The 144,179-nt window shown below is 44.1% G+C and overlaps 1 protein-coding gene across 1 annotated transcript; it reads right to left on the bottom strand.

Annotated features, from left to right (window-relative positions):
- Positions 1-46,440: 46,440 nt before the first annotated feature.
- Positions 46,441-122,504, bottom strand: CXCL12 (C-X-C motif chemokine ligand 12). Its single transcript, XM_086921859.1, has 4 exons — positions 122,289-122,504; positions 87,328-87,445; positions 75,452-75,538; positions 46,441-48,701 (listed from the first exon to the last, which is right to left on the bottom strand). The coding sequence occupies exons 1-4, from the start codon at positions 122,347-122,349 to the stop codon at positions 48,686-48,688; spliced, it is 282 nt and encodes a 93-aa protein (XP_086777985.1). The 5' UTR covers positions 122,350-122,504; the 3' UTR covers positions 46,441-48,685.
- Between the last annotated feature and the right edge of the window lie 21,675 nt (positions 122,505-144,179).

The following is a 144,179-nucleotide window of genomic DNA, read 5'->3' as shown; positions in this document are numbered from 1 at the left end:
AGTGGGGAAACAAATTAAAAAATATGAAAAGTGGTCTCGCTTGTTTGGGTAGGGGTCTCAACACCCTTTTAAAACACATCTCAAAGGTGTCTGGAGCCCTCATGGCCTGCAATGGGGGTGATGACAGGAGGCGCTCCACTGCAAAGGAAACTCTATGACTTACCTTTTGAAATGAATGAAATGTATTCATTCCACTGAAGAGATTAAAGGGAAATGAAACATAAATGTCAGGTTTTAAAATAGTGATGATAAGAGAATAGAAAATAAAGTGAATTGAAAAGTGGCACACCTGCATATCCTCTCTGGGGGTCACAGGCTTTAAAACAAGCACTGGCAATGCCAATGGGTCTGGCTTCTGAAGGAAAGTGCCTTTCGTGCAATTTATGAGCTTAAGCATTCAATAAGTCATCATACATGCACTCTATCGCTCATCTTTACACTCATGCATCCATTCATCCATCTACTGACTCATTCTTGCAATGACCCTCTGACACAGTCACAATGAAACACACATACTTAGCAAAATATGCAAGATGGTTTAAAAGAACACATGTAGAAAACAAAATGTTGCCTTCTCAATACAGCGGACATATGCCTGCAAAAAGAAATGTAAATATAGCAACGGGTATTTAGATAGTCCATCATTCTTTAAAGTGACAGTGACTGCTTAGAAATTGATTATGGTGTTTACTTATGTATAAGAACGGTTTAACATGCTGTGTGTGGAAAATGTGAAGTTAACACTGCAACCTGATGTTTACCAATTTGTAAATGACAAATAAAGTAATTTAAAAAAATGAGGGCCTAATAAGGATTGCTCTAGTAAAATCATGAATCACTGTGGTTTGTTCAGGTGGATCACCAAAACTCCTTTTGTCTACTAAGGTAACCCTGGGCGTAGGACTACGCTACGCTCGCGGAGTGTGCGGAGTTTGCGCCACTATGCGCTACGCAAATTGCACATAGCACAGTGCAAAAATGCGTAGCGTAGCATAGCAGGCATTTTTTGCTTGCTCGCAGTCCTCAACGTCAAGTTGGCGACCGCGAGCGAGCAAAATCAACATCCCGCCGAGACTTTTTCTTTGTTCGCGATTAGCAACATCAAGTTGCCGATCGCGAGTGTGGGAAATAAACCTCCCGGCGAGATTCTCAACACGGGGAGGTCAGGTTTCTCATTGTGAGTGGTCGCGTATGCTCTCAACCGCTCGCGATGAGAAACTACCTGTCCGCATTGAGAAAGCTGCAGCTCAAGTACAAATCTACTCAAGTGGCAGAAAACGACCGCTTGCACTGTGCAAGACGACGTTTGCAATGATTGCACAGAACGGACAAGCATCCGGCACTGTGGAATCAGTGCAAACAGCATTTTCCCTACCGCACTACGCAGTTCGCGTAGCTACGCGCAGCCACGGTCCGTGGAGGGAGTTGCGGTGGGATAGGGAGGCGGGGCGGGGGAGGGGCACGGTGAGGGGTGATAAAAACTGGCATATGGATATTTGGAGGTAAGTAAACAATTTAATTAACAAAACAAATTTCGTAGCGTGCCCTGAATCGCTGAACGGGCTGTGGTTGGCTACGCGCAGCTCGCATAGTGCGAAGTGCACTTCGCGTAGCTACGCATAGCGCTACTACACAAACTACGCCCAGGGTTATACTAAGGTAACCTGCGAGATTCTATGTAACAAAATACTAGACATGGGCAAAATTTAAATTATGCTGGATTAATTTCAGGAATTTCGACTTACACATGAGAAGTGAAATTCACCAAATTACACCATTACACCACATTGTGTTATTACACTAATTTATGGCAACATTTTTGTATAGGAATTGCATGAAAACTAGAATGCGGATGCCTGTTGTTTGCGTCACTCAAAAATTGACTGGAGGATGCATTTTGCATTAAAATATAGCCTTAAATTATGAATTTGCAGTCAGGGGGGCGTGGCTAGCGCCCAGAGAAGATGGCGGCTTGTCCTTAGCTCCCCGGAGATGCGGGAGACGGAGACGAGCCCAGTGTGATTCCATGTGCTTCAACATGTTGCTGAGAGACGGGCGATGTCGTAGGAAGCCCTGAGGCATACACGGGCCCCATTTTGAGGACTCCCCGACGCTGTTTTGTTCATTCACCGGGCCGAATATGAGGAGCTCGAACAGGTTAGCTCGCGGCCGCCATTTTGATTTTCCGCTGACGGAGCTTGCTCCTACGCAGTTATTCACTCACCTTCAATTATCCCACTACGAAACACGAACATTTGCTGTCAGTTCTTTCTTATATTTATCTCTGCATTGCTCTCCTCAATCTGGATTCATTTGCTGAATACTTTGGTTTCGCGCCACTTTGTGCGCTGCAATTCCTCGTTCGTCCTACTTCAGTAATTGCGTCCTGTCTTATCATGGACATAATGTGCGTATTCACTTCAGCAAAGTTCCTTTTTTCCTAATGTGTGGCGCAACCAGTCCTTACTTTCATTTTCTTCCGCTGTCAACGGCTTTCATTGAGGTTCCTTCTGTGCTTCTTACGATGTCATATATCTGCATGGAATTTCTTTTGCTTCCTGACTAAAAAGGTTCGATGTGCTGTTCTCCTGTGACTTTACTGATTTTGGTCATTCCATGGGCAGACTTTTCAAGGTTCTCCACAAACCTTCTGCTTCTAAACAGTCATTTTGGTCCCATACTGGTTCTAGATATCAGTGTTTATCGATGGAAGATACTTCGGATACCCGTTCTTCTAAGGCCTCATCTTCTACATCTACTTCATCAAAATCTGGTACGACCAAAGGCTCCATTAAAAGACTTAAGAAGGACTCTCCTTCTCCCCCTAAGCAAGCTCCGTCAGCCACAATGGATCTTTTACTAGATGAAATAAGGGCCTTAAAACCTTTTATGGAAGAGACAAAATCTATTCTCCAAATGTTGTCAGACAAGTGGTCAAATGTGGATAACCGGGTCACTGTCTTGGAACAAAATGTGGCTTCACTTGAATCTTCCGTTTTCAAGGTTGACCCCTTATGTGCACAAGTTTCCTTCCTGCACAAGCAGATTGAAAATTTGGAAAATAGGAATAGAAGAAACAACCTTCGCATTTATGGTCTGGCAGAAAATTCAGAAGGATCAGATCCCATCGCTTTCTTCAAGTCTTTTCTGCCAAAATTGCTTAATTTACCAGAGTCTACCACTCTTAATATACAAAGAGCACCGAGAGGCATAATCATATATTTCTTTGAATACACCGACCTCCTCACGATTCTCTCTGCTGCAAAATCCATGAAACGTGTCACTTGGTCAGGAAATCCTATATATCTCTCTCAAGATTATGCCAAGCCTACGGCGGATAGACGTAAGGAATTTCTATCTCTTCGACCACAATTACGCTCAATGGAAGCTCGCTTCGGGCTCTTCCATCCTTGCCTTTTCAAAGTGACTTTCAACAATAAGACTACCACTTACGAAGATCCTCTGAAGTTGAAAAGTTTTTTGTACTCACACAATGTTGATTCAATGGAATGTGCTTCTGCATCTGTTCCTAAGTAACCATTCTTTGTTTTTGCTTCCTCAGGCTTGCATGTAACGGTTATTGTTCTGTTATGTTGGTCATTACATTTTTATGCTGTTTTTTCCTACTACATGTTATTGTTTAATGTAAAGTTTTACCATTTTGTCCTTTTTGTCCTCACAGATATTCTTCCTGCGCACACCTCCTTGTTCCATGTGGCCTCCACCCTCCTACCCTTCCCTTGTTCTGGATGTTCTGTAAGTTGATTTTTCTGATTATATTTTTCTCATTCTCTTTTACCACTCTCCTTTTTCCTCTTTTTTGCTCTAGTGTTTCTCAAGTTTCATCCCTTTTTACTAAGCTTGTTATCTCACTCTTCTTTTCATTCCCTTCTTTCTCTCCTTTGCTCCTCTTCTTTCTTTTTCTTTCTCTCCTACTGTCATACAGCTGGCATTATTTGTTTCTCTTTTTTTGTTCCTCATGGAAATGTTTTAATTGCTCTTTGATGTATATACACAATTTTTGCATTAGTCTTAATAATACTTCTTCATGTTTCCACTTTAACTGGCTTTTTTTGCATCATTATGGTTTTTTCTTATGCCTTTAAATATTATATCTTGGAATGTTAGAGGTTTACATTCAGCAATTAAGAGACAGAGAGTTTTAACACACCTAGCCAAACTCAACGCAGACATTGCTTGTATTCAAGAATCACACCTATCGGCTGAGGAATATGCTAAATTAAAAAGGGTCTGGGTGGGTGAGGTTTTTTTCTCCCCTGGTGATGGGAAATGTAATGGTGTTCTAATTTTGTTTCATAAATCTCTCTCTATCAAAATATGATCAAGTTGCACGGATCAGTTAGGAAGATGGGTCCTGGTGAAATTCAATTTAGATGCTGTTCCCATTTCCCTTTTGAATATTTATGCTCCTGCAACTGGTGATGCTTCATTTTGGACATCCTTGGCTCCGCACATAACACAACATTATGAGGATAACTTCGTCCTTGCAGGTGACTGTAATGAAGTCCTTGATCCATTTTTAGATAGGCATTCCTCTAGCACTTACATCCCTCACAAATCCCATAAATCCCTTACACAACTCATTAACCAATACAAATTTGTTGACGCATGGAGACTCTGTAACCCAACTTTACGAGAATACTCCTTTTTTTCACCACCACATCAAACATAATCAAGATTAGATAATTTTTTCATCTCACATCAGCTATCCCAATCCCTAATCGCTTCTGATATTGGTTCAATTTTAATCTCTGATCACGCACCAGTATCTATTGATTTGGATGTTCTACATAAACCCAATTCTACAAAAAAATGGCGCTTTAATAATTCCCTTCTTCTTGACCCAACCTTCGTTTCTTCTTTTAAGTCCTTTTTTCACGAATTTTTCCTGTTGAATCAGACTGATGATATTCAATTTCCTGTGGTATGGGATGCTTTCAAGGCATCGGCCAGAGACTTCATTATTAGATATGTTTTCCGCAAACGGAAAAAAGCTCAACAAGATACTAAGGAACTCTTGGCTAAAATTAAACAATTGGAACATTCTTATTACACTTCGAAATCAAAAGATTGCTTATCTGAACTCGTTACTACTAAACTCCAATTCAACAAAGATTCCACAAATAATGCTTCCAATTTTTTATTAAAATCTAACGCCAAATTCTATGGTGGCCAAAATAAGGCTGGGAAATTACTGGCCAACTATTTGAAAGTTAAGAAAAACAAGGTCAACATAGAGTCCATTTATGGTAGGGATGGATCATTGAAACATAAAGATGACATCTTACAGGAATTTCTCCATTTTTACGAGACTTTATATTCCACTGAATCAGTTTCCTCTGAGCATTCCATCTCCCAATTTTTGTCCAAAAGTCGACCACCTTTTGATAATCCTCCAGATCTTTCCCCATTGGAAACAGACTTAACCCAAAAAGAACTCCTTCAGGCACTAAAATCTTTAAAATACGGGAAGGACCCGGGCCCAGATGGTTTTACGGTTGAATTCTTCTCTCACTTCTCTAATTTACTTTTGCCCAAATTACACACCCTTCTAACCACTTTTCTTACTTCCGGCTCTGCCTCTGGTACCTTTTAGGATGCTCTAATTTGCATTCTCCCTAAACCAGGAAAAGATACACAGTATTGTAAAAATGACCGACGTATTTCTTTGGTCAATATTGACTACAAGATTTTTTCAAAGGCCCTAGCCTTGCGTTTGGACCTACACTTACCTGAACTCCTTGGAAAAGAACAATCCGACTTCGGTAAAGGCAGATTGCTAGCTGATAACAGTAGATTGTTTTTTCACATCCTCTCCAAGACTTTGCATTCCTCTCACTCTCTTGCAGCCATAGCTTTAGACGCTGAGAAAGCTTTTGATCGGGTTGAGTGGCCATATCTTTTACGTACCTTAAAATGGTTCGGCTTTGGTCCGAATATCTCTACCTTGATCTCTCTTCTATATTCTCATCCCAGAGCGGCCATTTCGGCGAATGGTGGACTATCCTCTTATTTTTCCCTTAACAGAGGAGTTAGACAGGGATGCCCTCTTTCCCCTTTTTTGTTCAACCTTGCTTTAGAACCTTTTCAACTGAGAATTCGACAAAATAGTGATATTCATGGTTTTGATTATCAAAAATCCATGATTAAAATGGCGGCTTATGCCGATGATGTATTACTAATTTTATCTCAACCTACCGTATCCCTTCCTGCGTTCCTAGAGGAAGTTAACTCTTTCGCGCACGTCTCTGGTTACAAATTAAACAAAGATAAATGCGAAATCTTACCCCTTACCAAATTTACTTATAAAAATGATTTCACCGATTCGGGTTTCACATGGAGCCCCACTTGTATTAAATATTTAGGTCCTCATTTTACTTCTTCCCTCTCGAGTACAGTTACTCGTTGTATGGAAGACTGTATACAGAAACTCACTACCCTCACAACAAAATGGCATCCTCTATATCTTTCCTGGTGGGGGAGACTACACACAATTAAGATGATGCTTTCTCCTATAGTCCTCTTCACAATATCTAACATTCCATTTTCCATTCCCTCTAAATATTTCAAAAAAATTAACTCCATTTTGTCCGACTTCTTGTGGGGTCATAAAAAATCTCGTATGTCCTTGGCCAAACTGATTCGTCCTAAATCGGAGGAAGGAGTACATTTTCAAAACTTTTCTCTCTATCATAAGTCCTTTTTATTAAATCAGGCATCAAATTGGATTTCAGATTCCTCACGTTCACCTCCTCTTTGGTTAACCCTAGAACATTCATACATATCTTCTTTTTCATTTAAGGAATACCTTTTGTTTTCTCGCAAACCGCAATTCATATCCACTCCCATTCTTAAATATACTTCTAAAATTCTCCCAAGCCTTCCTATTTCTTCTTTTTTCGACCAACCCATTTGGCATAATACTTCGATTTTAATCAATAACAAACCGATTTTTTGGAAAACTTGGAGATCCCGTGGCCTCATTTGGGTTTACCAATTATTCCATAATGATCAGATTATTCCTTTTTAAATAGCTACTTCTTCTTTTCATTTACCTCCCACTTTTATAACTAGATATTCATTACTATCGTCTGCAATACAATCCGCTTATGATGCATATCATGCACCTTCTCCCTCTCCCATTCAGGACTTCTCTACTAGGTCTTCGTAGCAGTCTTTACTTCTTAAACACGCCAAGGCCTCCAAAATCTATGCTTTCCTCCAATCCCCATTTTCTCCCTGTGCCAAATCCAACACAGAGGAAGCTTGGGAAAAAGATTTGGATGTTTCCTGGCCTATTGAATTATGGGATAAAATTTGGTTAAAGATTCGCAAATCTTCCAGAGCTGCTAACACAACTCAGACACTATTTTTTATTTACAACCAACTTTTGTTCTCACCACTTGTTCTTAGTAAACGATATCCTGATTCTACTGACACATGTTGGTCTTGTTCCTCACCAGGTGCAGATCTCCTCCACATGCTCTTCACTTGCCCTCTAGTTCATAGTTTTTGGGTGAAGGTATGGTCTCAATTTAATAAGATTTTTTCATCCACTCACTCCTTCTCTATTTCTCACATTTTCCTGGGTAGCGTCTCTCCTATCTGGGATCATTACACTTTCAAAATAAGAATAATTGATTTATTGTTAGCAGTGGCTTTCCAACAAATTACTAAATTTTGGAAGGATTCCACCAAAATATCGTATCAGGCTTGGTGGTATGCTGTGTGCTATAATCACAGATTAGACACAACGTTTGTATACCCAATGATTTTGGCCACCAAAAGAAGAGAAATGTGGGGTCCTGTCACTACGTTTTTTGATGCAAGTGCTAGATGTTCTTTGTCTCTATCTCCGTTGCAACAAGAAGTTACTAAACCTCCATGACTTCCTTGAGTTTGTTATATATGCTTTTCTTATTATATACTTTATACCTATATTGTATATTTTTTCTTCATATCTCATGTAATATCTGCTGGTTATATTCACAATCTTTTTTATTATTATTTTTTTTCTTTTCGATATGTCTTTGGATGTATTTACTCTTATTACCAACATTACTTGTTTTGCTGTATGATTTTATATAACACTTTCATTGCTGTACCTACAGGTACATGCATCAAAGGATTTTGCAATCGCAAACGGTGCGAATCGCAAAAATCGGCCGTTTGCGATCGCAAAATCCTCTATTGAAATGCATGAAGGTTCAAGGCCCTCGCAATTTAAGAATTCGCAAATATTTGCGAATTATCAAATTGCGATTGCATTTAAGGAATCGCATTTTGCGATTCCTTAAATGCAATGCAAGAAACATTTAAAAATTGCGATTTCGCAATTAAGGGGAGCAAATTACCATGAGGTTGGACCTCATGGTAATTTGCGAAAAATCTTAAAAATGCAATTATGGGCATTTTTCTAACTGTCATGTTGTGCACACACATGCCCTTAGGGCATGTGTGTGCACAACATATGTGCAGCATAGATAGATTTCAGGGGTGCAACAGGGTGTCCTTTGGACACCCCTGCACCCTTGAAATTGCAATCTCAATTTGCGATTAGCTAATTGCGATTCGCAAATTGAGATTTTCTTCACATTCATTCCTATGGGCCTTTTGGCCCATAGGAATCAATGGGAAGGGATTCCTTAATTGCGATTCGCACAGTGTGAATCGCAATTAAGGAATTATAACGAATCGCTAAATAAATTGCGATTTTTTAATGCATTGCCGTTTGTGTTTCCTTAATTGCGATTCCTTAATTTTCGCAATTAAGGAATCGCAAACGGCCGCAATGATGCATGTACCTGCTAGTCAACTTTTATCTTATTTGCTTCAATAAACTTTCTTTTGAACTTAAATGATGAATTTGCATATTGAGTAATTCTCCTTATATTTTGTGTCATTACGGGAAAGCAAATTACACAGCTCTCGCACACCCCTACAAAATGCCTGCGTCTAGGCTTCAGCACAGTGTAAAATCTATCCACTCCTCAAAGCCAGTCATCTTTTACCTTTTCTTTTCATAATAAGTAAGTCAGGCCTACTTGCTTTGTCATAACTTTTCATTCAAAACGGATCACACTTAAGGTGACTTAACTTTTTCCATTGAACAGATAATGCCTGTAGCACTTACCATTAGCCCAATGCTATAACCTACTCAGGCTTACTCAAGGGAAGATAATCTGGCGATCATCAAGAATACAGTTAGAAAAATAAAAATATGTACAGAATTATAGTTGCCAATACAATATACAACCCCTCTCAACAGGGTCTGACAAGAAGCATCACACTGAAAATCTTCTGCTCTCAGGGTTTGCCAGAGTGGGTGGCCAACGCAAAAACACCTTGCCTACTATGGTAGTCTGCGAGATTACATGTAACCAAGTACTGTCTGCAGCCTGTAACATAGTGTGACAACAATCCACTGTTAGAGGCCTACTGGGTTTAACAAATGTTGTTAACAATAATTAAGCCAGTCCTATTGCCTTTGTCATAAATTTCCACAACAAATATATGAGATCTATGGCTCTGGCATACTTTTTCCCGGTGTGCCAATCAGGCCTATAGGTGTTATCATTGGCTTGCCACCATAACCAACTCAGGCCTACTGTATTGAGCATACGTTTCCCTACAAGGCAATCATCAAGCATGTTGTCATAAAATTACAACTGAAGACAAAATTATAGTTGGCAAAGCAAAATACAATCTCTCCTAAGAAGGCTTAGCAAAGATTCTCAAATCTTCTATGCCCACAATTTATCGGACCGAAAAACCACCACCAAAACCCTTGCTTACTACAGTAATCTGTGAGATTCCATGTAATAAGATACCTATCTGTAGGCTTTAGCACAGAAAAGTATTAATCCACCCATAAATGCCTATTGACTTTAACTAAATCAGACCTATTACCTTTTTTTATAACATTTTATAAAAATAATAATAATAAAAAAACAGACCAGGTCTATAGCCGTGATCATTGTCGTGCGACCACAACCTACTATATTTAGTATAAGATTTTTGTACAAGCCAAAAAGTGCAATACAAGCACTCTTTTTAGTGGAAGAACAGACTTTGCTGCAATTAAATTCTCTACTCAGGGACACCAACATACGGATGGAGCTTAAGTCCCGCTGTCAGTAGCTCCCTGAAAGCTTTTTTTTGTTGATCACATAAGGTCCAGTGACAGCTGCACTGTCAATGCAGACCTTAAAATGCATGTGGATTACTGGAGCCCTTGGCATCCCATACTGCTCTCAAGTGCACGGTGAAGTCTAAAGTTAATGATGAAAAGGGAAGGGGGTATATGCTGATACCAGAAAAAAATAATCTGCTTATCGTAAATGATCTACTTATCGAAGACACTTTAACGGTGCCAGGTGTATGGCTGAAAGTTCGATCTTCATCTCATTGTAAGGTTAGTTACTTTATGGGTGTTAGTGAGCTTTATGCTTCTGGCTCATGTGGCTGAATAAACAAACAAAATAATGACAGTTACATGAAAGGAAAGTACTATTACTGTGGCAGACACAACTTCTCCCCAATAAAAACCTGTGCGCCTGTCCACCAATGTGTGGGCAAAGCCAAAGCCCTTCCCTGTAGTACTTCTGAAAGCTTTTGCTTAGGTTGATCTCATAAGGTCTGAAGACAGCGGCACTAACTAGCCAGACTTAATGAGAAGTAAACTATTTTTTTGGGTTCTGTCACACCATACCTATAATGATGTATATATGTTAACTTTGGATTTCAACACCTACTCTTATCGCTTGAGATCTAGGGCCACATGCATCAAAAGAATCTGCCCCTTTTCGACCAGTATTTTTGCATTTGGGATGCATCATCCCAAATGCAAAAATCGCAATTTAAGTAATCTCTAAATTGCGATTGCATTTAAGGAATCACAAATTGAGATTCCTTAAATGCAATGCATTAAAGTAAAAATTTTAGCAATTTCGCTCATAGGAGTCGCAAATTACCATCAATTTGTACTTGATGGTAATTTGCAAAAACTTTGAAAAAAGCACTTTAGTGCATTTTTCAAAGTTCCATTTTACACAGACACACATGCCCTTGGGGCGTGTGTGTGTGTGTGTAACATGTACTCATATGCAGATTTCAGGGGTGCAACAGGGTATCCTTTTGGTACCCTTGCACCCTTGAAATTGCAAGCGCAATTTGTGAGTACCTATTGGGTACTCGCAAATTGCGAATGCAATTCCTATTCATTCCTATGGGTCTCTAGGCCCATAGAAATGAATAGGAAGACATTCCTTAATTGCGAGTCGCAATTTGCGAGTCACAATTAAGGAATGTTTAGAAATCGCTATTTTTTTTGCGATTTCTACATGCATAGGTTTTTGCGATTCCTTAATTGCAATTCCTTAATAATCGCAATGAAGGAATCGCGAAAGCCTACCTTGATGCATGTGCCCCCTGGTATCTTTTGTTTCCTATTGGAATGGAACAGTGTCTTTTTTAATTGCCTAAGAACTAGTGTATTCCTTAATTTGACACTCAATTTGGTAATGTGCACAATATATTTGGAGCAGTACTTACCCAATTTTGCTCACACATTTCCAACTGAGCAACTTTTCTTTCACACATTTTTCTTCTCCTAAAAATGTGTCAATGAATATGTCAATGTCACCACTTTTGTTGACTTAAAGTACTTGGAAATGTGCCCTTTATGCATGGTATCCCTTGAATTTTTGTCATTTTTGCTGACCCTTATTTTTGCTGGTAATTGAACTCTGTGTACTTTATGCCTGCTAATCAATGGTAAACAGCCTGTACTATCCCTTTTGAAATGATGAAATTGGCATAGCCCTTAATGGCATATTTAACTAATCTATAAGTAGTGGTGCATGGAATTGGCGGAAGTTGTTTCTTTGGGATTCTGCAGAATTACATTAAAATTCTGTGAGATTCAGTGGAACTCTGTGTTATTTTCTTAAAGCAAAATGCACCCTCACTTCTAAAAATGGATGTACGGTTGCATTTTGTATTCAGAAATGCCGCTGCCAAATACCAAATGCACTGCAGTGCATGACCTTCGGTGCCCTTACCATACTCTGTAGTGATTCCTGCTGAGTTTGTAAGGGCTACGAGGGGGTATTCACTGTAGTGCATACCCCCTTAATTCTCTTGCATATTCTGCTGTGATTAATGCAGAGTATGTAAGAGTGCTGAGGGATATGGACTGTAAGTGCATTTGGTATGTGCCACTGTAGTGCATACCCCTCAGCGCTCTTGCATGTGCTGCAGTAATTACTGGAAAGTATGGAAGGGCGCCGATGGGTATACGCTGCAGTGCAAAACCACTGACTGTACTCCTGTGCATACCCCTTGGCCCCCTTACATACTCCGAGTATATACGGCTTCTATACTCTGAGTATGTAAGGGCACCAAGTGGTATGCACTGCTGTGCAGATGTCTTGGCACCCTTGCATACTCTGCAGTAATCACTGCAGGGTATGTAGGAGCACTGGCGGGTATCCACAGCAGTGAATACCCCTCTGCACCTTTGCATGTTCTGAAGTAATCACTGCAGAGTATGTAGGGGCACTGAGGGGAATGCACAGCTCTGCATACCCCTTGGTGGCCTTGCATACACTGCCGTAATCATGGCAGAGTAAGTAAAGGCACCAAGGGGTATGTACTGTAGTGCATACCCCTCTGCACCCTTACTTACTCTGCAGTGATCACTGCAAAGTCTGTAAGGGCACCGAGGGGTGTGCACTAGGTGCCCTTACTTACTCTGCCGTGATTACTGCAGAGTATGCAAGGGCACCACCGGGTATGCACTGCTGTGCATACCTCTCAGTGCCCCTACATACTCTGCAGTGATTACTAGAGACTATGTAAGGACGTCGAGGTGTATGCTCAGCAGTGCATATCACTTGGCACCCTTACATACCCGGAGTGTATATAAATACTCTGAGTAGGTACAGGCGCCGAGGGGTATGCACAGGTGTACAGTCAGTGGTTTTTAAACAAGGCCAGATGGTGGAGCTATGTTTTGAAATCACGGCGGATTAAGTTTAGTCTGCTGTGGCTTTAAAACATAGAGGCACTTCTCCCTTTTCCAGCCCTATTTAAAAACCAAACACTGCAGATTAATTATGTTGGCAGAGCAGCAGAACCTATTAGTATTTATGTGTTACATGAGTAACACGACATTACCACATTACTTTAATTAAAGTGTATCCAGGGTCTGTAAGCTAAATGTCACCAGTGGGCTGTTGCATGCATTTGTTCACTAATACAGTGACAGGACAAATATAATTGCAGACCTGCAAGGTGTAGCACAGTGGTGCAGGTTTAAACTGCAAATCTGAACTGTTAAAAAAGACCTGCATTTCAGGCCTAAAACCCTTCTTTTAAATATTATTATTTCAGCGCTAAGTAACCCTTACTGCCAGTTAAGGCAGGGTGCCTTATTTTTAAAAGTAGGGCAGGTAAATGTTAATGCTAAACATTAGGGGTGGGCAGAATTTGCGGAGTTGCTTACGCAAAATTCCGCGAACCAGCAAGAACTCTCCACGAGCATGTAAAATTTTGCTTGCTCGTGGAGATTTTGCTGCGCCTGTTGTAATCTATGCAGGGTCACTCTCAGAGGCAGACGAGCATCGTGCCAGCCAGAATGAATCCTGCCCTGCAAATTTATCCAAGAAGATGCCATCGTTTTGTGCAATTCCTCTACTCAGCTGGAGTACTTTCTACTGTCTAGTAATCAGTAAGTGCTACCATGCTAGGTAAATGTATAGTGCTTTTCCTACACTACAGCTGCGTAAAGGGATTTTATTGGGCTGATTAATGTGTTACTGAATTTGAGCTTCAACTCGTGCACCTGCTTTATTTATATCTGTAAGTGCTTCCTGTTGAGGTTGAATTTTTGTGACAGGAGCATCGTGCCAGAATGAATCCTGCCCTGTATATTATCCAAGAAGATGCAACCGTTTTGTGCAATACCTCTACTCAACTGGAGTACTTTCTACTAGCTAATCAGTAAGTGCTACCTCGTTTGGTAAATGTATAGTGCTTTTCCTACACTACAGCTGCTTAAGGGACAGAAGAGTTGTCTCCAGTGACCATGTGTCTGTAACTTTGTCAACGCACCGAATGGCGCTGAGGTCCTTTGATTGAGCTGTCCATTATAGTGGGGAAATGCCAGAAAGATGTTGCATACCCCTAGTGTGTGGGGGGCGGTGCTTCAATGCGAGTTCACATGCCTCTTGTTTATAAAGGGTCCGAGGCAGATCAGAGCAGCAGATGAGGAGAAATCAGCCTCCTGGTCACAGGAACTACACAGGGATTGCGCTCGAGAAACTCATGGATGCAAAGACCTCCATCAAGGATTGCAGCTACTTTTCGACGGTAGATATGTGAAGAAAGCACACCTGCCCAGCCTCGACCGAGTTCACAATTTTTTAGGGCTGATTAATGCATTACTGAATTTGAGCTTCCACTCGGGCTCCTGCAAGTGCTTCCTGGTGAGGTTTAAAAATACCTCTTGCCCCCCAAATTCTTTTCCGCCGCGGATCGGTTTTGACATTTCCGCGTTCCGAGCGGAAATGCCGAAATTTCTCAAGTTCCGCGAGCGAAACGGAATTTGCCGCCCACCCCTACTAAACATGTCCTTACTGTGACTGGCATCTCAAACCTATTTTCACTGTGGCAGGGTTGGCTGTTCCATAGGGAAGCTTTGGAGTGCAATATATCAAGTTTAGAAATTGTTATCTCCTGATAGGAAACAGCAAGAGAAATATTTCAAGGACTCTTTTTAATAAGTAAAGAAATCTAATTTAATGGTAAAGTGAACTTTTCTAACTAGTACGGAAAAGGTACTTTGGAAAAGTTTCCTTTTGCCTGACTAAAGCCTCTGGAGGTCTGTCTGTAAGTATTCAGCTGTCATCTAGCAGCTTTATGGCTCCTATGTGGTGAGATGTGAACTGCTCCCAGGACAAGGACAATGGGCCTTAGGTGTAGGGAGGAGTTGCTTGTGCCTTGACAGGATGGCCTGGGGGCTGAGCCCAGACTTTAGTCCTTCTGGTCAGCTAAGCACCACCCCCAGTGAGAGGGAAAGCTCCCCCAGAACTGATATAGAGTGACAACCCTTGTTGGGCTGTGATCATCCTCTTTGAAATTAAAGTGTCTAACCCTGCTTGAATGTCAGATCCTGCTTGAAAGGTCTGCTGGGGTTTTTGATGTGACACGTGGGTTGCACTAAAAAAGAGGCCTCGCCAGTCGCAGGCAAATGTTAGCTGACACTTAGTCAGAGCCCTTATTTTATTCTGTCAGCCAGTAGGTCCCAATCACTGCTCACTCTTTGACTTTACAATATCAGAGACATTTTGACCGGTCTGCTAGGTTCATATAACATTTGGGGCACACTTTAAAGGAGGGGAAAATGGCAAACACTTTCTGTGTATCCACTGTCTGATTGATGAAAGGTCTGCTTTAATTTTACCAGACTTCTATGCAGAGGCAGAAACCGGGTGCACTACTGCAGGGCCATCTTGGCTTGCATCTGCCACTGGGTCCTCTGACATATAGCACTGAAATCCAGTTTTAGGTAGCCCCTTTGTCCGCAGTAAACATAGAGACAGAAGTCTGGTAAAATAAAAGCTGACTTTCATCAAGCAGAAAGCTTGAAACACAGAAAGTGTTTTGGCATTTTATTTCCCTCCTCTAAAGTATGCCCCAAATGTTATATGTAAATCCAGCAGACCTGTCAAAAAGGCGGTGAAACCCTAGACCAAAGAAAGGCTTGGGAGACAAGTGTACTCCCTGTTGGTGGCCAGTACACGCAGAGGCACGGAGGTGATAAACTGAGGCTCCCACTTCTGGTGTTGGAGGGTCAAGAGCCCAGAAACAACATAGGGCACACAAAAGTGGTGATGCATATGGTCCCCAGCAGATGGTGAGTGACTGTGTGGCTTGAGAGGGAGTGCTGATCCCCCAGGACAACTTGGACCTTATCCTAAATGTGGTGAATGCTATCCATGAGGTACTGGAGTCCATGATTAAAAGGGTCTCAGTGGACCTGGAAATTCTGCAAGATGACCACTGCAAGTTGGCCGATAGGCAAAGGGCACCACGGCAGTCAAAGAGGAGATGCATACAAGCATGAGAGATTGTTGGACAAGGTGGCCGACCTGACCTGGAAGGAGGAGGGCCTGGACGTAAGGGTGGAGAACGTTGAAGAGGGCAGCCGGTACAATAACATTAGGGCCGTTGGCATCACCAAAAAGAAGGGCCGGGTTTGGGTGCCCTCTTGGAAGACTGACTTTCCAGAGAGTTTGCGCCTGAGGGACTGTCACCATTATTTGCCCTGAAAAGGGAGCACAGAGTCCTTGTGCAGTTGCCTCCTCCTTGAACAGCCGCTGCCCCCAGTGGTGGCCAGTCTGCTACACTAGGCCAGGCACTTTAATTTGGAAAATGACTTTGTCGCCTTCTTCCCTGACTACACGCTGGCAGTCCAGCAGTACAGAGCCTCATTTCTGGTGATCAAGAAGGAGCTGCAGGAAGCAGGACTATGTTACATGCTCCCTTTCCCAGCATGCCTCACCGTGATTGTGGGCAACAGCGTGAATGTGCATATGCAGCGTGGGATTCATTAGAGCAATGCAAAGCTGGAATGAAAGGCAAGGTGACAACAAGATCACAAGATTGAAGATAACATTGAAGATAAGGAAACTGTTTTTCTGCAGAGTGTCTCCCCGACAGAGTTCAGGTGGATCATGAGAGAGTGACAGTGGTGGGCTGCCTAGGGGCTCGGGTAGTCCTGAACTCAGTGTCCCCCTGCACGCCCATGTCCGCTGAGGCAACGGACTTGGATACTATTTCAGACAGCCTACTGAAATGCCCACACATAACCCCAAGATTGGCAGATGTCCTATAATACCCCAAGTTTCCTTTCAAAATGGATGCTGTATTGTAGCTGTATCGGCCACTCCGCTGCTCACCTGCAGTGAAAATGGGACGTGAAGCTGCATTCTTTACTTGAATGAGTTTTGCGAACTGCGATTTCACTTTGGTTGTTGAGTGAAATCCTACAGAGAGTTAATCACTCTGGATCAAAAGTTGCTACCTGAATAGACATGATGGCAGATGCCCCCCATGACAATCTTTTGGTTTTGGTCAGAGAGCAGTTGCTATTCTGACCTGGGGTTGGGGAGTAGGGCTTGGGGTCATTATTTATTCCTTTTTGGCAATTCCACTTGTTTCAATGTGTCCAAGAATGTGATGGGCCTATGAAGTGGTGATGGGGTTCAGGACGGTCTGACGAGATACAAAGCGCTGAGAGGACAGGTTATAAAGCAAGCCTGCTGAACTCCATAAATGGAAAGGGTGACTAAGCACACCATCATAGCCTGGAATGTTGGTGGTTTGGGATGCATCGTCAGAAGATACAGGATGTTAAACTCTGGCAAAAGTGGAGAGGGTGTGACTATGCCATGTGACACACTGCATTCTCAAGTAGGGCTTTGGTGTGGATGAAGCCTGGGGTTCCCTTTTGAGGCTTAGACACGCACATTGAGCAACGCAGACGCTGAGTGCTATTGACAGGGCAACTCATGGGTTCCCGATAACTGTTGGCAGTATTTATACCACCAATGTGGGGCAGCTACATATTCTAGATGCTCTCTGCCGGGGTCTGATGGTAGACCCCGGAGTGCAACTCTTGCTGGGAGGAGACTATATTTGCATAATGGACACCAACTTGGACAGAGCTGTCCCCTCAATGCTCCCCGGTGATGCACCTGGTGCAGGGCTTAAGTGACTGGGCATCAGGGTAGGTCCTGAAGGATGTGTGGAGAGTGCATAATGAGAGCTGTAAGGAATACTCAATTGTATTCCCCTGTGCCCAACCTGCATGTGGAATTAGATAGAATGCTGTACTCTCAGACTATAACAATGCAAGCCACCAGGACGGAGTATCTGAGACATACAGTGTCGGATCACAACCCAGTAATGGACACGATTAGGTAGGGCAGATTGAGAGTACCTATCGCTACTTGGGGCCTCCATCCCGGCTATCTGCTTGTACTCATGTTCCAATAGCTGCTGGGTGAAAGGATAATAGACTACTTTCAGCACAATTACTACTCTGCCTTACACACTAATACTGAATGGGATTAATTTAAAGCAGTGACCTGGGGATATTGCCTTAGTCACTCAGTGAGAGTGGATAGTGCACTTAGAGTGGAGCTAAACTTGCGGGAGTATGACATCCAGCAATTAGAATGTGAGCTGCTGGTCTGCCTGCAGGCTCAGCAGGCATTCAGAAAGAGAGTAAAAAAGGCATGCAGTGGTGACAGAGCAACTCATCTCCCTGAAGAGTCGGGCTACCTGACTCTGTCCCACTCAGAGTAGGCTCTTGAAGTGGCTCATCCATCCAGATGGAAGTGGATGCCACATTACATGTGCAACAAGAGATACTTGCAGCCCTTGCGGACTATAGGGGGTTGTATGGGAAGCCTGCTCTGGTGCAAGAGGAGATGGATACCTTTCTAGAAAGGGCGACGGTACTGCACTTAATGGTGGAGGAAAGGGAATCACTGAAATCATGGCAGCTATTAAAGAACTGACATGCAGTATGACCCTCCCGTATGCATGGCCTAACCACTGAATTCTACCAAACCTTCGCAAACCACCTCATCCCAAAACTGGTAAAGATGTACTTGAATGCACTGGAGGCAGTGATCCTGCTAGAGACAACCATAGAGGCCCTGATATTTTCTGTCCCCCAAACCTACTGGAGATGCTGCTAATGTGACATTTTACTGTCCTCTGTCGATTAGGGGAGAGCGGTACTCACAGAGTCTTCCTCTGTGAAATTCTGTGGAGTTACCAATAAACTCCACAAGATTCCACCGAGTTCCATGAGCAGCAGGATTCCAGTCCATCGAGCTGCTCACACTGATTTCTAGCACTAGGAGCTTGCCCCATGAAGTCAAATCAGTGTGAACACACACAGTACACCAGCGGGCACTTCTTCTTTCTGCCGCTCAAGTAGATTTTGTGCTCGGGCGCCAGTTGCCGCAACGCGAGCTGCAACGTTCTCAATGCGAGCAGTACGTACCTGCATGACCGCTGTAAAAAAGGGTTCCAAAGACAACCGGTAACCAAAGACCCTTTTTATGTTGCCCGGCGGTATCGCCTCTATGACCCACCAATGTTAATCAATGAAGAAGCAGGCGCTGGAGACTGGAAGGCAGGAAACGAGGATTTTATTCTCTCCGGAGGAGAACACATCAATTCAGACAGCAAGTATCGTCACGAGGTGCTCTAACCACATCTCTGAGGCCTGGCCTCTTATACTAGAGTTTATGACCTTTATTGCACATAACACATTCTCGCAATACTATGACACTTGAAAGAACATCCTCGGAATCTCCTCTTCAGGCCCGTTCCCACATACATTTACAGTTGGGTTCCCCACCCCGGTCACAACAGGTGATGGTTGCCGCACAGCAGGGCATTCCGCCGATTCACGGAATGCATGGGGTTGATCGGATCTCATAGGGTGGGGGCTTTGATCGGTTCGTGGGTCTTTTGATGGGGAGGGGAAGCTTCCTACTGTATGGGGTAATAAACAGTATCCGCAGGGCCAGGTGGCGGCCTGGGAACAAGGAAGACAAACGGGGATACAGGAAAAGGGGGTTTGCATCAAAAGGATCTGAGGCCATGAAAGGAATGAGGGGAGGTGCCGCGCTGGGAACAGGATGGGATTCCGTGGTGAAACTGCGCTGAAGGGGGGTTTATGACCCAAGGCATGAGAGAGCGGGGGTTGTCAGTGCGCGGGGGGAATGCTTGCGAGGTTAAGAGAGAGAGAGAGACGCGCTGGCTATCAGCGAGGGGCAGGGAGGCCATGGTGCTCAAAATGGCTGCCGCTTACGCGCACGAATGGGCTTGGAAAGGGGCAAGATGGCGCCGATAATGTTGACGTTTTGCAGTCTAATCTTTAACAGTCCTCCCTTTTCAACATATCTTAGCCAACTTGTTTAATCAATGTCAATCTTCATCAAATTCCTAACCTCGGCATCATATATTGCTCTCATATGTTCGTTTCCAAAGTCCACAGTCTTAGGGCAAATATAATTTACGCATAATGTACACAGGGGTGGTAGACATTGAATTCCCAAACACAAACCGCATATTACAACCACAGGAATCAGAATAATGGTGAATAGTCTCCAGCCCCAGTTCTTAACGGTGCTCCAGAACCACCCACCCAGCGACCATTCTTCTTGTTCTTGGTGGACTTCTGAAGAGAGTCTATGAAGATGTTCGATGGCCTTGTACACTGAGGGTGAGTTGTCCGGTATGTACGTACAGCAGCTGGACCCAATAATGCGGCATGCCCCACCACGATCCGCAAGAACCACGTCCAGGACAAGGCGGTTCTGGAGGGCCACCAAGCGGACCGCTTGAAGTTCAGCGGTGTTGTTAGCAAGGATACCAGCCGTGATGTTCATTGTTGTCTCGACTGCTTGAGTCAGATGTCGGATGGCACGGCTGTTTGCCATCGGGCCCCAGAGGGGGACAAGTCCTTTCATAGCATCGATGAATTGCGCTCCTGTTGAGTCGGCTTGTTCGATGTCCTTGGCTCGTTTTTGTCTGTGATGATTTGCTGGTGCCACATAGGTCGGAGGAAGGATGAAGGAAATGAAACAAGTGCCCCCCCAGCCTTTGGGGAGCCAGGTGTAAGCCTTTGTGCCGCAGACGAAATACGTGTTTGGTGATGCCACAAAGGAAGGTGGGTCGGCGGAGTCCAGAGTTCTGGAAAACCGGCAGGCACTGTGGCCTACCAGCTGAGTCCCAAGCCCTTCCATGCACATGTGGCCGGTGACGTTGATGACTGACAGGGCCACAGTCAGAGTGGCAGCCATTCGTTTTCGCAGGTAGGAGAAGGTGGTTCTGGTTGGATTATTGAACACTTGCATTTCAACTTGTTCTTTAGCAGGGATGTCCAAGTGGATTGTGTTGTTGTTGGTCTGTGGGCAGAAGTGTGTCTTTGTTCTGTTCCGCCAGACCCCGTGGTAGAAATGCGTTACGGTTTTGCTGGAGGTGGCATTGTCCTTAAAGCTTTCTTGCAGGAGCATCAGCCAGGCAAGACAGGAGCCGTGAACTGAGAAAGGTGAAGGGATGAATGGTATCGAGTGTCCAGTGGCGTGGGGTAGCAACCCACAGATCCAACAGTTGGTGGCATTGGTGGCAAGGTTGTGCTGGTGAAGTAGTTGTACGAAGGGGTTATTCCAAAATTCCTTTCGCCTCTCTCTGAGTTGGGGAGAGAGCGAGATCAGATAATGTTCCTTCATGGTGGTAGGCTGGACAGTGGTCAGGAATGTTTCGTGAGCAGGTGCATTTTCTTCCACAATCCAGAGTGTGGTCATGAGGAGAAAGCAGAAGAGGATTGTGATGAAGAGCGCAATAGTCTTTGGGCTATGGAGTCTGTCTGCTTTTGGGTTTCTGCGGTGGGTATTTCCTGTTTCCTTCATCATCTTCTTATTTGGCGCTTCCATCATCTTCTTATCTGGCGCTTCCATCATCTTCAAGGGGCTCGGTAGCGGGCAGAACCACAGACTTTGTTTTGCTTCTCTCCGGGTAACCCTTGGTAGTGTTTAGGTCACCGTTCTGAGATTTAACTCAGTCCGTGGTCTGCTTAGCCGAGACACCCTCCTTTCGACGCAGGAAATACCCTTCTTTCGATGGCACTGTGGGATCAGAGAATTTTGAAAGTTCAAGTGTGTCGGTATCAGGATAGCAGGTTAGTGACGGTCGGTCCTTGTTCAGGAGCTCTTCTTGGTTGTCGATGTTTTCGGTCGAGGTCAGGGTCGAGGAGATCTTCTTACAGTGGTGTGCATGCAGCCAGTTGCGTTTACCCTCCACCCGTAGTGCTGTTCGGGTGGTGATGAGGACTTGCCAGGGGCCCGTCCACCGGGGTTCCAGACTCTTGGCACGCTGGAAATTCCGGATCAGGACGAAATCCCCAGGCTGAATGGTGTGTCCGGGACCCCTGGAAGTGTCAGGGATGGCATGCAGCACCTGTTGATGGATAACAGACAGCGTTTTAGTCAACTGACATAAGTAATCAGACATTAGGACGTCCGGGACGTCATGAATGGAGGTTGGTTTCGGTGCAGACCAGACATTCATAGGTCGGCCGAAAACAACCTCGTATGGCGTCAAGTGGTGTTTGGTGGGGGTGGAACGCATTGAAAGCAATGCCAGGGGAAGTGCGTCTGGCCATTTCAGTCCTGTGGTAGCTACTATTTTGGCCAATTTCAGTTTCAGTGTGGCGTTATGTCGTTCAACTAGTCCAGCAGATTGGGGGTGGAAGACTGCGTGGAACTTTTGTTTTACACCCAACCCCTTCAAAATGAGTTGGATAACTTCGGCTACGAAGTGGGGGCCATTGTCGCTCCACAAAATTCGACAAAGGCCGTAACGGGGGAAAAACTCCTTTAACAGTACTTTTGCTGTGGCCATAGCAGTGTTGTCACGGGTTGGATATGCTTCCACCCATTTGCTAAATGCGCATACCACCACAAGTACATATTTCAGGCCTTGACATCTGTCTAGTTGGATGTAGTCCATCTGCAGGACTTCGAACGGGTGATTCGGGACCCCAAACCCTCCCCGGGGTACTACAGTTCCTTTCCCAGGATTGTGTTGCAGGCATATCAAACATTGTTGGACCAGGCGTTTGGCGGACTCTGTGATCTTATCATTGTGCCAAACTCTGGAGACAAGTTCAATCATGGGGGCTGATCCTATGTGGGCAGGGGAATGTGCCATTGTCAGTATGGGAATCAGATATGAGTCGGGTAACAACCATTTGTTTGTGTCTTTTGTCCGCCAGTAGCCTTCGTCATCTTTCAATCCCACCCGTGTCCATTCAGTCAGTTCGTGTTGTGTGCTAGCCATTTGAATGTCTCTGATAGTGTCCCTAGCGTCAGACCATTTTTCTGCTTGTGACCTGGTCACGTACATGCGTGTTGTCGTCCTATTTTCAGCTGTCGTTCGGGCAGTGATGTCGGCTAGTGCATTCCCCTGTCCAATAATGTCCGTCACCTTTTTGTGTGCCTGACATTTGATGACTGCAAGCTTTTTGGGGAGAAGGACGGCTTCGATCAAGGCGGAGACTAGATCCCCGTGCAAAATGGGGGTGCCGTGTGAGGTCAAGAATCCCCTCTCCCTCCAAAGGAGCCCAAAATGGTGAACCACCCCAAAGGCATACTGGCTGTCGGTGTAAATGTTTGCTGTGGTTCCTGCTGCTAGAATACAGGCTCGTGTCAGGGCAATCAGTTCCGCTGCCTGGGCAGATCGTTGCGTTATGCGGGCTGTCTCGACCACAGTTCGAGCCGTGGTGACTGCATAGGCAGCTGAAGTGGTGCCATCGGGGAGTTTGATGCAAGAACCGTCCACCCACAGCTCTCCGTCGGGGTTGGGGAAGGCCGTGTCTCTGAGGTCAACCCTACTTCTGGTCTGTTCGTCCGTGAGGGTCACACAGTCGTGTACAGGGTGCGCATTGGGATCGTTTTCTGGTAAGGGCAGCAGGGTTGCTGGGTTCAGTGTGGTGCATCTCTTCAGAGTGATGTGGGGTGCGAGCAGAGTCAGTTCGTATCCCGTCAGTCGTGCACTCGTCAGGTGTTGCGTTTTGGTTTGGTTTAGGAGGGTGTCAACTGCATGGGGTACCAGTACTGTGAGGGAATTCGAGAGCACGATCCCTTCACTCTGTCGGATAGAGATCGCAGCAGCAGCTACGGCTCGAAGGCAAGCAGGCAGGGCTCTGGCTACAGGGTCAAGAGTGGCTGAGAAGTAAGCGCATGGTCGTTGCTTTGAGCCGATGGACTGGGTCAGGACAGATAAAGCGCACCCCTCCCTTTCATGGGTGTAAAGGGAGAAGGGCTTTGTGTAATCGGGGGTACCCAACACAGGGGCCGAGCAGAGGGCATCTCGTAGTTGCATGAAAGAAGCCTGACACTCAGGGGTCCAAGGGAGTGGGAGAGGGATGTCCTTTGCTAACAATGAAAGCAGTGGTTTTACTACAAGGCTAAAGTTGGGTAACCACTGTCGGCAGAAGGAGGTGAGGCCTAGTAGGGAGCGGACCTGTTTCTGGGTCTTAGGGACGGGGGTGTCAAGAATGGTTTGGATCCGGTCAGGAGTCAATTTCCTTCCGTCTTTGGACAAAAGGTGGCCTAGGTAAGTGACCTGGGGTTGGCAGAATTGCAACTTCTTCCTAGAGACCTTGTGGCCATTTTCTGCAAGGAAATGCAGGAGTTGAATGGTGGCTGTGACAGCTAGTGGAGTGGTGTCGGCTGCCAAGAGGATGTCATCGACATATTGTACTAACACCACTCCATCGGGTAACTGGACTTGATCCAGTTGTCTCTTGAGGGCCTGGCTGTAGATGCTAGGGCTTTCTGTGTAGCCCTGGGGTGCTCGGCAGAACCTATATGAGCGGGCTTTTAGGGTAAAACCGAAGAGATATCGGCTGTCTGGGTGGATGGGGATGGAAAAGAATGCGTTTTTGAGGTCAATGACAGTGAAGGTGGTGGCAGTGGAGGGAATCAAAGTCAGGATGGTGGTAATGTCCGAGACCACAGGGTACTGGGGTACCACCACTTTGTTGATCTCTCGAAGGTCAATGATGAAGCGGTATGCTTTCTAATCTCCTTCTCCCTGTTTCTTAATGATGGGCAAGATTGGGCTGTTGCAAACGTTGCTAACTACTTCCTCTACCACTCCTGCGTCTATCAGTGATTGGATGATTTCTACCAATGCCTTCTCGCCCTCGGGCGATATCCGATATTGTGGAAGTTTTGGGAGTGTTGCATCTGGTCGAACAGTGATGTGCACTGGGTCAATCATCATGCGCCCTACATCCGAATCCGTTTTGGCCCACAGATACGGAGGCAGAGTGTCAAGCAGGGAAGTGTCAGCGTCGGTGATGGAAAACATGTGTCTGGGGGGGCAATGTCTGAGCAGAACAGGGTTGTCGTAAAGGAAAACTCGGACTCCATCTTGAGAACATCTAATCGTTGCTCGGAAGTGTTTCAATAAGTCGAGTCCCATGATTGCGTCAGGGCTATTGGAGGAAAGCAAAAACGTAGTGTCAGTGGTGTTGTTTTCTAAGTCAAAGAGGATTGGGGCGGACAAAGGTTAGTGGAGGGCGTCCCATCGAAACCTGTCGATGTTATTAGTGAGCCAGACAAGGGTGCCCTTGGAATCAGTCGTTTAGATAATGCACTACGTGTTGCGCCAGTGTCTACCAGGAATGGTGACTTTGTACCCAAGACCTTAGCAGTGACATAAGGGCCTTGCTGGTCAACATGGAGCTCGACTGGATCCCTCCCTTGCCCTAGGCAGTCCTATGCAAAGTCATGAACGTCATCGTAGTCAGATTGCTGGCATTGGTTCTGTCGGGGTCGATCAAATGTGTTTGGTCTACTTGGTCTATCATTAGTCGCGTTGTTTGGGGGCCCTCGCTGTGGTCCCCTATTTCTTGGTTCGTTTGCTGAATCTCTAGGATCTCTATTTCTGGTGAGTTCCAAAAGAACCGGGCACTGAGATTTCCAGTGGCCCGATCCTTTACAGAAGGCACACTGGTCCTCTCTAATGTCTGTACGTCCAATGTGGGGAGTTGAAGCACGGTCTTTGGGAGGCGCCGTTTTAGGGACGTTCATCTGAGGGTTTCCCCGGTATTGGTCTCGTCCCAGAGTCACCCCTTGCAGTTGTGCTATCATCACCCTCTCCTTTAATTCTTTCTTCTTTCTCTCTGTTGTTCTATCGTTTTCGTTTTTCTGATGTTCATAATATTGGGCCATCTGGAGGATAGCCGTAGGTTTGGAGGCTGCCCAACTACTTTCGCTGGCCTGCAGTTTCTGTGAGACCTCCGGTGATAAGCCCTTTACGTAATTCTGGACAAACAGATGGTGTCCGGTTGCAGTGGTCAGGTCCTGGCCTCTGTAATCGGAGAACACCGTTTCAAACCGGGAGAAGTATTCCGATACATCCTCCTGAGGTTTCTGGCGACAAGCCGTTACTATCGACCAGTCCACTTTCTTTTCCGGGATCAGGGTTTTTAATTTCTGCACGATTTTATCCGGGAGGTCTAAAATGGCTTTCAAAGGCTTTTGTCCGGGTTCTCGTTGTCTGTCTATGCCATCAAGTTGTGACCAGTTATGTCCAAACAGCTCAGAGTGGTCGACTTTCCGGATTTGCTTCCACACATCAGCTGGTAGACATAACCCGAAAAACAAGTCGATGTCAGCTAGAGTCATAATCGTCGATCCTAGGGCCGTACCCAACTCAGTATAGAAGGCAGTGGGGTTTTTACGTAGGTCAGGCAGAGATTTCCGGAAGGTCAGAATCTCTTGCCGGTCCCATGGTTGGTAGACCCAATTGTACACTACCCTTCCCTTTGCATCCTTGTTGTTTGCGTCATCGTGAGTCCCTTCACCTCGTGGAGGAACCCAGTAAGGGGCAGCCTCTCGTATCGGCATCATAGTGTTAGGTCGTTCAGTTTGTGGGTTGGTTGCTATGGAGGTAGTGGATTCGATTTTTGGCTTTTGCTCAGTGAGGTGGCGGAAAACCTCAAGCGTACGCGTAAGGAGGTCCGTCACATCACTCTCACTCTCGTCCCCGATATCAACCTTCCGGTACAGAGTCGTTAGGCTCTGTGGACCTTTTTCTTGATATCGGTCCTCGTATGCATTTAAGACATGGTAACACAGTTGTACAGTAAAGTGTCGTCTGTGACTCCCAGTATAAGAATTAAACACATCCGTGACAGACTCTTCATCCTCCCTCTTCTCTATCAGTATCTTTGCTATCTTGTCGACCCCTGCTCGTTCATGTTTGCTTAGTCTATATGCTCTAGTAGGACCACCCCTTCGGGCTTCTGGGTCGCCCAGCGTTGTCGTTTGCGTAGTATCTAATACAAGGGGTTCAGCCGGCACGGAGGCCATGGGGGCTGAAGCCGTGGTGCTACTCTCGTTGGTACCTGGGGATAGTGGGTGCTGGACTAAGGGTTGGGAAGGGGCATATGGAGGGGGCATGTGGATGATCGGAGGACCTAGCAGCAGATCATCGTTGGTTCGCTGTTTTGAGTGTAATTCAGGGTAGAGCGTGGAGGGAGTTCTAACCAGACACTGGCTTGATGTTTCTATTTCTAGCTTCTGTTTGGTATCCTCTCTTTCTTTTATCTCTTTCTCTAGTTTCTGGGCCGCTAGGTGGGCTGCTTTCCGCAGCTCTTTTCCCAACCTACTCTCAGTTCTCTTTTTGCGTTGTTCGGCTTCTTTTCGCCACATGCCGAAGCTGTCAAACATAGTGGACGTCGTCTTGTTTTTACCAAGGGCTGTTTCTAGTGCGATTATTCTATCATTTTCGAAGGATCCTATCAGTGGCCACTGACTTTCTCGATCCTTTTTCGTATATTTATGCCACAGCTGGCTATAGGCTATAGCGACTAATCCATGCTTCATGAACATGTCCTTATTAGGGGTGCCTTCCAGCGGAGCTGGATGGTTCATCCCTAATAAGCGGTCCGGGCTAAACAGGCTACTAACCAGTGGGGAGAAGACAGGCATGACGGATCACAATGGGATAATAGTCAGCACTACCTATCTTATCACTGCGTGCAAAGACTAGACAGAATATTTCTATTCTACGTTGTTTGCACGTAGTGAATACCTCATGAATCAATCTTGAGCAATCAATGTTAGGTCAAAAATAAAAAATCAATATGGTCAATGGGGAGAATAAGTAAGCTCGCTAAGGTTCGCGTCACCTACCCTTTCACTATCTGTAAAGAGGGGACCTATTTTTCCCTGTTTGCAGACAGAGAATCTCCAGAAAACAATCTATAACAGTTAATCAATGGGGGGAAGGGGCAATTGTTCAGTGGGGGAGAAAGATAGGTCCGACGGGTGCGTACCTATCCTTCGCTGTTTATAAAGGGAGAGCCTGTTGTTTCTCCGTTCGTAGACAGTGAATCTCCAATAAATTAACAAAAAGTAATACTAGTATTTTCTCAACAATTATCAATCACTTTCAATTATCTATCACTTTCGCAATTCGTCGTGTTTACACGACCTTACCCGGACCGCGTGGACAGTTTCTTGTCTTCCGAATCCAGCGCCCGATCGTCCTCTTCTCTCCGTACTTCTCGTGGCACTCCTGATGGTTCCCAGTCAGGACCGCAGATCACTCGAGAGAGGTCTGTTCGGAACCAGTGAAGTTCGGATGATCGGCTGTCAGACGAGGGTCTATCGGACAGGGTACCTTCCGATCGTTGCAGTCGTTCACTCTGTCGTCAGGACCTCTCCCACTGGATCCACGAGTCGCTGATGGGCCCCACGTTTGGGACGCCAATTGTAAAAAAGGGTTCCAAAGACAACCGGTAACCAAAGACCCTTTTTATGTTGCCCGGCGGTATCGCCTCTATGACCCACCAATGTTAATCAATGAAGAAGCAGGCGCTGGAGACTGGAAGGCAGGAAACGAGGATTTTATTCTCTCCGGAGGAGAACACATCAATTCAGACAGCAAGTATCGTCACGAGGTGCTCTAACCACATCTCTGAGGCCTGGCCTCTTATACTAGAGTTTATGACCTTTATTGCACATAACACATTCTCGCAATACTATGACACTTGAAAGAACATCCTCGGAATCTCCCCTTCAGGCCCGTTCCCACATACATTTACAGTTGGGTTTCCCACCCCGGTCACAACAGGTGATGGTTGCCGCACAGCAGGGCATTCCGCCGATTCACGGAATGCATGGGGTTGATCGGATCTCATAGGGTGGGGGCTTTGATCGGTTCGTGGGTCTTTTGATGGGGAGGGGAAGCTTCCTACTGTACGGGGTAATAAACAGTATCCGCAGGGCCAGGTGGCGGCCTGGGAACAAGGAAGACAAACGGGGATACAGGAAAAGGGGGTTTGCATCAAAAGGATCTGAGGCCATGAAAGGAATGAGGGGAGGTGCCGCGCTGGGAACAGGATGGGATTCCGTGGTGAAACTGCGCTGAAGGGGGGTTTATGACCCAAGGCATGAGAGAGCGGGGGTTGTCAGTGCGCGGGGGGAATGCTTGCGAGGTTAAGAGAGAGAGAGAGACGCGCTGGCTATCAGCGAGGGGCAGGGAGGCCATGGTGCTCAAAATGGCTGCCGCTTACGCGCACGAATGGGCTTGGAAAGGGGCAAGATGGCGCCGATAATGTTGACGTTTTGCAGTCTAATCTTTAACACCGCCTGCATTAAGTAGTTCCTACAACAGGCAAACTAGTGCAGATTTTTTTCAACCTGCACTCATCAATTTATCGTTGGTGAGTGGTGTGAAAGAAAAACTCTGCCACCCAGTGGTTGGCAGAGCTATAGCCAAACTCCATGCTCCAAGTGGAGTGTAGAGTGGGAAAAACTGTGAACTCCATGGGGGGATTGGAGTTTAGCACCCACCACTAATCTTGATGTGAAATCTAAGGGACAAAATGGTCTGTAAAGTCCTGGCCAATAGGCTCTTGCGTCATCTTCCCACTGTGGCACGAGGGGCCGAATGGGTTTGTTGGACTTGGCCCGTCTGGCAGGTCCGCCCCTGAAGTTTTTTTTTTTTTTTTTTTTTTTTTTTTTTGAAAAACCTTTATTGACCAAAATAGTACACCGCTATTCAGCCATACATCCCGGAGGCCAGGCAGCATTGAAGTGGCATATAAGTCATGTACAAAACAGCACATAGGATTAATCAGGTTTAATTTTATAATAGAGAACTACTAAATAAATTTGAGGAGTAGGGCCCCAAGAGGCCACTAAAGAACTAGGTGCCGAAGCACCAATAGGTAAGGAACAGAGAAAGAAAGAGAGAAGTGGCCGAGGACAGCGCAGACCTAACGTAAGGGCACTTTTGGGGGGGGGGGGGTCAGGGGCCACACATCCAGATCAGCACAAGATGTAACACGATGAGCTGGGGGGGGGTAAACGGTACAGGATGTCACAACCAGAAGTACGGGAAGGGTAGTTCTCTAAGGGGAGGGTGAGGCGTCCACCTCAGGCTCAAGCGGGGGTTCACACAAGTCACCCCGATAAGAGTTCCAGGCTCCCCACACGGCCCTCCACATTTTCGGCTTGCCCCTGGTAACATACACCGTCTTCTCTCTCACCATACACCAGTCCATACTTTCCATCCAACGACTGAGGGACGGGGGAGCAGGCGCGCCCCACTTCTGGGCAATGTCCCTCTTGGCCACCATATTCCCCAAAGTCACCCACCGGGTTTGGGCCACACTGTAGTCATTCGGGCACCACACGTTGAGGAGGCAACGTCGCGCCTCAGCTGGCAGGGCCACGCCCGTCACCTCCTCCATCACCTCATGCACACGCATCCAGTACCGGGCCACACCGGGACACTCCCAGATAATGTGTAGGAAGGTGGCGAGTGAACCGCAACCCCGCCGACACAAGCCATCCGTAGAAAGCCCCATGTGGATGAGCCTGGGGCCGGTAACATACACCCTGTGGAGAATTTTCAGCTGGACCAAGCGGAACCGCGCCGATATTGCCACCTCCCTGGGGGACGAAGCCGCCGACTGCCATTCCTCGTCATCCATCTCTATACCATCATTCACCCAGTGCGTCCGCAATCGCTCAAGCAAATCCACCCTCACGTTGATCAGCTTCTTATAAGTCAGGGAAATGGCGCCGTCTGGCATGTGGCCGTCCAGCACCCGATCCTCCAGGGGCGAAGACTCGGGGATGGCTTCGCCGTTTGCGACGTGAGGGGAGAGGGCATGGCTTAGCTGGGCGTGCCGGAAAAATTCCGTCGGCGCCAGCTGGTACTCCTGTTGCAGCGAAGCAAATGTTTTAATGCCGCCCCGCACTACCATGTCACCAACTTTAGATATACCGATGGTGTCCCACCGATCAAAGCCTTTGGTCCTCCACAGCTTCCCCAGCACGTCGGAATCGTACAGGGGAGTGGCTAGTGTGACCCTATCCTTCCAACCGAGAGTGTCTGTCACCGTACGCCACACGTGCACCATGTTCTTGGCGGGGCCCGTCAACCGACGATCCAGTGTCTTGGAGTAAAGAGCCCTATAGTAGTTGCCATCGCCCACTAACCATCGGTCCATAGCATAGCCCGGACTAACCGCTGGACCATATAAGCCGTGGTTGACCGCCGCGAGCTGGGACGCCCAATAGTACCTCCGCATATCCGGCAGCGCAATGCCACCGTCGTAGCTAGGGATGGTCAATTTGGACAACGATATTCTCGGCCGACCGTCCCACAGCAGTGCCCGTTGCAAGGATTCAATCTCGCCGAAGTACTTAGTAGGGATCGGGTCCTGTGAATTCTGCAGGGCGTACAGGAAGCGGGGTAGCGCCATCATCTTAAACAGGGCCGCCCTGCCCATCAAAGAGATGGGCAGTTTCTTCCACAATGCAACATCTCTCCGTAGGCGCTCCAGCGGTGGCAGGAGGTTGCGCGCGTATCGGGCCCGGGGGTCAAGCGACACGTAGATGCCCAAGTACCGGAAGCCCTGCTCGGCCACCTGGATTGAGCACCCACGGGGGAGGCGCGGGGTGTCCCCACATATCGTGTATAGGTAGGATTTGGACCAGTTGATGACCAACCCCGAAAACGACCCGAAGACTCTCAGCAGGTCAAAAACCACAATAAGCGATCGACAAGGAGAGGTAAGATAAAGGAGGATGTCGTCCGCGTACAGCGACACTCGATCCTCAAAGCCAGGCGACCACGCAATCCCGGAAACATTTGGGTGCATTCTAATCTTGGCCGCCAGGGGTTCCAGTGCCAGCGCAAACAGAAGTGGAGAGAGCGGGCAGCCTTGTCTGGTACCTCTGTGTAGCGCAAAAGATGCCGAAAGCCTGCCGTTGACGGCCACGTTGGCCAGCGGAGCAGAGTACAGCAATCGGACCCATCCAATGTACGAAGGCCCGAAGCCCAGCTTAGCTAGGACTGCCCACAAGTAATCCCATTCGAGGGAGTCAAAGGCCATAGTAGCGTCAAGGGAAGCCACCACCGCCGGATCGCGAAGCAAGTGGGCACGTGCCAAAGCTGCGTGGAGCCTCCTCAGGTTAAGCGCCGTGTTCCGGTGCGGGATGAACCCGGACTGGTCCGGGTGCACTAAGTCCGAGATCACGCCCACCAGCCGGTTGGCCAACACTTTAGCCAAGATCTTGGGTTCAGCGTTTAACAATGAAATGGGTCTGTACGATCGGGGCAGGTCCCGCGGCTTTCCTTCCTTGTGGATTACCACTATGGTGGCTAGCCTCTGGTCGGGTGGAAGTTCTCCCTGCACACGGGCCTCAAGAAACATCTTACGCAACGGTGCAGCCAGCGCGTCAGCCCTGAGCTTATACAGTTCCACCGGGATTCCATTCGGGCCCGGTGCTTTACCCGATCGCAGCGAGCGAATCGCCAGGGCGATCTCATCGTCCGAGAGGTCTCGGTCCATATCCTCCCGTTCAGGGTCAGATAAGCAAGGAAGGTCAATATCGTCCAAGTAGGCGACTGACGCGGACATCGGGAGAGAGGTTGCTGAGGTATACACCTGCTCAAAATAGTCAGCGAAGGACTCAGCTATAGCCGCCGGGTCCGTCAAGGTTATGCCGTCCGCACCCACTAATTCCGGGACTACCCGGGACGCCAATGCCCGCTTATCGAGCCAGGCCAAGAGCTTACCAGCCTTATCGCCGGCATCATAAATCCGTCCCTGCTGTTCCCTGCTCAAGGCCTTCGCTGCATCAGTAGCGGTGGCCCGAAGTTCAGACTGCTTGAGAGAGAGGGCATGGACCAATTCAGGCGACGAGCCAAGCTCCAGCTGGGCACTAAGGTCCGCGAGCTCAGATTCCAACCTTACCACGTTTTCATCGCGGCGGCGGCGCGCTGCAGCAATCAGTGAGAAAGCCTCACCACGAAGCACGGTTTTAAAGGCCTCCCACAAGGAGACGGCCGAAGTCACAGATCCAGTGTTCTCCACGAAATATCGATCCATAGCCTTGACCAGGAGAGAACGGGTTTTCGGATCGCGAAAGTACCACGGGTTAATAGGGGCGACCCGCGAGGATGCCGGAATCTGGAAGTCGAAGGAGATCCAGACCGGAGAGTGATCTGAAATACCTCGGGCCAGGAGGCGTGCGGAGGAAACGGACTGCGCCTGGGCCGCCGGCGCCAGGACGTAGTCCAACCTGGAGAAGCTACCATGTGCGCCCGAGAGAAAGGAGTACTGTCGCTGTGTAGGGTGGAGCAGACGCCAACAGTCAACCATCCCCATGGAACACACAAAATCAGACATCCAGGATTGGGAAGGGCGAAGATCCCTGGGAGGAAAGCGGTCCAGTTCCCCTGAGACAACACAATTGAAGTCCCCACCCACCAGCACCAGGCCTTCGGGGAGTCCTAAGATGGCGCCTCCCAAATCCCTGAACGTAGTCTCCTGCAACCCCGGGGGGACGTAAACCGAAACCAAAACCAGCGTGCGGCCCTCCCACCTACCCACCAAAGCCACATATCTGCCTCTATCATCAGTCAGCACAGACTCCACCTCCAACGGGAGGGACGCACGCACCATGATGCCCACCCCCCTGGAGCCCGAGGAGAAACCTGCGTGAGCCACCATTTTGTAACCCCGTCTGTCCAGGGCCTTACATGCGTGACCCACCAAGTGGGTCTCTTGCAATAGTACTACATCAGGAGAACACCGTTTAAGCATTTGCAACACTACACCTCTCTTGATACGATCCCCCAACCCGTTAACATTCCAGCTAAGCAAATGAAGCAGTTTACCCCCCATCGTCAAGGACCATTCGCGACCCACCCCCAACCCCCCGTTTCAGTACCCAGTGCAACGATACTACACAGTAGGAATACCTCAGCCAAGAAAGGAAAATGGAGAAAAAACAAGACCACACATCCCAACTACCCCCCACCCTGCACCCCTGCATCAAATTAAGATCCACCCCAACTAGCAGTGTGCCTGTCGCCCCCAAAACTAACCTACAGAAAGCCCACGAAGGAGAAAGGAGGCATCCCATCCCCTCCCGTCACCCCCCATATCAATAGCAGAATGAGTCAATATGTACAACAGTTGTCGAAAGTCGAAGCACCTCACGGCGTCCCGTGTCTCGGGAGACAAATGAGCAGAAAGTCACTCCTGTGCAGCAGCACCTCCGGTGGCGTCCTCCGTCTGGTCGGTAGCTTCAGGTCGTTCCTGGGGCAGGGTGTCGAGCCAGTGTCCCGCATCCTCAGGGAAGTCAAAAAAGAAAGTCCGGTGGTCGCGCTCAACGCGAAGCTTAGCAGGGTATAGCATAGAGTACCGCAGGCCCATATCCCTGAGTCTCCGTTTCACTCCTGCGAAGCTCTGCCGCTGTTTCTGAACAGCCTGAGTGAAGTCCGGGAAAAAGTTCACTTCTGAGTTCTGGAAGTGGAGCGGGCCCATCGTCCTCGATGCCTGTAGGATAGCATCCCTGTCTCTATAGTTAAACAGCCGCGCAATGATGGGGCGCGGGGTCACACCCGACTTGGGCGGCCCACCGGGAATCCTGTGGGCCCTCTCCACCGAGAAGAACTTACTCAGGCCTCCCGGTTGCAAGTTCTTGACCACCAAATCTTCCACAAAAAGTTCAGCAGAGTCCTCCTCGGCTTTCTCCGGCACTCCGGTGATACGGACATTCTGGCGACGCGCGCGGCCTTCGAACTCGTCCAGCCGTCGCGCCAGTACGCCATTAGCCTGTTTCAGGGCGCGCACCTCCGTCTGTATGTCCGAGACATCCGTGACCAGGCTGGAAGTTTTGAGGTCCAAAGATTTTACCCGGTCGTTCGTCTTCCCAAGGTCCGTCCTGATAAGGTTCAGGTCGATTTTCAGGGAATCGACCTTGCTGGACAGCTCCTCACGAAGCGAGTGCATCTCCATCTTCACCCCCGATATCGCTCCCATGACGTCCCTGAGCGTTATGTCGGAGTCGTCCGGTGATTCATCCCGTCTCGGGTCTTTTGAATGTACCGCCTGCACCGGCGATCCCTTAGACTGGGAAAAGCGCTCGGGAATAGTAGACTGGGATTGGGTCGGCCTCCGATTGAGCCGTTGCGTCTTGCCCACATCCGAGCCACCCTTGCCCGCCATGTTGGCAGCCACGGGACAGGGGGGGATGGGACACCAGGGGCGAAGGAGTCCAGCTGAGTTCTCCCGATGCACACAAGGCAAAGTGCAGTGTTCAGGGTCGAAAGCCGCCAGCAAGGCGATCGGCACTCAGGAACGTCCCTCGGGCGTGAGGGCCGCTGGCCGGGAGGAGCTCCGTGGGGACACCGCTGCGAGCCACCCTGGCATCAACTACGCTGAGGCGCCTCCGGGAACATCGACACAACTCGAGTCAGGAGTGTCCGATTTTCAATCCGATTGCGGGTGCCGCATCGGGCCCGGCTCAGCAACCGATACCCACCATCGTGGGACAGGATAGACAGCAGGATTATTGCGGGAGATCGGGAGGTCTTCGGAGCTCCGAGCTCACGCGGCCATCTTGGTTGGCAGCGAAGCTCCTCCCCCCCCCCTGAAGTTTTTATGCTATATGTAACCTGGGGATGGTGATTCCCCCTCTCTGAGTGCGTGTGAAGAGAGAGCGACCTACCCTTCCATAGGAATACATGGGGAATCGATGAGTCCTCGGTAGTTCCCGATGCGTAGGGTGTGCAGGGTCAAGTCTGGTATGTATGAACTCGTGAGATTGAATGCTGCGCAACGGTATATGTGGTATGAGTGTGTCTAGTGTAGAAGTCCCCCTTTTAGAAGTTGGCATATTTGTGGAATGTGTGCCTGGAGTATGATTGGCCGAGGCGGGCTGGTGAGCCTGGCTCCCAGGATCTGGGAGGGTCTGCCCCGGTGGTGAGTGGAGTGTTTATCATGCTGATGTGAGGGGAGGAGTGAGCCTGGGTCTGCTTGTGGATTGACTGTCTGGGTTGAGTGTCATGAATGAGGCTGGGTTTTCCCCAGACAATGCTGGCTCCACCCCCTGGGGTGCGGCTGGTTCCTAGCCTGGCCAGTGTAAAGAATCCCCCCATAACCAGTTCCAGCTGGTTCTCTCCCTGCCTGCCCCTTCAGACCAAGAATGTGTGTATAAAAAGGGTGCTGTGACACTCTGGACTTGTTCTTGTTCTTAACTTGAATCTGCCAGGGGCTGCTGCTGCTTGGGCTCAGGGTTGGCTTGCCTCCCTGGGCCCTGCCCTACTCCTGGACTTCGGATGGCCTTTCCTCTTCCAGGAGCTGCTATGCTCCACCTGAGGTCCTGTACTCTCTATGGACTATACTTTCCTTATCCAGCGCTTGGGAGCGCTTCCTTCTAACCTCCAGCCTTTGGGAGCGCTCTATTTCCCCTTATAGCGCCAGGAACGCTTCATTCATGCCCTAGCGCTGGGAGCGCTATATTCAACAAGCCGGTGCCTACCCGGCGTCTGCCCCGTACTGCCGAGGTTCTACAACACCAGCGAGAGCCTACCTCGCTACTTGCCCCTTTAAATTCTCGAGAGAGCCTGGCCCTCGTAATTTCCCCCGAGTCACCGCCACCGGCCCGGGACCCCTCGTGATGCTATTCCCGGGCCACGCTGGGATTGGCTGCCGGCCCGGGATTTGTTACTGACGTCTCCCCGGGCCGCGCTGTGATTGGCCGGCGGCCCGAGGAGCTGTGGAGACGACCGGAGAGAGCCGAGGAGGCAGGGGTCGGCGGGAGCCTACTCCGCGCCCCTGCGTCCCACCAGGACAACTGCCGCTTCCCCCCCGGTGCCCTCAGGAGCGAGCGGGAGCCCCGGAGAGCGAGAGAGGACCGGCGCACCAAGACCGGTGAGTGCAGCAAGGGGAGAGAGAGAGGAGGGGCGTCGGGACACATTGCCGGTGCCCGCCCCTCCCCTACAGTGAACTCCCTGTTGTGCCTCGAGGCCCGAAGGGCCCCCAGTGATGCCGGGTCCCCCGAGGGGGGCCCCGCCTGCCCACAGTTCTTTTCCTGAGCCCCGAGAGGCTCCGTCCTGGCCCGTGGGGCCCCCGGAAGATCGAGTCCCCCGAGAGGGACTTGCCTGCTTACCCTGAGCCTGCGAGAGGCTCCACCACATGGCCCTGACCCTGCCTGAGCCCCGAGAGGCTCCACCACGTGCCCCTTGGCCCTGCCCTGTACCTTCTTACTTGTAACCCCGGCCTGTGCCTCGGGCCCTTTGTACAATGTATGTTCCTATGTGTCCTTCTTAATACAAAGACTATTTTCATATATACTTGGTGTGGAGTCCTTTTGTGGGAGGCCCTGGATGTTGTTGTTGGTGGGTGCGTGCGCAAATGCTTCACATGTCCTCCGAGATAGGCCTGACTGCCCACGCCGCGTTACCTAGAGGGTGAGCAGGGGTCGACTTTACATAGGGGTGGCGGTCTCTGACTGGCTGTGGCGCAAGCCCTGGCCGGCCGGGGGTCCCATTTCCTACAGGGTTTATACCTAAGGGCAACACCTTATTTAACATCTGATGGCTCTACAGCGTTCTCTCTGAGACACCTCAGGTACTTCTGGCTTGGGCCTTGATGCCGTCACTGGATATTAGTAAAGCATTTGTTTCACTGAGGTGGGATTAGTTGCAGGCCATCATGTCTGCAATGGCACTGGGAAACGGTGGGGCAAGTGGGTTGCACTGCTATACGCGGGTGCACAAGCGCAAGAGTGCCTGGGGCACAAAATATCAGAACACTTTGAAATACATAAAAGCACAAGGCAGGGTTGCCTTATCTCGCTCCTGCTTTTTACACTGGCAGTAGAATCTTTCTCCTCTATGCTGGGAGTCAAGGCAGGGAAATCCTGCTTCAGTAAAGTGAACATGTGGTCTGCTGACTATATGTTCCCCTACCTGCAGGAAGCCCATTCAGGTATTCCGTGGTGTGTTGAACTCCTAGACAATTTTGCTTAAGTATCTGGGATGTGCATTCAATGGCAGAAAACGTGTGTTTCCGGTAATAACGGACATTGTTTCTCATCCAGACGTGGTGCAAAGGTTGGGAATCCAATGTACACCCAGCACCTTCAAATACCTGGGGATCAAGGTATACCATTTATTAAATTTAAATCTTCAGAATCTAGTCACTGTTGGTCCTGTTCTTACGATGATAGTGATTTTTTCCACATGTTTTTTCACTGTCCATTGGTCAAATCCCTCTGGTATCAAATATGGTCTAAGTTAAATGACATTCTAGGCTCAAATCACACTTTCGATATTGTTCATAATTTTCTAGGTGGTTCCTCCCCCATTTGGAATGTTTCATACAATGTACGTAAATTTATAGATTTGTTTATAGCTATTTTTTTACAGGTAATTATTACGAACTGGAAGGATACCTCAAAAATTACTTACAATGCATGGTGGAATTTGATATGTCACCATCATAGACTTGATTGTGCCTATGATGCTACTACCCCCCTTTTGATAAAAAAGGATTTGTTATGGTTACCTTTAACTGATTTACTTTCCAGACATGTGCCTTAATTTGTATTCACAGTTTATGAATTGTTTGCCTTCTTATTTTCTTTCCCCTCTCTTTCTCTCTCTCCCCCTCCTTCTTTTCCTACCCCCTCTTCTCACCTTTTACAAAAAAAAATTCTTTTAAAATGCATTTTCTCTTAGTATAATTTCTTATTACTCCCTTTTTGGGATTTCTTCTTGATTCCACCTTTATATTGTGCATTCTCATTGACCTATTTTTACTGCTCGTGATATTGTAATTATGTTTTTCCATGGTATATTTGATTTAATAAAGCTTTCTAAACTAAAAAAAAAAAAATATACCATTTAGACCCAGACATGATAGAGGAAAACCTGGGTGGTGCGATTCACGGCCTGAGAGGTAGCATGGCTTTTGGTGGACAATCCAGCTCCCAATAATGGCAAGGATGGACCTAACAAAAATGATTGTTGTGCATACTCCACTGATTGACCAATAAAGGAGGAGTTGGAGTACCGGATTTTGTACACTATTACTATGCCTCCTAGTTGCAGTGTATGACTAGATGGCTGGTGGAGCTATATGAGTCTATTCTCACAATGATGTTGGGGGGACACTAGCATTGGCCCTTAAACCCAGGCAACAACACATTGCTCTTGCTGTTGGAAGGGGGTGACCGACCAGGAGAGCTCAGCCCCGTTATACATTCCTGGAACCACGCTAGTGGGGATGTCGATGGCAAGAGGCAGATAGCTGACGGTCATAGACTTGCAGCCTTGACAGAGGCAGATATAACAATGCTGGGGGATTGTTACTCTGTAGGCTCCTTGTGCATATTGGAGGTGCTCACAATAGGGAGAGGCCTGAGGAGGCCCAGTTCAAAGTTTGGACTATTCGGTAAAGCAGATCGGGAACCACCTAGCCATGACCTCTTACAAAGTTTGATCACCTTTGGACACAGTAGTAATCTCTTCTCTTGGCTATATTGCATGACATTAGCCATGATGGCGTACACTCTGTTGCATTTGCAGGCTAAATGGGAGACATATGTTGGACATCAGTTTGGAAGGAAGGAATGGGAATGGATGTTAAAGCACACATACATATACACTTTCAACACTCAATTCAAATGCATGACGTTTAGTTATCGGCCTTGCACTTACCTAACACATCATAGATTAAATGCGATGCTGCGTACCACTGAGCTAGGATGCCCCCACTGTGCACGCACAGACGCTAGCTTTATGCACATGGTGTGGTAATGCCTGATAATAGAGAGGTTCTGGATGCATGTTACTGCGTCATTCGTACACACCCTTGGTAGACTGCAGCTGTTAAGGGCTGAGATCTGCCTCCTGGGCCTTTATGATGTATGGTCCAGTTTATCGGTAGGGTCAGGTTCCTGGACCTGGCTCTGGGGGTGGTAAGCAGAGATATTTGCACTGCACAGTCCCTGACTGGCCTACTCATAGTCGTTGGAAGGCAGAGGTTACATGATGGGCACAGGCGGAGGGCAAGGTTCTTAGAGATGAGGAACATAAAGGGCTTCTCAGGATACCTTTGGCTGACAGTTGGATGGAAATGGTGACTGGCTTCAAGGAGGAGACAACTCAGGGAGGTGAAGCCGAGTTAGGACAATAAGTGTTAGCTCCAGCACCACTTAGACTTACAACCCAACCTGAGACTAAGGTCAATGTCCATCCTCATGCTGTAACCCTAATCGTTCCTACCCTGGGCATGCCATAAAGGCGGTAGATCTATACACCACATGCGCTCTAACGTAGACCAAACCCAGAGAAGTTTACGCCCTGTAGTTTGTAAATGTTGTAAAACTTTATCTGCTTTCCCACAAGCCTATTTCCTGCAGGAAACAATGTATGTATGTATGTATGTATAGGCATTTATATAGCGCACTACTTACCCGTAGGGTCCCAAGGCGCTTCGACCACTGCAAAACCCTTCCTGGCTTCCCTGAGAGATGGTCCCTTAATGGGTATCTCCAGGGTGCGACCAGGCATCCCCAGCGGTCTGGTGGGGCCGTTAGTGAAGATGAGGCAAGCTAATGCCCAGAGTTGCCGAGTGTGATCGCTGATCAGAGTGGGCACCGAGGCGAGAGAATTATCGAGTCCGCTGACCCTGGTCCAGAAACCTGCCGCGCCGGGAATCGAACCCTGGTCCCGGGCGTCCTCTGCTCTCGGGTCTGCCGCCTCTAACCAGTGAGCCACACTACTTCACTAAACAATACCACAGGGGGAGAGTGTTTATACGCATCCAGGGTGAGGCAAAGACATACTAGACCACATTTGTAATGCATATAATAAGCTGAACAACATACAAATATATGAGACATCGTGCTGTACTGCTGCACCCTGTTTTGTCATTTAATAGATGCCACTAACTTGTTTAGTGTGGCCGAGAACTGTTGCCATCTTGAAAAAATGCCCAAAGTAGGTAGTGTAGCCCTGTAACCACATTGATTAAGGCAATCCCAGGGGTCCTTCCTACCCACTAGCTCATTCGAGGCATAAGTCTGGCACCTCCAGCCACCCACTGCAGAACACTCCTGGACCTGTGGGATTCAGAGGAGGACTGAACCTGCCTACTGAGAGCTGGTAAGACCCTAAAAACTGGACCTAAGCTCCCTCTTGTGCTCAGGATAAAGAAGTGGGCTCCAAGGGTCACAAGGCTGGCCTCCTATTAAAGCTACAGTGGCACAGCAAGCTACAAAAGGCCTTTTCTTTCAACTGCCCAGATGACAAGTGGCAATTAGACCTGGACTGGATTCTCCTGTTGGCTACTGCCTGCCACACTGTGAGTCTCCAAGTGTCTCCTCTGAGGTTCTGGGGAATTTAGAAGTGTACTCCTGTAATGGATTGGGACTTAAAGGACTAAAGTAAGAAGGCAAAATCCTTGACTAGGGTGACCTTGGCTGTTGTATATGACCCGTGCTCTATTGTGGTCAGCTTCAAATTACCCTTTGGTCCCAGCCTACCCGAGCATTGATTATCATTCGCATCTTGTGTTTCCACTTTAATCTTTCAAAATTGAGATCTTCAGTTCCCCTTATTGAACTTTTGTCATCTTGGTATCATTTTGTTTATTAAATTTTACTATATTTTTTTTAATTTGTTTTAGGATTTTTATTGTTTGATATTTTGATTTTACTACAGTTTTAGTACTGCATAAATACTTTACACATTGCCTCTCTGTTAAGCCTTTCTGCTCTGTGCATAGCTACCAGTGTAATGAACTCATGTTTATTTCGACAAGTATTGTGGTTGTTACTTGAAATGGGTACTTACCCCCCTCAACTAATTCTCCATTTTCTTACAGTACTCAATCTGTTTTACCTGATGGAAGAAATAGATCCTTAACACAAACTTATCTAGTTACATACACCACTTCAGAATGGCGACTACGCAGTATACAGTTGATGAGAGAAAGTAATTCTTCCATAGCTCCATTGTCCTAATACATTCACATTTGAGAATGTAGGTAGACCTAAAATGGCGCCTGAGTAGAATGACGCTTTCTTATGGCACATACTCTGGAGAGCTCTATTGGATACCATTCTTTTGAGGTAATTGAGATAAGTTAATTCAACCACCGTATTTTGAAATCCAACCATAGGGCATATTTACAATACCCGAGGGTAACCGTGCGCTCTATAAGTGCAAATAACATATATAGCACTTAATGCCACTGTCCCACCCAACCATCCCATTAACTTTTGTCTCTGCAATTTCCCTGCCTTTTGTTATGTCATATCCCAGTGGCCTTTAATGTAAGGGGTAGTCTATATCCCAAGTGGAGTGCTCCTTTGCAAAGCCCTACGATGTTGCAGAGAAAAGTGGGACAGCACCATAGTCTTCAAGGAGATATGCCCCCAAAACCAACTTGCCATATACAGCTGGATGGTGGCAGTGATGTGATTTTCAAATGGTGGGAAATTGTATCTGTACTAGAAGAGGGAGGTATATCAACGCCTCCATATACATTTAAAGCAGCCTCAGTAATGCAGACCTCCTTTTCACGTCACTCTGAGTAGGGTTGGCTTTGCCAGGGTGTGTTTGGATGCACCTAATTGATCTGGGGGGTGTAAATGACCATGTATTGACCTGAAGGATGGCAATGCCCCACCCTCTCCTCCCTTCCCTTTGGGCCAAAGATAGCCATAACAATGACTGTGCTTGAGGAGAAGTTCTTGAGTCACTCTGCACACTGTCCTCCGCCACTTATTCTGCTCGTTTGACTGCCAGAGAATTGACAAACCTTTAAGCTTAGAAAGGTTGTCCAAGAAGTGAAATCAGAGAGCATGAAATAGGCCCAGCCATGGAAGAGGGAACTCCTAATATGAAGTTGTTTTTCTACTCCCTGTCTTGGAATTACAACAAACAAAGAAGATTCAATCCATGCTAGCCCCTGACTGACAACAGCGGGAAAAACCTCACACTGTTACCAGCAGGTTGATTGGTTTTGCCAAAACATCAAACACTGTATTCCATTTGATAATTTGTGACCCGACTGCCACAAACTGGCAATTTAAGTTGCCGTTTCACTGCAACACTCAGTATACTCTTGCAAACCCACCCTGGATGAACCTGTGGTACCTCCTGTTTAACAAGCTGTGTGCCATGTGCCTAATGTGGACTGGAACTTCAGGGACATATGTCATGAGAAGGAAGCTTGTGTACCTGAGAGTGACCATTAGCACAGGGAACTGGGGGTGAGCAGAGGCCTGGGGGCAAGCACGAACATAAAGGATATTAGACTGAGCGATTGTTTCAGGGAAATGGAACTAAACTCATGCCTCAGGTATGGAAACTGAGCAACACCCTTGAAGCTCCTGCTCGCCTCAATATCCTCTGTGGAAACTGGGAGTGAGCAAAAGACTCGGGTCCCTACGTGGAGCAGAGCATCTAATGATTTGGCCTGAGAATAAACATTGGAATCAGAGCCTTTCAGGTGACCATGGTTCTCAGTGACCTTATCACAGTCTTCTCTCAAACTTACTCCCCTGATACTAAGAAACGTTTCATAAAAGGCCATTATCCATAAATGTGGGCCACTTTTCTTTGCATGCTCAGGCCAAATGTGAATCCCAATCCTACCCTGCGGTTGAAACCCTCCATAAATTCTCATTAGAAGCGGATTAAGAGCAGGTGAGATAACCCTCTGGAGCAGAAACTCCTGTCCCTGCACCACAAAGTCACCTTTTAGGTAAAGTGGAGGCATGCCTTTTCAGCACCCCCTTTAACCTCAATTCAGTACGGCATAACTAGGGTTCTCACCAATATGGCTCCTGGATAAACACGTGTCCCCAATGTTCACTAGTTGTCCTTTCTGACACCACCAGACTATTCAGAGGCACAACAACCAATCTGCCCTTGTGCTGAGAATCCAGAGCTCTTGAAGTGGATGTAAGTTCTACTTGTGACCCGTGGGCTCATCCTGGGTTTGATGTCAGACAGTCTATTATTGTTGGTTAACGTCCACCCATTTCACCATGAGAAGCACTCTTACAAGCCCAGAACTGTACACAGCCTGGCTACTACCAAAGGTACAAATGCGGCAACAATCCCACACCTAGGAAGTGCCTCCCCTTCAGATGGAGACAGCTCACATTCCCCTATGTCCAGAACCAAAGCTGCTTGGTGAGCTGTGAAGAGGGGCCATGAGCCTTAGGACGTTTTCTTAAATTAATTTTTAATTGTTCGAGTTGGTGATCTGAGATTTCCACCATCCTAAATGTTTACTGTTGTGTTTGCAACAGGACAAGTAGAAATTATTATTATTATTTTTTTTTACTTTTAGAGGTATATTTTTATTTTGTCCTCTGCATAGGTGTTCTCCAACATTGTCTGCTACAGGACACTCCCTTACCAAAGTCTATCTGCAGAAATTGTTTGTCTTCTGAAAACTGTCTCACTAGAGAAAAGAGGGGGCACGAGAAATTGAGCAGACAATGGCACACAGCCCCCGACATGCCATGTATTACGAATATAAAATTTATTTAGAAAATAATAAGTGCATACAGAGGTACAAAAAAGCCTTTTACATTACAAAGGTGTTAAAACGTCACTATAAAACAATGCCATAGGTTTTTCAAAAGCTCGATGTATACAAATCTTCCGCAAGAGCTGCCTTTCGTATGTATTTCTTCACATTGTCTGGGAATTTGTTTGCAAAAAAATACAACATACAGAAAATTAGGTTCAGCACATTCTAATGACACAACTGGGAATAGACTGCAGCTGTCAGACATTTAACTCACACCCGCCTCCTCCCTTCCTGAAGCGTGGGACTAAAACAAGGTGGACCGTGGAACCTGTGTCTGCCTCTGTGTATGCATGGGTTGTTTTTATGTGTTTGAGTCTGTTTGTGCCTCTTTGCGTGACTGTAGGTATGTGTGACTCTGCCTTTGTGTGTGGATGTGCCTCTGGGAAGATCTCTGCGTTTTTATTTCTTTTTGAGTATGTCTGTATTCATGTGCATCTGTGTGCCTATGTGAGTGACCCTTTCCTTCACTGTGTTGGTGTGCATTTCAGTTTTTGCCTGATTGTATAGATCTCCGTGTAAGGCTGAGTTTGTTCTTATTTGTATCCGTGCAGGCCTCTTTCTGACTTTTGCCTCTGTGTACATGTGAATGCCCGCGCCTGTTTCTCTGTTTCCAACCGTCTCTTATGCATGTCTGCACGTGTCTCTGTGACGGTCTGTGCTCCTTGTCAGTGACTGTGCTCCTGTTTTCTTATATCTTTATATGTGTGTTGCTCTGTAAGTGTTTGTGTTTTTTCTTTAGATCGTGTGCCTCTGTGTTTGTCTTGAATCGGGTGTTATTAACTTTGTGTCTGTGTTGCCTTAATAATGATGGTGTCTCATGTGTACCTCTCGCCCCTTCTTGAGGACGAGTGTGTTAGTGGTGTCCATCTGCGCAATGTTGTGCAAGACCGACAGGATGTAGGGTCAATCGGTCGTTGTGTGTTTGTCTTCTAGAATGTCGTTCTCCTGTACGTCACTATGTCGGGAGGGAATTTGGTATGTGTGTAAGCTGACACAAAATGCAGAATATTGCTCTAGGTGTGATGTCCAGTGACTACAAAAGTAGTATTAATTTGTGGTCCTTCTTTAACGTGTCGGCAATCTTTCATTCTCTGCGTGTGGCAGGTACACATTTTAATTAATATATATATATATAATCAAACCAGTCTTCCAGCACTACTGCCCTGTTCATGGTCACTAGAGATTCGAACTAGAGATGTCCTAGGTGTGGCAGCCCACATCTGGATTCACATACATTTTTGTAATGATATCTTTATTTGTCTTGTTTTTGAAGTACAGGAACACCTGGCCATGAAATAAGGAGTCAGAGATGGACGTTCTTACTTTCAAATGGTGCATTTCCCACAGACAATGGTCAACGAAAGGCCAGTAAGGCTGGAGAAGAGCTGATGAATTGCTAGGCTGAGGAGCTCTACTAACATCACACTGGGTCCTGTCTACCTCAAGCAGATGATGACAGTTCTCAATCAGGGGTACAATAATCCATTCCATTGAGAAAGGATGGTGAGCTTTAGTCAGGAACGTTGCACCTGCTCAATAACACAACCGGGTACCGCTTCAGCCTCCCCTATGCAAGAATCAGAGTCAAGGCCAGACTTTGGATTGCTGCTATCTATCAGTTCTTATTTTCAAACTCCTTTAGGCTAATTGAAATGGTCTACAGTCCAAAACCTGAGTATGCAATCGAATGCTGGGTTTGAGAACTTAGTTGGGCCAGCATCACTTCATAGTCGGCTCAATATCTTTAACTTCTGTCATTAAAAACAAACTTCCTGAGAAAAGAATGTCCCTGTACTGATTTAAATACAGCCAATATATAGGAGAGGGATGTCTGAAGCTGCCTAAGTACAGAAAAGTTATCTAGAAATTTTGAAAAGGATTTTTTTTCCCGTAGAAAGCCTACTACATCATGACTGGGAATGCCACCTGATCTGCTGTAAGCATAACCTTGAGGCAGTAGGTGCAGCCATGTTTTTGTACATTGACCGCCCCTTAAGCCATGCTGTCAAGATCATCATGCTAGATACTTGTTAAACCCTCCACTGCCTACCACTTTAGAGAGACCCAAATTGCCTATGTTGCAAAGAACCTCAACATCCACTATGCGGAAAAACCTTCACAATACTGTCCATTGCTTGCCATTGTGTCAAACCTCTACTACTAGCAGGTCTTGAAAGACCTCCATAAACATCAGCTCAAGGATTTCCACTACAGTCACACTGCAAAGACCTATACCGAGCAACACGGTGAAAAGATCTCTACTGTTGTCACATCTCAAATACCTCAACTGTCCTCATGATGCAAGACTTCCACTGCTAGCCACCCTGAAAACCTTCATTTCTTACTTCTTTCCTTCACCCCTCCCTTCTTCCCTTCCTTCTTTCAACTAATCTTTACTTCCATCCTTCCCAGTAAAGAGAAGAGAAAACAACCACAGGGCACACCGAACTATGGAGGACAGCCCAGGGCACTCCCAACAGAAGAAAGAAGACACAAGCAATAGAAATTCATGTGTAGAATATATAGGATCAGAAGTAGAGATTATTCCAATGTACGTACGAAAGAAATGATTACAAGCCAGTGCTGATGAGATATATTAAATTATAATGAGAAATAAATGATATAGAGATTTTATTCCAGGAAATACTTGGAATCAACAAAAACAGCCATTGTTCCAATGTTTGACTGGACACTTTCTGTTGGGGGGGGGGGGGGGGAAGTGATTTGATGCGTAGTGTTAGTTTGGTCGGGGAGTGTAGTGTAGTGTGTAGAGAAATTTAAGTGCTTTTGCATGCTGTTTAAATCTACTGTTGTGCTATGTGTACATAAGTGGGGCAAGGCAGAAAGAGATGCATATTGCATGTTTTGCACACTTTTCTGTCATACCCTTACATTCTTATTTCATTTTCATTTGACTACATAAGTTTCTGTATTTTCTTGCACTTGACCATAACTTCATTTCGGCCCTGAAACTTTTGCTAAATTTCAGTTTTGTTATCATTTAACTGTCTGGTGGTTGAATGGTAACAGGGGAATATTTTACCAGCATACCACACAAAGTTAAGGTCACAAATACAAAGATCCACGTGTCTCAGAGCAACATTTAATCACGTTATTCCCCAAGAAAACATTCTTTAATGTATTTTTTAATAAAATCCCCAGTGTTTTCCCTTGTCCCTATGTCTACGTCTGGGTTGTATCATTTGGCTCTGCAGATGATTACATTTATTAATTGTATGGATGAGCACTGTTGTCCTCACCTATAACTCTACTTTTAACTTTTTTTTAGGGGAACGATTGGAGAAGTTTTGTATGCAGATTCGTTGATGGTCCAGTGCCCCTTGTTACACAGATTATGCAAAAAACAATTGACCTAATCAATTAACAATGAAAAAATCGAAGTGTAAAACTGTGGACACTGCAGAGCTCAAAGGGAATCCGAAAGTACCACTGTCCTTTCAATGGCACAAATTACAATGTGGATCTCAATATTATATTTTCAGAGACACCATTATTGTTTGGATAGGACCATGATCCCTGTCGGAGGAATAATTATTTATCCTTTGGAAGATACCATACTATTGTCCTTAAAATGGGATTGTTCTTCTTTGGGAAGCATATTTGTCTAGCGGAGCAGTCCATATTCTCTTTGAAAGGCATTGCTATTTTTTGTAAGGCACAATTATTCTTTGGAAAGCTTAATAGCCTTTGTAAGATATCAATAAACTCTGGAGGGGTCTATATCCATTCCATTATCCTTTGTAGTGAATCATCATTTGCAGTGGATATCCGCAAAATGTAGTGTGCAAGGACTGAATACAGAAAAATCCACTTCTCCGAGAGCTCAGACAAGGGCCCAGTAAGCCCTTTGCATCCCATTGTTTTTGCCCTCTTATCCAAAATGAAGATTGCAGTCCTTTTCACCTGAGTGAAGATGAGCAGCTCCGGCCTTGATGACCTCTAACACAAACATTAAGAGTGAATGCAAAGCCATATTGTGTAAAGAAAGCCTGTTATGGAGCGGTGGAAAAGCCGTGGGCTGCTGGGTGAAGGTGGGATACGTGGGTGTGCTGGGATCCTGTAGGAAGAATCCTGAGCATTGGACAGGCACTTCCTCTCCTACATCTTCGCCTTCCTGTTGGACAAAGAACAAAAAGGGATATTCAATAAAAATCTTTTCATCGACTGACTTCTCAGCGTCGACCAATTCAGCTTGTGGCACACAAACAAAAGCAGTGTTGGTGCAGCTCAAGCGGTAAAAATACATGTCTCTTTCACTTTTATTGTACCAAATGTGGGATAAGTTTTGATACAATTATGACGGTTGTATGAATTAAACATATTATTCCAAATAATCTAGCACATTTCTAAAGGATTTTAAATACTTTTTAAATAATATGAACAAATTTGAAATAATTTTACAAATATTTCATAGAATTCTGCATACTTTTGAATAACTGTGCACAACTTTAAAACAATCCTGAATAATTTAAAATAATTGTACACGTCTACGAATAGTTATTTTTGCTTTTTAATAACTCATAAACATTTTCAAAAGAGTTAGGCAGTTTTACAAACTAACTCTGAAAGCTTTTTTAAGTGAACATTTGCCTTTCCTACAATATATTTCAACAATTTTAAATTATATTCACAATAGTGAATACCTTAGCTTTAATTACTGAAACGCAAAATGCAAAGCCAAACACTACCCTTTGGGAAAATGTCAAACATTTTCACTAAAAACTGTTTATTTTAATGAACAGTGAAGATTTTCTGGCAACCTATGACCTTGGATGGCTGAATACTTTCAGAAAGTAGACTGTCAGTGCTTAATTTGTCAGTGGATTGTTATTGGTGATTTTGGTACTGCAATTTATTTTGCTGCTATTTGACTTTTATCATAATGTGTATTTTGCAGATGAAATTAAGCACTATTTACAGTTGTTTGTACCTGTAATGTGGCTACATGCCATCTCCACAGAAGATGATTTACACATATTTTAAAAAGAAATTATGCTTGCATCAATATGACACACACATTCAATATTCCTGATTAGTTTTGTGATGTAGCTGATTAGAGAGGACTCTATAGTTAATATGTATTACACGTGCTGCATCATCTCCTATTTTGTTGGAAGCATAGTGGAATATATAAGAAGTATTTAAATACTCTTGTTCTAAAAACTGATCTGATAAGGTTTCTTGCCTATACTTATAGGGTGAAATTACTTTATTCACACCTTGGCAGAAAGTAAACATGTTTCAAACAGAAATGCTTTTTGAAAGTCAATGAGAAAATGGCTTTTAATACAAACGTGAAGAAGGAACTACAAACAAATTAAGGTTGTTAAGGTGGCTGGAAACCCCCTACTAATACCTAAGTGAATTTAGAGATTGGGGATTATGTTATTTTTCCAGTATCCCTTTATTGATTTTCGTTACAATAAACCAGGCAAGAAAGCAGAGAAGTGGGGTTAGACACACAATTGTGCACATTACAAATATCCGATTGCTGGATGTCCCTTAAGGTATGCAAATGTCCAAAGAGTCATGTGACATGGTTGCAATTGGCTTGTAAAAAGTATGGAGGTTCACTCACAATTTGCATATATTTAAGAAGTATCAATTGGGAGATAGAGGTAACTAAACCAAGGAAGAGGGCAAAATGTTATAAGCGCTACCACTCTTCCTGAGATTGGGGATTATGTTAAATGAAGAAAACTTAGTACTAATTCTAAGTAAATCAACTGTCAATTTACTGGTCAAATAGAAGTTCTAGATAAATTGTTAGTTTTTTTTTTTTCAAATGTATTACAAAGCAATAATGCATTCAAAGTATAGGTTTTGACAGTAATAATAATATTAAAAACACATGCCTCAATTTAGTTCCATGAAGCATGGGAAACTGGCTCTTTGGGAACATCGCCAGGAGCAACCACTTTGGTGACAACAAATATAGCACTATAGAGAATTATGACTAAACTCCATACATTAAGGGTGGCAGTGAGTTGTCATCTATTCAGTTAAAAGACTGCATGGGCTTGCATATTTTAAATAAAGGGAATATTAAAATATGCAGCTGTATACACTGAATAGAAATTGAGAAAACCATGAATTTAGCAGGCAGCTTGGGAAGTTCAAGAATTAAGCACACTAGAGGTTTAGCCTTGCTGTGCCTAGTCTTTGTGAAGGTCCCCTAACAAACGAGGGATGACATGAAAAATTCTGCTTAGTTAAAAAAAAAAGTTTTTTGTTATGTTGTTAGGCTACTACAGAATGGGATTCAAACTTTGGCTGTCCATGATTTGTTAGAGATCGCCAATTTCTGAATGGATAGTGTCTAACAATGTATAACATGATGATATTCATATATGAACAATTGATCAAAAACACTTACATCAAATAGGAATGTATTTAATCAAAATAATTTCTAGTTTATATAGAACTAGTCAACCAAGAGCTGTGTTTACAATAGAAGTCAGACCACTTTTCTAATGTAATGCTGTCCAACTCAGGAACACACATTCCTTTTTTTTTTTTGTTAATGCTTTGTTAGGAACAACATGCTCTACACAGGTTGTTTCAGTACGAGGGAGAAAAGATGGGCACGGAGCAGACAACAGTGACATAAAATGTTGGCACAGATGTCACTGTGCATCAAGTTCTAATTTCTATGAAAGTAAAGGCTTGAGGCAAGAGCATTGTTTAGATTCTTCTAATGGCTTACTAAGGTCTTGTTGTATCAGCATTAGACAAATGTTTGTTTTATGGCTGAGTGATTCCAGCGTCCGTTTCTCCTTAGTGGTTCTGTTAAAAGCATTGCTCCTCATTCCATAGTAAATCTTCTTGGTGCTTTTCTTCCCTCTGTTATCCAGTTGTCACTTTTAAAGTTGAATTTCCAGTTCTTGTTGGCGATTCGGGTTGGTGTCCCCTACTTTTAGAGCTCTTGGTGCCCATAGCTTGCAGTCTGTTTTTGAAACGTGTACCAGTTCAGTCATCCAGTCTAGTAGCTGTGTGTTAAATGTGTAGGATATGTGTGCAGTTTGAAGAATTCCCTATGCTACCTCAATACCTCTCCCGAATCTAAAACCGGAGGAAAATCTTTACGAAGTTACAACAATTCCAACATTTTTCTGGATTTCCTAATCACAACTTCAGAAGCACATAAACAAATATTATCAATGTAGATCTCGTTTTTACTGGCTCGTCCTATCTGGCTATGTAATTGCCACCTTCACACCGCACAAAGGATTTAATATTCCATGTGTGTCTTCTGAGAATCGACGATTTTGTTTTCACCCACCCAGTATAAAGAGCAACACTACTAACTCAAGCAAATGAGGTCAAAGCATATGCCCATTTTTTCCGGAAATTTTGAAGTGTGCATCATTAATAGAATTTCTACCACTATACTCCATTAATAACTTCACAGATGCAAATAAAAACCACTCAGACGTTCACCACAAATAGCCCAATGTGGAAAGATAGGCACGTAAAAAGTTTAAAGTACTCAAATCACCAGATGCCTGAATCTTTACTTTTAGAATGACTACTTTGCCAGATTGCAACAACAAAGTTAAGTTGACTAGGACAAACAAAACACTATTTGAGCCCATACCTTAAACCAATTCCATGATTCAAAATCTTAGAAGTATTTTAGAGTATGTTACCCATTTCATTTGTCCACATGCCTAGTTCAATGTTTAACTGAATCAGTAAGGAAGTTGGTTCCAACCTAGCATTTCCACCTGAATGTGTTTTCAATATCACTTACATTTTCAGTAGAACACCTGGAAAGATTTCACAGTGGGAAGTCTGCATAGGATAGATATAGGCACATGGGAAATGGAGTCTATTGTGAACATGCACTTTTTTTTCTCTGCAGGGAAATATGTTTCAGTCATTGGCTGGATTAAACTTCCAACCATTTTCAGCGATTGGCTGTAGTACATTTCTGACCATTTCCAAGGTGGTAAAGGTTCAGATCAGAGTTTGTAAATTCCCACAAACATGCACGTTTGTGGCATTTCCAAACCTATAAAGCTAACTACACTTTGTAACAGTCCCTTCCAATCCTTTGCTTGAGATTTACTACTGCAGATGTATCTACACTTGTGGCAAATAAATCAACATTAGTGAACAGCTGAAGGTATGGTTGTGAATTGGGCCCATAGTCTACACATACAAATAGGATGTTGAGTACATTTTAAGATTTCTCAAACACTGAACCATTTTCTGTCTCAGGTTCTAACATTTCAAGTTGAGATTTTTAATTTCTTTTTTCTATTTTTGGCATCATAACCTTTTCTGGAGGGTTGTGCTGTGTGTATTACTCTTCCATAAGAATACTCTATCCCTGAGCTCCCCTTTCACTTTTTTAACTTAGCCTCTTAACAACAGTTGTGATTCCCACCCATTCTCCTATCATGACCTGTAGTTTTACGAGCTATATTCCTTTGACAACTGTTGCTTTTTATGGTGCTCACTGCTTTTGGGAACTGGAATCTCACTATCACTGCATCTTGTCTGGATTCCGACATACATAGTCGCAAAAATGTTATATGAAATTAATCTTAACTGTAGATCTGAACACATTCTGGGAATAGCTGTCTATCTCTGTTTCTAAATTTGCTTCCCAGTCTCTCGGAATGTTTACTTAAGTGGCTTATGTTGTACATATAGTCTGGAGCCTTTGATGTTAGAAAATTAATTTCCAAGCGACCCCGTGGCAAGAGATTGTACTATTCTACACCAATCATTTATACCACTGTATATTTCCTATTAAAAATATTTAACATATGGATATCTTATGCCAATTGTCATGTTTTCCTCCCAGATGTTCCTCTAAGATGTTGCCATTTAAAAAGAGCCTTACATCACATAATAGTGAGAAGACCAAAATACTCACAACTGTTGTCAATGAAGACTTGCACCCTCTGTCCCCAATCTGCATTGTTCATTAGACGTGGTTAAAATATATATCACTTTTTTCACATGCAACACGTCTTCCTTTTCATATCTCCCTAAAATCCCTCCACAAATCAGCAGGAGCATCACAGACTCCCTCACTTAACGCTCAGGGGCATTAAAAAGGAAACTGGGAAGGCACAGTGCCACATACAACCAGCTTGTAGTGGTGACAGCCACACTGATAATCCATTTGACAAGCTCTCAGAAACCTAAGAGATATTTTACCTGGGCCCAAAGTCAGAAAGGTAAATGTGAGACATCAAATAGAAAAACAAGCACACAAATCTGAGTATGACATTATATCATATGTACACATAAATGTTCCGGATCTGATCATAATAGGGTCTATTCAGGAGGAAAAACATAAAGTGCTCTTTGCGTTATTTTCCAGTTCACAAACATTTCCAGAAGTATATTAGGAAAACTGAGCAGACATAGGTTTCCATGGAATAGCATGTGACATTTCACAGCTGCCATTCCCTCTGTACGGAGTTCTACATAGTGTACACCTCAGCACAGAATGAAAAGAACCTCCTGCGGAAGTGCAATTGTTTTTTACTCCAGAGGTAAAACATTTTTCCCATGGAAAATGCTCTTTCTGTAATTTCCCATTAAATCCGGGGGAGGCGTGGGGGGGTAGGCATTTCCTTTTCCCATCCAGAAGGAGGTAGTTACTCCAGCAATATATCTCTGGCTGTTTCCAGGGTGGGAGGAATATATATATATATATATATATATATATATATATATATATATATATATATATATATATATATATATATATATATATATATATATATATATATATATATATATATATATATATATATATATATATATATATATATATATATATATATATATATATATATAACTATATATATATATATATATATATATATAACTATATATATATATATGTATATATATATATTCCTCCCAAGCGTGACCAAGCCGTAATGGCGAAACGCGTCGTGGAACTTTGTTCATCTGCCGAATAAACCTTTTGTACACTGCAGCTCTGGGTGTCCCGTTTTTCATCAATATTCTTGGTGAGTTGCGAAGCGAATATATATATATATATATATATATATATATATATATATATATATATATATATATATATATATTCCAAGGGAAACCATGCCTTGGAAAATCCAATATCCTTTGAGTAGGAGTAATCCTTTGAGTGGAATTTACTAAACCAAATTTTTCTGTGCTTGTGGAAAAATCTAAAGAAATAAATGTATTTACGCTATTAATTAATTGCCATGCTTCCTGTAAGTAAACCAAACATGGATAAATGTAGCTTCAAAAACTACGTAATTGCAGCGCTTCGAAAATAGTAACCATTCTGCTGAGTATTTACCTCAACATCAACAGCTTATTGCATGACTTACGGTTTTTCAAAAGTCTTTAAATGAGAAAACTGTTTACAAATATCTGATAGATGTGGGACCTCCCATCAGGCCCAGCCTTTCCACCAGTAACATTCAATTTTCAATTCCAACCACCAGCCTCTATTGTCAACTAATGTGACAATAAACTTCAAATTACAAAATGAAACAGAGACAAAAAGAAATCAGATACGTTGTGGTTTCTTGAGAGCTCAGAACAGGTGAAAACTGTTACTGTTGAGCCACAAAAATGGCCAGGCAAAATAAGACTCTGGCAGGCTGGCAACTTGGTAAAGGTCTATACCATAATAGTTGCTCAGCTCAAACATTTAGGAGTTACATTCCACTTACAGAGCACCTTCATACCTCAAATAAGTCAACTTAAATAAAAGTACATCCCTTAAAATGTGCTTCCTAAATTTGATTTGCTACCACTTACTTACTCTTGCATTCTCTGTGGTTGTAGCCTAAAACTACTACCAGGTCAACAGTTTAACAACTTTTCAGAAATACTGATCAGCAAATTCAAAGTTGTGCACTGTGGACTCCACTTGAACAGAAAGTATCAGATCCTCAAAACTACAAGGTTTTCCATGGCTGCAGTCAGCCGTTAATCTCAGTTCAGTTACCTCTGAAAGTGCGACAACCTCACACACCTCCAAAAGGCCGTTGAAAGACATCATATGCAGTGTAAGAGACTGCATCCTCCTACTAAAATACAGAAGGCTCTGTCATAGGGTCTGATTACGAATTTTGTGGACAGGTTATTCTATCACAAAGGTGACGGATATCCCGTCCGCAGTATTATGCGTTAAATTAAATCCAATGGAATATAATGGAACAAGTAATATGGCAAACAAGTTATCCATCATGTTTGTGATGTAGTAACCCGTCCGCCAAACTCATAATCAGGCTGATAGTGGATGTACATTGGCAGCTGAAGACACAGTGAATTCAAACATGTCTATCCCAGTTCTTCAACGCATAAAACCTCATCCACTTCCAGAAAGAAAGAAAATGTAACATCTCATGCTGAGACCTCTGTGTGACCCACAACCCCTGAACATTCCTCATGCAAATCCAAGGAGTGTTATAACAATATGTTATTCCAGATCATGGTCCAAATTATCTGCCTACCTATCCCTGCACGCCAAAGGCACAATGATGCTAAGTGGGATAAGCTAAATCCTATATTACTCATTTTAAATTCACTTTAGCTGCACAATTCCATAGTTCACTAGGAAGCTTGTGAAGCCATTCAGGAATGCCAATCCAGTAGCCTTCTTGTGATCTGATAGGTATTCCTTTTCCTGAATATGCCTTCTAAATTACGTATTTCCCTTTTACTATAGCTTTCGGTTGTGGCTTTTCAAAGAACTGCTGAATCAATCTTTATATGCCACTCATCATATATTGATCACTTTGTGTGTCTTGCGTTGTACAGACTCCTTTAATCAAAGCCAATGTAGTCAATAATTTCCTGAAGCTGCTGTATATCCACCTTTCAGTCAAACCACCCTTTTTTTATTTGCTGCTTCTATCTGTTTCAAACTGAAGACCATGTAACATAGATGTTTGTATCATGCTAATGGTGGAATTATGTTTTCTTTCCTAACCCAAAGAAAAATAAACAGCCTGCTTTAATAAAATGTTCTGTGCATTCAATAAAAATGTTCGGAAGATGAAGCATGTCATCAAAAATAGTGGCTAATTGTTACTTTTCATTGCATTTGTTTGGGCTTTAAACCAAGATTCCATCTGTCATAGTATTTGTTGTCTTCTTTTCAGAACAATTGATCGCAAATAATTCTGCATATTTTTTAAAACCAAAATCTGTGCGCGGCTGAAATTAATCATTTAAACTTCTGAAAGCATATTTTTTTCAAATCTTAGTCATTTGCTTTTAATGAAATAATTTAGCTTGTTGAAAAATGATTCCTTGTGCATGGTACATATGGTTGAGCATCTTTTTCAACTGAATTGCATCCTCTTTTAAAAAGAACGCTATACAGTTTATACAACCGTTCTTCATCGCCTGTAAATAATCAGGAACTATTTCTAAACAATAGGTAGCTTCAAAAACACTTTCTAAAAGATTTCTGCACACTTTCCTAAAAAGAAAAATGAATGTGGTCCTTTATAAATATCTTACAAACATGTATGTTCAGATCAAAAAAAGACGTTTATTTAGGCCATGGTGATTTGAACATACAGTATTAAAATAACATACATATTAAAAAGGGAATCCATCTAGTCATAACAATGTAAACTTTTTTTCTTGATTAGTAATTAAAACCCGTCTGTTATACATGCCACATCTGAAAAATCAATACAAAATGAGAAGTTCATGGCTTTCCATCGACTCAATACACCATATTTCATTAAAACTGGCATTAGAATCCTCCGTCATTCCATCATAAAAAAACAGGAGTCCAATAAAATGGGAGTACTCATTTGTCTTCAACCTACATTTGCAAACACCACAATTCTCTTTTATACACGTTGCCTTCTCTGCACAAGAATAAAATGGATTAAGACCAATTCTTAATAGTACCTGCTTCAAATCAGGGTTAGCCAAAGATGATAAGTAAGTATTTAAGAAATTATATTGCCATGAATCCCATAACTGGGATGTAGATTTCTTCTGTAAAAATATACTTTAAATCCCATGCTCTAGTATTTGCTTCCATTTATAATTAGATTTCATTTTTGGGGATTTTTTATAGGTATTGAAATAATGGGAGTATCGACAGAGATATGAACATCTGTATTTAACAGATTCGGTCTTAAACCAGTAGGCCATTTTAGCTTTCTTCTTAGAATCTCATCTCTACCATATGATCCAACCGTGTCATATCCTGATCCTAAAAGTCTATTCCAGAATCTCAGTGTGACCCTCTTAGAGAGCCAAAACCACAAGGTCAAAGCAGTCTCCAACCTTATCACTTGACAAATAGCAGATTTAGGCAAATTCAATACTCTTTTCAAACATTCGCTTTCTATATTTTCCTAGTTTTGAATACCACTCAAAATAGAATTTCGGTTCCATGTGAAAATTTATTTGGACCATTGCCTTAAATGCAGTTAACACCGGGCGAAGAGCAGGCGCACTGTACACCTTCCTAAAATTACATACCCCCATTATTGTCGGCAGGGCCTTCACCTTTACCATTTGACAGCAGATTTTCCATCTTAGGTTAGTTGAGAAATGCAAACCAGGATCAAACGTGTTTTATTTATACAATTACTAATGAATGCATCAATTTTCTCTGGAGACCTATTTGTGCTCTGTCCATAATTACTAACTCATCAGCATAAAGCAGACAAGATGTATGTAGACCTCCCATCGAAGGAGAATAGAATGTAGACCCCCCCAAAAAATCATAGGCAAACCCAACAAATAATGTTGAGCAGGCACGGCCCGTGCCGGGCGTTATACTGGGGCGGTGACGTCAGGCAGGGGAGGATCAGGGTGGGGGGGGGGTTGTAAAATGCGGGATATGGACCATTAGAGGTAAGTACCGGAAAAAAAAAATTGTTGCCCACGCTGCATCACATTTGGAGATGCAGCGTGGGCAACGAAATTCGGTTTTTTTTTCGGTACTTACCTCTAATGGTCCATATCCCGCATTTTACAACCCCCCACTCTAACCCTCCCCTGCCTGACGTCACCGCCCCCGTATAACGCCCGGCACGGGCCGTGCCTGATGTTGAGACCAACGCACAGCCCTGTCATAGGCCATTCCTGATCTCAATCTTTTCTAAGAAACTGACATCCTTATCCAATTCAACTCTTGCCAGATCCCGTTGTGGAGTTCCTTCAAGATGCCTAGCCAGTCTCTGGGGGTTCCGAGCTTCTCTAAGTTAGTCCACAGTCTCTCCCAATTTACTAGGTCAAAAGCTACCCGTAAGTCTATAAAGCAACAAAATACATTCCCCTTCCTGTCAGTTGACCATAGACTGAAACAATGGTTCATCGTAGAATGCCCTTCCTTAAACCCTCCCTCCTCAGTGGGCATTAAGGCTTTCTCATCACCTCATTCCTTTAATCTTTTGAAGACAAACTTTCCATAATCTATCACCCCATATCCATCAAACCTATTAATCTACAGCTCCTTGGGTCTATGGCCAGTTCTTGGGGTCTGAGGTCATAATTTTAAAATATGTTCTGACTACCTCTCAGTGCCTTTGAAAAATGTTTTCCATTTTCCTAAAAAATTATGCACAATAAACAATGTTTGCATGTGAATTCTATACATCTTAAAAAATAATAGAACAGTACTCTGAAATAACTTTATGCTTTTTAAAATTAATAAGTATTTTCTAGAGATCACTTAAATAATTGTCTGCGTGATTACATAAAGTACATGAGAGTTCTAAACAAGAAAAAGCGTTTAACAGCACTGACCGCAATTTGTAAAAATATAATTTCATAATACTTTTCCACTGAATTCTTCTAGTCACATTTCAAACATACCTTTTGTGCCCTCTTCACAAGAATCCTTAAAATCCATCAGAGTACTCTTCTTTTTTTTAACATTTTTAGGATTAAACGGAGTACTTTATGGAATAATTGTTATACATTTTATATTTTTAAATAATTGTGCACACTTTTCAACCAATAATGCACAGCTGTAAATATTTTCAAACACTTTTTGAAACTTTCGAGTGTCAATGGAAGAAGAACAAGTTTTAAAAAATAATTTAGCAACTTGCTTTTAATTGCTAACCGAATTTTGCAACAGTAGCTCCTTAAATGCCATCTAGTTCTTGTGACATTTTGGGGTGTTCCTTTAGGTATCAATGAGTTGCGGGTATTCCTTTTCTGAAATTTTTGGTTCCTTGGACAAACTCCAATTATTCTATAAATAAATATGCATCGGTCAGAAGCACAGAATTTCAGCAAAGTTGTCAAATATTGGTACATTTGAGATGATAGGGAATGTGGGGGTAATTCCTAGATTTATGAACATCAAAAAGAAATTACTAGGCCTTTTCTAATTAAGCATATGAATCACCAGCAGTCATGATGCCACATATACACACAGATAGTCCTTTACCGCATACATTTTTGCTTTTTTTAGAAGCATATACCTTCAGATTTTTCAAAACAGCATCCGCTTGAACTGATGTACATTTAATTTCCCTATTTCTGCCAAAATAGAATCGGGCTTGGAAATCGCACCATTGTTGCATGTGTTTCCCCACACCCAACCCCATGGGTGACTGAGCTTCACTACCCAGGAACATGACATTTGTAAAGAGGTCTGAGTACTCTCCCAACATAAGAGGCAGCATGGACAGCCTTCAGGGGCAGCTTCCGAAGAGTGTTTATTTGTTTGTGTAATCCTGGGATTTGAGGGAGTGACAGGTGTGAGCTCATATTAGCTTCACAAAATCACCCCCGGAAGCGGAAACTCCTAAATGCCACTAATTGCTGCTTTTGAGAGCTTGTGCCATTGTTTCTCGAATCCAACTAAAACAAACAGATACTTTTGGACTTTTATATGAAAGGACATGTCACCACTTTTTTGTCTTTCCATGTTAGGCAATTTTTTTCAATTGCTTGTGCCATGTGAGTTACACATGGATGGCAGAACATAAAGCTTACCCAAGGTTTAAGACAATATATCTATTAAAGGGTGTGTCTAAACATCTGTAAGTTGCATGTTTGTCAAAACCTACAGGATACTAGGGATCTGGATCCTGGGAGGTTCTAGACTTGAGATTTTTGCAAAGGGCAAAACAAAGGGTCAGTCGATACTCCCTTCCTGTGCAGGCTGACACTACAGGGTTCAACAAGCCGGGATGAGGTCTTCATCCTGGAAATGCAGCATGTGGTTGGACCATCGGAGCCCCACAGTGATGCTTTTCCTTTCTGGGTGGGGGGTTCTGATTTTTTTAAGCAGTGCGCTTCACCCTTTGAGGAGCATAGAGTTAAACAACCCGCTCCTCATCCTGTGAGCAGTGCTGAGCAGGCGTAACAGCGGCACATACACTTTGTGGCGAGGAGTTGGGCAAACAACATTGCTTCTCATCCCGTGAGCGGTAGAATGTTGGCCAACATTTCCCCGTTCTTGAGTAGGACAAACAAAACACGGCTTCTCATCCTGTGAGTATTACATGATGAGACAAAGACGTCCTGTCACAGCAAAGCCCCTCTTGGTTCAATAAAAGTGACAGGGCACTTGGGTTCACTGGAGCGGTATCTCGATCCTTACGTCCTCTCTGGCATCTCCTATACCTTTTCACTCGCCGGACCTAGACCAGTCTCCACTGTCGAATTAAAAGACAGAGGAAGAGATTTACAAAAAAGTCTCGCAACACAGTGCAGCCCCCCACGAGGCTGCGTTGCGCGTCAGGGAGGGAGCAGGAGAGAGCCATATCTTCAAAGATATGGCGCTCGCCTCCCCTTTATCTAGCGCCGACACGGATTTCAGTGGACGTGCGCCATGCACACACCATAGCGCCATATCGCTAGGGTCTGTTCATGGGTCTACCATAGCATTTGAACAGGAAGGGTACCCTTTTTTGTACAAATTGCTATGCCTGGACACAAAGGAAAGCATTTCCCACTTTGTATGCATGCTGCACAGTGCAGCATGTATGCAAAGTCGGAAAAGCACGAGGAAATGAAAGTATTTCTCCTGTTAGCACCTCCTTTGAAGGGGCGTTAACTTTTGGTGCAAAACCAGGTCTACAAATCTTTGTAAATATGCCTTTGCATCAAAACTCATGGGTGGTTGCATGGGAATGACCATGTTCCACCCATGTAATGCGCTGGAAAGTAAATAGCTTTTGTGATGCTAACCCAGCGAAAACTGTTTGTAAATCTCCCCCGGGGTGTTGTGGATAGTTTTAAACTTTCCCCACGGCATGAAAGAGACAACCAGTCGGTACATGGTATAAGAGCAAAGGGACAGTCTACATAACAATCCAATGTTAGAAAGAGGAGACAACCCTCAACAAGAAGTCTCTTGGAGGCAAAGACAAACATGCTGTTCTGAGTATGAACCCACACGACCAGCAGGACTCCTTCTGGGAGTCTAAGAGGGCTAAACCAATTAAACACAAGAGGGTCCCTGTGAAGCGAATATCAAGGGGGAAAAAACAGGGAAAAACAACCAAATATACCATATTCCCATCAGAGCTGACCCACAGAAAAAATAACACCCTACTATAGAAATATGTAAAAAGGTTTTTTTGTATTTTATTTTCTAAAAATGTTCATCTATGGCGCATTTGTGTTGTTCAAAGTGTCAATGATGGTTATAATTGTTAAGTATTGTCTTTGTGAAATTGTTTCTGTTTGATGATTATTTTTTTCTGTGTGGTTGTTGCTTATGTATATATATATATATATATATATATATATATATATATATATATATATATATATATATATATATATATATATATATATATATATATATATATATATGTGTGTGTGTGTGTGTGTGTCATTTTGTTTTCTGTTGTTGAGACATGTACCTTGACTAAGTAGTCTGCTTCGTCTATGCCTGAGACTCCTCTGTATTAATGAAAGTTGGGTCACATTGAATCAAATGTTTGTGTATTTATTGAAATATTAGATGATATCAATTGAATGAAATAGATTAACATTTTTGGAAAATAAAATACACAATTTTTTTAAAACATATTTCTATAGTAGGGTGTTATTTTTTCCGTGGGTCATCTCTGATATGAATATGTTATAAGGGGTTTAGTGCTGTATAGTCTAAGTGGGCTAGACACACACACAAGACCACAAGCACATACACACCCCACACCTCCAGGTGCATCACACATACATACACCGCAGTGCAAACTCTTTAAGCATACATGTACATTGTGCCCCACACCCCTCACTGCACATAACCGACCATGCACTAATCCTGAGACAGTGTGCACAGTACACCCACGCACAAACATGCACACAACCCACACACATCACTTTGACACAAACATACACAACACACATATATACACTGAGACGTGCACACCTCACATATGCACAAACATATTCACCCACACACACCGAGTTATAAACACAGACATCCAACACAATGGATCACGCACTTCGCTACTTACATACACACACCGTACATGTGTGTTGATTCGTTCCTGGCTCTCTCTCGCCTTGTCTTGCAGGATGTCTGGGCTCACTGGGTCCTCAGTGAGTGCCAATATCCCAAACTGAGGCTCTGGCAGCTACATCCTGGGAACTTCAGAGAAGACACACATGTGCATTGCAGATGGATGTCAACCGCAATTATGTATTTTATTTGTTTCTCTAACGTAGTGTAACGTTAAGCTTCCAAAGACACACTCAATTGTAAAATCAATAAAACACCCTCAACCATACGCTGACTCGCTCTCATGGTCCTCCCCTTCCCAACCCTCCCTTGTATCTCAATGTATGAAGTGAGCGCCCGCCAGTGACAACTTTAATTCACATGATGTTTAATTCCCATCCTGGTAACCAAGCTTCCCACATCCAGGTGCAGGACTCTGCCTGTCAGCCTCCAGCGACCCCACCTGGCTGACCCTTTCCCGCCAGATGCCACTGATCTGCCCAGTTCCCTTAAGCAACCAATCAACAAGCCCCACCCTGTGCAGGTCATAGGTGGCCCTATCCAATGGCGCAATCTCCCCGGAGAACCAAAGGCCAATGTGTTACATGCCTCCCTTCAGCGATCCACCTACAAAAACTCTTAAGTCAGGCATTTATGCAAAACGTTGGTGTAAAGCCTTTGATCGTACATTTTTGTCTTTCATTCTCAAAGGACTGAGAATTGGGGGGCCTTATTTATCAGCTCCTTGAGACACCATTGCGTCATTTTTAACATGGGAAAAGTGACGTACCGGGTGGCGCAAGGGGCTTGTAAATAAGCCCATGGGTCTATAGAGAGGTGGGTCACGCAGCTCCTACAGGCTGAACTCGGGTCTGCACGGGGGATTTGTCGACGCATTGCTCCACACAAAGATGGTGGAACCGGGCCAGGCTCCTCAGAAAAGGAAAAGATAATGGACAAAACGTGTTGGGGGGTGCAGTTTGGAGACTGAGAGGGTCCCCGGCAGGTGTGCATTTAATCTTTCTCTTGGCACACGTCCCAAAGCTGCAGCCGTGAACCAAACAAAGGAAACGTGTGTGCGCGCACGCATACACACAACATTGCGCACACGTACACACACACATGTACACACACACACACACACACGTACACACAAATCACACAAACACACACTTAAACACACACACGTACACACGCGCACACACACACATAAAGACACACACCTACACACATAAACACACGTACACACACAAACACACACACACAGGGCACGCCAAAGAATCGACGAGTACCTTCATTTCAGTTTTTTTTTAAATGCCAGTCACAGGGGGCAGCTGAGCTGTTGTCACTCCAAGCACAGTCATTCTCGTCAGTCCCACACCGTGGCTGTTAGAAGGCGTGTGCCTCTTCAGGCCTGCTACAAACTCATCAGAGCTGTGCCTTTTGTAGCCCCAAGGCAAGGGAGGCACAGCTGTTTCCAGATAGGCCTTAAGTGCGGCCACCTTTGCATCCGTTTTATTGGTTCATAAAAGTGGAATTGTTGTCCACACTTCCAGCCATTAGGGACTCGTCTTGCTCCAGGTCACCCCGAGAGGATCTTATTTTATCAGCCTCCCTAATACAGCGCCACAAGAGGCTACCTGAGACTGCGGGCGCTTTTACTGCACACACTTTGGGCCTGCTGGAAGGGCAGCTGGCCACGGAGCCTGCAGGGCGACGGAGAGGGGCAGCCTCCTAATCTTGCCCCTTGCTAAATTGATTGCTGTTTTGTTCCTAAAGGGCATCTGTAGGTGGAGACGGGCCCCCTCGTTTTATTGCCCCCATACCATCAGGGGGGAGGGATGTAGCCACTGGGGGTCAGCAGAGAGAGCAGAGGAAAGTAAATCAATGCGTCAAAATGAACATAAAACACAGGCCTGGCCGGAAAGTTCCAGAGGCAGGGTCGGACTGGACTACAGGGCACTCAGGCAGTGACCAGTGGGCTGGTCTGACAGATTAGTGTATGGGTCGTTTTTTTTTTCAACAGTTGTTGGCCGGTTTGATGGACAGGTGGGTCTGTTTTTACAGTTGATTGTCCTGATATTTTCACTTTTTTAGCTATCTACTTCGTTAATAGGGGCCACTAATATTTTGGTGCATGATTTTTTTTTGTCCCAGTCCGACACTGACTGGAGGAAATTTGGGCTGGTGCTCTAGTAAGTCTAGTCAAGGATTTAGAACTTCATAAAAAAGTGTGTGGTTATCACAACTTACTTTATCTCTCTGTGCCTCAATTCATAAATGTGTGTACTGTAAATAAATCAAAATACAGTACATTGTGATGTCTGGCACAGTCCCAATTACATCCTTCCATGTTCCTGCCCATTACTCCCAGCTAAAGAGCCTTTTTACCTTTAAGGCTCTCAGGTATGGCATAAAATATTCTATATAAAGTGTGTCGGTGCTCCCTGGAGCTCTGACTATTCTCTGTCAAGTGCCAACCTACAGAAAAAAAGTGAATGGAGGCGATGCAAGAAAGGAGGACTCGGGCTGCTTGCTGAATGTGAACACAAGTTTTGAGGGGAATATAAACTCGGGGTTCTATGGAAGGTGAACTGGGGCCTTTCAGGACACTACATGGGCCGTCAGAGGAGCATAAAGTGGAGCACTGAAAGAAAAGTCAACTGTTGCCACCTGCAGGCGGTGAACTGAGGCCCTGTGAGCAAGTTGAACTTGGGCATGGCAAGGAGGCTGACATTGTGGCGAAGGTATCTGAGGTTCTCTGACAAAGTTTAACTCAAGTTCTGAATGTGGGGTGAACTCAAGACAACATGAGGATAATGAGGCCTGGAATTTCCTTCTGTGCATCTTACACATTTTCACTAATCTCCTACATTTGTCTTAAAGAGAAGCACATTACACACCTTTACATGTCCTTCACACTTTCCAGAACTGCCTGATATCTTGTGCTTTTGTGTACCTGGAAGACAAATGTGCTATTTACTAGGCACACCCGAGCAAGCACAGAGCTAAAACTTCAAGTGAGGCCCCATCTAATACGAGCACCTATTTGTAAGTAAAACACTCCAGGGAAAAAGAAAACGCAGCAGCCCCAGGGTCTGTCGCCATCTAGTGGTATGGCTGTGATAGCTGCCTCGTCATTAATAAATAAGGCATGGTTGCCGCAAAATATATAATATATGTTTTGTAGCATAAGTGGAAAGCCCTGAAGAAGCACAGGGCCAGGGGAAAAAATCCCTTGTGTCTGCACCTTCGCATAAACTGTCCCCTTATTCGTCAGACTCACTAATATGCAGTTCTTTTCTAATTGGCAGACCTACCAGCAGTCACTGGTGCATCTGTATTTCTATTTATAACACAAAAAACTCAATTTTATCTTTAAGTCTATCTTTAAGTCCCTTCCGTCTCTGTGACCCAAAGTCCACTCACCTCTGAATGTACCAATGTATGTTCATCAAGATAATTATCTATATGGTTCTGTTGGTACCCCAGATACAGGCCCTCACAGAATCGTGGCTTTCACATCTCTGGCTGTATTTAAGGACCAGTCCCTGATTGAGGCCAAGACAGAGACAGGTACCGGGGTTGTTGCAGTTTGTTAATCTACTTTGTATTTTCGTTGTTTTCTTTTCCCTAGACTGTTTTCGATCCATGATTCTGGTTTGGCTTCAAAGCAAATTTGAAAAAACACACAATTCCAGAGTTTAACGGGGAGAAAACAAAATCTGCAACACATAACAGATTGCTGCACTGTGGTGAACCACACTTCCCTGGTTTGCCAGAATGCAAAATATACGGCATTTTGATTTGTGAAAAATGACTTCGCGCCTGACTCTCTTCGAAATACATGCAATGGGACTTTTTTCAATGAATGGGTTTTAATGTAAAACTGGGTCTGACACTGACTTTCTGTTTGATCTTAGGCGCTGCTGATTCGCATTTTCTGCCTACCTTTGAAACGGCTATGTCTTTGCATTGTGAGGACACACCCTTTACCGTAAGCCCAGGTCTGACAGAATTTTGGAATCGCTTGTCCTGATTCACAACGCATGTTCTGTGTGTAGTTGTGTTTACTCCTGTCCTGGGTATGAATTTCTCCTGCATTTCCAGACTTTGACTCTCAAAGCTTTTTTTCCATTCGTAAGGGCTAGGGGCCTCATTTTGGAGAATTGGCGCAGGGCAGTGCCCCAAGTCTTCTTGTGGTGCTGCCCTACTGTGCAATGTGAAAGGGCAGGAATGTACCGTATTTATGTAATAGGGTGTATTCCAGTCTTTTCCCCTGCACTGGGGCATAATTCGCCACTTAGCGCCAACGTAGGCACTCGTGCACCATGGTGCAAGGGTGTCTGTGTTGCATACAGGATTGTTTTTGTGCAGGAAAAGGCACCTTTCTGCACAAAACAATCGAGAGAGGCGTTTTCCTTGCAGAATGCAGCACACATGAAAAGAGGAAAAACAAGGAGAAATACAAATATTTCTCCTTGTTGCGCCTGCTCTGGGGAAGCGTTAAACTTTGGTGCTGCCCCAGGTTTAGGTGATCATGTAAATCTGGTGCAGCGTCAAAATCCATGGGTGTTGCATGGGAAAACCCATCTCAACGCCCATGGAACGCCTACCTCGTGCAGAGCTTGTGCTACCTTACCGTACTCCATTTCTAGGAGGCCATGCAAAGCCGCACAAAGTGGCTTTACGTCGCCTCATAGATATGGTTGAAAGGTTCGCGCCGCCGGAGCGTCAGAAAACGTGATGCTTCGGCAGCATAAGCCTTTCATAAATAAGCCTGAGGTGTTTGTCACTCATATGTTTAGAAGAATATGACATGCTTACTCCCAGATTGTTCCTTAAGTAGGCACACAAATTCATGAGTGAGTCGCACCTAAGTCTGGAGTAAAATGCAAAACCTTTATGAATTGGGGCTTCTTGGGTCTTCAGCATCCCTAGGACTTTGTTGAGACCTAAAGCAGTTGTATGCCAGAATATTTATGGCAAAAATAACACCAAAAATAAATATTGTGGCCAAAATATTGTTTACAGACATATCATTGAAACTCTATTAACTCCAGGAGCTATACATGTTTTAACCATATTTAAGATATTGTTTGTCAGTCGATATTTAGGGCATGATATTCTGATACCATAGCCATAAAAGCAAGGACCCTTTGTGCTCTCACTGTTCCAGTGCTAGTATGTGCTGCTATTTCGCATCCATGTGCCCGCACTACTGTGACAATGTGTTCAAAGTACCTGAGCCTGCTTCAAATCCCGCGTGCGAAAGGTAAAAAACATTCCTACAATTTGTAAAATAAAAATATATCTAATGATAGTGTGGAAAAAATAAAGTTTTATATTCTTAGAACGAACAGGTAGGAAGGTGCATTGGGATCTGGACACGGAAAAAGGTCACAAATAAAATAAGAATGATAAGAATGCAAAGGTAATGGGGAAAAGAAGCCGGGGTGAAAAGGGAGAATAAAAAAGTGGATGAACTAAGGATCAGCAAAAAAGAATAATGAACAAGGGAGAGAGGAAATGGTGGAAGGAGGGTGGAGAGAAAGGAGACGACATGAAAAAAGTGGAGAAAAGGGACATTAAGGGCCAGTGGGGATTACAAAGTGGATAAAAGATCGTTTGGGGAGAGGTTCTCTCACAGAAAAAAACAAGGGAAAAGCAGGAGGTGCAGGAGAAGGAGGGCAAAAATGCTGAAAATAAACAGCATTGAGAGGAAAGGGAAGGTCAACAGCGTTTTGTATCAATGTTCACCATATGAAAACAAACACTGGCAAAGCCAGTAGGTGTTTCCTTGGCACCCCAGCTCTAATAGAACAGTTTGGGTGCTTCCTAGCAGAACGGTGTACTTACACCTGGTATAGAAACCCTTGATAGTTTAAATGCATATCACGGTAAAATACAAGCGTTATTGGCGAATACAGAAAACACTATTGGCTTTGAGTTAACATAACCATGGAAAATTGTTTAAACACACAAGAATGACTACAAATGAATAAATAATGGAAATGTAAAAATACAAGGGGAGAGGGACGTGGCCTTTTTTTTGGGAAGATGTGCACATGTGATTGTACGAGGGGCCATCACTCAATGAGTAAAAGAAGCAATGGCTGAAGGGGCTGACCTATTGCCGCATGCTATGTGTTGTGGTGGGTGGAATCAAAATGTGAATGATGGCTGAGCACCAATAAGAGATAGGACAATATAGCAGATATTATTCATGGTTTAACCTGCCTTACCCCTTGACATTTCTCTCAATACCCTGGTCTCAGGAGTCATGAAGGCAGCAGCAAGAACTGGAAATACATATGGCTCTACGAGCCATATTTACTTCGCTACTGCATGCGCTTGCCCCAGGCCTTCAGCAACAGGCTGTTGATGGGCTACAGGTGTGAGGAAGGGACAATTCTTTAGTGTCACTGGGATCAAAGCTGTAGGATGTCAATTCCACGATCTAGGGCTTGTTGGCGAGCCTATACCCATGCTGATAAGAGACCTCAAATGTCAGGTACACCAGGCGCACATGAATGGAAATAGTTGCAGCACACCCAGGTTGTCCATATGCACACCTATTGCATGTTTACGTGTTTGTACATGTCGTGAAAACATACAAGTGGCCCTATCAATTGCCAGTTTGAGACTGGGCAGTCAGGATTCCCACTCCCTCAGTGAACATTCTGGCACCTAAATGACTGATAAAGGTTTTCTACAGACAGCCCTTCATTTCCTTATTGCTGACCTGGTGTAGCCGCCATTTCTGAACGCTGACCAAGTGTAGCCGCAATTTCCTGAATGCTGACCTGGTGCAGCTGCCATTTCCTGAATGCTGACCTGGTGTAGCCGCCATTTCTGAATGCTGACCTGGTTCAGCCGCCATTTCCTGAATGCTGACCTGGTGTAGCCACCATTTCCTGAATGCTGACCGAGTGTAGCCGCCATTTCTGAATGTTGACCTGGTTCAGCCGCCATTTCCTGAATGCTGACCTAGTGTAGCCACCATTTCTGAATGCTGACCTGGTTCAGCCACCATTTCCTGAATGCTGACCTGGTGTAGCCGCCCTTTCTGAACGCTGACCGAGTGTAGCCGCAATTTCCTGAATGTTGACCTGGTGCAGCCCAAATGTAAGGTAGCAGAGGAAAATACGAGCCCCCCCTCAGACCCTCCTCTTTTAATTCAGCAATCACTCAGCTGCGTTGAAGGAGCCGTTTATAACATGCCGTTTTATATGCAGTTGATTCAATAGTGTGAGCAGAGGGCCTTTCCTGAGCCAAACTCTGAAACAAGAAAAAGTGAGTGGAAGTGGGGATGTCTATGAAACAAGACTACACCTAAGGGATCAGACCCCTCAAAATGTAAGCTGAAGGCCAAATACAGAGCATCCGGCTAAAGGGGAGTACATGTGCCAGAGAGGACTCTGGGTAAATGTTTCGCTGTTATGGAGAGAGGTAGGAAAATAGACTGCAGAGTAGAAAGAACAAATGTTTGACATCCCATAATTCAAACATAAATCTACAATTGACTCACAGAGTAAAACCAATACATAAGTTCAAAGACACACAGTAACAGAGCATTTACTAAATAAATCAGATAATAAATAATACATTGACAGATCCAATTTCTGAAACAGATAGTAGCTCAGACATCTACAAACTGAGACACACAGTAACATAGCCTACATAATCAGAGAGGCAAACACACACTAACAAGCCAACACTTAGGGACTGATTTCAACATAGACAGACTAGCACACTTACAAAGATCCACACATACAAAAGCAAAAACAAAATGCAGGCCGCAACACATTGTCATAAAAAGACTCAGAGTAGCATAACGACATAAAGAGACTCAAAAAAACACACTGACATATGCAGACAGTAATACATCTACATATCCAGGCAGTGACATACCCACAACTGCAGACTCACAATGAATAGCTAAATAGACAGTCTCCCAGAACCTTTTCCAACCTCTTGAGACACAAAGTAACACAGCAACATATACAGATTTGGTTAACCCCTTCCACGCTCATGACGAGCTGGGCTCGTCATGGCGTAGCCTCCTCGCACGCTGATGACGAGCCCAGCTCGTCACGTAACATGCGCTTTTGAAAATCTCTGCGCAGGAGCAGAATTCCGCTAGCGCGGATGAGGTTAAAGAGAAAACCTTCACCATCAAAGTAGTGTAATGTCAAACTGTTGGATCAACGAAGTCAGGTTAACTTTACAAACTTTGCAGTGGTGAAATTAGAACCACCCAGCCAATTGCAAGGTGGGCTTTCCAGCTGTGGGAAATCGCATAGGCAGGACATCCTGCATCAAGAAATCTGGGTCTTCCCACAGTAACTCTCCCTCTGAGAGTATTGCATTGTAATTGTAATTGCATTTATATAGCGCTTACTACCCCTGACGAGGCGACAAAGCGTTTTTCGGCGAGTAGCACGCTACTCCGGCACCCATAAAGGATTAGTGCTGAGTTAGTATAGTGAATTATAAAAAGTAATTTGAGAGGTGGATAGGTTAGTCAGTTACTTGGATTCAGAACAAAGTGTGGGGTTTATGTGGGATTGATGGACGAGTTGCTGGGGAAGCTAGACAGCTGTCTTTGGACAGGGCAGAGAGGGGCGGAACTGAAAGCTGCACCTGGGATTGGGCCTGAAGCATAGGGCTGCTTCAAAGTAACAAACAGCACAGCACTGTCTTGGTGGCCTTTAACTGTAAACGGTTCCTGCTGGAGTCAGAGGCTGCATGACGCTGCCCTTGTTTTTTAAATTTACAAATTTCACACATCACAAAGCTCGCAAAGTTTTGCAACAGAAATTCACAAAGGTGCGAGTTGGGTGACTACCCAATTTCATATGTTCCCACAAGAAGTCTCAAAGTAACAAACATGTACAGAAAGTGATACACTGTCATTTATGGGCTCACAGCAACACACTCAACATATGCAACACAAGCAAACCTGAATATTCAGACTGGGAGCACTACAGCAAAAATGACAAAATATAAATAATACCCCAAAATACACAAACTCTTGTAACACACCAACATACGCAGGCTCAGAAATATTCACAAACATAAACAGAGTTAATCATGAAATACACATGCTCACAGTGCCACACTGACTGAAACACTGACAATACCATAAGTACACTGATTTACAGCAACACACCAACTCGTTACTCGTTGACATATACTGCTCCATAATACCAAACTGACAACTCACAGTATCACGTCAGGATCAGTGCTTAATTTGAGCCGCTGGTTGCAGATGGGACCCATCGGCATTTTTCAGTACCATTACTTATTTTTCCCTATCATACTTTGACCCAGAGTAAGAAAAACACAAAAGGGGGAAAGAAGGGGGAAGAAAAAAACAGAATAAAGAAAGCAGGGATGAAAAATAAATAGAAAAAAGTGAGATAAAAATTCAGGGATTGTCTGGTAGCGGATGAAAAATGCATGAGGTGGAATCAAGACTACACAGCCCTGGTATTCGGTAACCCCAAATATTCGATAACCCGGCCTGTGGCTTCTGAGCAAAATTTTGGACCAACTTTTCTTCTGAAAATTAAGCACTGATCAGGGTTTGTCGATTGACAGTAGCACACTGAAACAGACAGACCTAAAGTCACACCAACATTGAATCACAGCAAATACTAACAAAGAGAGACTGACCACAGCTACATACATGTACCCACAGAGTCAGAGCATATACATGAGATCATTGTATGTCGTGCAGACAGGTCTAACATGTCTGCCTTGACTTGATCCGCTTGATAAACTTTGCAGGAACACAACCAGTTCCAAAGCCACAAACAAGGTTCTTTCTCCGGCATCATTCCCAGTCACTTTAATTTAAAGTGAAAATACATGTTTTTTTCTCTCTGGAGAACTCTTATTCTGCCAAACATATTAAAAGAAAATGAAAGGTTGCCAGGCGTATTGACCTTTGCTGAAAGAATTTGTATTCTAGTGGACTTATTTTTTGCTTTCTATATTACTTTTCCCATCCAAGTGGATTTTACTTTTGAAAATTTGAACCCGCTTTTGGGAAATTGTTGTTTTGTTTATATTTTGGCCACAGTCCCAGACTTTCACAATGTCTCCTGTCCCACACTGCAGCAAGACTCCAGCTGCTTGCATGGATCTTACAAACTGAGATTCTTATTGTGGTCAAAACGTGCGACTCTGTTGCAAATCCCCCTGCCTGCCTCCAGAGCTGTTTGTAAAGGTGGCTTTTAGCACTGGTCACCTGGGAAATAACTTCCAAGCAATTCCATTTCAGAAAAACACAGAAACAGAAGGAAAAATCCTTTTAGAAAAGATATAAATGTATATTTATATATTTTTTATAGGACGTACAATGCGAACTCTTGCTTCTCTGAAGTATGTACCAAACTACAAGGAAGGCAGATACTGATAAAAACATGTTGACATACATTTGCATTTTTTATTGCTGACGTGTCACAAGATATCATATTTACTACAAACTACATACAAATACAAAAATAAAGTATAAAATCTAAATAATGGATAATTGCTGAATACATATTGATTTCTATATATTTTTCAAAGATGCATGCTACACAGACATTCCTATGGCTTTCATGAAAAGGAAAAATAGATTATTCAGAAAATACATGTATTTTCATAACCTGTAATAAAACAGAAAATGAACATATATGGAATGCAGAGTTTTTGAGGAAGGGATTAGATTGGGCTAGTGTCTGGTTGCGCCCAGTACGGCATGAACATGTGCATGAAAACCAAGTGTGAAACCAACTGTGTTGGCTGTGCACAAAAAGGTACCTTGATGTCTAATAACCAGTGCACTGCTGAAGCAATAACGTGGTCCTCAAAATCCCTTTTGATACAGAAAACTATGGTGATAGGACCTATCCTTTCATGAACATAAGATGTATTTAGGCTGTAACACAAAGATCTCAGATTATCCACAGCAATAAGAACCAGCTCCAAGTCCTCTGGCCTGTGGCTCAGTAACTGCAGCATAGACGGGTGAGTTTTATTCCAAGGTCACCCGCAAAAAGGGAGAATAAGGTTTTAGGCCAGTATCTGAACTCCTAACTTCATGCATTGCACTAGTGCCTATGGTTTAGCGCACAATGTAACAACAACTGCTGGCTCAACTTTGAATTATCCAGGAAAGCAACGAAAAATATAGCCAGGTAATGGGTGGATTATTCAGCTAAATACAAAATGTCCAAATGGTATGAATGAGACACAGTCTTACATTTTTGCATTTAGCAGGCTAAACCATATCATTGCCAGGGATGGGGGTGCATTTCTGCGCAGCCGCTTCTAGTGCTCTATGGGATGAACAAAGTACCATGGTATTGTATTTAATAAAAGGAGAGAACTGTGAAATGACCAGCCCATGACATATCACACAACATCACTGTTCATTAAAATGTTAGGGTTGTTGATACATTTGGGTGCTACTAACACTGAGAAGGTTCCTGACACTTTCTGGAGAATCTGAGACAGCGGGTTCTCTGCCTAAAAATATGAGCGTCCCTAATGCTGTGAAGGTTGCTTACACAGAAGTTGTTTGCGCTACGACTGAGGTTCATATTGCTCTTGAGCATTACTGATGTTGTGAGCGCTCAAGATACTGTGTGACCTGATCACACTTTGAGATTTCCTATATCCTGAGGCTTTTCGATTATCATAGCACTCTTGATTTATTCATGTGTTCGATCATTTCTTGTGTTTTACACCTCTACCGCCCAATGAGGATTCTTAAATACATTTTATGGTATTTAGTTAGAGTGTTCCTGATATCTTGGAGGATTTTGACCATGTTAGTTTTCTTCATGCTGTGAACGTTCCTTATACTGCGGTTCCAGACACTGTAGAGGCTTATGTTGTGAGGTTTACCAACACTAGGTGGATTACTCACATAATGAGGATATGCTCTTTAGTTTCTTTAGTGTCTCATGATCAGGCAGCTCCCGATTAGGTTCAGTTTCCAGGTGATCACTGCCTCCTATGTTTAGGCAGATTAGCCCTCAAGTTTTTCTTTGCCTTAACATAGGTCTTCACCCCCACTCCCCAGAAGAAACCCCCTTTCCCTGTATTTTCTTTCCTAAAAATGTGTTTTGTCATCTGGGGACGAGCTTGGGGCCAGATTCCAACTAGTCGGGAACAGTGGCCCTCTCGAGTGTGACACACTGAGATGGACAAGATAGTGAGAACCAAAAAGAACCAACAACGGGGAGCCCGCCTGCAGCAGGGAGGGTTTGAAGTCTCAGTGCTTTCAGCTGAAGTTCCTGTATTTTGTACAATATAAGCACCATTATGCGCTGCGCCCATATTCTCACGGTCACAGGCTAGGCATTGTCGCAGTCCGTAGGGGGTTACTCAGCCCTGAAGCTTGGCCCTATCCTATCTGGCTGCAGGCCCTGCTCCCTCCTTACTTGTTTAGGAATTTCTCCAGGTATTCTTGAATCCACTTGATCTTAGGGTCCAGGCACACCTGTCTGTTACTGTTCTTCAGTTTTGCACTGAAAAAAATGAGAAAGACGAAAATAGAGTTAGGACTGCCTAGGTCAATTCATGATTAGAAATATATTTTTTGGGGGGGGCTGGAATAATCATCCCCTCACACCAATGGCCAACTAACAAGTACCAGAACATACACGAAGAAAATGAACCATTATTGTGTGTACCTTTATTGTGTGTATGTAAAAGTAAAACATATCTCATCTTCATTCTGTTACAGATCTTACCCTGAACTCTGCGTTGCTATTGCACATCAGTTTTTTCTTACCATACTGCAGGGAAATAAAGGAACTTTGCACTACTTCTCTGCTGTCAACCCTGGTCACTCCAAAGAATTTAATATCATTTCTCCTATTAGGGCAACCCCATAACCCAAAGGTAGTGGGGATATTAATGTACAGAAGTACTTCCAAAGAAACATATTTCAAGGCCATTAAATGAAATACATTCACTCAACTTACACCATCTTTAAGAGCCAGAAAATTTATTTCAACAAAAAATAATCTATTTTCTTATTCATAAATGTATTTGTGTGTTTATTATTAAGAAATAGTTCTTGTAAAAAATACATGTTAATTATTATAAACAGTGAACTGATAGTGTTGAGAGGTACTTTGAGTGTTGTCCCACCACTTAGATCTATTTTTTAGTACTCCCTTCTGCTACTGTGGCCCATGGACCATTGCTTCATGCTAGGAATTAGTCCTGAATGGAGTTCCCGGACTAGCAGCTGTCCACAATTTCCCTTTTTCCTGTTTGTAGACGTTTCACACAGTTGCGTCTGAGATATTGGAGTAAAACATAGATAGCAAAAAAAAAAAAAATACAGGAAGGAGACACTTAAAACACAGGGAAAGGCATGTGCCTGAGTCCCACTCCACAAATGAATTTCAAACAACACCAAAAAGTATGTTTTAAACACAACACCAAAAAATCCACGTATACCGTAAAGGAATTTAAACACCACTCATTGAGATCTGAACGCAACATAAAGGAGTCTAAATACAACTTGAAATTCCATGAACACAGCAAAAAGGGATCTAAAATGTACAAGAAGACTCAATGAAACCTAAGAAATCTGTCAAAACATTTGTACTCATTAGACTCATTTTAGCTATGCTTAGCGTGGCATGTCACTGCTTGGATACAAGGTGGGCTTTCACCGCTTGGAAAGGGAGCATCCTGTTAGGATTCACTGTGACACAGGATGTGGGCAGGTTTTGTTTGTTGCAAGAACCTGCATGCCTTGGGGAAAGCACTGAATCCTGTGTTTGTGAAACACAATACAGATTAGTTAATACTGCAGGCCTCAGGGGACGCCAATTCTACAAGCCACAGATAAAGGCAGCTTGGAATGCCTTTCGACCCTCATGGGAAACAGATCTGGGCACACACAGCCAGAATAGCTGGATCCCAAAAACTACAAACACTGTGTGTGGAGTTGCATTGATATTGTGGCGCCCCGACGGGGCGTTGAAGCGCTTTTCAGCCTCCAGGACCCAAAAGGATTAGTGGTGGATTAGTATAGGGAAAAATGAGTATAGTATTCGTATTAGTATCAGGAGGTATGAGTCCATTTTCACCATAGGACATATGAGTCTGAAAGTTGGATCCAATAGAGTAATGGAGGGATAGAAGAAGGAAGAAACCCAGAGTGTTCATTGGGAGATCACAGTAGTAAGTTGAGGCCTGGGAAGAGTAAAGGAGAGATGGAGGAGAGAAGAGCCTGCAAAGAGGGGTTAGTGAGAAAGAGAATCAGAGTAGAAAAATTTGGTTTGGCATGAGTCACACGAGAGATAACATGAGGGAGAATTTAGTTAGTACTGTGCTGCCATGTTGCTACATACAGCTGAAAGTGTGGTCAATATTGAAATTTTACCCAGAAGGAAGCTTTCTTTGTGCATTCTGCGATTGCAAATAATCCACATAGTATGCTGCTGAACAGTTTAGTGTTTAAACCACATAATCATATTTTTTATTATTTACTTGGGTTACCACTGAGATGAGCACTGCTAGGATCAGTGACTGCTTGCACAAAACTGCATGATGTACTTTTAAAAATTATAATATTTCAACCATTTTCTTAATTGTTAAGAATATCAGAGAGCCATGGGAGTGTAGTAGGACATTCCGATAGAGCATCTCTTCATTTATGATTTTGGGACAGAGTTAAAAGCATGGATGGGGCTCTTTTGGATTCAGTCCTGCTGATTTCCTTTATGTGAACTGCAAATCAATTATTTAGCACTATATTTTAATGTGAAATGCACTCGCATAGAAAATTGATGCAAGAAAGAATTTTGCTGAAAGAATTTTGCTGAAAGAAAAATAACACAAAAAAACAAAAAGTTATACAAGAAGCGGCCACTCGCATTCTGGCCATTTGTGTTCTTCCAACGTACTTGCAATAAAATCTTTCCTCAAAAAGCGCATAATTACATGATGAGTTGTAATGGCATAATTTCTGAAATTTCATATAACAAGCATAATGAGAAATGACCAGCATTATGTGAATCTAACAAGTACATGAAATATATTTTGGAATCTTCTGCATAGGAGTGGAGAAGTATCCTTAACTGAGAAATAGGTCAAAAGAGGGCGGAGGACCCAATGAGAGTCTGTTGAACACTCAGGGGAAAAGGTTCTGATGTTACGTTGATTTATTGTATGTTGCCCAAAGGTCATGGCGGGGATGGAGAAGAGTGTGGCGCACAGATAGGAAAGAAGGCCCAGTAGATGGGAATCCAGACGGAAGGTGGCTGAATGAAGAGGCACACTTGAGGATAGAAAGATCCTCCTAAAAATGATAGTGTGTTGTGGACAGACAACCTAAGGTGTCCTGCTAGTAAATAGGGAGGGGTATAGGTAATGCTGATGGTGGAGCGAGGTAGGGTAGGTAGTAACAGACTAGTCGATCAGGTAACTGTTAGGGAGTTTGGGTACAGTAAGAGGGTGAGGGCATGACAGAGAGTTAGAAAAAAATCTAAATTATTGAGAGATACCTGAAAAAGCCAGTGAGATCCAGGGATTGCAGGAGACTTCATAGAGACTTTTTAGACTGTCTACATTTTGCACAGATAGCCTTTTCATGCAGTCTCTCCAAGACAGATATGTTTATCCTTTCCCCCGCAGCTAAAGAGAGAGTACCAGTACACGGATTTCTGTGCTTCATGAAAAATGTGATTGTGCTTCTTGTGCTCTCCCCTTACTCAGAATAAAATTAATTGTTCAGGTCTTCATTGCAATGTACTGTCACCACAAGGTGGAGCCCGAGGGCTGTTTCCTTACCACACTTTGGTTAATCACATACTTTGGTTTGGACAGAGGCCTCAATCAGGCTCCTTGAGGGGTAACTCCGCACCAAGTGCAGGAAACTTGGAAGTATAAACTCGCCGAGCCTAGTAGGGTAGTCACCCACGAAGACCTCATCCTAGTTTGGTTAGTTGCCTGAGTTCTCTGTTTTAAAGTCAGCACAGGCCGGGGGATATCTTTGGTAAACCTTTGGGATGCTTTAAGACGCAGAGATGGAAGAACAGACTTGCAGTACAACATGTCTTACAACACTCCTGAATGTCACGGCAAATCAGACAAGCAGTGCCAAAGCGGGTACATGAACATAGCGGTCTAGCCCCGCTTCCTGACAGCAGCCATCTTGAAATGATTTGTTAGTGCTCTGCTGCGGACTGCTGCCTATCTGCGCGCTAGTAAATCAGCGCGCGCTTTACAGTGCCACGACCACAAATCACAGCGTGTCACGTTTTATAGTACCTCCCTAGCAATTCCTCTCAGTGTGTGCTGTTTGTTGTACGGTACTACTATTTATATATATCACATCGTGCGCTGGTTTATATTACCACACGAGTAAATCACAATGTCTGCTGTTGTCATTATTATCTTATTGTGAGCTGTTTACATGTCCATCTCAGTTAATCACATTATCTGGCGTGTTAAGCCGCTCATGTTTGCAAATCGCGCTTGTGGGTGTTTTATGGTACTAATGTGTGTAATTCGCATTGTCGTCGACTTTACACTGCCGCGTTTTCCTGTCGCACTGTGTGATGTTTTATTAAGTCATCCAACTTTTGTGTTACGATATTTGCTCTTCTCTGTTCCCTTGATTGTAAAACACACCCTGGGTTGACTTACAATGCTACAGGAGTTGGTCACATTGTTTGGGTGTGAGAAGCCCTCAGCTCACCAGCATCCCGAGCTTTTTTTGTTTTCCATGGAAAATTCCAGAACTGGTGAGAGAAGCGTTCGGATCTCACGCGCTCATCTGCGTTATAATTGTCACCTTCGTACCTGCTCAGAGGCAGGCTGGCAACATGAAATCAATAATTGGTGCACAAAAGTCTCAGTCCGGTCCCTGCTGCAGCAAACAGTGCAACACTACTTATTTTTTTTTACTGTACATAAAACATACAAACTGGTTTAATTCAACTGGAAAAGCACACGTCTTCCTTATGCACGGAAAAAGTATCTAACTGATGAATTCTTTACCGAAATAGTCACAGAAAAGTTGCATTTCTGCGTGTAAATAATACCCTGAATTAAAAAAAATTAAGTCTGGTGTATTGGCGTCCATGACAATTGTAGAGCCCTTTTACATTTATAAAGAAAAAAAGTAACATTTGTGATTTACATGAAAAAAAATGCTACTACTTCGGGCCATATTCTGGGCAAGTTAGGCAAAGTATAGAAAAAACACAGAGCATTGTTCCGGGAAGTCAGCAGAAATCCCACATCTGTATTATTCCTCCATCTGAAGGATCCGGTTACAGTGACCGGAGTATTGCCTCTGTTATACGCCGTTAAATATTTTTTCTATCAGTGTTTCTTCAACCTCTGGATCATGCAAAACATGCATTAGTCAGGTAATAAAAGCACTGTAACTCATGTGTGGAGACACTGCCTTCACATTATCGACGAAGTGGAAATAATGCGCTTTCGCCTTTAACCACAAAAATACCAACAAAAACATAAAAAGTTCAACATTGGGTTTCACTGATTCAAACTCGCTGGGATTTGTTTATTTGACGCCCAAACTAATGTTTAAATCTATGGTGAACTCCTGCTCGAACAGCATTGTGGGGGTTTGGGAAGAGTGCAGGAACGCCCTCTGTGAGTGGCCCGCACTGCCACCAGCGCCAAAAACAGAACCAGTGCTTAATTTGACCCACGTGGGGCAATTAATGAATTATAGACAACAATGTGTGCTATAAGAAAAAATTGTCCAGCCGGACAATGGTTTAATCAATGTTAGAAATTAAACAAAATAAGGTGAACAATTATACAGTGGGATACAGTCCTGTATCCAGTACATATAACACAAGGAGGACAAACCAAGAAAAATAAATAAGGGGGTAATTGGCAGGCAATTCGAAAATAGGGGGACACTGGTAATGAGTTTGAAATTAATCAAGCTGACCTCTTGCTGTAAACACAGTTGGGTATCACAATGGGAAAAACTCAAACCCTACACTGCAATGTTTAATTCCTGCACATGCAAGTTTCCTTTGACAGAAATACACACTTGCACCCACAATGCACACACAATAAAACGCATACAAAATATATACAACACATGCACACACATCCAGTACTATGCACAAACATACACTAAATATATAAAAAATTGGGGTTTTTTTTTTGGGGGGGGGGGCTCCAATAAAGATTGTTGCACCGGGTGTCACCAACACTACACCCAGCCCAGATGGGCAGGAAACATTGAATACTGTAAGGAGAACAGAGATTAAGGAATGCGAAGACAGGAGAGAAAGAGAGTGTGAAGGGAGCATAGCTCAGAGGTCCTGTGAACAGCAGAGATCTAAAGCATTAAGGATGTTATTGATGGAAGAACACAGGGAGAGTGGATACTTTGAGATGAAAACCATGCTCAGACACTCGGGACAGGTCATATTAAAGACAAAGGGCAGCAAAGATCAGCAATTTGTATGTGCCCCCATTTTTTGCACCCCTTCGGCACTTTGATCTTACAAAAGGGCCCACAGTTGCCTGTGCGGCCCCTTGTGTAATACAGATTGCGCTGACTTACATGTAGCACCAGCACAATCTCAAGGGGGCATTCCCTCATTTTCATGAGGATGTGGCACTATGTAAATGAGGATATACTGCACCAATGGCAAAGGAGCTTTCAGTGGCACACAGTCTGTGCATCCTCCCAGTAGTGCCCTCATAGAAAGGTGTACTGAGGTCCCCTAGCATCAGTCCAAAGGTGGGCACAGGTGATATGCTATTTCTGGACTCCTGGATTCTGTCAGTGGCGGGTACTTGTTTTGACTTGCACCGGTCAATGTGGACATTTTTGGACATCTTACCATTAGAGACACGCAGAAAGGTATTCCATGCACTGATAACATCAAGTCTGGACTATTCAACCTGCCTCAATCTTGGTGTACCAGAGTTCCATTCTCAGAAGACTGCAGGTGGTGCAGAACACAGCGGCTCACCTTATCCTTGGGATACCAGGGAGGGAATCAGTTTCTGGTTACCTTAGGGATTTGCATTGGCTTCCTGTTAAGAAAATAATTCTGTTCAAGGCGCTGATTGTCATTCATCGAGCCTTCTACAAGCATGGTTCTATTTACTTGATTTCTAGGATGTTGCATTATACTCCTCTCTGTTCTGCAGCAGCACTGCTTGTAGAGGGCCCAAGATTCCTCCCCGCCAGGACTGGTGGGTGGTCCTGCTCGGCACTTGGCAGTAGAGTTTGGAATAGGCTTCCAGTGCCTCTTTGCACCATCTCACATGAATCACTGTTCGGGAAAGAGCTTAAACTCTTCCTGTCGCTCTTAGCTCACGGCTTGTTCAGTGAGCCTGCTTTCCACAGATGTAGCGCTGGGACACTCCTTGGAGTAGCAGCGGGCTTAGCAGATCACTTCATTCAATCATTTATTCTTTCACTGGCTGCCTGCAGGGAGTTTCTGCCCCTTTGAATTGTAGGCCGGGTGGCCGCCTGTGAATGAAAGGTGGACCAGAAACTTCAATCAGTCTGTCCACCTATCACTATTGCGCCAGGGCGGTCGTACGATCGCAGTTGCACAGAGGGCAGCGCATTCTTGGGATAATGCGCATTTGCATGCACCCTGTACTTGGTGCGTCATGCAGACCAGTGGGGTGTGCCCTATATATATGATATAGGCCCAGGAAACAACATGAGATCACAAATTGCGTTACCAGAAGAGAACTTATACCTTGAGGACAGAAGAATTAAGGTAGTGTGTGAAGAGCAGAGAAAGGAAACAATGAGATTAATTAAAACTTCACAACCAGTAATTTGGCCTGCATCTTTAGTCATGAGCTTTCTTTGCCTCAATGCACAGTTAATCTGCTTCTTTTTCTCTCCTTCTAGTCCCAGCTGCCAGGGCAGCCCACTGAAAAGAGAGCCGACCTCCTGCTTACAATAGTACACGGTTCTTTTGGGTGTAATGATGTCTTCTAGTATCCAGTGGTGGCTCGCCCACTAAGGCAGAGGAGCGTCACCCCACTGCTTAAAAGGAAAAATAAAATGATAATAATGTATCGATATTATTTTTTAAAAATCCGATTGCAGTGGCGGGGCGGGGTTGTCAAGAACAGGGGGAGGAGTGGTTTTCACTCCCCAAGTGCACATGACTGTTTTGCTGGCCCTCAAGGGCCAGCCAGTAATGCACATTTTGCATCTTCCCCACCAGGCTGTATTACACAGCCTGATGAAAAATATTCAAAGCCTCCCAGTCCCCGTCTGCGCCCCAGACCACGCCAATGCAGCGTTATGATTGGCTGAGGGGAGCTTGGGAGCGCCGGTGCTTTCTGCTAGCATCCGGGACTGGATACGGGAAGAAAGAATACTGAAGATTAAGAAGAAACTGGATCTGAGTGGACAACGTTTTATGCTATGGTTATGATTGAAGACTCTTTATGGTGTTGCCACCCACCCCATCTTATGGATCAACCAATGACTGACACCACAGGGTACTGATGTTAGTTTGGCCACTAGCATAATTTTCTCTAAAAGCCCATTTGCTTTAAATATTATGCAAACTGCACCTACGCACCAACAACTTCAAAGGTCAGGAAGAAGAAGTAACAAAACCTATAATTAATGCTATATAAGCCTACGTTATTTCCTGTTTTTTCCTGAGTTGAGTTGATATAAGTGTCAACCCATTATCTTTGAATATTTCTCATGGTCTCTTAATGAGGTGTGTAATTTGACCACACGAGTAACACTTCATACACAGAAAGGTCATCAAGGATTGTTGAAGTTTGTGGTCTTTAGAAAAGCAGGTGAGTTATGTCACTTACAGGAATCAGGTAAAAAAAAACGTGCTGCTAGAAAGCAATGGTTAGGCAGAGACCAAGTTGGACCTGCTTAGGTACAGACTAGTCAGCAACCCGATCAGTTGGTAAAACTGGACTTGGGCAAGATGGAGTTCCACGAACTGACAGACTGTTCCCTGCCTTGCCCCACCTGCTAGTCACCTGTATGTTCAGTCAGTCTCACTTTGCGCAAGAGTCTATCCCAATGTGCCGTGTTTAGAACGCAGAGAGAAGTGGGCCTACCAGTGCTTGTCTGCCATCCCAGGCTCACCGTTTGAGCATAATGTTTTTCCACATAGCATCTTTGTTTAGTCTGCTTCTGTGTTGAGCGACACGCTCACGGATATTTTCTCAGATTTTTTAGATTTGAAAGATTTCACTCTATCCTGCCTCGCAGATGTAAAAGCATGTATGCAGATTTTCACATATTATATATAGACTAACTTTAACCATGGCTCTTAAGATCAAACAAACACAGGAGATAAAAATTACAACGATTATCACCAGAGGAGAATCAGTGACCCCATCAGAAGGTGTCAGTCACAGGAGGCAGTCACCGAGCTCCCAGAAATGGCTGCGCCGGTTTGACATTCTTAGCCCCACAGTGAACCATAACGTGATCTCTATCTCTAAGGTCCTGGCGGGAAGAAAGGGTTGTTTGAAGACACCTGCATGATAGGAAGCAGGGGGGTGGCCAATGAAATATCAGAAAGAGCTACAGCTGTCCCCACTCCACGGGGTACACAGGCAGTTCAAAAAGCACTCGTGCAACATGCACAAGAAACATACACCTAAGGTGTATAAGCTGCAATGCTTTTCTTTCTTGAACTTCCTGCAAATACTTCTATTACCACCAGATTTCTGTGTGTGGTTTCTCACTTTAAATGGGGCATCAGGCAGTTGTTTCGAGGGGAAAAAATCAACACTTTCAATGCTGCAAGGAAAAAACTCAAAAACGAATTAACAAGAAAAAGGAAAATCCATTTCCTGCACCAACTATCATATGAGGGGAAATATTCGCACAAGTGAGGCTCTATTTCGAGGTGAAAACTATGCAAATGAATAGGCCCATTAAAATTATGAAACAAGCCAGGCCCATGTAATAAGACTTTAGGACATCTTGCTAACAACCTCGTGTTTAGGGAGCACATTGAAATCAGTCCCAGAACATTAGGGGCTAGTGGGTTGCTTTTAGGTTTGAGGGGGTACCCGCAACCCCCCTCCTCGCCTCCCCCCGCTCTAAGAGAATAGAACGTATTACACCCATGATTTGTTGCCACTGATAAATAACGCTCAGGTGAATATTCTTCAGAATGCATTTTGGGAAAGTATATTTTTAAGACAATGCTGTAAAATAAAAAATTAAAATCTCAATTTTGAACAAGAAGATTTTGTAAACATCACTGTTCCTCCTTCTTCCATGCCGTCTCCAAATTCTACTGGAAAGGGTCGGACTTGCTCACTGAGCTTCCTTGCATAGAATGTCGCTAATATAGAACTGTTTCCATGGTTGCAAGACTTGCCATGCTCAGAACATCCTAGATTCAGGCTTCAAAAGAGGGGCTTGTGAAGGAGGTTGCCTGCTTTCTCGCTAGCATTGCGTTCTAACTGTGGTGGATACACGTGTCCAAGAGCAAGAAGCATGACCTAGATTAGGATTTTCCAAAGTCCGTCCCGGACGGCCGAATCCATGACAAATTTTTAGCATATCTCCATTTAGATAAATGTAGTTATCTTAAAACTCTGACATGGATCTGGCCCTCCAGGACCGTCTTTGGAGAACCATGACTTAGATAACCTACGTCAAAAATATTGCAAGAGTGAGTGGCCTGATATTTGGGAACAGGCTGGTGGAGGTGGATTCATTGGAATATGAATGCACTGCACAATTGGCCAGCACCACATTACTGAACCTAATGTAATGTCCCAAATCACAAGCACTGCATCAACTAAAGATAATGGAAAGGCCTACGGATTTATGACGTTACAACTCATACATTTACATTACATTGCGGTTTTTACAATGCAAGTCGTTACAACGACTTGCGTTGGAGGGTGCTGGACTTAGGAGTAGTATAATTTACTATTTCAACTCCAGTCTGCATACAGTAGGGAAGGTGTTGGATAGTAAATTATACTATTCCTTGTCCTAGAGCGCCATCCAGCGCAAGATGTTGTAATGACTTGCGTTGTGAAAACCGCAATGTAATAGCATTGCGATGTAATCTCCGCATTGTAAACGATGTTTCCCAGGCCTACAGCATGAACACTATCGAACTGGAGCTAATGTTATCACCACCCCAAAAAATATAACAATTTTGAGCTAATGATGTGATCCAACCTACAGAGTCCAGATCCTGATAGAGATCAATGTTAGTCACCTTCTGTTATGGCTAAAGCCTATTTGTTGGGAATATAGCACACCAACACACCACTGAAACTGAAAACCTGGCTGAACCATTGAACACTTCAGTGCCGGAGCTTATGTTATAGCCAGCTGCATGGAGCTAATGTTTCTGTAGATTCCATTAATTTAATGCAGCTGAAGGTAAATCCCAAGCCTAAATTAACCTACTACTGGCACTGGAGTATAGCCCACTCATCAATCCATCCATCCATCCATCAAGCACTTCCCAGACTCTGGTTTGTGTCACCATCTGATCACACAACATTTTTATATACTATCTGCTAATATCCTGGAGTCAAAGTCAATCTTCTGTTACCTGGAAAAAACTATTTATCATCCACTTTTGTTGTTGGTGAAATAATATTAGTTGAATGAAGTGTTCAAGATTAAAATCAAATCTCTTCTTCGTGATTGTGTACTTTTATCATGCACACTCTTTGTTATCTTTCTCCTGTAAATAAGTGTCTAAATTATGTTGTGTGCCAAGCAGGAGGTACATTCACAAGTGGGGTAAATGTTATTGCCCATCCAATCAATACAACACTATTGGAACCAATGCTCTGGACTATCCCATGAATGTAGTAAAACTAGAAGAAACATCAATGCAAATGTTATTGAATTCCATGCTACTAACTACAAAGACATGCCCAATCCCATGAACAGCACGCTACCAAAATAATGTTATAGTCCATCATAGAAATAGCTCATGTTTGAGCTGACACTATAACCCATTGCCCTACTATGTCTCAAGTCTGCTATATCCACAGTCACGCTCATTAAAATCTCACAGCTGGATCTCAGGTACAGACAACTTCAAAAATCAACCATCACTGAAATGTAAGTTATTGACTGCTCCGTGAAATCTTTCACTACGCCCAAAATCGATTCATACCAAGACTTCCCAAACCATATCTTGGCTGTAATGCTAAGAGAAACAAGGTGATTGACGTGGAGCATATGTGATCCAAATAGCCTAGTACAATTAACACCATTTGCACACAGTGCCAACATCAGTGATAGGAGGCCAGTGCTACAAGAGGAGGCCCTATTGCCCAGACTTACACAATTTGGAGGGAGCAGTTGGCCGTGGACAGGATCTTCAGGTGCTTGATGTTGTTCCTTGACACGTAGCTCTCGAAGGACCGGCAGGGACATCGATAACTCAGGCTGACGGGCTTCGCTAGAAGGAGAAAGCAGAGTTCAGACCGTTTAGTTCATTCTGAGACTTGGTCTACTAGTGCAGAAGCTATTAAACTACCAGCATGTGTGTCCTGGTGCTCAGCCATATTAAGAACATCACAGTAGGTCTCTAGGCTTCTTTCTTCACCTTCCTTTTTTACACCCTCTACACCACCTCCAAGTGCCACATAATCTCCTCTTTCAACTTTTCAGGCCACCTGTTTGCTTGTAACATCCAAATCATCTTCTTTTTTTCATCTTTCATCCCCAACTTCAGAAACACATTATGAACAGCTTGCAGTTGTTCTGTTTGAACAACATTGCAATGCATCATGTTGCCACTGCCACTTTTACATCCCTCATTGTTTTTCTTCTTAAGGCCATCCTTCCCTCGCCTTCAGCCTGAGACACAGTTTGACAGACCCACACCACTTTGAATCTTCATAACCAGTACCTCCACTGCCACCAAATGTTATATTCTCTGTATGAGTATGATCCATCCCACCACAATTTTCAATATGCCAATACCTTCCTCAAAATGGTACCCAAATATGACTACACTAACAGCCTCCTCCTAGACTTCACATGGTATTCCATCCTGGGCACAAAGAAGGCTGTTGGTACAACGGTATTCTACCAAGAGCAACCCTACCTTCTCTTAGTCCTCATAACCTCCTCATTCATGCATCTAGATCATTAGTCTTCCTTACCTTTTCCTACCTCGCATTGTCCATTTAATTTCTGCACCCCAAACACCCTCTGCACCTGCCGTCACAACACTGCCTCTCATTGTCAAACAACAAACCTGGCCTATAGCTAGGGTTGTGCAACATTCAAGGAATTTCCTTTCACATATTTATGCAAAATCTCAACAAAATGACATGAAATTACATGTATGTACGCAAAATGAGAATCGGTCATTTTGCATTATGTTTTAGCGTGAAATGTGTCCTGGTGTCGCAATGACGCATGATGCAAGGATGCATGTTGGGCTTAGAAAAAGTGCAAGTGCAAAAGAAACCTGAACAACACCCATTTGCGTTCTGTTGTTTTCATGCATTCTCAGTAAATTTTGACCACAAATGGCATGTTTCGCGAAGTAGATTAATGGCATGTTTTGGGCAATTTCACATAAGCTTAACACGAAATTCCAGAAATTGCGCACATTACACTGGTATGATTTAAATTTCACCAACGCCTAGCTATGAAACGTTGATAGACAGCACCACCTGTAATGCTAGCACCAGATTAATATGGCAGGACAAAGTTGTACAACCTCAACTGCTTTCCTTTTTTGTGACACTTTAAATAACTTTACAAACTTTCTTAACTTTTCATGGTTTGTGAACTTAAAAAAGTGTGTGGTGGCAGAGAGCAGGTTTGTCTGAGAAAAAATACTTTTTGCAGACTATTTTTCCTGCCAAAAGAGTCTGAGTGGGAATATTCTCATTTAAAAAAAACTACTTTTTAAAGAAAATTGTGTTTTAGGTGAAGAAGGGTCATGTGTACAAATTTGCAACTTCCTGAAATGCTATTTTTTTCCATTTCACCTCGTTCTGGAAATATTACAGCTCTGACAGCCCTACAGATTATACCTAGAAGTGTTGCATATGACTACTTTGTCAGGGGAAAGGGAAGACAAATATTGCGTTTTGTAGGGCACCAACAACCGTGGCCCAAAATCTTCTTATACCAAGTACTGGTGCAATCTCCCCTTGCACAGCTACATTGCCTAGCTTTTAAATCTTTTAACAGTGCCAAAGGTCGCATTTAACCCCACTCCCTGCTCAGGAGTCAGCGCCAACAGGTATAGTGGCACCAGTGCTGAGCATTGGGTTGGGGCAGGGGTCTCCAAACCAGTCCTGGAGGGCCGGATCCATGCCAGATTTTCAAAATGACTACATGTATCTCAATGGGGATATCCAAAAAATCTGGCATGGATCCAGCCCTCCAGGACCGATTTGGAGACCCCTGGGTTGGGGGATGTGTGCTCCGAACACGACCAGTTGGGCAGGAACGTGCCGATGGAGGTAAAAGAAAAGATTTGGAAGGGTACATATACTGAAATGTGCAAGTTGTCTGCGGATAGACTCGAGAGGGAGGAGAGCCAGCGGTGTAAGGAGTGCTCCCATTCGAGGGATTGCGGCGATTGCTGTGCAAAGAGAGGTTTACGGAGACATTGTTGAGTTGGGTCAAAGGCTTCACGATCTACCAAGCAATCATAGCAGAGCGTTTCCCGACCTTGAAGGCACAATTGGCATGCTACCAGAGTAGGATACTCTATGCTCACAATGAGTTTTTAGGCATGGCCCGGAGGGGTTATGACAAGGAGTTTAGGAGGATTAAGGCCAGTAGGCCCACGCTGGCATGGGACCAGATTGATGTGAACACCTGGTTGTGCTTTATGAAGCCGCAGAGGCTGGAGGTTGCTCCTGGCGAGCACTTTCGGGCAGGCGCAGTGGCAAAGAGTAGTGTGCATGGGCAAAAAAGGGGTCCTGTTGGCATTTCAATAAAAGAACCCTGAACTTGCAAGTTCAAACATTTGTTGTTCCTTCTGCAGCCTGCCTTCCCACCCAGAGACAAAGCGGCAGATGTATCAAGATTCCAATTTGCGAATTCTAAATAGCGATTTTTTGCGAATCGCTATTTAGAATTCGCAAAATGGAATGTATGTACAAAATCGCTATTTTTTAGCGATTCCTTAATATTCTTTATTTGCGAATTCGCATTTTGCGAATTCGCAAATAAGGAATAATTTCCAATGCATTCCTATGGGCCAGGAGGTATTCGCAATTTGCTAATCGCAATTTGAGAATTATTTCATGGGTGCAGGGGTGTCTCAAAGACACCCTGCTGCACCCCTGAAATGTACATGTGTGTGCATATGGCGCACATACATGCCCTATGGGCATGTGTGTGCGTCACATGCCACCTTAACAAATGACAATTTGTGCTTTTTTTAAAGAATTCGCAAATTACCATCAACAACAAGTCTGTATTTATTTTTGTAAAAATTAAACAACATCCTCGGGGCACGATTTCTTTTCATTGGCTCCCGACTCAGTCAAAGATGGCTGCCAGACAAATAGCTGAACAAAATAAATGAGGTGAAACAAGCATTAATTAAGTCAATATGTTTGACTTTTGTGTTTGCATCCACACAGGTGCACACAAGTTTAGGTTACACGCTGCTCACACACAGAACATGCACGTGTTCACATCACTGAACGCACATAAAGAGATCCATTTTTAAAAAGTGTATCAAGCGTAAAGGCGCCCATGCACACAAAGAAACAAACCTCCGGACGTCAATGCACGTTAATGCACACAAACAAACTCTCATAGGTAACAGTAGTTAATACTGCAAAACTCAGAAAAGCTTGTGTATTTTGCATAAAGTAAAAATTCGCAATTGTCTCAAATTTCAGGGGGCTAATAAACATGTTTGATAAGTCAATATTTTAAACGAGTTAACACAGGAAAGCTGAGAGCAGTCCCAGGTACCAGGACCTCCTTACACAATGCCCGGTAATTGGAGTTAAAGATACCGGTGCTGAAGTTAATGATTCAAGACAGTATTTTATTTCCACCACCAATCACCCAACTTTACAACTTACCAGGCCTAGAAATAGGGGAGGAGGGGATGCAAGAGCGTTCACTATCAGCAAAACTTGTAATCGGGCAGTGTTATCCCACCGAGGGAAGCCCCTCCCTCTCACTATTAATTGAGCCTTTAGAAAGCAGAGACTTTTTGCATGAGGCCAAAGACTGAAAAAACTGCACAGATGTCTCAAGCGAAGTTGAAGCATTGAAAATCAGAGACTTACAACTCTTTCATCCAGGTAAAACTTTTTACACGTAGGAAACATTGTCATGTACCTCTCCTGGGTTCTGTAGTGTAGAGTTGTCTGAATAAATTCTCCAAGGCACGTACCAAATTGTAATTTTGGATGAACTGTCCCTTTTTTTACAACCTTTTTACCCCCAAACTCTGCCCTTAAGATAGGGGCATGCAAAGTTTTTTTTTTTACTCTTATAAAATTCTATTTTTTGACCCATTTCACATTGCCTTCGCCAGAAGGAAGTTTGTTTTCATAATGCAAGATAATTTTCAATCTAATCAAACCCATCCTGTATAGAAACGTTATGCGTGGTATTTCTTTAAAAGTTTACCTTTTTTAGAAGCTTTTCTAGAGACATTGACATTTCACACAAAAAGAAAACTGTTTATGTGAACTATGTTATTGAAACATATCCTGTTTGTTAATAAAGTACACACAAGTACACCACAAATTATCGTGGAAGTCAGGATTTGCAGACGCTTACGTGTGAATAACTTTGCACTTCAGAAAGTTGCAAAGTTTGTCAAACATCTTTAAGAAGATTGCAGATGGAATTTGCAACTTTGAGCACCCTAAATCGAAAAGACTAGGGAAGAGGTCTCAGGGTTTAGAATGTTTTAAATCATGCCCTCTCAGGAACGTCTTGGAAGCTGTGCAGAGTAGCGAGGCTTGTTTTAATTGTCTGCCTCCCCTACACCCTATAGGAGAGATCGTATCTAGAACATAATCGTCCAATCATGGCTCAGGTAGCGTTTCTCGCGCAGACAGCTCCTCAGAAGCTGAGGGCTGCCAGTGTTGCCAGAGAGGGCTGCTAATTAGATAACACAACGTGTCAGGTGCGCCGAGGCTTTGCCTGACTGCTATTCCATTTCAAAGACTGCACCTCCTGGGGCAGGGAAGGCCCGATCCAAGAAAAAGAACGAGGGGGAACCAGAGAAAGCTTCACTGAAGGCGAGAAGAGAGAGGATAAAACACGGCCCAAGAACTTTAAATGGAAACACATTTCCCTCCGAGGTGCAGTAATTAGATTTCCTGGCAGGTCGTCCGGATTTGTGCCCTCCGGTCCGACACGCTTTACGGGGCCCTGGTGGGTCTGATTGCTTGGCCAGCCAGAGGGCTGTTTGCAGGGCTGGTCACGAGCTATGAATCCGTCCATTCATCGGATGTCAGTGGGTCTGAACCAGATGGACGGGGAGATGTGGGTCTGAGCTAACCACGTCCCAGCGAAGGATCTGTCACTCTGGGTGTTGAGTGCAGATCAATCAAGGGTGCAGAGCAGGAAACACCTAACCGTCATGCTAGTCCCTGAAGATGAGCGGCAGAGACTGGAGGGTCAGGCGCAGCTCTAAGATGCTCAGTGCCAGGCAAGGGATGGAGTCAGTGGTCAATGATCAGGAAGCCATTTAACATTTGTAAACCAGGCCAGGAATGGGGCCATGGGTCAATGGCCCAATAACACTTCAGCGTCTGAACACCAGGCCAAAGATGAGGCTGGATGGATGGTCCAATAACAGTTTAGCATTTGAGCCCCAGGCAAAAATGGAGCCTAATGTTGAGGGTTCGTAACACTTTAGCATCTGAACAGCAGTCAAGGAATAGAGCCTGGGATGGATGGTCCAATAACACGTTAGCATCTGAACATCAGGCCAGAAATGAGGCCTGGATCGATGGTCCAATAACAGTTTAGCATTTGAGCACCAGGCAAAGAATGGCGCATGAGGTTGAGGGTCCAATAACACTTTAGCATCTGAACAGCAGTCAGGGGATGGAGCCTGGAGTGGATGGTCCGATAACACTTTAGCATCTGAGCACCAGGCAAGACATGGAGCCCTGGGCCAACGGTCCAATAATGCCTTAACATCTGACTGGAAGGGAAGTAGAGGAGCTTGGGCTCGATGGATGGTCCATTAAGACCTTAACATTTGCCCGCCAGGCAAGGGATACAGCCTGGAACCTATAGCCTGATGATACATTAGAAGTGAATTTCAGGAAAGGGATAGATTATGAGATATTTGGTCAATTAGCACCAGTCAAGAAAGGGAGTCTGTGGTCAGATATCACTTTATCAGTGAATGTCAAGGAAGGAACAGAGTCTGTACTCAATGGACAAGTAGCATTTAACAGTTGGGTGCTGGGCAAAGAAAGGAGTCTGTGGTTGAAGGGGGGTCAAGCAAGGAATGCGTCTGTAGTCGAAGGACAAGGAACGCTTAATATCTAAGCTCTAAGTAGAAGGTGGCGTCCCTCACCAATAGAGAAGCAACAGACCAGGTGACCGAGCTTCAGAAAAGTCATGAAGTCTGCCTATAATGCCCTGGCAGAGCTCAAAGTGACTCAGGCTGGGACAATCGATGGTTTGTGAGTTAATAACAAAAGAGGGCTTAAGGAGCTATTGATGTGGCATAGAAGAACTATGTGGTCAATTTTCCGGCAGAGTTGGTAACAGCTAAGATTTGGAGATGAGCTGGAGTCTGTGATGAGTGATCATGCACAGCTTTCAGGAGAATTATGGAATTCAAAGTTAGGCCTTCTTCCATTGGATGAAATAGAACTAAATTGATGCAACTATACCCAGTTTTTGAGCAACCGTGTGCGCTCTTCAGATTAATTTGCTTCTACAGTCAAAATCTAAAAAAAATAATTTGACTGTGACCTATGAATACTTTGGAAATAAAAATAATCTAATGAAAGAGTTTTGGGGGAGTAGAGAATGGTAGCTTTCTATGCATGCTTCCGGGAAACATCCTTAACAACGCAGTCAGGACACCGCAATGCTGTTACATCGCGGTTGTTACAATGACCGCATGTAACAACGCTATGTCATTACAACGCAAGTCTTTACATTGACTTGCGCTAGATGGCGTGCTAACATTAAAAATGGTGTAGTTTACTATGCCAACACCTTCCCTACTGATAAGTGGACTGGAGTTGGAATAGTAAATTACACTTTTTTAATGTTAGCACGCCACCTAGCGCAAGTGGATGTAAAGACTTGCGTTGTAAAGGCATAGCGTGGTAACATGCAGTTGTTGTAACAACTGCGATGTAACAGCACGCGTTGTAATAACACGCGTTGTTACATCATACAACCCATGGTACCATTGACCAATGAGGTGCGGCACTCAGGTTTCTGGCTTTTTATTGTATCGGATCAGGAGTTGAAGTCATTTGTAAACTTTAAAAATCCCTAAGGCTTGCCTGAGATTGAAATGTTTTAATATATTTGCCCAAACTAATCTATTTTAGTACAAACATATGTTTTGTGAATCACAGTGAAATATCACATTTCAACGAGTTTACTTCGTTTAAGGCTAAGTTGCAAGCTTTTGGCAAAATCTTATGCTCCTTCCTTATGAGTACAAAACAAATTCAGAAATTAAAAATACCTTTCAGGTGAACCAAAAAAAAAACATACAAAAGAGAATGATTTTTTAATTTGTCCATAGGATGTGCTTGCTCACCTGACAAAACATTTTTGTGATCAGTAACAGCTGCTGTCTGTTGGATAGTGGACTTGAACATGAGACGTCACAGTCTGTTTCGCATTGTTGGATTGTGTGAATGAGCAAAAGTCCAATAGCTGACTGCTGCACATAGAACAATAAACACTTATTTCACTTTATTTCAGCATCTGTGTTAAAGGAAGTTCACAAGCACTTGATTTGGGGTTTCCTTCTTTTGAAGAACTGTTCAAATCAAAACAGTCTGCGTAGATTGACATTTTGTAGCCTAATTAAATTCTATTTATTGTATGTAATTAGCTCTTAGGCAATTAGCCAGGATTAAGATAATAGCCAGATGCAGGACCAAGGACTATGCATATCAAATGACTTTACGAAGTGAACTAGGATGACAAATCGCAGATAACATTCAGTTATTAAGTGTCTTTACCCGCATGGCATTCAATCTTTCTTCTATTGAGGAAGTTAACTCCCTATGCTGGAGCTGTAAGGTGCATAGTTAAGGCTGGAGAAGGAATAATTCACATGGAGAGTGGTATGTATTGCTGGAGAGTGTGCTTAATTTGAGCCGGTGGTTTCCAGTGCTCGGCACCAGCAAGTAATTGTTAACACTGGTGCTTGTGACAGTTTACCACGAGGTGGCGCTATCTGGCTGATTTAGAGATGACCAAAACAACAGTTAGTTATTAACTAAATAAACATAAAAAATGACTATTACCTGCCACCCAAGCCCTTGTTATTACTTTAGTGGCTTGAAATAGTCTGCATTGTCACATTTGTTAGGGTGTGATGGATAGTAGTTGTATTGTTACTATAATTGGGAGCATAGCAGGAGCAATGTGCGGTGCAAACTGCAGTGGCCTCCTGGCACTTATATGTTTTTTACAAATTAAGCACTGGGTATTAGGCTACCATATCCTTCTTGTCATGAAGGACACAACACTCAGCTCGCAGGCTTTTTCTGTTCAACTCTTTGCTTTCAGGTGTGCTGCTTTAATTGGATCAGCTGAAGAGAACCAAGACAAGACCTCCCTGAAGAATTAGGTTGCTTAATGAAAACACAAAGAGGCGCACTGCTTCTTTGGGGTCATGTAGTCATCTGGTAAAGTTGGGCACAGAGAGAAAGCCATGTTACTCTATTACTGCCTAAGATTTAATTATTGTATAGTGTACATCATAGTGCGATGAAGATCAGCAAGCTAATGTCCTCCTCCCAAGATTAGTCAATGACTGAAGAATTTGGATGATAGTCACAATTTTCCACTGACCTGCAGCGCCGCAGAGATCTCATGCTTAATGGCATCTTTGCGAAAACGCACTGGGGTTAATTTCAAACTTGGTACATACACTTTTAATAAACGAATGAAACAGCCAGCTACATTTCAGGAAGATTGGTAGATGGTTTCAAAGAATAATTGGCAAAATTATTTTGGGAGTTTTCGATTCTTAACTTGGCAAATAAAGACAGGCAACAAAAGATGTGAAATATTAAATATTTGTTTATAAGCAAAAAAATGATGGACTTAATGCTTGAATTAATCCTAGACACACTGGTAATTATTCAAGCCACATTCTTCCAGTCCATAAAAGGTTGTGCCCACCGGTATGTCCAGGGCCAGCCTTTATTCGCATATGTTAGATGGGCCCAAGCCCAAAGCGCAGACCTATAGAGGGGGGCGCAGCAGCGGCCTGGAGCAGTCTTCTTCGGAAGTGGCTGCTTCAGAGAAAAGTAAATTTAAACAGTTTATGGAGACTGTTGGTGCCCTTGTCGGCATTTTGACTACTTTTCTTCTCATGGCACACCTCACTCTTGTCTCATCACCTTCCCCTCCCATTTTCCAACACACATTTAAAGAGGATGAATGGGAGGGCTCTATAGTTGGATTCACCCAGGGCGCTCTCTGAGCACAGGCCGGGTCTGGGTATGTATATCAGTCGTGGTCTTGCTCTAGTAGCAACCATCCAGCACAAACGGCCAGGACAGGTGCCCTCTAGAAATAGGCATAATAAGGTACGCAATACTGGGTTCAGCATTTCTGTTCTCAAGTCTTGGCACAGTTAGCACGGTCCCTACGCCTGGACACTGCAGATACACTTGGAGCAGGGCACAAGTCCTATAAAAAGAAGTGGGGGACTGACCAAGTAAGACAATATGCAAATGACCTCATGGCATCATGACGTAGCGCTATAAAAGAGATAAAATAGTGCTATTTAATTTATTTGTGTAAATACTGGGATAGACTAACACATTTGACACTCTTACAGTGTCTGCATTCATATACAGGGACAGACAAAGGCTCCCTCGCTGCCTGCACGTTGCTGCTGTGAAAGGAAAGCAGGCAACATGCAGGTGCTGCTGAACGACAAGTTCAGCATATTTCTGTGAGGCCCTACTTCTTGGTGGGGGTACAGCGTCCACTCTGTAAAAAGAGTGGGGGGACTCCGTGTGCAGGTACCACCCCCCTCCCCCCACTCGAGCCCTGACTTGGAGCATCACCCACACACCGCTGACAGGCACCCCAGCCCCAGCCAATGAGTCTTCTACATATAGATACTTGGGGTCTACACACACCACTGTCTACAGAGACCCTCAGACCTAACACCTCTGATTTACAGGCATCTCTGATGTGCAAGTCCATCAGCCATGAAGACACTCACCGAAATGTATGCCTGCTTTGATACAAAGGTGCCTGCCCCTCATACAAGGACACCTCTGACAGAGACGGCCGCGCGCTCTGATAGTTTCCACCGACGCCCTGAGACAAGGCCTCGCTCGCCACGGTGAGAGGAAATGGCTGACAGGTTTTATTGCACGAAGCCTTCTTATTTATGCCCTGAGCCGAAACACGAGAACGCCTGAAGTATCTAAGAGACGTGCCTTTGGGGGCCCTCCCCGCGCTCCAGCAGTGAGGGGGATCTGCGGGCTGTCCTCGCGGATGAGTTGTGGTGGTCACGTGACCCGTCTCTGCGCGGGGGATCGGGTTCCTCTTGTAAGCAGAGGCTGTTCCCTGTTCAAACCCTCCATGTGTTTGGAGCTCCCTGTTCCTCCGAGTCTTTGGGAGAAAAAAAGGGGCCGGGGTCACTGCCAACATTGAGGGACAGGGGGGGTAATCTCCGAGAGTGCATTTCTTTGGACAGCAGAATGCGCCCGGGGGAAGTGAGGTCGGCCAGTCTTCCCCTGGGGTGGTCGCACGAGATAGGGATAGGCTGTTAGGCAGTGTAGGGGTGGGCTTAGGGGTGGGGTTTAGGGGAAGTGCTTCCTCTTCCTGTACCCAGCGCCGTCAGGGAAGGGTTATGGAAAAGTTTTGACCACCCTTCTTGTTTTTAGGAGTGGGAAAGGGTATTGGCTTTGAATAGTGTGCCAGTTTAGGACGGGTTGAAGTTGTGTGCTAGCAATACTTGGGAAGGTTGGGGAGTCCATGACAGGCATACTCCCCCTTCTGGGGAGGGGGATACAGGTGCATGAGGGGGGTGCGGCATGCAGGAGTGCGATGGCTGGAGATGCTGGAGGAGGTTGAAAGAGAAGTGAGGAAGCAAATGGTATAAGGGAAGAGGTCGCTGAGTGAATCGAGAGTGAGTAACTGGAGTGTGGGAGTGGATGATGGATGAAAGACATGAGGTTGGGGATTGGTAATTGTTTATTGATGTTATGTTTGAGTTTGGTTGGCAACCCTGTCCTAATAAAATGGCCTTTTACGCTAACAGCATGGAGTGGTTATTGCGCGATTCGAAGGTGCGCCAGTGCGTCAATCACTGCACTGCATGACAATAAAAGTAAATGGATGCTGTCATTATTGAAATACGTGCTGAGCTTCAATTAGTTAGTATCAATTAACGCTCAGAGTCCAATGGCCCTTTAAACCCTTCCTTTTCTCGACCAAACCCTTCACAGGTATTCTCTACCACTTATCACAATATATTGTCTCCTTTCTCATTCCCGTTGTATCCTTTTGTTCTTAAACCACCTCTCCCCAACCTCTCTTTCTTTCTTGCTTTCACAGTTCTTGCTTTGAAACTCCATCCCTTCTCCCCGCATTCCATTCTCTGCTTTCTTTCTGCAATTTTTTCTGTTCTTTCCCTGCTCTCACCATGGTTTCTCCTTTATTTTTTGCCAACCGTTTCGCTCCCTCTCCAGTTTTTTTCTTGCTATAATCAAGCATACACCGTTCTCCGCTCTCTGTCCTTGCCCTCTCTCTCCTCTCAGCACTTTCATTCAGTTTCACTCCTTTAGCAACATTCTACCTCCTTGTCCGCTCCTCCTTTCAGCGTTTCGTTGTGTTATACAGTGTGTTCCTGTACTCCCTCCTGCTCTCCTTTCTCGGTTTCTGCACCCTTTTTATTGCTGTCCTTCTCCACTTCCCACCCTCCCCTTTCTCTTGCTTTTATCCAGCAGCAACCCCCCCCAATCCTCTTCTCTATTTCACTCATATTGAGAGGGAGTGAAATATTTCCCCCTCCCCTCCCGTTTCGTCCTCACTGCACCCTCGGTTCCCTAGCCCTCTCCCCTTCCTACCCCTGCCCCGTTCACACACTGCTCAGTTTCCTACCCAGCCCCGCTCCCTTTTCTGTCAACCCCCCCAGATCACATTTGCGCTCCTTCCTTGCCAGCTCTCTCTTCCTCTCTCTTTAACTCAGTAAAGTATTATTGGCCCTTTCTCACAGGAGAGTTTTGCCAAAAGAAATACTTCAATTACCTCAAAGAACAAACTTTTCCACTGTTTGTAAATATCTGTACAGCAGTCTGTAGTATTCTCATGTTATGCTGTAATGTTCCCTTTCACCTTGTCCCTAGCTGCTCAGCCAGTGTGAGTGTTCTATGTAGAATGTTGATGTGAGTGACATGAGCGGAATGTTTGGGTGCCTGGTGTGTGAGTGTTGTCAGTTGGAAGATGGGCTGAGCAGCTAGCTGGCTGCTCCTGATAGGGTTTGCTGTAACTTCTACTTATGGACTTAATAAATCACATCCAACTCAACTCGGCTACGTCTACTATGTCACCTGAACACGTGGGGCCCGCCCACTACATTTTGGCGACGAGAAAGGGGTACGAACCCACGCGTTCTCTTTTCAGGTGTCGCAAATTACCACCGACTACAGGTTGGTGGTAATTTGTGATTTCTTTCAAAAATGCACATTTTTGAATTTTTTTAAGTGGCATGTGGCGCACACGGATGTATGTTGTTACAACACACACTTTTACAACGCATACCTTTACAACGCATTTTTTTACACCGCAACATCCATTACAACGCATGCCATTACAACAAATTCTTTGAAACTACCTTTACAACGCATTCCACAACGCATACCATTACATTGCAAGTATGGTAAGTATTGGATAGTGTAGGGGTAAAAATGACTATTCTAACTCCAGGGGGGTACAACAGTAGGGTAGGTGTTGGATAGTGTAGGGGTAAAAATTACTATTCTAACCCCAGGGGATGCAACAGTAGGGCAAGTATTGGATAGTGTAGGGGTAAAAATTACTATTTTAACTCCAAGGGGTGCAACAGTAGGGTAAGTGTAGGATAGTGTAGGTATGCGTTGTAATGGTATGTGTTGTAATGACTGCGTTGTAATGACATGCATTGTAGTGTTATGTGTTGTAGTGACATGCGTTCTAATGGTTGCGTTGTAATGGCATGCGTTGTAATCGATGTTGCATTGTAAAAGTTTTGTTGTAAAGGTAGTGCGTTGTAAAAGTTGCGTTGTAAGTGTTGTTTCTCGGCGCACACACAAGCCCTTAGGGCATGTATGTGCGCCACATGTACACCCATGCTCATTTCAAGGGTGCAACAGGGTGTCCTTTTGACACCCTGGCGCCCTTAAAATTTTATTCTCAATTTGCGATTCTCTAATTGAAAATCGCAAATTGAGAATGTCTTCCCATCCATTCCTATGGCCCTCTAGGTCCATAGGAATGAATGGGGAGGTATTCCCTTATTGCGAATCGCAATTTGCAATTCGCAATTAAGGAATATGTAGGATTCGCATAATTATTTACAAATCCTACATACATAGCATTTTGCGATTCTCAAATAGCGATTCGCAAAAAAACGGTACTTGAGAATCGCAAAAACAACGTTTCATACAAATGGCCCAGAGTCTCTTCATCGGGAGACCATGTGAGGAGAGTCAATTTTGTGTGATACTTGGTAGCACTGTATGAGTAGGCTGCAGGGTCAGCTGATAAGAAATACACCATGATTGCTGGAGGCAATCAGGCAGTGCCCAATGGCTGGTCGGAAAGGTCAGTGTAAGGGCTGTTTTTTTGGCTTTTTTTGGCCTGTAATGGTCTGTTTGGCAAGTTTTTACTGTTCATTTACCCGATATTGAAATAAACATTGCCTGCAGCAAGCTCAAATCCATGCAGTCTTCTGAACTTTGCAAAACACATTTAGAGCATTGTTTTACAAGTTCAAAACTGCCCCAATTTGCAAACATGGGCTACTTTTAGCTATGTAATTCACTAATAAGGGCAATTTTTATTTTGGTGCTCGGGCCTCTTTTCTGTCCCGGTCTGAACCTGGAAGGAAGTTTCCCTCTTTTGCTCCTCTCCTCCTCTGGACCCAGAGACAGCATCACAACGGCATTGCTTACAAAAACATTTATTTTACCACCTGTTATTTAGTCAGTTGGCGGGGTCTGTTCACAATAGTTAGAAGTAGTGTGATATTTTCCCTTCATCTTCCTCTTTTTAAACATATGAGGCTTTTTCGGTTTTGAACATTGCTATTTGTGTTTATTAAAGATTAATAACTTGCATTATTTTTCACAAGTATGGGCTGCTGGGATCCGGCTTTACTTTTGAAAAGGACATTAGTCCTCAAACGTGAATTTCGACACTGGCATATCTTGCATTTTCTCCAGTGGTTTAGTAAGAGGTGTGAGAAATTTGGGTAATTGTCTTTTGCACTATTGGATGAAAGTTTGGCAAAATTACAAGAAATTGCATGTAATTATGCAAAATGCAAAATTGGTATTTGACGCTGTATTTTAGCCCATAAAAGTGTGGATGAATTTCACTCTAAAAAAACACAAAAAGCAGTTGAGCTCTGTTGTCCATCTAGTTCCCATGTATTTATGGTAAAAAATGTTTACAGCAAGGAACACATTCACAGTAAATTGTTGGAACAAGCGGCATGTAACTGCACGATGTGAAGTAATAGCATAGTTTTGGTGATTTTGCGTAACAAAACAAATGCAAAATCACCAAAATTATGCTAGTAACACTGGCTTGACCCTAATTTTTGCCTAGGCCTAGTTTAAGTGAAATACTGCTATCCGTGAATTTTTTGGGTGTTTTTTCTTACAGAATGTTTTATTTTGTATTTAATAAATACGACCTATTGTATACTCACTTGGCAGATTTGTCTGAATTTTTTTGGGGGGTGAGGAAGAGATAAAAACTCTCTCGAGGACTGCAGTCTACCAGCCATGGACACTTTTCACCCACCATGATCAGCTGATGCTGCATCAGTGGTGCCTTCAACCCAAAGCAGCCCTTGCAATTTTGTCAGACCAGTTGGGCAGCAGGGGTGCAGTGTGAAAGCACAGCTGCTTTTGTTACTGGGGGCTGATATTGCAGCACCACTGGAAAACTCACCCCTAGTAATAAAGCCAGCGCCAACCGGTGCAAAACCTGCCACCACCTTTCCAGCCTCCCGGGGAACGCTCAATGCCCGCTACAGCTAGTCCGGCCCTGGGTGCCTTTCTGAAGGTTGATGAGCCCACTAATTGATGATGATACTGGTAAACCCATATATGATGCCAGCTTCTGTTGTCACTGGCATTGTCATCTTCACTGATTCCATTTGCATTGTAAAATCAAAGAGTTTTTGTAATTACATCTCCATGCTGATCTGAATGGCCAACATTTCGCTCACTTTGTGTCCTTAGCTCATTTATAAATGTATTTATTTGTTTGAAGCTTTGTATAGTGATAACTGTAGCCTCTAGATAACTTCAGAGTGCTGACAGATCAGAAATACAGATCAGAAATACACCTTGATTGTTGGAGGGGTGAAATTAGTGTCTGAGTGCACAGGGTCAATAACCTTGATCCATAGTCTTGTAATTGGTTTTAATAAATGTCTTGGTATTTTTCTACAGCATATGTTGATCGTTATAAATTAGTTATACCTTTTCCTTTCGTGTAATTACATTTTTAGATATTTATTGCTGAGCTTTGTTTACCACATACTGTTAATTAGGCAACAGTTGTAACGTTTTAGACCAGCCAAATTGTAAAAACTTTCCACTGTGTAGGAGGAGGGGCAGTGGTTGGTGCCAAGCACAGCTATGGGAAAATCTAACCCCCTTCTTCCACAAAAAGAAGGCTTCTGAGGCTGCTGCTGACGTCCTGGGGATTTTTTTTAATCCTGCAATGGATGTCAATTGAGAACAAAACAAACTTCAACTATGAGATGGAAACTTACTCTGTAAATATGACTGGACTGGCCCTAGTGGGCACCAGGCGTTTTCCCAGTGGGCTGAAAGGGTGGGGGTCTGTTTTGAAACCGTGGGGGTTGGTTTTGTTACCGGGGGCCGGTTTTGCAGCAGTGATACAATATCGGGATTCTGCAACACAAGCAGGCAGGTGTGGTGCTTTTCACTAGCACTCCCCCTCCCCCCCCAACTCCTGGGGCCAGTCGAGCACATTGCCAGCGATGGTTGTTTTTCCCAGCCCGGCTGTGTCAATACACTGTGTGATATCAGCTGATTAACCAGGAGAATGCATGATGGGCGCTTATATGGTGTCACATAGGGTTACACCATGTGAGCTGGAAGGTCTGAAACCTCACACTGTGTGAGAGTTACAAAGAGGCTATTTCGCCTGCTCTCTACCATCTTCAGTAAATGGTAGAGACTTAAAGAAGTCACTAGGTGGTGTTTTCAGCCTGCCACAGAGGAGGGTGGCAGGGAGAAGCAGTAGACTTTTGCTTAGTGTAGGCTTAGTGGAAATGTAGGGTAGAGGAGGAAAGAGGCATGAGGGGGAAGACTAGATGGCTTAAGTGTTCAGCAACCCTGGCCTAGGGCAATGCTTGCAGCAGGTTTTTAGGGCAAGTTTCTCACTGGGATGTGCATAAAAACATGAAATGGCCTCTTTTGTTACTAGACATTGACTGAAGGTCTAGACAGGACTCAGGAGCAGAGAGCCCAGTCCATGCTCTCATCTATAAGGAAGGAGCTGGGAAGTGTACTGAACTGACACCACTGTATGGCCACATACTGTAGCATTCTAACAATGAGATAGCCAAGCCCGTAGCCTAGCAAGTATGTCATGGGCCCTTCTTTAAGGAAGGAAATTGACCCCATGGCTGCTTTTTGTATTATAAAATGCAGCAATAATCAGGGTTCGGCTGACTTCTCATGTCCCCGGTGTCACTGCACCTGCTGCACCAATGGAAACTGCACCCCTGCACCAGGAGTAGAGAGAGAAGTTCATATTACCCCTGCACCCCTCTCACACATCAGTTCAAATATTCAAGGCAGTGTGCATCAATTGAGGTATTTTGCATTGATAGAAGCAACAGGCCTCATTTGCAAAGTTTTGTTGAATTGTGACTGCTAATTCAGAGAATCAGGATCTGTGGACATTTTAACCCTCAGGTCGAACCTGTGCTGTGGAAAATCCACCAGCAAGATGATTTGCCTGTAGTACTAAGAGAACAGAGGTTGTATGTCAGAACATTGTCTCACTAATATTGAGATACCATAATATCACGGCAAAAATTGAGTACCCAAATATTGTTAAGGTAAGTGTATGTAGGTAAATATAGGCTTAGCATTTTTAACTACACATCTAAATAGATTGTTACCACCATGGAAAAGCATGCCAATCTTCACCAGTGGAAGGAAGTCAGAAGTTCCCGCCTTTCAATAGTGGGTAAGGAAGGCCAAAACCAGGTCATTCTATTGGATGGAGGAGGGAAGTTTAAGTTTTCCACAGGGAATCATATTGTTCAGATAGAGAAAAAAAGTAAAATAAAGATAATGGGGATATACTGAGTTCACCAGGATGATTAGAGAAAACGGTCATCCATGAGCAGAATCCCTAGGAACACGCGCAGAGATTAGAAAAAGAGTACCTGTGCAAACCTATGACTTGCGTACGCTACCATGCACAACACTAATGGATCTTTATGAAATCCTGAAAAGTCAGCAGTTTCAGAAAGTCAGTGGAGCAAAACTAAGAGGCATCGATTTCCGATGTTTTTCTATTACAGTCTCTCCAATTTGTAACACTTCCCGTCAGTCATGTCAAATCCAACCAATGGCAAACTTGTAGCGCTAACGACCTGTCTGTGTTTAATCAATCTATGTACATGACCCTGCAGACTTTCTGTAACCAAGAATTTCTCTTGGAAACGCCATACTAAGTGGTTTGCTGCACTCACGGCCAGACCTGTGCTTTATAACATACACCTAATAAAATCAAACATAAATACACAAATTAAAGCATGGCTGCCACTCAGTTTGGCACTAATGATGCAATGTTCTTGGAATGTGGCATGCTTAGCAGTTCCATAACATACCACGTTCCAGCAAGAGGGCTTCATTTAATTATGTTCAACTTATAAACAATTCATTTCATAGTAACACCTCCTCACACTTTCTGATACATGTTCCTATCACTTTAACTTGAGTGTTCCGTATGGGCTCATACCTACTAAACATGTGTGTTTAGAATTCCACAACAATTAGTACACATATACCAAAGAAAAAAAGCACAAAAGTGAAGGCTTGGCTCTAACTGTGAACGGCTCACTGATGCATGTGCCCTTTTGTTTGGTTTGCCCTAAAGGTGTGTATGACAGCTTTTAAAGGTATACTCTAATTTTCTGCAGACCAATGAACCACCACCATGAACCAGTGAAGTTTGTCCCAGTTTGACAGAGTGCACTAATCTTACTGCAGCTGTTAACTTAATGCATTTTTATTCCAAACAATGTGTGTGAAATATCAAAATGATGGGTACCCTATTTCAAAGTCATTAGTAAATCAAAATTTGTATCAGGCTTAATGGAAAGTAACGGGTCAAAATATAGAATTCTAGATGCATTTAGATTTTCACGTTTTTGGCCGCAGAATGTTCCGTAGACGCTACAAAATAGATCTCTTATAAGTATTTTTAAATTAAATTATAGATAGCTGCGTCATATTTATAAACTGACTGTCATTTGTCACTTTGCAGACTTGTTTTGGGTTGGTTTTAACAATGTTGGGCAAGTGTCTTCGTGATCCACGGTCTGAAGTCCAAAAAGCAGCATTTGTGATAATCGTAGCTGTAAATAAAAATATAGTCACTCTGGGGTCTAGCCCGCAAGCCAGATCATGTCTCCCTTTTGTGTCGTTCTTGGCTACCTTATGTCGGAAAGGTGGACAATGCCCAGAAACTGGTTAACGTAGCAGGTTTTCTTTCGGGTAGACAGAAAAATCATGTTTTGGGTTAAATATCCATTGACGTTTGGAAGGGAACAGTGCAATTACCCATTAACATGAGATGAAATAGTACTCCCCACTTTTGTTAATGGGACAATAGTACCACTTAAATTAAGTAACTTAAATTGGTCAATCTTAGGCAATTTATTGGGAGAAATTGGTGGAAGATGAAGGTTTACCCCGTTTACTGTCCTTTAAAATTATTTTTCAATTTCTGTCTTGTACAGGATTTTAGTTGGTCAAAGATGTTAGTTATATCAATATCAGTGACAAATGCAAGCCTAATTTGGAAATAAGAAAACTAAAATCATTAGTTGAAAATGCTACCTTTTACATTATTGTGAAGTAGTCCACAGGAAGGTCATTCATGTCACTATATTTTCTACATTGGACAGGATTTTCTAACATGCAAGAGATGTTTATTGAGTGGACTTCTGATACACATTTTCACAATGTGTTCAGTACTAGAATGTTTTTGGTGGGATATTTGTAGTTTGTTTTATTATATTACTATCTTGGCTGAAGTTACAATGCGTGCTAAAAATAGTGGAAATTAAGTGATGAACTTTTGATGATACGTTCTATTGAGGTGGCAAACTTTCAAATAATGAGAAGCTGGAGAAATCAAAAACCTTGAGTTTGAACATCTGGAGGAACAAGGTTTGTAACCATGCTATTATTGTGAGAGCTTTATACAGACTGCTGCTCACTAAATCTGAACTTGATTTTTGCAAACTTTTCACCTTAAGCTGTAAAAAGTTGATCTTATAGTATATGATTTGCATGGTATCTGTTTTATTGTGTCCCCCTATATTGCTTATATATGACGAATTGTAAATAATGAAACAGTAAAATGTAAATTACCAAATACCTATTGATCTACCTTGAGCACTACAATCAATTATTTATAATTCATAACTTTATTCGAAGTTTGCCATACTCGATGGAATTTGACTCAGATGGAATTTTACTCATTGCTTACGTTTAGCATAACTAATTACTCTTCAAAATTTCAACATGTTGCTCATTGTAGAACATGTTGCAAGATGTACAAAGTGTGACTTTGATTTCAATACCATGCTATGGGCCTACAGATTTGGATAGAGTTTCAGATCCAAGTTTTGGCTTTCAGCAACCCAAAAACAGTGAAGAAGTTCCACCTAAGTGACACCTAAGACAATTCTTCGTGAATAAAAGAGCACCCAGTCCTCTGATAGGCACATGTACGATTTGCTGCTGCAGAGAAACAATGCTACTGGTAACTATGCCAGACCCTCAAGTGCTGGAGAAGTTCTTTAACACCTACATATTTTTGCCAATATATTTTGAAAGTTGCCCTATAAAATAAATTATTTAGCATCATTAAAAATCTTGGCAAGTAAAAAAGCCAAAGAAAACTGTTCCCCCTGCCCTTGCCCATATCTACTTACATTCAGCAATTCAATACAATGCAGGTATTGAAATATTTTCTATATGGCAGCAAATGAGATGTTACAGTTTGCATTAACCAACCACAAGGCACAAGTCAAATGTTCTGTAAATGTCAGCAAAACCCTTAAATGGCATTATTGGCCAATAATAATTTTTATCCTTTTTGTGGAGTTTCCAATGAATGAAATCTATGAATCGTTGGCATTACAGCATCATTGTGATTTGAGAGATGTAGTTCCAGGACACGATGACACAGTGAATTAAGATTTTTTAAACAACTACAAATTGAGCAATAACTATAAGGAGACGTTTTAATCTTCAGGTCAAGTACAGGGAAGAAACCCAGGCGCTCCTTTTACAAATTTCCCTTTTATGCAGCGGTGAACACTGTTTGTGCCAGAGCTTGATCTAATCCATGCCAAATGTTCATGATGTACACATTTGAAAATGTATATACAAAGGACGCAAAGCGAAATAATGTAAATTTGTCAGTAGTAATCCTGAAAATTTGAACTGGATCTAGACCCTTGAACCTATGTTGAATACCCCCACTTCAATCAAAGCGTCTTCATACTAAAGTACCCCAAAGGGGCATTGTGAGTGTGGTCAAGGTTAGATTGCAGCAATTCAATAAATATTCTGGGGTCCTTTTCTGCTCAAGGATTTCCCAAATTATTTAATTCCAGTGGGACCTTTCACACTGGTGCAGCCACCACAGCCTGACCAACCCCTGCACCGAGAGGGGGCAGGAAATCCAAACAGGTGGTTTGGGTGGAATCTGAGAGAAAATGGCACGCTTTTGATGTTTACACATGATGGGATCTGACAGCAAGCGATCAGGGTGTGTCTCAAAGTTAGGAAACTGTGGGGCAGATTACCAACAAGTAGCGATATTTATCGCTAAATAGGCTTAGCAACAAGTTTTTTATCGCAGCCTATCGCTGGATATGTTAGCGGAGAAAACATGCTATTAGCAACGTTTTTCTCCATTGTGCTAAAATATGCAGCGATAGCGGCGAAATGTGTGAATATCGCTGAGAATACAGCGATATTCACGCATTAGCGACAAAATGCTCTTAGCCATGTTATCCACCTCCCATTGGATAACATGGCTAAGAACTGGTCTGAGCAGGCGTTAGTTTTTGGCGATAGCGGGAATATTTCCATCGCTACTCCTGCCTTGCTAATAGACGATAGCGATGTTAGCGACTGCTTTCAGTCACTAACAGGTTGGGTACGCCCACTTTGCATGTCATTAGCGATAAATATCGCTGACGTGCAAAGCGGGCCCCAAACTGCTCGCTATCGCCTAAAAGCTGTCGCTAACATCAGTTAGCGACAGCTTGCTAATAGAGCGATAGAATTATCGCCGCTTAGCGGCCGAAAACGGCCGCTAAACCGGCGATAATTGCCTATCGCCACCCTTGGTAATATGCCCCTGTGTGTTTGATATGTCTGACCGTGAACTGCTTCGTTCAATCTATAACTGTTGATTTTCTCCCCATGTGTTATAAAGCGCGGACATAGAATTCAGATGGACTTCATTGTCATGACAAGTTGTGTAAGTGTCGCCAAGGTGCTTGTTTGTCGTTCCTAACCAGTTTACGTCTTGCAGGCTAAATGTTACAAGGGCTTTGAACAGGGATACAGTTGTCCTGGTAGTCTTGATACATTTTCAGTCTGATTTTAACCTACTGCACAAAGTTAATCCCTTGCATCCTGGACTTAGTGAAATGGTGTATTCAAAAAAATGTACACAGTAAAATAATATATCATAAAGCAAATGTGCAAATATGCAGAGTGAAATATGTTTTTATCTCAATTGCCAGTGGTGAAAAACACGTCTTCACGGGTTCTACATCACTATCGAGGCCTAAACGTTGTTGTAAATATATTGGAATATGTCTACATATATATTTTTTAACTCCCACATACGCGTCAATTGTGTGCATCTGACGTTAAACGCCCCCAGTGCCAAGGCATTGTTCTTTCGCTTAATTAACCTTGTAAATATGTCACACTGTAGCAAAGCACACTACCGTGTAAGAAAAATATTACATTTATTTAAGTAATTTGCATTATGTGCCAGATTGTATTTGTAAAAGTCTGCTCATTAGAGCCAGATGTATCAATATTAGGAATAGCAAGTACCTAATTGCAAATTGCAGTTAGGAAATTGCTATTCCTAATGTACCAAACTATTTTGAGTTTCCTTAGAGATTGGTAGTCGGTTGCAAATAGACCCATGTCATGAATATTAATGAGGAAGTTTACAATTTCTGACCCACTACCATTCACTGCCATCACTTGAGTCAGCAGACCACGTCTGTGGATAATTTTTTTTACAGTAATAATCTTTTTTTTTTTAAACGCAGTCCGTTTTCCTTAAAGGAAACCGGGGCGCTTTTAAAAAGAAAAAATTAAACTTTGAAGTTTCATTTTTTTAAGCGTAGGGTGTGGTCTGTGAGACCTGCTCTTAAAATATGTTGCCAACCATTCTCAATGGGTTACCACCATTTTCAAATGGCGGTAAATTACTAATGTTTTGGGACTCCATTTCGATTGCAAAACATTTGTACATACCATTTAAATTTGGGATTAGGAAGGGACACCCTCAGCCCACCCTTTCCAAATACCGAATCACAAAACCCAAATCAGGTAAATGATAGAATTATGTGATTCTGTGGCCATGGCGGCTTTCCCATAATTATGCATTTGCCACATAAACCATAATCTGCAGCATAATCTGCAGATTTTGACACAAAAAAATTCTCTCTCAGCGGATCAAAATGTTATCAAAAATATGGCGGCTCAGGTTCCTGTGCACCAAAACCCTTTCGGCAAAGCTTGACTGATCATCTAAAATGTGCTTGTTTGTGTATTTGGGTGTGAAATTGTTACTAACATGGTGAACTCTATTCCCAGACACTTTCACCAGGTGTAAAAATTGCAAAACCATGGAGCAATACTATCACAAAATGTGCTGCATTATGCCACATAATTTGTCTTTTCCTGCTGCATAATTTGTTAAACCCTGTCGCATAATATGGCTCCGCCCTCCTCTGCTGTATAATTCCAGTGGCCCTGTCAGTAAGTCAACCTGAAACAGGAACGTTAACGTTGGTGACCAGTGTAGGGTGCCCCCATCCCTCCATACATACCATCACTACATTCATTAGTATACTTAAATGAACATTTACACAAAGTCAATGGTCACACAAATAGCGCCTTGGGAATGGGTTTAATTTACATTAACTGGAGAGAGTTGCCTGAAACACAATGACAAACGTCGAGGAAAAGTGAAAGGTGTCGACGCTGCCTCCAGTCAGAAGTACTGGATGGACAGGGGGGCAGAAGGCGGGAAGGGTATCAACTGCTCAAGGCTGAAGGCCGCGTGCCCCCTGCTTAAAAATACCACAGAGTACAAACTGTCTCGGCCCGTATGCCCTGCCCAGGCCCCTACCCGGGCACGGGGACGCTTGTTGTGACGGCCGGCATCAGGCTGAGGGCAGTGCTGTGTTTATCACGAGCCGGTGTCAGTGTGCTCTCCCGCGCCGACGTTTCACAGACGAGGAACAAGATGGACGCGTAGGCAGCCATGTTTATCAGTTATTCCTCTCAGCGCACCTATTTGTTGGGCTGATGGTGTACCTTGTTTTCAATGTACCAATATATCAGAATCGAGTGAGCGCAAACTGACGCGCAAGGACATTACTCTGAACTGTGATGGGAATGTTCCATTTATAAATTAAGAGAAAATTGCGCCACTTTTGCGTCATTTTTAACACAGGAAAAGTGACCTACATGTGGCGCAAGGGGCTTGTAAATAAGCCCCATTATGTTTGACGTAAGACTGAAGTAAAAACATTTACAGCACAAAAACAACGTTCCAACGTGCACTAGAAGGTGTTTGCATCTCAGTATACACAAGGCAGGTGTTGTGTGCCCGCTGTGCCATTCCACTGACCGTTAGACTTCCTTACGGTGACTCGTAAAAGAAAGCGCACAGTTCAGGAACGCATGGTCACTTCTGGTCAAGAATTCCACAAGAAGCGCGAATACAAAGATCTCTCTGCGTGTGTTGTGCATTACGATTAATAGTGTTAGTATTAGTGGCGTACGTATTGCCTTCAGTAGTAGTAGTAGTAAAATCAAAGTTTATTTAGACAATAGTCTATAAACCATACACATGACCATGGATCCACTTAACAATAGTAATTTTTACATCATAGTAGTAGTGCTGTATTAAGCGCGCCTTTTTTAGTATCATTATTTGTTTGCGGTTTGTGGTCGGTATTGTTACTCTTATCTGTAGCCGGTCCCTTTGCCGAGCTTTGGATTCTGGCACGAGGACACTCCATTTATCTCGTGCAGAATAAGCAGAGCATGCACCTAGGGGTGGTGGGGGCGCTGCCCCTGCACACCGATGCCTGTCCCGGAGGGGACCGAACTGTCCGCATCGTCTGTATCACGACCGCATAACTCAGTGCACACCCCGCCTCCCCCTTACTACCTACTAGGGCAGAGGTCTTCAAACTTTTGTCGGCCGAGCCACCCCATCTAAACCTTTTTACACGTTGAGCACCCCCACCGCTACCACCACGTGACAAAAAAGTTCTGGAAGCTGGCACTCTGCATCATTGATGGCCATTACCTCCTGCAGAGCCCAGGTCGTATAGAGCAAATATTATTAAACAAAGGTAGAGGGTTTAGTAAACTGAAGTTTTGGTAGTCCATGTGCTTATTCTAAAGTTCAAATGAAAAGACTCCAAGAAAAAAATTAGCACAAAAAATTACATTGGTGCTTTATTTTTCACATAAAACACAAAATGTAGGATAGATTAGCAAAAACACTCCCAAAACACAGGTGTGGGAGTGCATGTTTTTCTCCAAAGAGACAATGTGTGGATGGATTCTTGCTTCTGCCATACTTAGGTTGAGCTCTACTTCCAGTCTTGAGTAGTGCCTTGAAACAGGAGTGCTCTCAAAATTTTGTATTATATTTTTTGCAGTTTTATATAGTGCGAACATGACCCAAAGGTATTGGAGTGCTTTACATGAGCATCTTTTACATTACACAAGCACAGATTCAATTTTTTGTAAGCACAGGGAAATTAAGTGATTTGCCCAGAATCACAGTATGTTGAGCAGACATCAAGAATTGAACCTGTTTCCCCAGCTCTATAGTTATCAGCTCTGTTATGCCACATCCTGCCCCTAAACAAGATATCAGAAAAAGAAGTTCCACAGAACATGCTTTCTGACACAATTGAAAAATTGATTATGTGGTGTACCGCCAGGTGTTGCCATGCTTCCGGTTTTAGACGTGGAGAAGTGTGGCTCACTGGTTAGAGAAGGCACACCCTGGAGCAGAGGTCCGACCCGGGACCAGGGCTCAATTCCCGACGCGGCAGGGTGTTGAGCTCAAATGTCCACCGACTCGATAATTCTCGCTTCGGTGCCTGACCTAATCATGGGTTCACACTCTGCAACTCTGGGCATTAAGCTTGCTTAATCTCCACAACGGCCCCCCCGCGGCGGGATGCCTGGCTTTCACCTTGGGGATGCCCTGTAGGGGCTATCTCACGGGGAAAAACCAGGACGGGTTCCCAAGGCAAGCGCGGAGATACCCCTTCGGGGGTCGATTCTGGCGCTATATAAGAAATATAATAATAGTAATAATGGCTCGAGGAGAGCTCCAGTGGGCAGTCTCCCCTGTGAGCTGTCCCATTTCAAACTCTGCCCTCCCTGCAAGTTCCAACAGCAGCTAGGGCCGTGGGGTCTGATTGCATTGCAAAACACTGATAAACCGTAGTCCCCCTTTGTCACTCACCTCCATGCAGACATGGCTGAAGAGCATGGGTACATGAGGCAGGTCACAACAGTGAGATATATTATGGACACAGATTTTATCAGAGAATTGACAGTCTCTGAATCGGTGGCGGCAGCCATGTCAAAGGCCTTAAAAAACATACAGGGCCTCCTGTCTGACCAATTTCGACTTGCAAAGGATCGCAGTTCGGACACACCCTGTGGGTGCAGGAGGGTTCCCAAAGTGTGGATCAGAGATGAGAGAAATCCGGAACAAAGGCATACTCTTTTGACAAGATACAGTTGCGAAGACCAGAGGGATGAGGTAGCTGCTGGGCCCACTGGTTTATTTTGACCAGATAAGGGTGCCGCCCATAAAGGGGCTTCTCACTAAGACCTGGGGATACAAATGCCTTCACATCAGGTCTGCAACGCCCATAGGGCTCAAAGGGCTTTGTCAAGTGTGTCAGCCCGGTATGAGACAGCTTCCCAGGGCACACACACAGACAGTTTCGGAGTTGCCAGCCACACCTGAGTACTTCACAGGTCTTTAACCCTTTGGGCGCAGGCGCGATTCTGCGCCTGTGCAGCGTTTTTTGAAGTGGGCGGGATTATGACGGCCCCCAGCCGTCATCAGCACACGCCCACCGTAGTGCATGACGGCTGGGGGCCGTCATCAGCATCGAAGGGGTTAAAAGACCATTTCGCTTTAACAAGGCTTTGCTTTTTTTCACCCCTTCTTAGAGCTCCTGAATGTCTACTCTTCCTATTGCTGGAAGAATTAGCCACCCTCCCTAACTGTTGCGCCTCTGACCTGTGACTCCAGACACTCTCAGTCGAGCCCAGCTCGCGAAGGTGAAGTGGAGGGGTAAAGTGCGCCCCCCCCATTAGGATGCTGCCCCACCCAGGGGGGCGTGCCCCACAGTTTGAAAACCTATGTTCTATAGGCATTGCGGTGAGTGTTCCCACACAGCTCTCAGGGTTTTTGACACATTCCCAGATTTACAAGGACTTCTAAACATGGTAATGATTCAAAACTATGCTCCCACAGAGAGGCGTAATGATGAGACCTCTTTCTATATGTGCTGAATTCTGCAGCACATATAGAAAAAGGAAAAAGCCTCTCAGTATTGTTTTTGTGTGGGAAGGTGCCCCTTCCTACACAAAAACAATCCTTACATGGGTACCTGCGTTGGCACTAGGCTGACAAATTGGCACCAGCGCCACAGAAAAGGATAAAAATGCACCATGCTGGTTAAGTACTGCACATTCCTGCACTTTCCCAGTGACACAGGGCAGCACAGCAAGGTGGCTTGCTGCATTGCCCTGCACCACTAATTTCATAAATATGCCCGGAGGTATGAAATTTGGTACAGAGGTCGCCCGAGAAACCTGCTTAATGTATTTTCCGTATAGATTTTAAATTCACATGGTGAACATTACCAGCACAGATCATGCGGACGCAGCAGACATGCAGCTGCACACTTCTCGCAAGACATTTTATGCTCAAACAAGTATCCTACCATTGTAAATTGCGAGATCAGTGTAAGCATAGGAAAAACAGAAATTAGATAATATGCACTTGATCACTCAAGTTGCATAAAATGACAGCAGCGTTTATACAAATTTTGCACAGGCTGTTTAGATCTTGCTGTACCCTGCTAAGGCACATGCATGTACTGTTATCACACACTTTGTGAAGAACAGGGTCCTATAGTAAGACTGACCCAAGGTCTGACAGAAAGCCATCTACTCAAGCAAATAATTTAAAAGTCTCCATTTCAATAAATTCTGTACCCAACATCTACCTTTGCTAATTATTCTGGTCTGCTCCCATCCTTATTCGTCATGGTGCCCCTCATCTTGAGACAGTCCGTTAAAAGTATAAAAGCAAAGTTTTACTCTGCTATTAAATTCTGCTCTACCTTTGTGACTGGGATTTAAAGTCATGATCCAAAGGTGGGCCAGAACCTAGATTGCTGCATGGCCTAATCAGAGAGGAGTGGTCTTCGTAACATGCAGAAACATAAATGACAAAAGCATTATTCACGAAAAATAAACTCCGAAATATGATACCCATGTTTCGGCCTTACTACAATTCCACCTACACAAATATCAACCGCAACCTACTTCACTATGAAGCTCTTGCTTCCAAATACACCAGGATCGAGTTACTGTAATAATTTAACACAGTCATAAATTGCAATTTACATCTGTTCAATTGTATTTAGCACTTTAAAACAGCCACACCCGAGAACTTCATTGGTCTTTAAAAGACCATTTCACGTTAATGAGGCTTTGTTTTTTTCACCCCTTCTTAGAGCCCTTGAATGTCTACTCTTCCTATTGCTGGAAGAATTAGCCCACTGTTGCGCCTCTGGCCTCTGACCTGTGCCCCCAGAAACTCTCAGCCGAGCCCCCAGCAGCTGGAGCTGCAGCGGCTGAGACAAATGGCTCGCGAAGCTGAAGTGGTGGGGTGAAGTGCGCGCCCCCCCTGAAGGGATGCTGCGCCCCCCCAGGGGGTCGCGCCCCAAAGTTTGAAGACCTATGTACTAGGGGGTTGGGGGTCAATCTGTCAGGGCCACCGCGGCCTGCGGAATAGAAACACCGGCCGAGGAGATGGAGAGGAACTGTGCCCTGTGCCATGGAGGCTCTAGTCCTCGAAGCACTAGCCCGGAGGCACTGTACCCAGTGGTATGGAGGCACTAGATCTGAAAGCACTGTGCCCTGATGAATGAAGATACTACTGGCTCTCTGGAATAGGAGGCACGTATCCAGTGACACAGGGGGTGTGGCTGTTGCACAGTCCTCTCTTTTGAAAGAAGGTGTTATGCGGTGGGGAAGGAGTGATGGCGTGCCCTGCGGATTAGAGGCACTGGGCAGTGTGGAACGGAGCGGCTGTGACCTTTCCCTGCTTGCTTGTGCAGTGCTATGGTATCATTTAAGGAATGTTCGACACACAATGCAACGATGCAACATAATATTTGTTCATAGCATGGTTTAAAAGCACGACATTATTGATGTTTTAAATTGAATTGAAAAACGCTAAGCGGCCTAAATGTAGTGTATTACAATAAGAAATGTTTACTCAAATTATAAAACGCCCTACTATGAACAAAATATTCAACTTTGTTCATAAAGTTTTTTATATGAGATTGGAAATTATTATGTAGCCAACAAATTACAATACGTTTTGTGCCAATTAGCAGCACACTTCTGGGCATAAAAGTTACATGAATATAATTATTTAATTTCAAAAAGAAAAGAAAAATCACAAATTATTATTAGTCAATAAAAAATATTTTTCCCAACACCTACTGTCAATACTCAAGTTTGGTGTGCCCGCAAAGGCCATTGCAAGGAAGATTTGCATGTACATGCAACCATGAATGGAACACCCATAGTTAATTACATATCCTTATCAAAATGTTCTCCAAATTTAAAGACACACCCTAACTAAAAAGTAAAGTTAGCAACTTTGTAGTGCAGCACAGCACGCAAATATACAATGATTACCTTTAACCTACCTACGGTAACATGTGTAAGTCACTGCCCCATCCCTTATTAAAGTTACCATTTAGCCAATTACAAAACAACATAGCTTTGATCTGTACGAAGACCATGAAAAATATATATGTTCCCATGTGCCCTGGATAGAAATGTAAACATGTGCGGTGCTATGGGTGGGGGTGACCCTGTCTGCAGCTTGATCCCAATCTGTCTGCAGCCCCCCAGTGCCGGGCCCCTCTCCCCTGCGCCCAGATGGCTTCCCTAGCCGCCAATGCTAATGATATTTTGGGTTTCTTCTGGCCTTTCTCATGGAGATGAGCGAGAAATTACCAGCATCAATTAGATGGCCGGACAAAGGCGGCGTAAATAAATGCACCCCCAACCCCTCGGCTTTCAGGCTCCTGCTTCGGGCGGGAGATTTAAATCTTCGCTCTGGGATGGAGGTGACCTCCCCCAGGTGCGCGAGGATCGTTTCAGCAGGGAGCAAGAGGGCAGAGCTGGAGGGGCGGGGGCGAAGGGGAGGATTGCCTAGCAGCAGATGCGGATGGGAGGGCGGGGGGTGCTACTTCTTGAACCCTGCTCTGCACACCTGCAGGCAGGTGGGATTTATAGGCCACACTCCATCAGTGCGTAGCGTGCTCTGTTCGCTGCCTGTTCGCAATATACGTCTGCGTAAGTGTGCACACGTAATCCACGCTGACATTTCACGTGGGAAAAGCCCCTTCTGAACAGCAAACCACTGGATGTAAAGCCAACACTCCGAGTGATTCACGTGATCAGGGCTATCTCCCTAGCGCCTGTCTCCAAGCAACAGCCGCAGGGCGCCTTCAAGGCACCCTAAGAAGTTTGAGCGCACGCACCGGAGACCTGCGGGATGTGGTGGGCGGAGGCACTCCCTCCTATGGGGGTCCACATCTTGCTGTGAGGAACGAGTGACATAGCGCCTAATCCTATGGGGAAAGGACCTTCCCCGAACTGAGGACTGACTTCGTATGCCGAGGATCAGAGGAATTACACCTTGTTGCCACTGCTGTTGGAACAATTTCCAGAATGAGGATGCTGCTACCAATGTTGCATTGCAGAAATCACGTAGCGTAGGGTGTGAAAAATCCAAGCCTGACACAGGAAAATAAGTATAACAAATGAACAACCCCTATTCAGCGAGTGGGAGGAGTGTAGTACGAAGCCACGGTACACTTTGGAGAATACTGTTGCAAAGATATCACTAAACCTTGGTGCGGTAGCACACTGTTATTTACAGAATGCACATTTTCCATAGAAGTGTCTAGTAAAGTTGCAGACACCCAGTTCTACTGGTAAAATGATACAGCGCATACATGTGAAAAACAGGTTTCAGTGAGTATTTATCATTTGTCCATCACCAAGTAAGGTGTCTTGATCCAATTCAAATCTTTGTTCCCATCACAGTTCCGATACACACATGTGCTTTACTTGCTGCAAATACATTTGGAAACATTTGTACAGCTTATTGGCAGGTATTCACATTTTGGTGCGGCCTAGAAACAAAACCACCCTGCAGCCTTTCCTTTCACATTCCCTATACCTCATCAAGATTGCCCCATAGCAGTTTACAAAATTATCCCACTATGCAGTCAGAGAAAGTAGAGTAAACGCCAATCTCGATTTTGAAAGTAAAAGCAACAATTTGACAGAAGATATACCCTGACATTTGAGCCCTGTCTTTAGACGCATTGAAAATTCGATTTAAAAAAAACAAAAATGTTTTAAGGCATCTCTCTCCCCTGAACTCTATCTGCAATCTACTCCCAACCCAGCTACTCGTGTCCACCCTGGTCCTGTGTTGGAGTCTCTCACTGACCCTTCCCCAACCCCTGGCCCTTCTTTTTTCTTCCCGTGCTCCTGGGTCACTCATCTAGGACCTCTTACTACTCTCCACCCCTTCTGAACTCTCTTCTCTGGGCGCATCCACTCCTATCTTAGTCCCCCTATTCCCCGCCGTGGTCCGTGCTCTTTCCGTGTGCCCCTTCCTCACTCTCAGTTGTGCTCGGCTGCACCCACCCCACATTCCTGGGCCCCAAGGCGCACTAGACAGGACCGTCACTCTCCTCCAGCACTGCTGCACTCTCTCCTGGGACCTTCAATGTCCTCCATGGCCCTGCTGCGCACCCCCCGGGGCTCGTGGCACTCTGCACCAGGACCATACCCCCCCCCCCCCCCCCAAGCACTCTACTAGGAACCTTCCCTCTTCCCCATGGCCCTGCTGCACACTCCCAGGGCTCCACACCAGGACCCCACCCGGCCCTTCTGCACTCCCTCCTGGGGCCTTCACTCTCCCCCATGGTCTAGCTGCACATTCCCAGGGGTCAGTGGCGCTCTACACCCGGACAGTCCCGCTGACCGTCTGCGCTCTCTCCCGGGACCTTCACCTTCCCCCATGTCCTCGCTGCACACTCTTCGGGGCTCGCGGTGCTCTGCACCGGGACCGGGAGCTCTAAGCATCCTGCAGGGTACGGTTCCCTAAATTCTCCGGGACACAGCGAACGGGCCCCGCTCCGCTTTTCACTGTCTCTAATGCACTGTTTCTAATTACACATAAATTAGGTTCAGGTTTTCGGCTCTGCAGCCAGAAATGCTTTGTGAAAAAGCTTCAGACATTTGGCTTCATCCACACGTTGCTTTCCATCCTGTTCTGTGCACAAGATCCGGCCCAGCGCGCGACTGCCGAGGCCGCTGCAGCGGGCCAGGGGGGTGCAGGGCTTTCTTGACACTCTGCAAGGCAGTAGAGGTCGTATGCACTGCTACAGTCTGCTGTGCTTCACTATAGGGTGACCAGGCGTCCCAGATTTGCCAGGGCGGTCCCCGTTTTTCACCAACTGTCCTGGCAGATTTCAAGAAATTTAGCTCATGTCCCAGTGTTTTAAAGAGGGCCGACTGGAAATGGCAGGATGTGTTTTTTTTTATGTTTTACACAGCATGGATAGTTAGCAGTTGTTTCAAGAAGGCAATTTCATTAACAGGCAAGCTACTAGGCTTAAAAGTGCGTTTGAGTTATGTTCTTGCTGCTTGTTCTATAATTTTCTGCTGAGGAGCGCTGTCATTCTGTGCACTGTCTTGAAGTAAAATTGTGGTCCTTCTTCTATTTTAGTGAAATGTCCCGTTTTTTGGCTTTAAAATTCAGGTCACCCAATTCAGTATCTGTGCTGAATTACAGTCGTTGTGCACTCCTCAAGTCATTGTGCAAAGCTGCAGTCGCTCAAAAGTGCAACAGACACTTTGCAGTGTAACCGTCAATGTGCAGTGCTAAAGTCATTGTGCAATGCTGTGGTCAATGTCATGTGCACTGCTGCATTCACTCAATAGTGCAGTTGTCATGTTTGCAGTGTTACAGTTGATGTGCAGTGCTACTGCTTGTCACTATGCAATGCTACAATCGATGCACACTGCTAAACGTTGGGCATCGGTGTAGAAACAACAACGCACGATACTATTGTCACTGTGCAGTACTGATTGCAACATGCCGTGTTGTACTCTATGTGCAGTATTGCAATGAAAGTACAAGTAGAACCACAGAGAGCTTACCTGTCACTGTGCACTATTACACACATCACACAGTGTTACGGTTAGTAATGGAAATTCAGCCTTACGCAAACCGCTGGAAGGTAACACATGCATTCAGCGTCGTACCAAACCGACAGTGTGAACTTCTAGCGAATGTGAGCTACAAATAGTGCAGTGGTACTGGAAGTGTGCAGTGGTAGTCCGTCTACACTGCTAGGCACACTACTTCAGTCAATCTGCAGTGCTATGGGACGGACTCTTGCTACGCCAACGTGCAGTGCCGCAATCAGTGGCACTGGCAAATTTTACATTCAGTTAACAGTGCCACAGGCAGTGAACAGTGTCACAAACAGCGAAATATGTTGCAGGCAGTGTGCATTGATTCATAACATTGCAGGCAACTTGCAGTGCAACAGGAAAGACGCAGTGTCCCATTTACAGTTCAGTGCCACAAATAGTTTTACTGAGGACAGAACGCAGCGCTACCACCAACATACAAACCTGATGCACAATGCCAAATGCAGTTGTGCTGTCAATAAGCTTCACTGCAGTCAGCCTGCACTGTCAAAGTCAGCAGACACTGCTGGGCTATGTGCAGTGTTACATTCAGAGTACAGTGCTGCAATCGTTCAACAGTTGTACGGTCAGTGTGCAAAGCCACAGTCAGTGAGTGCACAGTACTACTGTCGGTGTGCAGCCTTGAAGCCAGCCTATGCTGGTCTAGACGCAGAGCCGCTGCCAGTGCGCCACACTGCACAGAGCGCACAGTATTAATGTGCTGTGTTGCGATAGACGTGCAGTGTCAAAATTGATGAAAAATGCTGCACTGCGTGTACATGCAGCGAAACAGCCAGTACTTCTTCCTGCAATCCGTGCCACAGGTGGGTCACTGACAAGGACTCGGCGCAGTCCAGGGACACCTCCAGAAATTACCCTCCGATTAACTAAAGTGGTACATTCTAGACTAGAAGTACCGGGATCCCGCACTGCGGTACATCTTCCACCGAGAGCCAGGGCGCAATCCATTCTACAGCGGGGTACCACAAAAAGGTACCTTTTACGTAGGCGAACCACAATGCGGTGTCTTTTATTCCACAGCCACACTGACAAGTACATTTTTCAGCACCACAAGATACTATATTTTACAGAAGGTATATTTAGTAGAGGCTTTACACTACATATTGTTCTTTGGTACGCTCTAAAAAGACGTTTCGAAGTGCACTTTTTTTCCCAAAGTAAGTTTTATATTATTTAAAGCCGTCTCTAAACAGAAACATCAAACAGGATATTACACTAAGAAAAAAACGCTAACACCCCCTGCCGAGGTTTGGTAGAGAAAGTATGCTTTTTCTTTCCTCACAAAATCCACTCCTGGTCGAAAACTGCATTTTTTCCTTCTATTCTTCCTTTGAGACCAACAAGCTGCAGATGGCTGAAAACTTCCATTGTGCTTCCCAACTAGTCGATGGAGAGGAAATTACAATTTTCGTCCGTTTCCCTCTCGCGCAGCTCCCAGATCGCACCTCTACTGGCTGCACTTAAAATCGTCACATTTTTGGGCTACAATCGTAAAAAGACAGTGGCTGAGAGGCGCTATTCTAGAAAATGCGACAAATGCTCCACCAACCGCGAGATCTGTGAAAGTTGCGACACGAACCAGAAGAAACATTACACCGCCCCCCTCTCGAGCTGGACTTGAGGTGACCAAGTGCACCAACCCTTGTGAGCGCACCTAAATCCCCCTTTCCTGTGGCAGTTAACTGGATGTGCCCAAGAGCAGCCTGGCATCTGCGCCGCGCCGGGACTCACCTTCTGAGAGGCAGACGGCGGCCAGCAGCAGGCTCAGCAGGGCCAGGGCTCGCGCGTCCATGGTGGTCGCTGGTGCACGGTGTGATCTCTAGCAGGGTAGCTGTGTTCTGAGTGAGGGGCCGTGCGGGGCTCTGAAGACCTTCCTCCGGGGGAGGGGCCGCCTGATTTATCACCGCTGGCATGTTATTACATCCTTCCTCTATTACAGCCTGCTGCGGGGAGGCCGCTGCACCGTCTGCCAGGGATTGGGGGAGCGGGGCACGCTCCTTTAGTGGGCGGGGCAGCTCGGAGTGGTTCGCAGCGCTGCAAGGCACACAGCTCTAGGCGCACACTTTGAAAGTGAGCAGCGTGTGTGGCACCCGATCGTTGGAGACAGACAGACATTCTATACACAACCCTGGCAGACACACAGCTCCCTGGTCTAGGCACACTGCCCTTGGAGATACACAGACGGGGAAAACGCAGAGGGGAGAACACACAGCTGTAGGAATCTAGCAGAAACCCAAGTCTCAGAGGAAACCAGCTCCTTTAATTCTTCTCTGCGAGGTACCCCGCACGTTGGAAGGTGCTGCCACTGGGAAACTCGCAGACACCAGAACACACGCTTCTAGGCACACATGCCTTAGATGTGCACACAGCTGTGGGAGGCGTATGGTCCATAAACTTACAAAGCGATGGAAAGCGCAGCTGACAGACGCACAGCTCTAAGAGGCCGACATCCCGGGGAAGCCCACAGCTCTAGAAGCTCAGGTATGAAACCTAAACAAGCCGTGGACATTGGATATAGAGCTCCGGCAGGTTCGTAGCGCTAGACTACAAGTGCTGGAGTGGAGTCCGACCGAGGCACGTCTTCAAAGTGCACAGCTGCACGGATCTTGGGGACGCACTGCTGCAGCAGCGCGCCGATGTGGAGGCGCACAGCTCCTTGTGCTCAATTTAGATCGTACGGATCACATAAATGCGCACTGCCTCGGAGAGTGCAGCTCCAGCGACGCAAAGCTCCGTTTCATAGATTTTGGGGGTGCGCAGATCTGGGGATGGACAGTTAGATTAGAGCTGGTCTCGGAGGTGCGCAAACTCCATGCACACAGATCGTGCATGTGCGCAATCTGCGGGTACACAGATCTTGCAGGTGCGCAATCTGTAGCCTCACAGATCTTGGAGATCCGCAATTTGCGGGAACATAGATCTTGGCGGTGGACAATCTGCGAGCACGCGGATCTTCTTGGATTGCACTATTTCAGGTTGCTCTGATCCTGGAGGTGCACAGCTCTGAATGTGCACAGTTCAAGCAAAGCTGATAGTTTAGTCGCACAACCTGCGAGCACACCGATCTTGGAGTGCACTATTGGGGGGTGAGCAGACTCAACTCGGAGTTGCACAAATGTAAGCATGATTAAATCAGGTTGCACAGATCTTCGAGGTTCATAATTTGGAGACACAGCGATCTTGGATGTGCACTACCTAGCAGTGCTCACACTGTGGAGACGCACACGTCTTACGATGCACAGCTCAGTCTCCTCGTATCTTAGGGAACACAATCTCGAGGCGCACAGTTTCCAGATGCACGTGTTTTAATAGGCATGTCTCAGGCTGAAGACATCTTGGATGTGCACAGCTCGAAAGGTGAGCAGGTTCTGGAGGTGTGCGGCAGCAGGTGTGCACTGCTCTGAGTGCAGCACACCGCTCCGGGGTCCAGAGGCTGCTATGAGTGCTGTGTGCCCTGCAGAGGTGCCCTCACACATCTGGATGACCCCGGCCGGATCCTCCTGTGCCAGTGTGCCTACAGAGTCACTTTCCAAAGAATGCTTCGATTTCTGCGCGCGCTCGAGCCCCTCGCTGCTTAGCAATTGTGCTTACATTTCTTTTCTCTCCGCCTATGTCGAGGTGCACGGGTTTGTACACAGGTTCCTCGGTGCGCTCTTGGGGCTGTCTCCAGGAGCCTGGTCAGAGACGCTCGGCTAAGGCTCACTCTGAGCTCTTCTCGGCCCCGGGGAGACCCCAGACGTGTGCAGGGGTCTCCAGCTGAGGTGGGGGAGGGCAAAGGAGCCAAGTTCAGCATCTGAAGAGAGGGGCTGCTGTTAGCTGGTCACCCCTCCCCCCACGGGGGCTGCCGAACTCCTGGGCTCTGAGGTGGAGACGCAGAGCTTGGGGGCAGTGTTACATGTACGAAATACTTACGCTTGTCTCCATTCCGAGGGGGTTGTCTTTAACGTGTGCAACCTGTCACAAAACTCAACGCGCGTATATATATATATATATATACACACACACACACATACACACACACCTTGTGTGCTGTCTTAAATGTAATAGCTCAACTGACAGATCGCCTTGCGATCCTCCCGCCCCCACATACCTCCACGTGAATGCGCAGAAGCCAACAACCTTACTATTAAAAAGTGTTATGCATGTTCGAGGCAGAACAGGTCGCTGAAGTAATATTTTTATATTATTTATAGGGGTGGTAATTTTCCTACACATTTTACAATCACGTACTAAAGCCAATATTTATGCTGGCTTTATATAAAACATATATGTATTTCCTCGTTTATTCATTATTATGTGTTTGTTAAATCGCTATCCGCCACCCAGGCGCTCAAACTGGAGTGCGCAGGTACAGACCACTCAGCTGCGCTCGATTAGACCCCACTTCAGTCGAATGGCTGTCTGAACGTCCGATTTGAGGGGCGCGGGAAGCCTGTTTCTACCCTCGGCGTGGAGTCCAGGGCCATCCAGGATGCGTGGCCCAATTCAGCGAATAAACGACCACCGTGCTGTCATGGCTTGAATGACAAACGTGAGGTGGCCCACAGTAGCTCTTTATATTAAACTAGCAGCCCGTCCCGACGTTGTCCGGGTAGGAATTGCAGCCGGCCATTTGTATATTGTTTTGTAGGATTTCGTTTTGATAGCATTTCTTATCTGTGACAGGCCTGTGAAACGCTACGATTCACAGTGCACTGCTGATGCACTTAAGAGTGCGCATTCAGTAGTGTGTGAACTTGAGTTTCCCTACTTTATTTTTCCTTGCAATATTCTATAGCGCGAACTCGACAACATGGCATGAGCACAATTTACATTACAGAAGAACACATTAATTTGTGATAGGCACAGTGAGAAAAAGCAATTTGCCTGGAATCACAGGATGTTGACCTGATGCCGAGATTCGAACGTAGCTCCCCAGCTCTAAAGTTCGCAATTCTAGAACTTGTGGCGGAAGGTGTGTCTAAAAGTGTATGTCGGTGCTGGCCATCAATGAGAGAAACTATGCATTTTTCAAATCGGTGGTGAAAAAATATGAGTATGTTGCTTGAGATGTGGGCCGCCGTGACACCAATGTACTTACCGGAGGAGGGTGAACACCCATTATTCCGCAACTTTCTTTCCGCAGACCATCACTCTGCATACTTATCATTATGAAAGTACCATGACTCCGCAATGCCATTATAACGCATGGCATTACATTTTATATTGCTTTAACCACGCATACATTTACAACAAAATTTGTTGTAAATGCATGAATGGTAAAAGCATGTTTTATTTTTAATGTTTGGATAAGGTAAGTATGGATATAGGGGTGTATGTTTTTGAGGTACTGAGGTATATGTTTTGGGGTGTTTGGGTATTTTAAGGGTTCAGATATAGTTTTGAATGATGGGGTACAGGGGTAGTTTTAGTGTTTAGGGATAGGTATGGGTTTTGGGCTACAGGCTTATTTTTAGGGTTCAGGGCTAGCTTTGGGGTTTGGGGTATAGGGGTATTTTCAGGGTTCAGGGGTAGTTTTGGGTTTTTGGGTACAGGGGTATTTTAGGGGTTCAGGGCTACGTTTGGGTTTTGGGGTACAGGGGCATATTTAGGGTTCAGGGCTAGGTTTGGGTTTTGGGGTACAGGGGTATTTTAGGGTTCAGGGGTAGGTTTGGGTTTTGGGGTACAGGGTTATTTTTATGGTTCAGGTATAGGTTTGGGTTTTGGGGTGCAGGGGTATTTTTAGGGTTATGGGGTAGGTTTGGGTTTTGTGGTACAGGGGTATTTTAAGGATTCAGGGCTAGGTTTGGGTTATGGGGTACAGGGGTATTTTAGGGTTCAGTGGTAGGTTTGGTTTTTGGGGTATTTTTAGGATTTAGGTATAGGTTTGGGTTTTTGGGTACAGGGTATATTTATAGGGTTAAGATGGGTTAGTGTTTAAGGGTGTTGGGGTATTTTAAGGAGTAAGGGTGGGTTTTGATTGAGGGGTGCAGGGGTATTTAAAGGGAGCAGGGTGGACACGCGGAGCTTGAATGTACAGAACCTGGGAAGAAAAACAATGAAATATATGACACAACGCGCGCCCCGCACACACCCACACCCCCAGCACACAATATGAGACAATGCATGAAGGTCAGAATGTAAAATCAACAGTTGATGGACAGAATGCAGAACAATGCCATAAATTCACCCTAATAGAGAGATCTTGGGTTAATCCATCATTTATTTTGCACTCCACGACCCTCCCAGTTCAGACACAGCCATGACCAAGTCTGCATTGACCCTGTGTCTCACAGAAACATTCCAGGATGAACTGCTGAACCATTTCTTTCACTAATTTCTGGCTATCAGAGCAGTCTTCAGCCAGGATAGCTTGACTGCAGTGGTGTGCAAAGCATGGGACTCACGTTTCAGCATACCCATCCCACTCGGGGTGACAATTGCAAAAACAACAGTTGATGGACAGAATGCAGAACATTGTCATACATTCACCCCAGTACAGAGATCTGGGCCTAAATCCATCGTTTTTTTGCACTCCACACCACTCCAGTTCAGACATGGCCATATGCAAATCAGCCTTGACCCTGTGCCTCATGGGAACAGTCCAGCCCGAAGGGCGGAACGTACCACACGCCCCCAGCATTTGTTACGCCCCCCCCAGCACAAGCCCACAGCACAACACAGACACGCCCACAAGGGACTACTTTGCTGGCACGGTTCTTTTACTTTTTAAATGTATATGATGGGCGTCTGCCTAGCCTATGTCCTTCTTCTGCAACTGCCCTTTCCAACGCTGTATTGGGTGTTGCGATTGGTGGTGTACTTTTTGAGTTTATCTGGCTCAAAGGACACAGTTCTCTCTTTATAATAGTAGTATAGATTAGACAGGCACGCCTTATCTATACCTGAGTATTTGCCTGTCTGGCGCATGCGTATTTGTGTCATGTTTGCTGTGTGCGCGCGCGAATATACCTACTGTAGCGCCAAAGCACTACCCTCAAACATATTTTTTCTATCTGTACATTATGTGTTGAGATTTTTTTTTTACAAACAGCATCCAGGGTTAAGACTTCCATACAGTCCTTAAGCTTCCATGTTCCAAAGCAGGCGGGGTTGTCAGTGTTCCCTTTTATTTCATTTAAATTAAAAACGTGGTGGTCCTCTCCTTGAGATTAAAAGTAAAGCGTCATAAAAGCGGAAACACCTCGGTAATAGTTTCAGTTTGCCTATCAGTCGTGATATATCTCCCAGTTTAGGGGTGAATCATACCCCTGAAGAGGCGTTGAAGCGCTTGCCGACGAGCACGCTACTGTGGAACCCAAGTTAGATTTGTGGTGGATTAGTAGAAGAAAAATCTAAATTGTTATTGGGAGTGGTTGACATGTGCCCTTGTTAGATGGATGAATAGGATAGGGCCGGGGAGGGATAAAGGAGGGAAGAGTTTGGAAATAGTTATTTGGAAGTCCATAGTGGAATGTGATATAAGGATAAAGATATATATATATATATATATATATATATATATATATATATATATATATATATATATATATATATATATATATATTCACTAAAAAAACCATAGGTTTAACACTCGTTATAGTTAGGAATTAGCATTTAAAAAACCTTTGAAATTCACTGAAAAAACCATAGGTTTAATACCAGTTATAGTTAGCTGGACATTTTGCTCATACAAAACCATTGAAATTCCCACATTATAGTTAGTTGGACTCACTATAACTCGCGCGCCCGCAATCCACTGCTGATGATGTCACATATTACATCATTCATGACATGGTCAGTGACATCACTGATGACATCACTGATGACATCTCAAATGACATCACTGATGACATCATCCAGTGAATGTGTGTTTCTGTAAAGTTAAAATATGTTTTACATATTGAAGAATGAGTGTATGTATGAGTGTGTGGATGAAGGATTTAGTTGGTGCGTGACTGATTGTATCAGTGAGTGATTAAATGTGTCTTACTGAATGCATACGTTAGTGACTAAACTGTCTGAATGTGTGCATCATTATGTCTGTTGTTGTGTAAGCTGCTGCATGTGTTGATTAGTAGCTACATGAGTGGCTATATGGGTTATTGATTGGTTGCCCAAGTATTTTTATATGAGGGTGAGTGTGTGTGGGGGTGACTGGGAGGTGTGTCACTCTGTGCATAGATGTGTGAGCAGTTGATTCACTTGGTGTATGGGTTCAAGAGTGCCTGTGAAAACAGCTGTATGGGCGGTTGACTGTGTGCATTGGTGTGTTGGTGAGTGAATGGATATCTCAGTACTATATGTCCAAGTAAGTACATATGCAAAACACAGTGCATGTGAGAGTTGGCATATATTAATGACTATACATGAGAGCCTGTGATTGCGTAAGTGATTGTATAGATCAATGTGTACTTGTATCAGTGATTGTAAAAGAGAGTAAGTATGTGTTAGTATATGTTTGAATAAGTAAGGTTATGTGTGTATAACTGTATAGATGAGGAAATGGGAGTGTGATTGATTCTTTGCATGACTGACTAGGTGTGTGAGTAACTCCATGGATGAGTGGCAGTGTGTGAGTATCTCTATAGGTGTATGAGTGCATATGATAGTGTTGTATTGATGAGTAACTGTATATATGAGTGATTGTATGGGTGAATGAGTGGATGTGTGTGTAGACTTAGGAATCAGTGAGTGCGTATGTAGTAATTGGTATTGGTGTGTCAATGGTTTCTTGAATGGTAGTCTGTATTTAACACTGGATATATCAAAAGTTAGATTAGAGTGTGAGGAGGTGCATCGTATTATCACATGAATGATGTCATCAGTGATGTCATTTGAGATGTCATCAGTGATGTCATCAGTGATGTTATTTGAGATGTCATCAGTGATGTCATCAGTGATGTAATTTGAGATGTCATCAGTGATGTCATCAGTGATGTCACTGACCATGTCATGAATGATGTAATATGTGACATCATCAGCAGTGGATTGCGGGCGCGCAAGTTATAGTGAGTCCAACTAACTATAACGTGGGAATTTCAATGGTTTTGTATGAGTAAAATGTCCAACTAACTATAACTGGTGTTAAACCTATGTTTTTTTCAGTGAATTTCAAAGGTTTTTTAAATGCTAATTCCTAACTATAACGAGTGTTAAACCTATGGTTTTTTCAGTGAATTTCAAAGGTTTTTTAAATGCTAATTTCTAACTATAACGAGTGTTAAACCTATTTTTTTCAGTGAATTTCAAAGGTTTTTTAAAAGCAAAATCCTTACTATAACAAGTTTGTAACCTACGATTTTTAAAGTGAATTATCAATTTTTTTATTAGTTGTTTTTTATAACTATTAATTATAATTTTAATAAAATTATTATTTTTAATTTTTTCCAAAAATACATTTTTCAATGTATTTTTCCTGTTTTTTTAAAATCATTTTACCTCGGAGCGCTCTGGGTGCGCGCACCAGTAAACGCACCCGTACACGTAGCGAGAGCGCTATATCGTCGTGCGGAAAAAAATCTAAGTATGTATTTAAAGTAAAAAATAATGCAAGACATTCAGTGGCATACTTATAAAAGTTGTATTTTTGATTTTAAATAACCATATTTCAACTTTAAATGCATTTCCTTAAATCTAACAAAACGTCATTCAGGCGCGCCGCGTACGTGCCGCGTAAGCGCTCCAGGAGCGTGTAGCGTAAGCGCGTCAAGTCATGTGACCTTAAAATAACACTTTTCATTGGTTGTTAACAGTTTCTTTTTACAACTAATGAAAACCCCACCCATTTCCTTCACTACCTCTTTCACTTTGGATAGAACAAGACCTATTCCTTTCTTCTCTTCCATTGTTTGCAAAGAATGGCTGCAAGACCACCAAGCAGCAGTGATGACTCTGATGACTTTCTCCAGGAAGAACCTCCTCAGCCAAAAGTGAAGCAGCACTTCATCTGGAAGTTTTTTAGCATTCCAGAAGGGGAGAAGAAGGTGAATGCTCCTAAAGTGGAATGTAAGATCTGCAAAACTATTCTGTCTCGTGGTGACCCCAGGAAAAAATACAGCTTTGGGAACTCCACAATGATCAGGCATGTCCAAAGAAGGCACCCCCAAAACTATGCCCGGGAGAGTGTCAGGGACCTGGCACGGAATGCACCTGGAGATGGCGCCTCGACTTCCACCGGAGGATCAACATCATCGGGGAGAGGAAGAGCAGTCGAGCTGATCCCAAATATTCAGCCTGTTTTTAATAACATAACCATTAGGTTTCAGCAGTGTGACGAACTGCTTTGTTATGGAGAACAGAGTATCCGACTAATTGTTCGAAAAAGAGAAGAACATCGCTGCCCTCCCCAGCCCTAATTTTTCCCCTTTTTTTTGCTCCTGTTGAGCAGTTTGGCATTCCCTCGTTTTTTTTTGTTCTGAAAAAAAATTTAAAAAAATTTAAAACGTTTGGAAAAAGTAAAAAAAAAAAAACTAAAAACGAAGAAAAAAAACAGTTCTTTTTAGAACTACCTCCAATTCTCCAAAAAGACCTATATTCTTTATATATTGTAAAGGAGTGAGTGAAGTGGTGAGCTCAGGGTTCGCGTACCGGTGAGTGTCCATGGGAACGCACCCAGCGCTTACCCCGCGAAAATTGCAAAAAAAAAATGTTTTTTTACCCTTCAGGGTCCTTCTAGGCCCCCCTCAGAAAACCTAGGGGGTCAGGGGGTGTGTACCCTGCCCCCTTTTAATCATTTCCCCCTTTATATTTTCACCTCTTGTGTCTCGATTCTACCGAGACACAAGATGGCGGACTCTCCGGACTGTTTAGAATGTCGACAGCCAATCAGCTTTCCGCTCGCGCACTCCCGTAGCACGCCGGGTGCGCAAGGAGCGCGCCTATAGATATATATGTGTTTTTGAAGTTAATTAAAAAAAAACACAGGTGCAAATTTCACCAAATATAGCAAAGGCACATCTGCGTACCAGTCCCTACAATTTTGCAAAGTTTGGCGTAATTCCGTTCAGCGGTTCAGGCTGTAGCCTTGTTAATTCGTCCTGTGGAAATGAACATAGGGAAAACACGTTTTGGGACTCCCCTATTTTCTCAGCCCACATTCCACGAATCCCCCCGAAACTTTCAGGGAAGGAGCGGAGCGGAGCTGGCCTAAATTTTGGAAAATTATCCGCAAATTCCTCAACCGGCGCCAAAGGTTTTCCCAATAGAATGTTGCGGATTTCCTATGGTAGCTAGGTCCTAACTATAACTACCTACTGGCGACTGCCAGTAGGTAATATATATATATATATATATTAATTACCTACTGGCGTTCGCCAGTAGGTATATATAGTTAGGATTATTTGTCTATGGAACTTTTGAAAATTCTATGTCTAATAACTTTGGCGTTTGTGGACGGAATCGGCTGAAATTTTCAGGAAAATGGCACATTTTGTTTCTGAGCAGCCCCTGAAAATTTGGGGGGGTTTCGTCAAGGGGGGGCCGAGAAAAAAGGGGGGTCCCAAAACACGTTTTTCCCATGTTAATTTCCATAGGGCCTTTGGCCTCACTTTTAGCTCGAACGGCTGAATGGATTTGCACGAAACTTGGCAAAATTGTAGGGACTGTTAGCCCGATGTGCCTTTGCTAGGTCTCAATATATGTGCTCCAGTGGATTTTGAGAAATTAACGTTCAAAACAAGATATATATCTATAACAGCGCTCCGGGCTGCGCTCCGGTCCGCTTACTTTTCGCGAAACGGAACTTTGCGATGCGAAGCTGATTGGCTCCCCGGTGTCTGTCAACATTCTAAACAGTCCGGAGCGGCCGCCATCTTATCTCTCGGTAGGATCGAGAGAGAAGAAGAGGTGAAAAACGAAGGGGGAATTTAATGAAAGGGGGCAAGGTATACCCCTCTTGACCCCCTAGGAATGTTGTTGGGTAATTAAAGGGTCCCGTGGGGAAAATAAAAAAAAATATATTTTTCACGGTAGAAGCGCTTCACGGGCCGCGAACTGGGCCGCAAACTGGTAGCGAAACGGGAATTTGCCATTTTGTGCTTCGTTTTAATTAAATTACTAGGTATAAGGGGGTGCGGGAGACGTATCCTAATCCCTTATGTTTTCTGAGGGTGGCTGAGGAGGCTCATATATGTTGATACATGTCTTCCAGCGGCTGTGCGTGAGCTTTTTTTTTTTTGCTGCGTGACGTCTGTTAACGTTCGATTCGATGGAAATCAGGAAGTGTTGACCGCCAATTTGTCAGTGCGATAAAATATTTTGTTATAAATGAATCCTTATTGATAAACATTGTCTGCGCCATCTTGCCTTTTTTCCAATGCCACAATTTTGTCGTGCACGGCAGCCATTTTAGATGCCAGGCCGGTCCCAGGCTATCACCTAGCCCTGCGGATGTAGTTTATGGCCCCAGCTGTAGAGAATCCAGACATGCCAACCCTCCCGATTCAGGCGTGAGACTACTGATTTCAGTGCTAGTCTCCCGCCTCCCGATTTCTGCAAGCAAAAACCCGGGGGCATATTACCAACAACTAGCGATAATTTTTGTCTCTAACTTGTTTAGAGACAAAAATTATCGCCGCACATCGGCGATTTTTATCGCAGATAAACCTTGCTATTAGCAAGGTTTATAGCAAATGCGATAAAAAACGGCCGCAATGCATGAATATCGCTGAAAAGTCAGCGATATTCATGCATTATCGAGCAAATGCTCTTAGCCAAGTTATCCACCTCCCATTGGATAACATGGCTAAGAACTGCTCAGGTCAGGTGTTAGCTTTTGGAGATATTCACGCTTAGCGCGAATATCTCCAAAAGTTGGTAATAGGAGATAGCGATGTTAGGGACTGTTTCCAGTCGCTAACATCTTGGCACGCCCACTTTGCATGTCATTAGTGATAAATATCACTGACATGCAAAGCGGGGCCCAAGATGGTCGCTATCTCCTTTTAGCTGTCACTAACTGGTGTTAGCGACAGCTTGGTAATAGGGAGATGATTTTATCTCCACGTTCTTGGCTTTTAAAGCCAAAAAAGCGGAGATAAACCCCCTTGATAATATGCCCCACGATTCCTTGGGGGTTTTAGCTGACAAGGCTTGGTATTGTGTTACGTGGTAATTTTTCCAGGAAACGTCAGAGGGTCGATGCAGGGGTTCTAGAAGGGGTGATAAACCATTTAAGCCTCATGAACAAGCGCATGGTCTTTTAAAGATCTGTGAAGTACTCGGGGCGGCGGTGTGTGTGTGTCCTCTTTCAGGAGCGGGCAGGGGGGGGGGGCACTGCCAGCAACTTGCCAGGCCAGGCAGTGTTCAACACTTGCATCACCCTTTCTCTGCCTGCTATTGCGCTCCATGCTTCGGAAAGGTAAGAAAAAGAACGTGCATTTGAGTTTGAAATGTCCGATCCTGTAGCAGTACACTTGCAAAGCCCACACATGACAATAACCCGATTCAAGGCCCCATTCACCCGATTTTTTAAAAATATATAGCACTCCAACAAAGTGGGATTATAAAACTTTATTAACTTTTAAATATAACGAACGGAACAAAAACTGTAACAAACATTTAAACATTTTTGACAAAAAAAAGCAACAATGGTCAGAAGCTGTCTTTTGTGCGAATAGTCCCAAGGCAGCACAACGTGCTGAGTTCTGGACGGCACCCAGGTGATGTCACCTGGGTGCCGCACTGGTTTTTGGGATCCTACAATGCAGCTCAGAAAAACAGCGTGGGGCGTCCCGGGTGGTGTGGGGGGAGGCCTCGTCAGTAGCGGTCTGTTGTGCGAATAGTCCCAAGGCAGCAGAACGCGCTGAGATGTGAATGGCACCCAGGTGATGTCCAGTAAACTGCCGCACTGGTTTTGGTATCCTACAATGCTGCTCCGAAAATTGGCGTGGGGCGGCCCGGGGGGGGGCGTGGGGGAGGCGGCGTGAACGGGCCTCCCCAGGTGGCGGCCATCCAGCTGAGTTGCGCCCGCTCTTGCGGCTACAGCGTCTCGCTCACCATGTAGTTGAGTTGCTCCCACTCTTGCAGTGCAGCGATAGGCGGCTGCCACAGGACTCTTAAAATGGCGGCCGGCTCTTCGGTTTTGGGCCTGGTCCACTAAAATGGCCCTGGGACACCTTGGAACTCGGACGCTTGCCTGCTAGGGCTTGGGCTCCATTCTCGAAAGCGTCCCCTCAGCCGTGAAGATTCTACAAAAGTCTTGGGGGCCCTCGACTCCTGCAGGCTTCCGGTGGGGAGCGGCTGCCATGATTGCTCACGGAATGACCACGACGGAGCCACGAGATGGTGTTGCTCTCATGGTGACGCCAGCTTCAGTCTGAATCATCCAGAAACAAGGTGGGGCTTTCATCGTTTGGGAAAAAAAAATGTTCTAAACCAATGAAAAGTGTTATTTTTAGGTCATATGACCAAGCCTTCCATCTTTAGGAAACCAAAAGTAAAATGAACCAATGAAAAGTTTTATAAACAAGTCACATGACCTGTTATGCGGCATAGGGCTACAAAAAGCGTAGAAAATCCGTTGGCACGTGAGGCGGCGTCAGTAGCGGACCGGTGTGCGAATAGGCCGAAGGCAGCACAACGCGCCGAGATCCGGATGGCACCGAGTTAGTGTCCAGCAAGTTGCTGCACTGGTGTGGCTATCCTACAATGCTGTGCCGAAAGACGGCGTGTCCAGCTGAGTTCCGGTCACTTTTGCGGTACAGTGACTCGAACGCGCCGAGATCCGGATGGCACCGAGGTGGTGTCCAGCAAGTTGCCGCACTGGTGTGGCCATCCTACAATGCTGCGCCGAAAGTCAGCGTAGGGTGCCCCGTTGGCTTATGAGGTGATGTCAGTAGTGGACCGATGTGTGAATAGGTCGGAACCAGCACAAGGCGCCCTACACTGTTGAGCCTTTTTAAATGCCTGTTTTTTGTTGTTTCCCCTCCATCAAAAACAAAAAAAATATATAAAACTGTGCAAAAATACAAAAAAATCAAAAAATGTTTAGAAAAGCAGTGCTTGTAAGACTGTCTGAAGCTCTTTTGCACCTGCTGCAGCTTCACTATTGCCCTGGTGTGGCCAAAGATCGCCCATGACATAGGCGGCCGGCTCCCGAGGTCCGGCGGAACTTTTTTCCTTTTCCTTTCTGCTTCTTGTCCCACAATCCGTTTCACCTGAAGACACGACCAGGTTCCTGAATGTGTGCAGGGGGACGCTATTGATTGAATGAAAATGGCGGCTTGACACAAAGCTGACTCAAGCGTTGCTGTTGATGCTATACAGACAAAAATTGGTTTTCAGTTTGTACATTCTTCAGGATTTTTTTTTCCATCCAAGGCTGATTGAGAGTTTGTAGACAAATGGCTTCAGATTTTCCACATATTACTCTTCAACATTCTTCCTAAATGTAACAATGTGAGACTCACTAGGAAAACGGCTGTTTATCTTTTCCTTTCAAAATGCTGCCAACAATATTTTCTGAATGGAAGACACCATCTTGTAGCATAAAGGGCCGAAAGGGGTTCTGGTCTGGCCGATTGTTGGTGGAGACATTTTGACTATATCTTGGACCTGCCCGGCCTCGCCCAAAATGGCGCCGGTATAAATGGGACTCGTAACTCCTTGTTGTGTACTGGTTGAACAACCTTGATATCACGAGATATGAATGCAGTTTTGATGCTCATGGCGGGCGGGGACGAGAATTGATTGAATATTTCTACATCCCTATTGATATTAAGTTCTGATGTGTTATTGATTACTGTACTATTGAAAGTTCGAATTAACGTCACTCATGGTACTTGCACGCAAATGTATATCTAGATAACTTTTTTGTAAGTGGCCCTGTCGTATTTTAATTACAAAATGTACGTCCACCGATTCCGCAACTGTTAGACATCTTAGTTCTTGCAACCTAATGGCTCGCTCGTTACGTTCCTCTATAATGTAAATGTCTCCTCATCATATACGATTTCAGTTTGCTCCGTGGCCGGCCCACGTGGTTATAGGCCCGTATTTGTATACTGACATTTTCACAATAAAGGTTTTTAAAACAAAACATGGTAGTAGTATTTACATTGGTAAAGTTTTTACTTTTAGTCACTGTTTTCGAATCAGTAAAAGGCAAGTGAAATAAAGCAGTCCAATTACATGACGGATAAAAGGTATAATATGTAGGAACGCAGTAAAGATAAATGGTCAAGGGCAGTTGTGTTTTCCACTCCTGCAACATAAAGTGATCAATAAGAATCTGATAATCAGGCGTATCGGCGACTAAGACAGCAGGCCGAGTCTCTTTTACTCAACGGCTCCGTCATGGAACGAAGAAACGCCTATTTTACTTGCAGGACAGTTGTAAATTTTCCGGGAAAGTACATTAGCCTGGAATATTATAACATATATGTTTAAAAAAAAATAATGTTCGAAACCAATAAAAAGCGTAATTTTTAGGTCATATGACCAAGCTTTTCATCATTAAAATAACAAAAGTAAAATGAACCAATGAAAAGTTTTATTAACAAGTCACATGACCTGTTATGCTTACGTTACGCGCTGCGCGCCGCGCCCCGGATCACTTCCGGGTGCGCTAACGCGGCGTGTCATATAACGCATTACGCGACAACGTAGGTCATGAATATAGTCAAAATGTCTCCACCAACCAGCGTTCGGAACACAACCCCTTTCAGCAGTCCAAAAAGTTCTGTTAAATGACAACAGAGGGGACAGGCAACAAGAACCATCAGTCAAAGAGGGGAGGGCAAGTTCTTCTCTACCGGGTCATGTTGGGGCGCTACCGGAACTGATCGAATTGGTAGTCTACAGTGTTTCTGGATGTTTCAGACTAAAGCTGGCGTCAGCATGAGAGCACTACCATCTCGTAGCTCCGTCGTGGCCATTCCACGAGCAGACATGGCAGCCGCTCCCCACCAGAAGCCTGCGGGAGTCGGGGGCCCCCAAGACTTTTGTAGAATCTTCACGGCTGAGGGGACGCTTTCGAGAATGGGACCCAAGCCCTATCAGGGAAGCGTCCGAGTTCCAAGGTGTCCCAGGGCCATTTTAGTGGACCAGGCCCAAAACCAAAGAGCCGGCCGCCATTTTGAGAGTCCTGTGGCAGTCGCCTATCGCTGCACCGCAAGAGCGGGAGCAACTCAACTACATGGTGAGCGAGACGCTGTAGTCGCAAGAGCGGGCGGTAAACAGCTGAATGGCGGAAGAGGCACAGTGTAGCAAAAGCGGGCGGAATGGCAACTAAAACGGTAAAGGGGCGCCCCACTACAGCGTGTCTTCAGGTCAAACGGATTGTGGGACAAAGTCCAGAATAGAAGAGTCATCAAAAGGCAAAAAGTTCCGCCGGACCCCGGGAGCCGGACGCCTATGTCGGGGGCGATCTCAGGCTACTCCAGTGCTATAAGACTTGGGGAGGGGGTCGGAGCCAAGCGTCTTCTCCGAGTCCGTGCCATCACACCGCCCCTCGGGGGCCTCCGTCAAGCGGTTTAGGGAGGTACCATATAACATTGTTTTCAAATGCAGTCAGGTCCACAAACGACCCTCACTTACTTTGAGAATAGTGAAGCTGCAGTAGGTGGAAATAAGCTTCAGACAGTCTTACAAGCACTGCTTTTCTAAACATTTTTTGATTTTTTTGTATTTTTGCACAGTTTTATATTTCTTTTTTGTTTTTGATGGAGGGGAAACAACAAAGCACAGGCATTGAAAAAGGCTCAAACTCAGAACTCTGAACTATGGCACCCAACATCCAGGACTTGCCATCCGGATCTTGGCGCCTTGTGCTGCTTCCGACCTATTCACACATCGGTCCACTACTGACATCATCTCATAAACCAACGTAATGTAAATAGTTATTTAATAAAATATTTTACCCTGTTACTTTGCTGGTGTGTTGTCTATATTTTTTATATTTGCATAGGGTTTGTCGTTATTTTGGGCGGGGTGGGTGACGGAGCCGAGCTGTCTTGCAGCCCTCATGGTGTGGAGCTCAGTTCATCTCACTATTTTCGTATTTCTCATGAAGGGTTGTTCCTAATGTTTCTATTTTAGCGAGGTCAAAAAGAGATCCAATTAGTGGACTACTGATTTTGCTCGATTACTTTTATTTTTTTACACGATTTTACACGATTTTTCACTATCTGCAAAGACTAAACAGAGTATTGCGACTTTGTGCTTGTTTGTAAATAGAGAATGAACCAAAGAGAATCAATTGTAAAACAGTAAATGCTTGGATAAAAATCAATCAAATGGAGAGACAAGCAGGCACGACGGATTACAACGGGGGTAAAGGCCTGCGTTAACTACTCTTCACTATCTGCAAAGAGAGAGTACTACTAAGAGAAAAGAGGGGAGGGGGGCAGCGTTCAAAGCACATCAGCGTGCATAAACACGAAAAAGTTTTTCCCTACCAAGTACTTGACATTTTACAGCTTTTGATATTTGCTATTAAAAAACCAATGAAATTCACTGAAAAAACCATAGGTTATAGGCCATATATAGTTAGGAATTTGCATTTACAAAACCTTGAAAATTCACTGAAAAAACCATTGGTTATAGACCATATATAGTTAGGGATTAGCCTTTTCAAAACCTTATTTTACTCACACAAAACCATTGAAATTTCATATATAGTTAGTTCCACTAACTATATATCGCGCACCCGCAATCCACTGCTGATGATGTCACATATTACATCATTCATGACATGGTTAGTGGCATCACTGATGACATCACTGATGACATCTCAAATGACATCACTGATGACATCACTGATGACATCTCAAATGACATCACTGATAAAATCACTGATAACATCTCATTTGACATGACTGATCACATCACTGATGATATCATTCATGTGATAATACCATGAACCTCTTCAGACTCTAATATAACCTTAGATACAATCAGTGTAAACAGACAGTCACAGACTGTCACTCATCCATGGAGTTACTCACACACCTAGTCAGTTATGCAAAAAATCAATCACACCTCCATTTTCTCAACTATACAGTTATACACACCTTACTTATTCAAACATATACTAACACATATTTACTTTACTCTCTTATACAATCCCTGATACATATTCACAATGATCCATACAGCCACTCACACATTCACTGGCTCTTATGCACAGTTATTTATATATGTCAACTCTCACATGTACTGTGTTTTACATATGTACTTACTTTGACATGTAGCACTGAGATATCCATTCACTCACCAATACACTCATGCACACAGTCAACCGCCCATACAGCTGTTTTCACATGCACCTTTGAACCCATACATCTAGTGAATCAACTGCTCACACATCTATGCACACAGTTAAACACCTCCCAGCCACCCACACACACACTCAGTCTCCCATACAAATACTTGGGCAACCAATCAATAACCCATATAGTTACTCATATAGCTACTGATCAACACATTCAGCAGTTTAAAGAACAACAGACATAATGATGCACAAATTAAGACAGTTTAGTCACTAACCCATGCACTCAGTGAGACACATCTAATCACTCACTCATACAGTCAGTCATGCACCTACTAAATCCTTGATCCAGACACTTATACATCCACTCATTCTTCAATATGTAAGACATATTTTAACTTTACAGAAACACACAGTCACTGGATGTTGTCATCAGTGATGTCATCAGTGATGTCATTTGAGATGTCATCAGTGATGTCATCAGTGATGTCACTAACCATGTCATGAATGATGTAATATGTGACATCATCAGCAGTGGATTGCGGGTGCGCGATATATAGTTAGTGGAACTAACTATATATGAAATTTCAATGGTTTTGTGTGAGTAAAATAAGGTTTTGAAAAGGCTAATCCCTAACTATATATGGTCTATAACCAATGGTTTTTTCAGTGAATATATATATATATATATGTATATATATATATATATATATATATATATATATATATATATATTACCTACTGGCGGTCGCCAGTAGGTAGTTATAGTTAGGATAATTTTCAATGTTAAATCTCAACATTCTATTTTGAATAACTTTGGCGCCGGTTGACGAATCTGCCTGAAATTTTCAGGAAAATGGTCTCATGGCGGTCCGGTCCTTCCCTGAAAGTTTGGGGGGGATTCGTCAAGCGGGGGCCGAGATAAAAGGGGGGTCCCAAAACGCGTTTTCCCCATGTTAATTTCCATAGGGCGGTCGATTTCACTTTTAGCCCGAACGGCTGAATGGATTTCCACCAAACTTGGCAAAATTGTAGGGACTGGTAGCCCGATGTGCCTTTGCTATGTCTCAAGATATGTGCTCCAGTGGATTTTGAGTAATTAAGGTTCAAAAAAATATATATATCTATAGCAGCGCACCGGTACGCGCACGGGTGCGCGTACCGTGCGCGCCACGCGACTTGCGCGAGGAAAGCTGATTGGCTCTCGGGTGTCTGTAAACATTCTAAACAGTCCGGAGCGGCCGCCATCTTGTGTCTCGGTAAAATCGAGACACAAGAGGTGGCCAAAACAAAGAGGGAAATGAACATAAGGGGGCAGAGTAGACCCCCCCTGACCCCCTAGGTTTGATGTGGGGGCCATAAAAGGGCCCCGCAAGGCAAAAAAAAAAATTTTTTTTTTTTTGATTTTCGCGGGGGGAGCGCCCGGTACGCGCACGGGTGCGCGTACCGGGGAGCGTACCATGGGAAAAAAGAATGACAGTTTTAAAAGTAGCTGTTTAGAAAAAAAAATGTTTAGTTGTTTTTTTTTTACATACACATACATATATATAAATGCATATGCACATATATATATGCATATATGTCTATATGTGTGCGTGTAGAGAGAGGTAGAGAGGTAGAGGTGTAGAGGTAGAGAGGTAGAGAGGTAGCGGTAGAGAGGTAGAGATTAGTAGAGAGAGAAGAAGAGAGAGGTAGAGAGGTAGAGAGTAGAGAGTGAGTAATAGAGAGTAGAGAGTGAGTAGTAGAGAGTAGTAGAGAGCAGTAGAGAGAGTAGCAGAGTGAGTAGTAGAGAGTAGTAGAGTGAATAGTAGAGTGAGTAGTAGAGAGTAGTAGAGAGTGAGTAGTAGAGAGTAGTAGAGAGTAAGTAGTAGAGTGAGTAGTAGAGAGCAGTAGAGAGTGAGTAGTAGAGAGTAGGAGAGAGTAAGTAGTAGAGAGTAGTGGAGAATATTCCAAAGTTTGGCACAGCACCACTTTCACAATGAGTCCAATCAAATCATATCACTTAGAGTACTTATTGAAGCGCTGAATCTTGGTGTATATTCAAATGCTTTTATTTTCCTTAAGTTTATGTACCACAGCCAGCCGAAACGTTTCGTTCTGTACAACAGAACTTCTTCAGGGCGTTCTTATTTCCTTCAAGTTATGTCTGTATCCCGTTGTCATATAACTAGATATTTCTTCCAAATGTTAGACGAGACATAAGTATATTCTTATTAAAAGTGACTAGGTATCAATTTTACCCACACAATTCGGGCAGACTTGAGTAATTTATAGCATCCTCAAAGTCAGTCTTTCAAAAATTCCAAAGTATAGGACATGATAATCCAAATCCAAATGTTTCTCAAGAAAAGTCATTTACAATCGTTCGGAATATCGGTGTTTGGGCAGATATGATCCAGGGACCCCCAGTATGCAAGGGGAATTAGTCCCCCCTCTACAAACATGCACGGGGGCTGCGTTGCAGAGAGGTGTAAAAAGGGTTGTGGCTTCATTACACCTCTCTGCAATGCAGTCCCCTGGCGCATACTGGAGATTCCTGGTGGGCTTTCAGGTCTTATATAGTTAGGAATTAGCATTAAAAAAACCTTTGAAATTCACTGAAAAAACCAAAGGTTTCACACCAGTTATAGTTAGGAATTAGCATTTAAAAAACCTTTGAAATTCACTGAAAAAACCATAGGTTTCACACCAGTTATAGTTAGGAATTAGCATTTAAAAAACCTATTAAATTCACTGACAAAACCAGTTATAGTTAGCTGGAAATTTTACTGACATAAAACCATTGAAATTCCCACGTTATAGTTAGTTGGACTCACTATAACTTGCGCGCCTGCAATGCACTGCTGATGACGTCACATATTACATCACTCATGACATGGTCAGTGACATCACTCATGACATCACTGATGACACCATCCAGTGAATGTGTGTCTTTCTGAAAAATAAATTTGTTTTATATATGTATTTGTAAAGGTCGATGGAAGAATAAATGTTTAAATAAGTGTGTAAATGGATGTTTTTTTTAAAAAAAATTGGTTGGTTAACTGGCTTATTAAGTGTATCTTAGTGAATACATATATTAGCGAGTATTGTTTAAATATTTAAATGTTTGTATCAGTGTTTCTCTTTGTGTATAAGTGGCTGCAGGGGTTGGTGACTGACTCACTGTTTGTATGTGTTTTGAAGACAGAATATGTGCAGGACTGTATGGGTGGACGAGTGTGTATATGTGTGTGTTAGTGAGTGAATGACTGTCTCACTAGTGTCTTCATTACTAACGACATATGTTTTAATCTAGTATATGTGAGTATTGATGTATATAAGTGAGTATAGTATATATAGTGAGAGATTGTAGGAGTTCCTGTTTAAATAAGTATGTGTTTCTATAAGTGATTGTTTAAGAGAGTAAGTATGTGTAAGTTTCCTTAGAAGTAAGGTGGTAGTGTGTGTATAAATGTATATGCAAATAAATGGATGTTCAATAGTTTATGTGCATGTGTGAGTATGTGTGTGAGTAACTTTTGGATGACTGCTGATGTGTAACAGGATGTATAGGTGTATCACTACATATGATGAGTGAGTATATATATGAGTGACTATATAGAACTGTTGGTGAATGAGTGGATGAGTATATAGATGGTGGAATTACTGAATTGGTTGTTGTTACTGGTTTGGGTATCTCCATTTTTTTGAAAATGTTTGTTTCTATTTTTGAATATTTGTTTCAAGCGTTACATTACACTGAAATTAGGTCTGTCACTCTGTCACAAGGATGGTGTCATCAGTGATGTCATGAGTGATGTCACTGACCATGTCATGAGTGATGTAATATGTGACGTCATCAGCAGTGCATTGCAGGCGCGCAAGTTATAGTGAGTCCAACTAACTATAACGTGGGAATTTCAATGGTTTTATGTCAGTAAAATTTCCAGCTAACTATAACTGGTTTTGTCAGTGAATTTAATAGGTTTTTTAAATGCTAATTCCTAACTATAACTGGTGTGAAACCTATGGTTTTTTCAGTGAATATATATATATATATATATATATATATATATATATATATATATATATAAATATATATAGAGAGAGAGAGGGAGAGAGTGAATTTCCAAATTTCATTTAAAAAAAATCAATTTCCTACTATAACGTCCCTGTAACCATTGTTTATTTCAGTGAAATTCTAGTTTTTCAAGGTTAAGTAATATTTATTAACCTTACTTTCATCCAACCACCACCACCTGCAGCCATGCCCTTTGGCCAATTCCCCACATGCAGGGAACACAGGAGTGGGGCACGCAGTCGCCCTCCCCAGGCCAATTATTGCCCCAGGGATCCCATCCTCTGGGCCCATCCTGCGGCGGAGTGGTAACGCGGGCTCTCGGGCAATGCCAGAGGGGCTGGTGTCCGATTTCCAGCTGTGGGCTGCTTTT

This window comes from Lissotriton vulgaris, chromosome 5 (assembly GCF_964263255.1).
Source record: "Lissotriton vulgaris chromosome 5, aLisVul1.2, whole genome shotgun sequence".
Lineage (NCBI taxonomy): Eukaryota > Metazoa > Chordata > Amphibia > Caudata > Salamandridae > Lissotriton > Lissotriton vulgaris.
Note: the sequence above shows the minus strand (reverse complement) of the source record. Positions and strands in the feature narration are given on the sequence as shown.

Bases quoted from the DNA above. Each gene is read 5' to 3' on its own strand.
- CXCL12 (XM_086921859.1), bottom strand. From the start codon at position 122,349: ATGGACGCGCGAGCCCTGGCCCTGCTGAGCCTGCTGCTGGCCGCCGTC. The intron at 87,446-122,288 runs GTGAGTCCCGGC...TTCTCCTTCTAG, and splicing joins CGCCGTCTGCCTCTCAGAAG to CGAAGCCCGTCAGCCTGAGT. The intron at 75,539-87,327 runs GTAAGTCTGGGC...CATTTTTTTCAG, and splicing joins AACTGCTCCCTCCAAATTGT to TGCAAAACTGAAGAACAGTA.